The following is a 144,179-nucleotide window of genomic DNA, read 5'->3' as shown; positions in this document are numbered from 1 at the left end:
TGTGATGCATCTCCCTATGGGGTGGGGGCAGTCTTAAGCCACACAGAGAAAAATGGGAAACAGGTTCCTTTTGCATTTTACTCTAGGACTTTATCTTCTGCTGAGCGCAATTATGCACAGATTGATAAAGAAGCCTTGGCCATAGTGGCTGGAGTTAAGAAATTTCATGATTATTTATATGGCAGGGATATCACTGTTTACACTGACCACAAACCTCTCTTGGGGTTGTTCACAACAGACAGACAAACTCCCCACATACTATCTTCAAGAATGTTGAGATGGTCTATATTTTTGTCTGCATACAATTTTAAGTTAATTCATAAACCAGGGAAGGAAACGGGCCATGCAGATGGCCTCAGCAGACTACCACTGCCACTAATGGATTCTGATCCAGCTCCTGCTGCTAATATATTGTCCATTCAAGACTTACCTGAGTTTCCCCTCCATGCAGGGGATATTGCTGCTGAAACTGCCACAGATAAAATTCTGAGTAGAATGTTGTCATGGGTATACACAGGCTGGTTGGAAAAAAGTCCAGGCTCTGAGTTTCAAAGTTATTTTGTCAGGAGACATGAGTTGTCTGCACACAAGGGCTGCATTTTATGGGGCAACAGAGTCATGATTCCCACTTCATTGAGGGACAGAGTCTTACACTCTTTACATGAAGGCCATCCAGGCATTGTACGGATGAAAGCCTTAGCTAGAAGCTACCTTTGGTGGCCTGGCCTGGATAAGGCTGTGAAGGATCAAGTCCATGGTTGCTATATCTGCCAGAGGTCTAGGCCTGAAATGCCTTAGACCCCAGTTCATATGTGGGAGAAAACACATACCCCCTGGTCCAGGGTTCATATAGACTACGCTGGGCCTTTCCAAGGACAGCTTTTTATGGTAGTAGTGGATAGCCACACAAAATGGCTGGAAGTAGTTCCAGCCCCTAATATGACTACTGCTAGGACCATCCAGGTGCTGAGAAAACTCTTTGCAACACATGGGTTGCCTGATGTTTTGGTTTCTGATAATGGGGCTCAATTCACTGCTGCTGAGTTTCAGGCTTTTCTCAGAGCTAACCTCATCAGACATGCTACGTCTGCACCATTTCACCCCTCTACGAATGGACAAGCCAAACGCATGGTGAGGACAAAAAAGGAGGTGCTCAAGTGCATCATCACAGGTGACTGGCATCATAGACTGGCAGATTTCTTGCTCTGTCAACACACTACACCCTGCACAGCTACAGGAAAAAGTCCTGCTGAGCTTCGTTGGGGAAGGCGATTAATTACTAAACTGGACAGGTTGCATCCAGACAGAGTGGCATCCAAAGCCTCTAAACCAAAACCCCCAAGGGGGCTGCAAATAGGTGATTGGGTTTGGGCCAGGAACTATGGCCTGGAAACTTGTGGGTTCCTGGTCAGGTGATCAAAGAATCCGGACCCCTATCTTATAAAGTGGGGTTGGAGGGAGGGCGACTGGTCAGAAGACACATTGACCAACTTAGGAAAAGGTTTCCAGAATGGTCACTATGTGAGGACTGTGACACAAGTCCCTCCCGAGGTCCTCAAGCTGGCGCCCAAGCCAGCTCACATGAGAACCACCAGGGTTTTCCTTTCTCAGTGGAACTTGATTCAGAAGAGGAACCTGGCAGCTCAGAAGTGCAACATGGGACCCCTGACCAGGCAAACCAGCCGAATCTCAGCGACCGCTGTGCCTACTCTGCTAAACAGTCAGACTCTGGGGTGGGCCAACCTGGAGAGGCCAGCCAGAGCAATTCAACTCCCCTGGACACCAGTGCACAAGGGGACCTGGGTCTACCCAGCCCACCATGTAAGCTGGTAGACCACAAAGTGACTGGAACTCGAATGCGTTCCTCCAGACCACACAAAACCCCAGCATATCTTACAGACTATGTTGTAAAATAAAGTGATGTGTAATGTATGACATTGTACCACTACCTACAGAAATTGGGGGTAAATTGTAACTGCTGGCAAGCATGTTCATTGAGACATTTTATCTCTTTGTAGTTATACTGCATTGACAAGCTATTCTTTAATCTCTTTGTAGTCCACTCTACAAGGCACGTCTGTAAAGGTCGCATAATGTCTTTCTAACTACCTTGGCTTAACAAAGCATCACATTTATTATTGTTTAGTATTATTTTAGTATTTGAGGTGTTGGGAGTGATTGATAACCCTTGACTATTGTCAAGGGTATTATAGCCTGATCTTAGGAGGGAGGGGTGTTATGTACTGGGCATTTGGAATATCACCACGTGCCCAGACAGGACATCTCCGGTCCTGCAGTTGGTCAACTTTGGGCGGCAAACATGGGTTCAATCCGATTGGTTGCTACCAGAGGGTCTGGCTATATATTGAGGCAGGGTGACTCCAACTCCTCAGTACAGTTTCTGCTTAAATAAAGAATGAGTTTCTCTGTACTCAACTGCGTGTCTTCATTCCTGCTCATCAGAGCCCACGACATAATAATGCCCATGCCAGATTAACAAGATGAGAGTTCCAGCACCTTTTTTTAAAGAAAAAAAGCACTGATTAAAGAGATTGAATAATTTGGGCTTAGCTATATAGCTAAGTCTTTGTAAAGAGTATTGCTGTAATTACTTTCTATTGTTGCTATAATGTTGTTCGTTCTAAGGGGGAGGGGTGTAATGTATTGGGCTTGCTTGTTAACACCATGTGGTAACAGCTGGAGCAGGGAGCTAGCTGTAAGTACTTTATTGTGCTGCTAGGTGGAACCTATCCACACCAGTGTTAAGTCTTTGTAAAGAGTATTGCTGTAATTACTTTCTATTGTTGCTATAATGTTGTTCGTTCTAAGGGGGGAGGGGTGTAATGTATTGGGCTTGCTTGTTAACACCATGTGGTAACAGCTGGAGCAGGGAGCTAGCTAACGTCTCCCAGCATCTCAGACAACCCGTCTCCAGCACTGCCATTGGTTGCCCTAGGCGGCTATAGGTTGCTTCAAACCTATTGGCTGCCGCCTAGGGGCCAGGGTATAAATTGCTGCAGCTGCAGCCCTGTTCTCTAGTTCAGATCCTCCAAGCAATAAACCATGATCTTTGCTGAACTCACTCGCCTCATCTTCATTCCTGCGCAACGAATCCAGTACACAACAGCTCTTATGCTTTATAAATAGGATTCAGAACCACACTAATTATTTTTTTTATTTTTTTTATTTTAATTCCATTTATATCCCACCCTTCTCCGAAGACTCAGGGCGGCTTATTATCCATGAATAATTAAGCTGTAGGAAATGACCAGGCTGAGCCTGAGGGAAGGGTCAACCACATTGTTATGTATTGAGATAAATTGCTTGTAAACTGTTGTGCAATGGTTAATGGCCATTACTGTTAAACTCCAGACTGCTTGTCTCTGGAGTTGTTAGTTTGCATTTTAGGTGGGAATTACTGTTTTAATCTCATTGGCTGCCAACTAGCAGCAGTCCATATAAATAGAAGCTAAGCAGCAGTTGGGGCTGCTTCTGTTGTTACTGAATAAACACATTGCTGTTTCACTGTTCTGCCTCCTCAATGCCTCTCCAAACCAAGGACATAACAGTGGCAATGAAGGTGGGATGTCCTTCTTAAAGAAGAGAGCCAGAAGTCACTAGAGGGTGAAGCCAGGCATCAGAGCCCTGGCAGGAACTACATTCCCTCACTCTGTCTGCCAGCAAGCCACGCTGGAGACAGTCATGCCCTAAGGATCCATCCTATGGCCAGCACAGAAGCATAGCAGCACAAGGCATCGCGAGGACAAAGAAAACTCACCATGGCCAAGGTTGGCAAATTGGTGAAATTTGACGTGGTGCATCCTGAGAGGTGCAGTTCTTACATCTCCTGCTTCAAGAACTATCTGCAACCTAACCAAGTTAGCGAAGATGGCTTGAAGGCCGCAATGCTCCTGTGCATATGTGGCCAAGCGATGTTCCATATAGCGGAAAACCTAGTCGCTGCAGCTACACTCGAGTCAGTCATCTATGCAGATCTTAAAAAGAAGCTCAAAGAACATTTTGAGCCGAAACTCTCCATCATTGCATGGAGGCATGCATTTGAGCAGCAGGAGCAGCAGCCAGGAGAGTCTGCCACCGAGTTCATAGCCACTCTACGACAGGAGTCCTGGCTTTGCAACTTTGCAGATCTTGAAGAAAGACTGAGAGACCAATTGGTTTGCAGGTTGAGGAACTGAGATCTCCAGCAGAAGTTATTTGCAAAAGAGACTCTCACATTCCAAGATGCCCTGAAGGAGGTCGTGGCCACTGAAGCCACCGAAGGAGCCATCAAGGCCTTAGGGCCCTCCAAGAACACTCCCAGCCCAGAAACCATCCACCACGAGGATGCCAAAAGAACAGAAAACTCTGACACGGACCTTGAGGTCAATCAGCTTCAAAAGCAACCAGAGAGGAACCAACCACCGTTTGAGAAGGCAGTTTCCTTCACTCGAGGTGCAGGCTGTGGAAGCCGACATAGACACTCGGAGTGCAGGTTCCACACAGCATCATGCTGGGCATGTGGCAAGCAAGGCCACATTGCCACCATTTGCAGAGGTCACCAGCAGGACATACCACAAGAAGAAGTATTCAGGAAAGGTACCCGGGCCCTGGGGCAACATAGAGTCGGCTATTGCTCCAGCCGAAGGAGCATGTTCAGAACTAGTGCCCATCGCCCCCTTAAAGAGAAGCTTAGACTAAAGGTCAAGCTTCAGGTAGTTCCATGCAACATGGAACTGGACACAGGGTCAGCCCTATCTATAGTTTCCCAAGGAACTTTTTTTTGTATGCTTTGATTTTTTAAAACATAAATCACATAATAGTTGGTTAACAGTGTATTTGTTAGGTTTACATTTGTAAAGAGAAATCATTAACAATTGGTTTCTATAATTAAAAATTCACATATTCAAACAAATGTTTATTTTTTCAATATTCTCTCTGGTAGGTCCCATCATCTATATTCTTAATTTTCACTTTAATATCTTTCCTTTGACCCGTATCTTTCTTGATCAATATGTTTTGCTGAATCAAAAAGTTTTCCCATATATTTTTTCCCCAACCAATTATACAATTTATTCCAGATTTCATAATAATCTGTTAGGTATAGGGATCCTTTATTGTATTTGTCCTTGGTAATACCAGCAGAAAGAGTTCTGGCTTTAACTGGATATTCTGCATTAGTATCTCTTCTAGCCACTGTTTTATCAAATGCCAAAAATTTTGTGCTTTTGAACATTCCCACCACATATGGTAGTAGGTTCCTAGTGATTCTTTGCATTTCCAACATTTTGGTGAAGTCTTTTTATCCATTTTAGCTAATCTCACAGCAGGGAGGTGCCACCTGTAGAACATCTTATATAGGTTTTCTTTGTATGCAGTAGCTAATGTGAGCTTCCTATTCCTTTTCCATAATTCTTGCCAGTTGTCTAAATCCATAACCAAAATTTTTTTACTCCAGATTAACATTGTGTCTTTTATTTGCTCTTCCAACGTATCCTGTTCCAATAAATATTGATACATCCTTTTTATCTCTTTTTCCTCCATTCCTAATAAAATTTTATCTAATTCTGTATGTTCTAGTTTTATTCCCCATTCTTTTTTATCCTTCATATATCGCAATTGTATTTGGAGGTACGCCCACCATTCAAGTTCTATCGCTTCTTCTAATAACTTTTTCTTCGATTTAGTTCTCCTCCTTTGTCTAAGATGTCTTTATATGTGGTCACCTTCCCTAATTTCATGAAATTTGGGTGTATGAACAACTCCAATGTGGATAACCAATTAGGGATTTTCATGTAATTGCGTTTTTTTATTCTAACCCATACATCTAATAGTGACCATCTGATGTAAAGTTTCTGGAAGTATTGATGAGCCTTGTGCTTTCCTTCCCAAAGAATTGTGTGCCACCCTATCTGCGTATCATGGCTTTCTAAGGCTAATAATCTCCTGTTTCTCAAATGTATCCACTCTTTCACCCATGTGAGCATGGCTGCTTCATAGCATTTTTCCCAATCTGGAAGGCCAAATCCACCTCTTTCCTTAGAGTCCTGTAAAAGTTTAAATTTAATTCTTTTTTTTATTGAAAAGTTTTATAAAAGTTACAATATTATCCCATCCCAAACCCACCCCTAAACCCCTCTCCCCCTCCCCCACTTCCCAAAGCTGATTACAGGGTTACAAATACAAATAATCATAATCTAACTAACATTAACCAACTAAATAAATAACCAAATACATAATGCACTTTAACCCGCCTATAACATACTTACAATCTAAAAGTATCCAACTTATACTAATACAATAATAATACCATAATATATATATATATATATGTATATGTATATGTATATGTATATATATATATATATATATATATATATATATATATATATATATATATATATATATATATATATATATATATATATATATATATATATATGGATCTTTGGTTATTCGGGTTTTTTCCCGCGTAGAACTAAAGGTGTAGGGGCGACGTTTCGACGGAATCCCATCCGTCATCATCAGGCTGGAGGCTTCTGCTTCCTTCTTCTGGGAGAAGCTATATATTATATATTATATTATATATATATATATATATATATATATATATATATATATATATATATATATATATATATATATATATATATATATATATAGTGTAAATTATATATATATAATATAATATATATATAATATATATATTATATAATATAATATATTATATAATATAAGCTTATATTATATTATATAATCTCAGATATAAGCTTGTAAGCCGCCCTGAGTCTTTGGAGAAGGGCGGGATATAAATGGAATTAAAATAAAAATAAAAAAAAATATTGGATAGCAAAGCTCCGCAGCCGCTCGCAATATCCTCCGGCCACCGATCAGCTGTAAGTGCGGCAGCGGGTCTGGCGTTCGCCCGCCAAACAGTTGGGGGGTGTGGGTGCCAATGGGCCTTCGGTGCTGCGCGGGCATTGTTGGAAGTGCTCCCCTGGTCCCCGTAGGGCTTGACACCCCCATTTCGGCTGCTTCGCAAACTGCTTCCTCCACCCCACCCCACCCCACCTCACCCCTCCCTGCAAAAGATGCCGGGGTCGACAGCGTTTTTTCTACCCGGAACAAGCAAACACGCAGGCAACCCTGCACTATTCAGCTCAGTGAAGTCACGCTTGAAACGGCTTGAAATGCCCGATCAGCTGATTTTCGGGGCGGAAAGCATGCGGTGTTGTTGTGTGTTTTTTTCCTCCCCCGAAAGTGAACGGCAGCTTTCCGTACTACTGTATTTGTACTGCCGCGAGTGACAACTGACAAAGCTTGCCGGTGTGATCTTGATTTTGGAACTGATGAAGTCTGTTAACTAATTGATTGGCACTCCGGTCGCTCATCGCCGTGAAACTAGACCTTGTTTTTGGGGTTTTTTTTTTTTACTTTGGGCTGATCAAATGGAATAAATGGAATAAATAAAAACACTGGCATGTCAAGACACCAGCACAAAGACCAAGGTACAAGCAGCTCTCCTTCAGTCATTATTGAAACATTTGATCAGCCCAACTTCTTCTTCTTATTATTATTAAATCTGTTTTTTAACCAAGTGTGACTTCACTGAGCTGAATAGTGCAGGGTTGCCTGCGTGTTTGCTTGTTCCGGGTAGAAAAAACGCTGTCGACCCCGGCATCTTTTGCGGGGAGGGGTGAGGTGGGGTGGGGTGGAGGAAGCAGTTTGCGAAGCAGCCGAAATGGGGGTATATAGAGGATGGGAGGTTCCCACCGAGAGAGCCAGCAGAGTTGTTGTCGAAGCACGTCACACGCCTTTCCAACCACCAGAGAAGGGAGGAATAAGAAAGAAACACACACACACACACACACACACACACACACCAGGAAATCGAGGAAGCTTGCGTAAGATCTGAAGGAGACACGATCGTGGGAAAGGCACCGAGCGTGCCGTGGAAAAAAAAGAAAGGGTGGACTTGGGCTCGGCTGGTTTCGCAACGGGAAATGGGAAATCCCCGCAAAAGATGCCGGGGTCGACAGCGTTTTTTCTACCCGGAACAAGCAAACGCTGCCCCAAAACTGGGGCGTTTCAAGCCATGGCTCCTCCGGCAACAGTCGCTTAAGCTGCAGTTCATCCGGTTCCCCCAGCCTTTCCAAATATTCCAGGCTGGAGCATTCACTCCCTCCGCAGTTCCTCCAGCCATTACGAGCCGTTTCTGGTTAAGTTCAAACAAATACAAGCAGATTCAAGCCATGGCTCTTTCCGCCCCGAAAATCAGCTGATCGGGCGTTTCAAGCCGCGGCGTTTCAAAACGGCCACAATCTCCCGGCAAGACCTCCTCTGCAGTTCCTCCAGCCATTACAAAGCAACTCTGGTCAAATTCAGGCCGTTTCGGTCTAATTCAGGCAGATGCAAACAGATTCAAGCCGCGGCTCTTCCACCCGAAAATCAGCTGATCGGGCGTTTCAAGACGCGGCGTTTCAAAACGGCTACAATCTCCGGCCAGACCTCCAGCTGCCTCACCTGACAATCGGGGAGGGGAGGGGAGGGGGGAGGAAGAAACCAGCGCACCCTTCGCCCTTTTATTGTCGCAATCGAAGAGGCAGGAGAATGTGGGGTGGGGAGGGGAGAGAGAGAGAGAGAGAGTAGAAATCCCTATTTTCGGAGCCGAGAAGAGAAGCGCGGCTACAGCAGTCGCTAGAGTTCCCCCCAAGGGGGCGGAGAAAGAAGAACTCTCGGAGCGTTTCTTTCGTAAATACGCGCGCAGGCACACACTCGCCCAGCCGCGCGCTTCGCCCAGCTTCTCGCGGGGAGTTTGCAAGCCCTTCGTTTCTCTTCAGGGCCGTCAGAAGGGCGAGCAAGTCTCTGCCCTGCCCTGCCCTGCCGTGGGGGTGGGGAGCCAAGCACGCTTGACGTTGCTGGAAACGAGAAGGGCCTGCGGAGACTGACACCAACCCGAGTGCCCAAGCGGGTCTTCTCAGCGTCAGGCAAAGTAGCTCACATGCAAAACAAGCCCGGCAGAGGAGCCGGAGCAGCTCCGCTGCTGGGGGCGTGTCTCGGCCGGGCCTTGCAGGATCTGGGCCGGGCGCCTCTGCTCGCCGCTCCGGCTCCTCTGCCGGGCTTGTTTCCCATGTGATTCCGGGCCAGGTGCTGCTGAGGGCGAGCAGAGGCGCCCGGGCGACCCCAGCAGCGTCAGGCAAAGTAGCTCGGCCGCGCGCAAGTCCTCGGTAAGTTCTTTTTTTTTGTTGACTGGAGTATAAGCCGAAGTGGATTTTTTCAGCCCAAAAAGTGGGCTGAAAAATTCGGCTTATACTCAAGTATATACGGTAGTTTTAAAAAATTTATCTTCTGTCCCAAATATGTTAACTGGAAAGATGTTTGGCATGAACTGCCATTGTCCATGTCGGCAGTTAGAGGGAACTGCCAACCTTTTTCAAAAAAGTTGCTTGGGATGTAAAGTGAACTCAGCCATACTTTTGTTTCACCCTTCACCCTAATTTAGCTGCATATGAGGACTTAGGGTTTGGGTATATTGACAATAAAACACAAATAGCAGGTGTTGTGATTTCAATTATGTTGTAAGCAGCCTCAACCATAACCAAAGCATTATGTAAATATTATTCTGCAGATTGTACGGTTCCTTAATTCCCAAAAATTATTTTCAGATTAAAAAGGTAAAGGTAAAGGTTCCCGCACATATGTGTGCTAGTCGTTTCCAACTCTAGGGGCCAGGGCTCATCTCTGTTTCAAAGCCGAAGAGCCAGCGCTTGTCTGAGGACGTCTACGTGGTCATGTGGCCGGCATGACTAGATGCCAAAGGCGCACGGAACGCTGTTACCTTCCCACCGTAGTGGTCCCTATTTTTCTACTTGCATTTTTACGTGCTTTCGAACTGCTAGGTTGGCTGGGACGAGTAACAGCCGCTCACTCTGTTATGCGGCACTCAGGATTCAACCTGCCAAACTGCCGACCATCTGATAGACAAGCTCAGCGTCCTAACCCACTGAGTTAGAACATACTAAAAGCAGATCTTATATACTTTACATGTATTTGGAAAAAAACAACCAGGCTATTGAAATGATTATGTTCAACGCTTACAAATATTTCCAGCACCTATTGCTGCCCCCTCCCTCTGTGTGGTGTGTGTTGTTGTGGCATTTCTGACACAAATACATTATCATAGAAACAGCCAAATGTTTTTAAAACTAAAATGTATCATTTTAAGTAGTATATCTGCCGAATTTTTCACTTGCAAATCTGCGACTGAGTTGTGCCATTTCAGAAAGCAGATAAAAGAAATGTGATGGTGCCACTCATAGGGTGGTCATTTCTTGGCATAGCTAGTGGAACAGATCTATCTTCTGCCCACAGGCTGCCTTTTTCCTAAATCAGGGGCTGCCTCTCTAAGGATGAGTAGCTTGTCCTAATAGATCACTGACTTGCTTGTCTGTACATACTGGGAAACTCAGAGACTTCAGCAGCTGCCCTTTAGCCAAGCCAAGCTTCAAAGACAAGTGGAGATTAAAGGGATAATAATATGATGGAAGGATTTTTCATGGCAATTACAAGCTGCTAAATAAGGTCATCAAGAGTTTAGCATTTAAACTGAATCATTTTTTATTGGAAATTGCACATACATAAAAAACAGCAGAAATTCAATTACAGTGGGATGTCTCCCTCAAGAAGAGTCTGTACAATGTAACACATCAAGAGGAATGCAGTTGACCATCCAGTGTTATCTGGCATTTAATAGGTTTCTTTCTTTTCAGCTGACTTCCAGCAGAAGTAGCAATAAAAAATTACCAAGTAACTGTGAGATGGGTATAGGACAGATGAATGCAGTTTAAATAGAATATATCTTTTATGCAATATTTTAATAAATATGTGTTTTTCCTTCTTGACATATATAAAATCTTAGAGCAGACAAGGATGTTTCACAGTTGAAGCTCCACTAACCTTACTCTGTTCAACAGAAAGGGGAGTTGCCTGCCTAGGAACTTCATGTAAGCTATTTGTAAAGGAAAGACAGGATTTTAACTTAAATCCTGGTGTCACATTTTTAAGATGAGTTTTGAGGCATCTTCTGGAGTCCCAGGAGAAAGTGTGTGTGCTTTTTTTGTTTTTCCCATAATTTTCCAACCCATTACAAGAATCACAACCAGAACTGGGACTAAGGATCTCACTCAGAAAAAATGTAATCAAATTTCTCTTCTGGAAGGGAAATAAAGGCAGGGAAACAGAAGGAAAACCATGAAAAAGTCCCAGTATTACAACTTAGCTTGCATTTGAGTCACTCTAGTGCATCGGTAGGCAACTTTGGCTCTTTTATGACGCGTGGACTTCAACTCCCAGAATTCCTGAGCCAGCATGGTTCAGCTGAGAAATCTCTCCCTTTCCCCTCAGCATGGCTGGATCAGGAATTCTGGGAATTGAAGTCCACGAGTCATAAAAGAGCCAAGGTTGCCTACTCCTGCACTAGTGCACCTACTGTCTTGGTGAAAATGTATCAGATATCAAAAATTAGCATGAGCTGGATCTGGCATCTTCTTTTCACAGAACTCCTTCTCAGCACAATGAGGAGAACATGAGTGGTATACACAGATTAGGACTGAGTTCATGCTAAGCCAAGATTTGATTTTTTTTCAGGGTTCATTTAGTAAATTATAATTGGCTTAATTGCACAGTGTACTCACGGTGTATAAACTGCCTAGCTGAAATATAAAACTGGAAGGCCAAAGGAGCTTGATGGGTTTGCAAGGACTTAGAGGAATACGCTCACAGCCTTCTAGATAGGAAACTTACCAGCTTCTTCTCCTCCTCATCATTTTTCATGATTTATTGATTGCGCTATTCCTCCCATACATGCCACATCCTGGAGCTTCTGACTTAGATCTCTTTGCACAGATTACTAGCATGTGGTTTTATAAACTATGGTCTACCAAATTAAATCAACTGATTGTGTTCACACAACATATAGTTATAAAGCTAGCATATTCTAGTTACATTCTCACAAACGGGAGCCCTTTAAAAGGGATAGGAAGAAGGCCATTAACTCAAAATCTGAACACAGAATAATAGGGTTGGAAGAGGCCTTGGAAGTCTTCTAGTCCAAACCCCTGTTCAAGCAAATGAATAAATGGTTGCCCAATCTCTTCTTGAAAGCCTCCAGTGAGGGAGCACCCACCACTTCCAGCAGAAAGAAGGAAGGGGGGGAGGGAGGGTTTTTTCCTGTTTACAAAACAGCCTTCTCGGCACAAAATCTAGAACAGCTTTAGAACAGAAAGCACGCAGCTCCAATTACAATTGTTCCTATGAGATTTTAATCACAGGAACTGAAAACTGTCCAATAGTACATCTAGCCTGGCAGTGGTTCTGCCACAGTCATGTTTGCTATCTCTTCCTATTTTCCACTTAGGGATTAAAGAGCTCTATCAGTTGCCTCTCCTAAACAGGAAAGCAGCTCTTGGACCGTCAGCAAAAATGCCACTGATTTCAAATATTTAGGCATTGGATGAGCACTTAGTCCTAGTTGCTCTGCATGGGCACAATTAGAAACCATTCTCGTGGCCACCAACTTTGAATTTCAAGGCTTGCTCAAGAGCCCTCCATGCTTCCTGAACCAGCAATTTTAGTTCTCCTTTTTGTTTCATTTATTAGCTATCCAAGGTCTGGGTGACCTGAGGCCTTCCAGAGACCAGTCAGTTAATATTAACCTTTCTGATAGAGGCTGCATTGAGTTAATGTTCATCAACATCCAGAAGGCTACATATTGCCCACTTTGAAACAGACAAAGCAACGCAGAAGTATACTTCCCATTTTGTTCTCTTTGGTTAGCCAAACTATGGTGCAGCCTAATATAGATCCCCAAAGCCAGTAATAGGTCACCTCCAGCCAAGCAGGCTCCAAGCTGCTGGCCAAAAGGATTGGCAAAGCTTGTGGAAAGTACATCCCTTTAAAACAGGATGGGGGACAAAGTGACTTTTGGAAAATAATAAGAGGATTACTATTAATCCAATTCACACATCTAACCTGACGATGGACGTACTGCATAAAATTAGACATGCAAAAACACACGTCATGAATTTAAAAAGCGGCATCTGCTGTATCTGGGTAGCAAAAGTAAGCGTTTCTCATAGCTATAGCTCTTGGGACCTTCAGGCCACTCCCCTTGCCTGGCCTTTTTCCAGCTCAACCCACTTCAGCTGTGTCTGCAAAACAGCCCCAAAACTTGACATCATTCTACAGCCATTCAACCAAAGTCCTTCCTCCTTTAAAGTGTGTTAAGATGGATGTAAAAAAGGAGTAAGGCTTCAATTGTATGATTATGGTGGCCACCCTGACTATTTTGACCTCTCTGCTACCTCTGGTGCACTCAGTTTTGTGAAGCAGCACATTTGAACAGAAGCGCCGACTGACAAAAGGCAGTGTCAGATTTCCAAGACTGATATTTTCACATGTTTAGGTTCTTACAATGAGCAGCTTCTCTTGTTTCCTGTTCTTACATGTACAATGCTGGCTTGCAGAATGCTGCCAGAAGATGGTTCAGTCAACTAAGCTTTCATCCTTGAAGAACTATGTATGCTTTAACACAAAATGCGGTACCTGTTTATGATTGAAGAAAAGAAGATTTCATTTGCATGAGTTGTCCTGTCTAATTAAATCATACAAAAGAACAAGAAGACCAGAGGACACTAACATTTCAGTCTGAAATCATTCCCAAGCTTGTTTGATTGCTTCCAGAGGGACAATCGTATCTCCAACTACAGCAAAACATAACAAAGAAAGACTATATCACTTTAAAGATAAAATCTTCCAAGTGAAGCTTAACTTTTGCAGAAACTCTTCAACACATCTATGTAATTTGTATGGCAACATTCCAGAAGAGGTTTGTCATTACACATTGGGATACTTTTTCAACTTCCCAATCTAGCTTGTGATCCTGGTATTACCCCATACATCCCATTCAAAAACTAACTAGGCAGTTTCCTACTTCTTCCCCCATGGGGAAATCTACCATTCCTGGAACTCTGCCAGATATTGCCAACACCAGAAGCCTAAATTTAAGATCAGCTATTTTGTTCCTAGATTTCACCAGTTAAAATAATCACCACCCAAATCTTACATGATCAATGTTTTATCTGCTTTTAATTACTTTAACCTGGTATTCTCACAGAAGTTTGTGAAAGCAACATTGATGCATGAAATTTCACGTGAGAAGGCCAACATCTTGTACGACAATGACTTTCTGTTCATTTTTGAGAATCTAGCCATCAACTCCATGTTAATGATTTCTTAAAGACTGTAATTCTACGTGCATTCACATTTAGCAACCACAATTGGGCCCAGCCACTCAGGCATTAAACCAAGCAATCACTAAGTGAAACAACTGAACTTACTTCAGCTTTTCTTTGCTTTAAAACCTATGAAGGTCATAAATAGATGGGTGGTTGTAAAATTATTTCATCATCACATTTTAATTGTGAACTCTGCTAAATATGGCAGTCACCAAACAAGGATTTCCTCTGTAGGTGACATGCAGAAGATTATACTGTTAAGTCTTGGGAGATACGTAAATTTTTGCCAGAGGAAGGCAACCAGGTTTCAGATCAGGTATTCTGGATTTCAACTTTCTTCAGGCCTAACCAGTATTGCCTATGACAAGGAATTACAGGTGAGTACCTCTCTGCTCCAGTTTTCAGAGAACTGAACGTAGGTGGAAGTTTTAGCCAAACTGAAATGAATGAAAAAGCCAGGGCTTTTTTTGTCATAGAACGCCCAGAATGGAGTTCCGGCACCTTTTTTGGATGGAACCTTGTAGGGTAGGCAAGGCGGGCTGTATGACATGGGTGAGTTCCGGCACCTTTTTCTTTTACAAAAAAAAGCACTGGAAAAGGCTATAATAAAAGATGCTTCTTTTTCTTTCCTAGAACTGAAAGTGAGAATGCACATATAGCAGAGGTGTATGAATTTCAAATCTCCTCCTCCTCCAGCGGATACCCTTTTCACACTGATTAGATACCAAGCACACCCCTCAGGATTGGGGAATCATAATCTTATGCAGAACAGCACTACCAGCAGTAAATGGGGCTTCCCACAACTGTTTCTTAAAAGGGATAAGCAACTGTTGTTCAGGCAAGTCTAGCTACTATTGCCAATTTTCTTGTGCAGCAGCCTGATAATATAAATTAATTAAAGGCTTCCCGTTTAAAGTTTACATTACAATAAAAACATAGAACCACTTCCAAATCACAGATGAATTGGCAAGCACTGCCACCTGCTGGTTGAATAGAACCAAAATACCCACATGAACAGTCTTGCTCCAATCCACATTTTATTTTGATTTTTCACTGGTCATAGGCAATTTCTGAATCCTTTGGCACTCTTCAAGCAAAAGGCACTTTGGCCTCAGATTACTTTCTCTAGTTTTCCCACAGGCAGAAAATTGCTCAAGTGTTCATAATCAACATGTAATGAGTTCTTTTAAGCGCCGTAAGTGTTGCTGAACTGAATGCCTCAGCAATGAGAAAATTTAATGAGCAACAAAATCCTGAGGTTATCTCTGCAAACAATCAACATTTCTTGGCATAAATATCCAGGCACTTTGTCATCTTCAGATTCAGATGGACACCCCTTAATTTAAGCCTTCCTACAATTAAAGAAAATAAAATGGCTGAATACCAAAAGATAAGAATTTTAAATTATAGGAACTGCCTGCCTTTGAATACAGATGGTTAGTCCAGTAATGGGGCATAGCCATAGAAGCCCCAAAAGAGTAGATAGATAAGACAGCAAACATCCTCCAGGACTTTGAATGACAAATGATTCAGGAAAAATAGAACACTGACCAAGATGGAACTTTGTGGCAAGGTGAGTCTTATCTCAAATATATCTATATTACTAAAAAACTGTCACCCCACTCTCCGGAGTGTGTACTGTTATTTTAAAAACATGGAGCAGATGTGGAGAAGAAAGGAAATGCTATTTATTTCCCCTCCAGATCTGGCTTGCACTTTGCCTTGAAACTTTTCAAACAGCCTTTGCAGCTTGCTAGGAATAGTTTGTTGCCATTAAAACGTCACAAATTAATCCCAAAAGATTAATTAAAATATTTTTGAGTAATTCCCCCAAAATTTCTTCCTCCAGTTGGAAGCTAATTCTGATGACAGTCCAACAATAAATCTGGGGGTGGTGGTAGTGTTCTCAAGATTTTTGGAGCAACTTAATAATACATAATGAAGTGATGTGACTGAACGTGTCCATGACAAGAAAGAATAAGGATTACTGTGATGGGGTGTGTGTGTGTGTGTGTGTATGTGTGTGTGTGTGTGTGTATATACACACACACACACACACACACATACATACACACACACACACACACACACACACACACACACACACAGCCTTGGAGACAGAAGACAGTTGACCCCAGCACCGCATACGAATGATTTAAAAAAAAAAAGTCACTGCAATATAGAATATCCATTTTCTACTTTTCTCATGACTGACAAGAAAGTAGGGAGCATAGTGCTAAACTCCCAATGGCTTGCTGAAAAAAACAGGGAGCTTCTCGATGAAGCAGCATTATAAGACCACTTGAATGAAAATTTGGATTTCAAGTCAACGGCAGCATAAAGATGGATTGGGGTTTCCCAGACTTGCTGTGTTACCAGTTTCCCAAGCAGCTTGGAAAGTCCTTCCAATGCAGTCTATTGGACCAGCCCGAACCCACAGAACCACTTTTGTAAAAAAAATGAAAAAAGAAAGCAAGCGAAACAAATATAGCTTTCCCTGCTCTCTTCAGAGAAAGGTAGGAAGAACTGGGGAAGGCAAATGAAAGGGCCCAAAATAGTCTGAGGGAGACAAGAGGCGCGTCTCAATACATTCGAGCAAAAAGAAGGCAATCAGGTTATCACACTATGGCAACAGAATTCTGAAAGGGAGGCTTTTGAGATGTAAAAACAGACGCAGAAGAGAGGAAATTGTCACCAATAGTCAGAGAAAAGTGGGCTTACAACATCAAACTCCTCAGATGCCAGAAACCAAAGCAAAAGGGGTGTCTTTTATAGATGGCAGCCCATGGCTTTTTCCAAGTTACCCTCTGCCACGGGTTTTAGTCTATTTTAAGAATCTTAGAGTTGGCCTTCAGGAGATAAAGACTGTCATCGACAAGGAAACTGTAAAGAGAAAAGAAGGAAGTTACTAGGATGAATGATCAGTAATGGATTAAGGCTAATTTTAAGTTCAGAACACAGAGGGACATATTTTTCCAGGCCATGAGCTGCAATCACTGTTCAAAATCATGCCATGAGAGAGTAAAAAAATAAGCAGGGCCTAAATTAGGCTATGTAATAGTGATAATTACCACTACTGATATTTCTTATCTCAGGTGGCCTTTTCTGATAATGATCCTTCCTTGGTGATAGATCTTTATCTTTATTATCTTTATTAGACTTATATACCATCCTTCTCCCGTAGGACTCAGGGCGGTTCACAAGGTTTTTTAAAATGACAATACAACAATTACAAAAATTAAGAACAGTTAAAATAATTACATTTAAACCTTGAATAAATATAAAACCCCAATTAAAATCCAATTTAAAACCCCAATTAATACTCTCAGTCCAGGTCAGAAAGCTCAAAGAGCCAAGTCTTCAGGTCCTGGCGGAATGAGCGAAGGTCAGGGGCAGTCCTAAGCTCTACGGGCAGCTGGTTCCAAAGGGCAGGCGCACCCACAGAGAAGGCCCTCCCCCTGGGTGTTATCCGCCAGTAATCGTGGGAGCGCACAGGATGAAGGGAGCTTGATGCCGGCAGCAGGTGTTCCCTCAGATATCCGGACCCAAGCCATTTAGGGCTTTATAGGTCATCACCAGCACCTTGAATCTCACCCGGAGGGCAACTGGAAGCCAATGCAGTTCGCGGAGCAGAGGTGTTACATGGGAGTATCGGGAAACCCCCATCACAACCTGCGCGGCTGCATTCTGCACCAGCTGAAGCCTCCGAGTGGTCCTCAAGGGCAGCCCCATGTAGAGAGCGTTGCAGTAGTCCAATCGGCAGGTCATGAGTGAATGAGTGACTGTGCGCAGGGCATCTCGGTCCAGGTAGGGCCGCAACTGGCGCACCAGGCGAACCTGGGCAAAGGCCCCCCTGGTCACGGCTCCTATATGGTCTTCAAAACTGAGCCGCGAATCCAAGAGGACACCCAAGTTGCGAGCCCTATCTACGGGGGGTAACACCTCACCCCCCATCATTAAAGGTGGAATGGACTGGTTAGTCCGAGATGCCGATATGCACAGCCACTCAGTCTTGGTGGGATTGAGACGAAGCCTGTTTCTCCCCATCCAGACCCGGACCGCCTCCAGGCAACGGGACATCACGGCGAGGGCATCACTGGGTTGGTTCGGGGTAGAGAAAAAAAGTTGGGTATCATCAGCGTACTGATGATACCCCACCCCGAAACCATGAATGATCTTGCCCAGCGGCTTCATATAGATGTTGAACAGGAGGGGAGAGAGAACCAACCCCTGAGGAACTCCACAAACGAGAGGCCTCGGGGCGGACCTCTGCCCTCCCGTCAACACCGACTGCGAACGGCCCAGGAGATAGGAGGAGAACCACTGCAGAACAGTGCCTCCCACTCCCAACCCCCTGAGACGCCGCAGTAGGATACCATGGTCGATGGTATCAAAAGCCGCTGAGAGATCTAATAGAACTAGGACAGAGGAACAACCCCTGTCCTGAGCCCGCCAGAGATCATTCACCAGCATGACCAATGCCGTCTCCATGCTGTACCCGGGCCTGAAACCCAATTGGTACGAGTCCAGATAATCAGTTTCCTCAAGGAACAGAGGAAGCTGATGCGCCACCACACTCTCAACAACCTTCACCAAAAAGCGAAGGTTGGAGACCAGACGATAGTTGTTTAAAATCGCTGGGTCCAAGGCAGGCTTCTTGAGAAGGGGCCTCACCACTGCCTCCTTCAAAGCGGTGGGGAAGACACCCTCACTCAAAGAGGCAGATATTACTGCCTGGAACCAGCTCCGTGTCTCCTCCTGAGCTGCATAAATCAGCCAGGAGGGACACAGGTCCAATAAACAGGTGGTGGAGCTCAGCCTCCCCATAATCCTGTCCACATCATCAGGGGAAACAGGATCGAACTCAGTCCAGATAACATGCTCAAGACCGTCCGATTCCTCCACATCAGACTCTGCCCAGTTAGAGTCCAAACCGGCCCGGATCTGAGCGATTTTGTCCGTCAGATAGTGACTAAACTCCTCGGCCCACCCCTGCAAGGGCTCCTCCCTCACCTCCTAATTAAGGAGGGAACGAGTCAACCTAAACAGGGCGGCTGGGCGATTATCTGCAGACGCAATGAGGGCAGCGAAGTAATTAGCCTTCGCCATCCTCATCGCCGCAAGATAAGACCTTATAAAGGTTCTTAAATGCAATCGGTCAGATAAATTCACTGAACCAATTAAATGTGGAGATCTCTCTATTTCAAACTTTTAGGCCACTGAAACCAAAGCTATTCTCAGCAGTCTAGACGGTATGTATATACATGTAGTCCTTGTCTTACGAATACAGTTGGGATCAGAACCTTCACTGCTAAGCAATATGGTTATTAAGTGAGTCATATCAGATGTTACGACTGTTTTTGCACTAAGCAAATCACCATGTTCATTAAGCAAATTTGGCTTCGCCATTGACTTTGCTTCTAGAAGACCCTGGAAAGATCACAAGTGGCCATCAAATGACCCCAGGATTCTGCAACCATTGTAAATACAAGCTGGTTGTCAAATGCACAAATTGTGATTACGTGGCTGTGAGGCTGCCGCAACAGTCGTAAGTGCGAGAACTGGTCATAAGTGACTTTTCTCAGAACCGTCATAACTTTGAACGATCATTAAACAAATGGGTTGTAAGTTGAGGACTACTTGCATAAGCAATAATTCCTAATCAGGTCAAAATCAATCGCAATGATCATGTAAAACCCTCCACAAAAACATTGCTCACCTCCAGAATTTAAAAACAAAAGAAGAAAAAGGCAGAAAGCAGCAAGAAAACAAGATAGAAACAAACAGAAACTTTTTAAAAAGGCACTTTGAAATAATTCTTTTTTTTTCATGTTTTCCAAAAAGTCAGTAAGAAAGGAACCAGCTTGATCCACACTGGGATGCCATTCCCAAACTCTGGTGCTACTGCACAAAGGCAGCCCCTTCTAGCTTCGGCCTCCTAAATCTCTAAAGCATGTAGAATTAGGAGTACTTTCTCCCTAGACCTTCTAATACAGGGGTGTCAAACTCAATTTCATTGAGGGCCGCATCAGCATTGCGGTTGCCGTCAAGGGGCCGGGTGGGTGTGGCCAGGGTGGGCGTGGCCTACTGGGTGGGTGAGGCTAGAGTGCGTATGGCCTACTGGGTGGGCGTGGCCAGCTCTACATCATTCGCATCAAGGGTGCCTATGGGGGCCTGGGCAGGAGTGGGACAGATCTGAGGGTCTCTGGCAGGAGGAGAGTCTCTGGGCCAGGGCCAAGGCAGTGGGGGCCGTTCCCTCACTGTTTCCAGGATGGCTTCGCAGGCCACATGAAACCACTTGCGGGCCGGATCCAGCCCCCGGGCCTTGTGTTTGACATGTCTGTTCTAATAGATTGAGCAAATAGTGGCTAAGGCAGGTGATCCTATATATATTCAGGTGTTCCCCAAACCAATCAGTAATGCACAACTGGCATACTGGCTAAAGCTGAGTATATGTCCCTCTGGCCACTGCACCCTCAGGCTGATATCTCCTTTCCACTATCTCAGAGTGAAAAGGAGATATCAAGGAATAAAACCTAACCCTCTAGACCATTAAATGGCTGCTGAGATGGGTGGTATTAAAAACAAGTTCAGGACATTCTCCCCATTCAGCCAAGAAACAGGTCACCCAAGAGAGACCAATATTGTCTCTGTTCCATATTGGACTTGAAAAATGTCTGAAAAAGTCTAAACAATTCACTATGTTTAGAGTGCTGTCAAGCTGGTCAGCCACCATTACCTTAATCGCCTGATCCCCAAACGTTGGGTCATTCTCATATTTTGCAAATGTACTTTCAGAGGTCCACCAGCAGAAACACACCCAGAAAAAAAAGTATGAAGGAAGATGCATGCAAAATAGGCTGACCTGTAGAAAAGGATATTGACAGGGATGGTGCTGATATGCCAGATGGCATGGGCATCAAAGACCCAAAACAGGGGTGGGAAATCCAGGAGTTCCAGGAGAGCCAAAGCCTGTAGAAGCAGGACAACTACCACACACTTCCAGACATAGGGCAGGCGTTGCTGGTTCTGCATACACCAACCCAGCCACCAGAAGAGATTGAGAAGGCCTGCAAAGAACAGAACAACACTTCACACTAATATCACTTTTACTACTCATTAATCACAGCAGAAAGAAGCAGCTTTTTGCTTCAGATACTGGAGTTTCCAGTACTAGCAGAACCCTGATTGCATTGCTCCTCCCTCAGCACTAAATGCTGAGAACATCCAAAGTATGCATCCCATTTGTCCACACCAGAAAGAGACAGAGAGGAGTTTAAAAAAAAAGAAAAGAAACAGGAAAAAAAGAGAACAGGATTCTTTGGGGAAAGACAAACAGGAGAGGAAAAAAGTCTCATAAGGCAGTAAGAATGTTCAACATTTAGAAAAGAAACACTGAAATTAGCTAAAGCTATTTTACAGATAAAATAAAAATACTGATTCCTTGGGTCTCACCAATTGCCACATTGGCAGCCATATTGTAACCATAATCAAAGTGCACAAGGGTCAGATAGGAAACATGGCAGGCCAGGAAAAGTAGCAGGAAACCCCCAAAGGCAGTGGCAAAAGCCGGACGTTTCAGCCCTAAAGTTCTGCAAGTAAAACACACATAAAGTTGAAGATATTTCAAAGAATTGCCTAGACCATTTTCTATCCCTAGTTTTGACTAAAACAGAAAAAGAGACATTTTTTTCTCAGTAAATACAGATTATTTACAGCCACAAAAGAAAATTCCACATTAATTATTGTTAAGAGGCTGTCTTGAACAGATAAATTACATTTTTCCTTCTCTAAATTCTTTTCTTTTACCAAACTGACCGCCTTCAAATACTTTGGAACTTCCTCTTCCAAGAACTCTAGTCAACACAGACAGAGACTGCTAGGAGTATATGATTAAGAATATGGGGAGACGTGCTCCCAACATACCAAAAGGGCATCAACTTTGGAAGGATGCTGTAGAGAACAGAAGGGAAATTCAGGATTGGACATAACAAAATATATGACCTACACCAGTTGAACTAATTTTTACATTAATTTTACTAATTAATCAAATTAATTTTTGCATTAATTTTGCTAATTAATCAAATTATTACTTGCCATGTAATAAGACATCTTAAAATGACAGAGAGATTTTAATCAAATAACTGTAATGAAAATGATGACAAAACCACTGAAAGATTAGGTGAACTTTGGTCTTGTGTAGCAACTTACCTGACACAACACAAGTACACAGAGTAAAGGATGACTGCTGATGCACAGAAATAGTCCATTTTCTATGAGGAGAGAAACTGAATTAGAGATGTGGGCCAGATCTTGTCCAATGTATATGCCATCTGAAAAACACCTCCATGATATCACAATAAAAAAAAGCTCACCTCAGTTAGATTTGTTTCTCGGGTGTGAAAAATCATGGACCAGAACCAGGCATTTAAAGACACCTGAAGGAAAAGTGCAAGAAAGAATTAGTCTGAGCGTACCACCTTCTACGACAAGATTCAGTCAAACCCGCAGTTGAGACACAGAGGAAATGTATGAAATAGCCCGCTCTTTTAAGTACCTATGTGACTATCAAATGGTATTTGATTGTATCAGTGGTGTCCAACCTTGGCAACTTTATGGCTTGTGAACTTCATCTCCCAGAATTCCCCCACCAGCATTGAAGTCCACAAGTCTTAAAGTTGCCAAGGTTGGACACTCCTGGATTACATCAACAAGCCTGAATTGATGGGAAAAAATGAAGACAACTCGGAAGGAAACCTGATCCTCAAAACTCTATTTCTTCCTTGCCCACCCACTAATGTTTGGAAAGAAGTTTAAAAAACTGAATGTCTTCTTGTCCATTTTTTTTTCCTATTTAGCTTGTTCATGCTCTCTGAATCTCAGCTTCTCACACACAATTAAATGAAAATAAAACTGTGTGTCAAATATACTGAATGAAAATAGATATAACTAATTTGAAATGGGGCACAAAGGGAGTCTCTAAAGGCCAAAGATTGTCCACTCTTGTCCTGAGATCTCTTAGATCGCTGGGACTATGATGTCTCAAACCTCTGAAGAACTTGGAACAGTATTTAGGGAAAAAAGGCTGAGGATTGTTTACTCTATGTGATAAACCTAAAAAAAAATCCCATATGCTTTCTTTCACTCATCACTCTGATTGGTCTAGCATGAATATTGTCTAAAATATTATCATTTTAAACTATGGATAAAATGCCTTGATTTTGTCCCTCATAGTAGACATCCTCTTTCTTATTTCCTTCAGATGGCATTTCTGAAAATAATTTCCTTTCTTTTAGCTTGTCTGAAAACTGTAAGAAGCCTCCTTTTGCAAATTGCATGCATCATGCTACTCCACAAGCACGACCACCATAATCTGTGAGATCAATATCCCACCTTTTCTCCAGGAAGTAAAAGAGCTTCCACGGGGATCTTCTTTGTTTTATTCCCACCCAAAAAAAATTGTGAGAAAGCTTGGAATGGGATTGTGCGAATGGCAAAAAATTGCCCCATGCATCAGGATGGATTTGAACCCGGATCTTTCCAGTTATGGCATATTGTTATGTTCAAGTGTATTATGGTCATCCTTTCCAACAACTTGACCCCTGTACACACTGTCTCTCAGTAGGCGCAACCCTAAAAGTTTTCCAAATTTCTACCCAAACCTTTTGTGATAAAAAGAAAAAAGTGTGTTGGAAAATAGCACATTTAATTTTAATTACATTGAAATTGAGCCAAATCATATTAAATGTGGATTTTTTTCTGGTTTCATGCCTTAATTTTTGGAGTATCCCCTTCTAGACTCAACAATGGCCATGTGCAACCATTAGCTCAGAATGCTAAACTATATTTACAGATCATGATGGCTGGACTCAGCCAAATTTTAACTCAAACAAGTCACAAGATGGTTTAGGATGTTATGTGAGCCCAGATTTCTTGTATAATAATTTTCTTTCACCTGGTAAAGAAGATAAGATAGCTGGGATTCTTGTTAAAAATGACTTACCCAAGAAAAGGCGATGCAGGTATGGTACATAGGAGAAGAACGGGGAACAGTGGCTTTATATCTGTTCAGCATCACCAAATTGGCAAGCCCATTAAGGAATGAAGCAAAGGCAGAAGCAGGCTCCTGAAAAAACAGGAAACGAGAAAAGGGCCACTATGGGGGAGGCAGGGAGAGGAAAAAGGAGAAGATGATAAAGAATGTTATCAAATGGAAATGAGATTATCTGCACATTTTCCTATGACTGCTTAAACCAAATCCTAAAGTAGGTGGAGAAGAGAAACTACAGTTCAGGGTTTTTTTTCCAAATGCCCCTGAAATAACTGACATCATCTGCTTTTTTTCTTTTGACCAAGGACTACTTCATTTGAAATTGCATAGCTAATTTCTGAAATAAGTAAATACTTAGGTATGGGTGCTGACTTCAAGAGAAGTGAGCTGTGTTTATCTCTTGTTCACCTATTACATTCCCAATCTAGAGCAAACAATTGGGTAAATAACAGAAACTTCCCTTGAAATGCAGTTTCAGGCAGCGGTTTGGGAAGAGAGAAAAAAAATTCTCATTCTTGTTAACCTGATAAGAGTAAATGAAAGATCTTCAAAATTTAAAATTGTAAGAGGAATTAATTGTAAGAGGAAATAACTGTAAGAGGAAGTAGCTGCAAGAAGAAATAGCTTAAAGGTAAAACAAAACAAACAGAAAAACAGGAAAGACAAAACTAAAAAGGAACTGAATAATAGTAATTCTAAAGCTAACTGAATAACAAGAAAGAACCTATTGTTCTAAGAATCCATAAAATAATTAAGAGCTCAAAAACAAGTTAAAAGAGCATGCTCAATAGACTATTGAATATTATCTGACACATCTTGCATATATTGTCTGCTCATTTAAATGCACATGCAATGTATGATTTAATATGTTTGGGGAAGGTAGCAGGAAACATGTAGAAGACAGGTGGAGAGAATGTAACCTCATAGTACCTCAGCCAATGGGGAACGAGGAGGGATGGGCGGTCGGAGTAGGGAATGTATAAAGATGTTGATTTGAGATGATGAACTTTGGAGAGAACCAAGCTTTGATATCTTCTCCCCACTTATTGCCTCTGGTTGCAAAGGAAAGTGCCCAGGAGCACATAACAACCCCAATGATCTGAAAATTGCTCTTTAGGCTGACGTGTATTCTGTGCACATTGTGATTGCCAAGAAATAGTTGCAATTAAAGGTAAAGGTAAAGGTTCCCCCGCACATGGGTGCTAGTCATTTCCAACTCTAGGGGCCAGTGCTCATCTCCATTTCAAAGCCGAAGAGCCAGCACTTGTCCGAGGACGTCTCTGTGGTCATGTGGCCGGCATGACTAGACGCCAAAGGTGCACGGAACGCTGTTACCTTCCCACCGTAGTGGTCCCTATTTTTCTACTTGTATTTTATACAATAAATAATAAATAAATAAAAACAAAATAAATAAATTTTTACGTGCTTTCAAACTGCTAGGTTGGCAGAAGCTGGGACGAGTAACAGGCGCTCACTCTGTTACGCGGCACTCGGGATTCGACCCGCCACACTGTGGACCTTCTGATCAACAAGCTCAGCGTCCTAACCCACTGAGCCACCACGTCCCTTTTAGTTGCAATTACTTCACCAATTTATCCTTTCTTCTGGTGCTTAAAGACCAGAAATATGTAAAGGGCTGATACAGACTACAGAAAAAAATTGGCAGAGTCTCACCTTTTTGCTTGCTCTAGTTTCTCTTACTAGTGTATCAGAAGGAAATATTTCCCTGCTGTCTGGCATATACTGATTTTGCTTGCTAAAAGCCTCAGAGTCAAGGCCTGGATCTAGTAAAGGCTCTACTGAAAAAAGGCCTGCTGCCAGTCCAGATAATACTCAGATAATACTGAGTTAAATGAGCAAAGAGTCGAGTCGACCTGTACAGGTGAGCTAATCTGGCTTCATAAACAAGACTTACCTTTCCATGAAACTGAGGCACTTTGGATCCCTCCTGGAGATAACGTCCCACAGTCAGCCACATACATTCATATTTGCAATCATCTCTGCAAGTCCACCCTAGAATATAAAAGAGTGTAAACCTAGTAAAATTAGGATATGTGATATATTTTGGTAATACTTTATAACAATGTATTACTGCAATTTATTCCAAAGTAATGTAACAGAAATTAAGATATTCAGATTTGCATAGCATATTTTAGTTCATTAAAAACAATCATTTTTAACGTATGGTGATTTGTCTCATTCTGATTTTATATTGCTCTTCCCAGGTTTCTGTGGCTGAAACCAACATGTCTCCATGTTTCTTGCTTTTGTTTTTAAGATTCCACCACGCATTTCCAAAATGGTCTTACAGTTTTGACAATAGAAACTAAAATCCAAACACCATTTTAGGATCATGATCATCAAGATATCCAGTATGGATTTCTTAGAAATAAATGCTTATTCAGAAATTGAGTCTGATATTGGGATATCTAATATTTGAGAAAAGGCAATATTTTATTAATTGATTAATTTTACAACCAAAAATATAAAACAAATATATAATATTTGACCAGGGGGGCCTTCGCACAGGTTCGCCTACTGCACCAGTTGCGCCCCTTTTTGGACCAAGATGTCCTATGCACGGTTACCCACACCCTTGTCACTTCTTGCCTGGATTACTGCAATGCTCTTTACATGGGGCTGCCCTTGAAGAGCACCCGGAGGCTTCAACTGGTGCAAAATGCGGCCGCACGGGTGCTTATGGGAGTATCTCGGTACTCCCATGTTACACCACTCCTGCACGAGCTGCATTGGCTTCCGGTTACCCTCCGAGTGCGATTCAAGGTGCTGGTAATAACCTTTAAAGCCCTACATGGCTTAGGCCCGGGGTACTTGCGAGACCACCTGCTGCCATTGTCAACCTCCCATCGCCCGGTTCGCTCCCACAGAGTCGGCCTCCTCAGGGTGCTGTCAGCCAGGCAATGCTAGCTGGCGACCCGCAGGGGGAGAGCCTTCTCTGTGGGCATGCCAACCCTCTGGAACGAACTACCCCCAGAGCTGCAGATGGCCCCCGACCTTCGGTCCTTCCGCTATGACCTGAAGACCTGGTTGTTCTAACAAGCGGTCCTGGACTGACTACGTTTTTTAATTAGGCTTTTTACTGGGTTAAATTGTCTTGTATTTATTGCATCTATTGTTTAATTCTTTTTTAAATTTTTTACTTTATGTTTTTTAATTTTTATGGTTGTGAGCCGCCCTGAATCCTTAGGGAGAAGGGCGGCATATAAATTTAATCAAATCAAATCAAATATAGGATATAAGTCAAGATAAAATAGGAAAGTAAGGGAATAAAATATCTATGTGTTAAATACAAAGAATCAATATTCAGGTAAATACATCACCTTTACAGGATACCCCAATCTGTTTGAAATAACTGTTTTCTTCAGTCAACTGCCTTAGCTATAAGCTTTAGAAGCTCAGTTCATTAGAACCCAGGAGGAAATAGGGCAATCTGCGACTCAGATCCCAGTAGACTCTTCCTTCAGGTAGGGATGTTAAGTATCTAAGCCTAAGAGGGGCATAGAGTTGACAATCAAACAAAACATGAGCAATATCTTCAATGGCTGGGGTACCACATATACATGTCCTTTCATGTTATGGCAGGTGGTGGAAGTGCCCCTCTTGGGCCATGGAATCCAACAACTCAAATCTGGCTCTAGAAAACTGGGTCAAACTCATTGACAGGTATTTTTCAAACTGAAAAATAGTCGTTTTTAGCTAACCAACTTAAAGATCTATTTGTTTCCAATAACTCCCTGTCATTTTGAGTGCTGATATCTAGGACTCTCTTTAAAAATTCCCCTTGCTTGGATGGTAGTGGAGAATAAAGAAAAGGGGGTAAGTAATTTTTTGTGGAAAATACTTATATTTTGTACTCTCTGTACTCTAATGCTTTTTGGTGTGCGCTCAATAGCACTGGGAAATAAAAACAACCAAATCTGGATGCCAAGATCCAGTTCACCACAAAATGATTGCAAAGAGTTAAGCAGATTTTTGTGGTCCATGTCTGGCAAACATTGTCCAGGGATTTTGAGCAGGGTGCCATTAGTATGTTGATTATATCCTGGTCTATTTCTCTTTAACATCAGGTATTGATGGGGGATCTCAAATGTTTGCCTGAAATCAATAATAAACTAGATGAGGAACAATACATTAAAAATGAATCTAGACCAGATGAAGATGTTCATTGTGAAGATCACAATTTGAGAACTAGTAGTTCTCCTTGTCCTGAATAGGGGTGCATTTTCCCAAAAGGAGCCAATACAGCTGGGGAATATTTGGGCATCTGAGCCTCTCTTTAACTTCAGGCAATATTTAGCCACTTTCTCTGATAGGCCTACTGCTGGGGTAGGCAACCTCGGCTCTTTTATGACTCATGGACTTCAACTCCCAGAATTCCTGAGTCAGCTGACTCAGGAATTCTGGGAGTTGAAGTCCATGAGTCATAAAAGAGCCGAGGTTGCCTACCCCTGGTCTAGACCATCAAATCATTGAAATATAGCATTATTTATGTGAAAAAATAATCAGATCCTGCACCAGTATATGCCCTCAATTTACAGCTGGTCACCGTGTGATCTACAGTTTGACGCAGGACCGCAGTCACACTGAGGGAAGTATGCTCTACCTCATTTATACTTATATTCAAGTTATTCATTTTTGGTGTGGTAGTTCAAAACCTCACACTTTCCCAAAAGAAAAAAAAAGTCTTCTAAAAACTGTGGCAGCTACAAAACAGACTTATAGCAAGTGTAGATGAGCTTCCTCAGATTATCACTGTGTCTTGTGTGTATGCATTATAAAGAAAGATGGGATCCCTTAAGTAGATCTTTAAAAGGTCTACACATCACTTTATATTTCATCCTGAGACATACTTGTTTTCAGCTCTGCTATGTTGAAGTCTCTTTGAGATCTTCCACAGATCAATTCACTGTTTATACAGATTGAAGTTTTTCGGCTTGGCACAAAGGCAGCTCCATGTATACAACCAGTTATAGGAGTAAAGTTGGTAATTACCAATTACCAGGATATGCACCACTATTTCAAAATCATTTTTGCCTACCCCTGGCCTAATTAGATTTCCAAGTCACACAGATCCATCTTAATTACTGTTGTGATTCTCTGATGAATGTGGGTTGATTTCTCCAAACATAGCTAGGTTTTGTTTTGCTTTAAATAAAATAGCCATCCTTCAACCATCTCAGCCTTATCATTATTAAGTTTTACAATTACTTTTATTTACCGCCTCAGAATTTGTTTTTAATTTTGAACTGGTCCATGACTGTAACAGAGTTTATTATTACTATGTCACAGCAGCCCTGAGAAGTAGATTAAAGCTGAAAATTATTCTCTTTCATAATAAATAAGGATTTGGAACTTGATCTTCCCAGTTCCAGTACAGCATTCTAAATATTACAATACATTTTACTTGGGACAATGGTTTGTTTTTTTAGAACTGAAATTGCTGAGTACATATTTACAGGATCCAGTTGTATGTAAACCTTTTCTACTACTCACAAAGAACTGATTAAAGAACTGTGATTTCTTTCACGTAACACTATAACCTCAAATGAACTTAATGGCTGATGAAGGGCTAAACTGCATAGACAGGATTTTACAATGAGATATTTTACTACAGTAGTATAATCCATAAAGAAATCTGGGAGAAATAAATTCAATCAGAAAAAAGCTGGGAAGCATGTCTACTTAGATAAGCTTTAAAAACATTAAAGCAGGATTATAATACTAACCCAAAGTGTACTTAAACAATGGCTTATTATATTCCCCAATTAGCTGGTTTGGCTCAACACATTGCACCATAAACTAAATATACTCTCTATGCTCATGTATCACACTCAGCTACAGAATGAAAAGTAAGATCTTCAGGGTGAATCTGACTCCCAGGAATAGAGAAATTAAATACACAGGGAAACATTTTATCAGCAACATAGAAGTACCTTAGTTTGCAATTGTATTCTTTGGGGATATTTTTCGGACACCCCAGTTTAGTCTACAGCTATGTTATTCAATGGAAGTCTCCCACTCTAGTACTAGTAGTCTTCAACTTACAACTGTTTGTTTAAAGACCATTCAAAGTTGCAATAGCATTGGGAAAAGTGACTTATGACTGGTCCTGGCACTTATGACCATTGCAGCATCCCCAGTTACGTGATCAAAATTTCAGCCCCTTTCAACTAGCAAGTATTTACACAGCATCCTGGAGTCATCTGATCATCATTTGTGACCTTTCCAGCCAGCTTTCAAAAAGCAAATCTATGGGGGAAGTTAGATTTACTTAATGATCATGTGATTCACTTAACAATTGCAAGTGATTTGTTTAATAACCATGGCAAAAAAGGTTTTAAAATCAGGTGCACTAATTTTAACAACTGCAGTGCTTAGCAATGGAAATTCTGGTGCCAAATGTGGTCATAAATTGAAGATTACCTGTATTTCCTGTTTGGCAGTTGTTCTGCTCCTTCTGACACATTTTGATAAAATTGTTGTCAGTAATACTACTTTGAGTTCTTATAAGCTCTACTTATGCTTTCTTTCACCGACAGATGAGGCAGCTAAATGATAGCAGCCTCTTTTTTTAATTGATTTTGCCAAGCATCATTTTTATTAATTCTTATTTTTTTCATTATATATCCAAAATAGTTAAACTTTAGCTTCATTATTAGAATCTCCAAGGAATAGTTTGATTTTACTTCATCTATGGTACAGCATATTAACAACAATATTCTCAAGCACCACAATTCAAAAACATCATTTTTTTAATTGTTTGACTTGTTTAATAATCCAACTGTAGACATGTTTCAACTGGGATAACCATGGCTTTGAAAACCACATATGTTTGTGGTTGGTGTGATGTCCCAACATTTCAATATTTTGCCTAGATATGTCATAGACCTTCTTCCACGTAGATATTTCTTTGTTACATGATTACAATACCTGCTAAGCTTCAAGCCTAGGAAGATAAAGTACTGTATGTTATTACAGTACCTCAGCTTCTTCTCTTCCTATTTGCATTGGGATGGTACTGACAAACTTTTAGTCTCTTTAATACCAAATTGCAGACCAATTTTTGCATTTTCTTCTTCAAGAAGAGATTCCTTAAAGCTTATTTCCAGCCATCAAAATGGTATTGACATCAATGTACCTGAGCTGACTAATTCTTCTAGTAATTTTAATTCAGATTATATATGTTCTTATCAAACATTACTCACAATATATTCTGCATATATTAAATAAATATGGCAAAAGAATATAGTGACAACACATACTATTCTTAATTTTGAAGCATTTAATTACTCCGTACTCCATTCTAACAAATGGACTGCTACATCAATATTTTTAAGGGTTGTCCATAATTTGTTATAGAATAACTTTATTGTCATTTTAAATGTACACTAATCAGCATACATTAAAATGAAATTTTACAGCTCTCAAAGGGTCACCACTTCCAATATACACTACATAAATATGACCAACAAAATTGCATATAGCCACATATATTCTATGACATAGAGAAACAAGTCTAGTTCAGATGTATACATGTACATGGTGAGAAAAACATGTTGTGTTGTGGTCTACATAAGCCCAATTCAGTTTATCTTCACAACCCTGAAAAGCTAGTCAGGTGTTGCCATTGTTAGCAACCCACACAAATTGGTCAATCATATTTTTACCAACCATTGTAAATTTAACATAGTTTTCTTATTTGAAGGTTAATCAACTTGAAAGTTATAAATTATTCAACCACCTAAAATATATATCAACTTCCATTTCTTTGAAATTTCATTAAATCCTTATTTATTCTTCCAGGCAAGGAAATAAGAGAGATCTGCAAGAGTTCTCCTCTGCACATATTATCACAGTTCGAAAATTTAATTGAATAGATGTGACACCAGAATACATAGTGGTGTGCACACAGTGTGCAAGATCCACTGACTTATAAAGTAACTAGATAGGGTGGATTCCTACAACAAACACTAGATTAAATATGATAGCCTGATTCCTGCCTCACTGAATCCCATGAATACTGGCTACTTCTAGAGACTGTTCCTGTCAGTGTGAGAACATGCCCCATAGACAGTCAGATACTCTCTTCTCCAACATTACTACGGCGACCCAAGCAAGAAGTGACAGCGGGAAAGCATCCAAACAGTCTCGACAAGATCAAACTGGCAATATCACCAAAGGAACAACCTGTCTGAGAAGCACTGGGCGGAACCCTTACAGATGGGCGGGGCTACGCAAAATAGGCATTCCGCTTGATCCCCGGTGTGGGCGTGGCCCTGCCTTGGCGTAGGTGAATCTCCGCGGGGCTGTTCCGTACCTGTGAGGCTCATGTAGAGTGGCTGGCGGGAGCGGAAGTGCCGCAGCCCGGCCTCAGAGCAGTTGCGCCTCTCGCAGTTAGCCACGCAATCACGGTAGACGGGCTCTCGGTCCCCCCGTGAGCCTTGGGAGGGGACTGGACCCATTCCCGCCGCTCCCAGGAGAAAGAGCAGCACGGTCCGAGCCGCCATCCCGCCTCTGGGGAGCTCTGAAGCTCCACTTCTGGGTTGCGTCGGAAATAATTGTTATCTTCGCAAGCGAGGGAAACCACAAAGTTGTGGAAACCCGAGCTGCATTCTCAAAGTTTCCGTGAGGGCAAGGGGTTGTGGGTAATGTAGTTTTCCTTTTATCCGCTCGTTTAACGGAGCTGATAAGAAAGTGCTGGAAACGTTGGATTGAAAAAGGCGCTCGCCTTTAAAAGCTACAACTTGCGCGGAGGAAAGTTTTCTGAAGATAATTTTTAATTATTTGGGGCTTATACTTTGTTTTCGCAAAGCAAAACGGTTTATAAAGCTTTACAGTGTGGCTAAACAAATAAACATGTAATTTTTCTAAAATTTTCTAGGGTTTTTTTCCCCACCTGATTTATAATTTCGGCAGTAATTAGTGCAGAGAAATTCGGTGGGAGGAAAATACCGATTTAGTGAAAACGCTTTGAAACCCTTAGTCTGAACCAGGCAGATGTAGGTGTTAATTAAGAAAGACTTGCATTTGTTAGATGCTGCTACAGTTATTGCACTTCTGTCTGGCATGAAACCTGTCATTTCAGATATTGGAGAAGCTCCTCTTGATAACTGATTGGAAGTTAGATGTATGTATTATCTCACTCACCTAAAGAATAAATATTACTGCTGGCTTAGTTGTTGAACATTTTGATTAGTGCAATATAGAATTACAAGGACACACTATAAATACAATGGCGCTAGTTTTAAAATGTATCCTCAATTCTGTTTGCAAAATATTAGAAGACAGGCATGCTTTCTTGTCTTCAATATTTGTATGATAAATAAATAGAAAATGCAAAAGATGCATTTCCCATCAGTACATCTGTAAGGAAGGAGATGCTGCTATACTTATTGCACTTCTGTCTGCCATGAAGCCAGTCGCTGTGTAGAAATCCTACCAATATTTTTATTAAAGGGATAAAACTATTAAGCTCACCTGCTCCACTCTTCCTTTTTAGTTACAGCCTTTCTGAATCGTCACCACTCAATGAAGTGATCAACTTCTTGTTCTATAGGTAAGATGGATAAGGAGAACTAGGAAGCAAAAAAAATGCATCTGAGAATTCTAGCTGAATTTAAAGATCACAGTTATCTCTCAGAGCTGGTTCTAACACTATAAGGTAAAGGTAAAGGTTCCCCCGCACATGTGTGCTAGTTGTTTCCAACTCTAGGGGCCGGTGCTCATCTCAGTTTCAAAGCCGAAGAGCCAGCGCTTGTCCGAGGACAACTCCATGGTCGTGTGGCCAGCACGACTAGACGCCAAAGGCGCACGGAACGCTGTTACCTTCCCACCGTAGTGGTCCCTATTTTTCTACTTGCGTTTTTACATGCTTTCGAACTGCTAGGTTGGCAGAAGCTGGGACGAGTAACAGGCGCTCACTCTGCTACACGGCACTCGGGATTCGACCCGCCAAACTGCCGACCTTCTGATCGACAAGCTTAGCGTCCTAACCCACTGAGCCACCGCGTCCCTTATTCTAACACTATAGGCATGGCAAATTATGAGAGGAATAGTTTAGGATTTCACCGCAGCAGAAAAAGTGTCTACCAATCACAAAATTATTGCAGAAATTAAACAAATTTGGCTACAGCACTTTGACTATCAAGGAATAGGGCCTGACTACTTAAAGGACGTGGTGGCTCAGTGGGTTAGGATGCTGAGCTTGTCAATCAGAAGGTCGGCAGTTTGGCGGGTCGAATCCTGAGTGCCACGTAACAGAGTGAGCGCCTGTTACTTGTTCCAGCTTCTGCCAACCTAGCAGTTTGAAAGCACATAAAAATGCAAGTAGGAAAATAGGGACCACTACGGTGGGAAGGTAACAGCGTTCCGTGCACCTTTGGCATCTAGTCATGCCGGCCACATGACCACGGAGACGTCCTCGGACAAGCGCTGGCTCTTCGGCTTTGAAACGGAGATGAGCACCGGCCCCTAGAGTTGGAAACAACTAGCACATCATGTGCGGGGGAACCTTTACCTTTACCTTATAGTGTTAGAACCAGCTCTGAGAGATAACTGTGATCTTTAAATTCAGCTAGAATTCTCAGATGCATTTTTTTTGCTTCCTAGTTCTCCTTATCCATCATACCTATAGAACAAGAAGTTGATCACTTCATTGAGTGGTGATGATTCAGAAAGGCTGTTTTGTAACTAAAAAGGAAGAGTGGAGCAGGTGAGCTTAATAGTTTTATCCCTTTAATAAAAATATTGGTAGGATTTCTACACAGCGACTGGCTTCATGGCAGACAGAAGTGCAATAAGTATAGCAGCATCTCCTTCCTTACAGATTTACTGATGGGAAATGCATCGGCCCCTAGAGTCGGAAACGACTAGCACGCATGTGTGGGGGAACCTTTACCTTTACCTTACTTAAAGGATCTTTTGTTTCCCACAGCATCTGCCCAACTACTTAGGTCAGCAGTCTTCAACCTTTCTGGCTTTGTGGACCAGCGTGGGAGGGAGGTGATGGTTTTGCACGAGTGGCAAGCTTGCATCCTTGCTGCTGTGTGTGCAAGTGAAGCTGCAGATGCGCGCGCGCTCACCCATTTCCACAGCCTGGTTCTCCATAGGCTAGAGCCCAGTAATGGGCCATAGCCTGACTTAGATCTTACAGGGTTGGCATGTGCCAAGATCCTTTGATTAAATAATGTAATCTATTGGGACCCCAGATGCACCTTCCTAAGGTCCTAAAATGGGGAAAGCTCACTCAACAACCAACTTCCTTCGAAATGGAAATTTTGGGCACAAAGACTTCCTGTATGTTTTCTTAAATGGGCCTGATTTTCTTTTAGGCAGAAGTTAGCAGCCAAATCCAAAAGTATGATTTGGAATTCTTGAAAAAAGCTGTTGAAAATATTCAGAGGTGTCCACAGAGCATGATTTAAAAAAATCAAGATAGCAATGATATGACTGAAACTTTAGATGTTTTTATATTGTATGTATTCAGTGTGCAACACCCATAAAAAGCAAGTGCAGTTTTGATTATACTGTTGTAGCTTCCATCCTGAAGTTGTTGATTTTTTTTTATCATACCCAGCAAAAATTATTTTATTTTCTGGTTGCAACTTTCCTACTTTTAAAGTAATGGTGGAAGCACATATTTGTTCTAATTTTTCAACAGTTGTACAGAAATACTTTTTTGCTTATTGATAAGTGAACAATTAATAGCCAAACATAAATCTGGCTAATTTCTTTTTAACCTAGCATCTTATAAATTGTGTTTAATCTTGTTTTTTTCAAAATTTTCTGCATAACTATTGTGTATATTAACTCTGGATATTATTAGCATGCTTACATATTTTGTATGTGTACTTTTTAGATACTGTTCTAGAGGACACAATTCACACATTTTATCAATAAATTCCATATGTTTATTATAAGTTGCATTAAATACTTTTAAGTTTTGAAACTACTGCTGCTAATTTGCATTGGATGGTCTTGTGTTTTTTGTGGTTTGAAAATGAACATAACACTTCTTTCTAGTTACACTTTTCATATTGTCTGCCATTTTGCAAATCTCTGCCTCTCCTATTTCCCAATATGTTGTTGAAGTACACTATCCATCTTCGGCTTCTACAGCTTTTTTCCCCATCTCCAGTGAAAAATTCTGCCTTCCTCCTGCTGTTTTTACATCTCATCCTGTGCAGCCTCAAGCTCAGAACTTCGTAAAATACCAAAATAATCTGACTGAAAAAAAATATTCTGGAAGGAGACAAAGACATACCATTTCTGTACTTCTGCCAAGAAACCATGGACATTGGCCACTAAGTCACCTCTGTTTTGTTCATTTTGAAGGAGACTTTATCTTTATGGATGTCTGCCTCCACCTACGGCTTAGCAATTAATTGCTGCAATCTATGCTCAGGTTGTGTGATAACCTTATTGATGTGGCAGTGATGCAGTGGCAGTGATACAGCACAAACTGATTCCTGTATACAAGCAAACTGATGTTTATGGAGCCAATTCTTCCTTTGTCTCAAAATCCTTTCATTTTCATTGGTCGAATAACGATAGGAAACATTGTAATTGCTGTGCAACTTATTATTGATCTTCAAAGGCAGATTTCTTGTCATTTTCAAGATAGTAAAACTTTGATTTTGCAAACAGCTGCAGGGCGTGAAAAGTACAGTTAAAGGAAAAGTTAACACCACAAAAGAATTGCCCTGCCTTCATTTCACTGCCTGCAGGATTTGATAGAAGTCTTGAAAGAACCCATTCTCTAGCAATCTCTCCTTGTTCCAAGAATTCCCTCCACAGGCTTCAGGCTCTCAGGCCAACAGCCCCCCTCTTCCCCTCCTCCAAAGCCCTCTCCCACCGCCTGGCTTCTTCTATCTAAAAGAGAACTACAGTGCAACAGAAGTCCTAATCATTGCAAGTGGCAGAAGATATCAAAGACCCCCCAAGGAGGCACAGCAAACAATGTGGTCTGCTAAATTTTGTAAGTTAGACATCAGTCATGACTTTCTGACAGTACCTGCAGTGCTCAGATTCTCTGGAAGATTCTTTTTAGAAGGCACTTTGAGGAGAGCTTTAAAGATAAGAGGGAAACTGGAATGAAGATAACTTGCACAATGGAGCACTCAGTTGGCAGGCTGGCCGTTGGGAACTTAGGAACTTAGCCGAGGAAAATAACTGGACTTTTAAAAAGACATATTTACAAAATTTAAACTGGGGGAAAAAGATAGCAAGTATTTTTAGATTAACAGTGCAAAGTTAGCACTCTCAATAAAATAAAAAAATGATGTTTTAATAGTAATTTTATTAAAGATTACAATTACAACAGTAAAAACTAATACAAGTTAAAAAAGAAAGAAGGTTCAGAAAAGAAAAAAGATAAAGAGGAAAACAAAACAAAATAAGAATGTAGTAAAATAGAAGAAAATAAATATATAAAGGAATACTTCCCTCTTCAGCAAGACAACTACAAACAATTTTAGTAGCTTATACTCTTCTTTAACAATACAGCATTTGATCTCTTCTTCCCGTACCCCGTCTTTTATCTATAAACAAATCCATGAAGCTTTGTTGTTTCAGTCCTGATGTCAGTAATACTCCATTCAGAGTCATGAGAGATAACAACATATCTATCTTAAACTTGATCAAATAAACAATGTTATATTCCTTCCCTTTATTTCTAACAATTTTGATCTTTAGTCCCTTCAAATAATGTAGAGCTTGGTTTTTCATTTTTCCTTTATCTCTTCTCACGAAATTCTTCAAAATTTTAACAAGCCTCTTTTGCAAATCCTCAAATTACAACTGATTGCTTAGCGACCAAAGTTCTGATGAACCTACTTGGGGGGTGTTTATGACCTGGATTTGAAGTTCTGCCCACAGCCACGTGACCTCACTTTGAGCACTTGGCAGCTGAGCCATGTTTACAGCTATTTGCCACCTCCTGCAATCACATGACCCTGTTATATGATGATTTATGGCAGGGGTGTCAAACTCAATTTCATTGAGGGCCGCATCAGCATTGCAGTTGCCCTCAGGGGGCTGGGTGGGTGTGGCCTGGGTGGGCGTGGCTGAAGTGCATATGGCCTACTGGGTGGGCGTAGCCAGCTCTACATCATTCGCATCAAGGGTGCCTATGGGGGCCTGGGCAGGAGTGGGACAGATCTGAGGGTCTCTGGCAGAAGGAGGGTCTCTGGGCCAGGGCCAAGGCAGTGGGGGCCGTTCCCTCACTGTTTCCAGGATGGCTTCACGGGCCGCATGAAACCACTTCGCAGGCTGGATCTGGCCCCCGGGCCTTGTGTTTGACATGTCTGATTTATGGGGTACCAAAGAATGAATTTGTACATTGTTTATGTGCTGCTAAGATTTCCGTTGGCCAGGAACAATATATTTTGAGCTTAAATTTGTTATGTTGCTTTTCACATTGTGCTAAACCTCTGGAACACTGTAAAACCTATGGGAAACATTTGGTTTCCAGATAATGAAGTAATGTACAGCAGCCCGCAGTCAGCCAAGTCAATGAGGAGGAATATTGGAGACTGCATTTTAATAATATCTGGAGGGCCATCCTGTAAAATAATGATTCAAAGTGACTGAAAATAGCAAGAAAATTAAAAACAATAACCCCTGTGAGAGTAAAGGTGAAGAACTGCTGATCTTGTAGCCTTGGAATTATGTTTATTGCACTCCAAATAGGAGCAATGAATATATTGTCACGTTCCATGGTCAAAAACTATAAAAATAACAGTATAATCAGTTGTTCAGTTTCCCTACCGATACTGGATAGGAAGCACTGGGTTTAAAAGTTATATAGCTAAACAGGCCAAAGCTACAAGATTTAAACTACAAAAATTGAGATGACCACTAGATGGCAGGAAAGAGAGCCAAAAATCCCAATTCTGCTTTCTTTTAGTGGCCAGAGTTTTGCAACAGAAAGGAATAACAGAGTTGGAAGAGACCTTGGAGGTCTTCTAGTCCAGTTCCCTGCTCATTCAGACAAATGGTTGTCCAATCTTTTCTTAAAAACTCCCACAGTGTTGGAGCATTCACAACTTCTGGAGGCAAGTTGTTCCACTGATTAATTATTCCCACTGTCAGGAAATTTCTCCTTAGTCCTAGGTTGGCTCTCTCCTTGATTAGAAGCAACCTACTGTATATCCACTACTGCTAATCTAGGGAAAATGCTCTGGTTTCAATGGAAAAAATTAACAAGATTCCTTTATACTGTTCAACAGAATGAGCCAGTTGTGTCGGGTATCTGAGACTATAAGCTGCTACTTTGGTTAAATCTTGGCCCCAGTTTTCCATTCTTGGATGATTTTCTTCGGGCAAGCTTCCCTGGAATAATTAACCATGAACCAAACTTGCATTATTGTTATTATTATTGTTTGAAATAATAATTCATTTGTTTATGTTTAACATCACAGTAAAAGTATAATTTAAATATATGTAAGAGCATTTTAAGGGACGCGGTGGCTCAGTGGGTTAGGACGCTGAGCTTGTCGATCAGAAGGTCGGCAGTTTGGCAGGTTGAATCCCGAGTGCCGCGTAACAGAGTGAGCGCCTGTTACTCGTCCCAGCTTCTGCCAACCTAGCAGTTCGAAAGCACGTAAAAATGCAAGTAGAAAAATAGGGACCACTACAGTGGGAAGGTAACAGCGTTCCGTGCGCCTTTGGCGTCTAGTCATGCCAGCCACATGACCACGGAGACGTCCTCGGACAAGCGCTGGCTCTTCGGCTTTGAAACGGAGATGAGCACCGGCCCCTAGAGTTGCAAACGACTAGCACGCATGTGCGGGGGAAACTTTACCTTTTACCTTAGGGGTGTCAAACTCAATTTCATTGAGGGCCGCATCAGCATTGCAGTTGCCCTCGGGGCCGGGTGGGTATGGCCAGGGTGGGCATGGTCTACTGGGTGGCTGTGGCTAGAGTGCGTATGGCCTACTGGGTGGGCGTGGCCAGCTCTACATCATTCGCATCAAGGGTGCCTATGGGGGCCTAGGCAGGAGTGGGACAGTTCTGAGGGTCTCTGGCAGAAGAAGGGTCTCTGGGCCAGGGCCAAGGCAGTGGGGGCCATTCCCTCACTGTTTCCAGAATGGCTTCGCGGGCCGCATGAAACCACTTCGCGGGCCGGATCTGGGCCCCGGGCCTTGTGTTTGACATGTCTGCCTTAAGAGCATTTTAAAAAGCAAATACCCTCTAGTAACTCTCCAGCTTTTCCTCTTTAAAACATATTTTAAAAAACTTGTAGAAGTAGTCCTCATCAAAGTTATAACAGACCTGCAGAAAAATACTTACGACCTGGATTTGAAGTATGACTGCATTTTGGATCTTGGCAACCAGATTGCATTGATAGCAGATTGCAGCACTCTGCAGTCACATGACCAGTTTTCAAAGGTTTTGACAGAAACCAGCATTTACTCTGCTTTCCAGCAAAACCTGTCCCAAAGCAAACAATGGGTTCGCTTATCGACTGCCACACTCACTTAATGATTGCCTCAAGAAAGGTTGTAAAATTGGGTCTTATGGTTGTAATCAGAGGACTAATTGTAAATTAAAATGCACAAATGAAAAAAAAATCCACTTCGTTTAGCACACTGTTTAACTAAATAAAAAATCCTTTCTGGAGGAATGAAATTGGTGGGCTTCTGAAAGCACTGTAAAGTGCAGCTAATGAGAAACAGAACTAAAAAATCATCCAAACTGAGAAAATGATCTCCCATGCCACTCAGGTTTATGTCATTGCTGGAACTCAGCCTCCCAAAGAAACTCATGGTATTCAGCTGAACATATAATGGAACTGTTTTTATTTGCAGATGACATTGTTTTGTTTATTTCTAAATCTCATTTCTAAAGTCCAAGTACACTAGAATTCTAATATCTATGGCAACAAGCCACTTATAAAATGTCATGTCAATTAAAAAAAGATTCAACACTGTTTCCCACGATAAATTGACTTTATGGGAAACTGAATTTTTAAAAATTGGGAGAAAAGGTGGTGATAAGGAAGCATTGGGGGTAAGCAAGGATAATCTCTTTGGACCAACTGATAGATGACGAAGATGAATTTTAAACACATGCTGTTTTAAGAGATGGATTCCAGATGTAACCCAATTGCAATATTTACACTGCAACATTTGTTAACAACATTGTTTGGGCCAGCAGCATTTCAGCTTCTGATCCTAGAATAGCTGGTTAAATCCTTTAAAACTAAAATAAAACCCTATTAGTTTTTACAGATATTGCTATCGAAAAATCAATTTGATATACAGATGCTAAGAAATGAGTGAAATAAAATACTAGTTTCCTACTTTTACCTAAACAATGGAAGAATGTCTTCTACAGCAGAGTGCCAATGAACCTCAGATTACAATTTATACAACAAAAAATAATTAGAATTTATGTTTATATACAAAAGAACTGTTAAAACAGCATTTTGTCACATGGAATTTGACAACAGGACAATGTAAATATATTTTCTGTGCTCTTCCTATGGCTAAAAACTGATACCACAACAGTAGAAAGATAAAGGTATAGCCTAGTTCACTCAATCGACTGAAGAACTAATTACATTTGCCAAGTAGGAGTGGATTGCACTTAGACCTAGATTCTGTATGGACAAGTAAAATGAAAGATGGAACTCATTTATACAAAATATAGTAGGTCAAAAATGCAGAATGATAGTTAAATAAATACATTAGCAATTCATATATTTGTATATTGTGTATATAACTAACTCAGTTGTTACAGTGAAATATACTTTGCTTTTTTCGGTTATACATTTTCACTTTTATGTACTGTTTATGTACCTTTTATGCATTTTTATATATTTTTGTATGTATTTGCATTATAACTATTTTTGCATTTTGCTTTTTTTAAAAACATAAATAAATAAAAATAAATAAAAAAGCAAACCCATACAGTATTGGTATTTGCAGCAAATGTCAAGTCCTGCAGTGACTTTGTGCAAACTGCTCTAGTAGTATGCAAGAAGTCCTGAAGTTTGCAATATGTTATGACACTCATCACCATTCCATGCAGAGCCATACGAGCTGTTGTTATCCAGAAATTGAACAGGTCTCTCTCTCTCTCTCCAGCAATGCTGCTGCACCCTCCTGTTTATAACTTTCTCCCTTTACCTACTTGCTAAACTTTTTCCCTTTCCCTTTACCTTTAGAACTCTTTTGCACATTCTACTGATTAGTCACCAGGAATATTTCAAGCAGGTATTGTGGGTTTTCTTTAAAAGCATTATAGAGGGATTCAGTCCAAGTAAGGTATGCAAGTGCATGTAAGAGGCTGGAGGCAATTTTTTAATAGCCTAGCTAACAAGAAGGGCATTTGCTTGAGGCCAAACAGTAGCCAGGAAGTCTGTAAGTGGGCCTCTCTGATGTTTTGATTATGCTTTCTGGGGCAACTTCATTTTCAAAAGGAAGGGGTCATTGTTGAAAAGATTCTCCCACCATTCATCCTATGCCACATTTGAGGAGGTGTTTATATTCCAGAAACAATCTCAGTTGACTGTTGAGTGGAAAGCAGGAAATAAACGTTATGTTTCACTTTTATTGTTAAAATCTACATAGCACCTGTTTCCCAGAAAGAGAATTCAAGTGTAATTCACAGTGCATAAAACTGTAAAACAAAAAAAATGCATGTAGTTGTTCTCAGTGCTTTTTTTGTAAAAGAAAAAGGTGCTGGAACTCACACATTTCATACAACCCACCTTGCCTACCCTACAAGGTTCCATCCAAAAAAGGTGCCGGAACTCCGTTCTGAGCGTTCTACAATTTCCCCTAAACCATAGTTTTATTGAATAACTCATCACTGGCTAAGGCCACGCAATATGCAGAGTTTACATTGCAGTTTACAAACAGTGGCTAGGTTCACATAATACAATAAACTTAAATAACTACATTCTGACTTAACATATCACGCGTTCCCTTTTAGATGCTTTTGATTTAAATAATGTTTTTGCTTTATATTGCAATATCCTATACAGAAATTAGTCTTCATTAATTTAATATTTGTTATTATTAGGGCTACATAGTGTATTAAAAAAACTTGACTAGGGCAATTTTAATCCCTGGGTGTGTGGTAAAGTGAAAGGTAAAAAAATAGTTAGGTAAAAATTAAAAGGTAAAAACCCAAACTATTCTCTTTATGCAAACATACAAATGCACACACCCCTCAGTACGAGAAAGTAAAGTTTTTATCTTACAGCTTTATTTACTGAAGCTGTTTTTGTATCGAGTGGAAATAGGGGGAAAATAGTGTTGATTTCTTTCAGTCCTTTAGGAAAAAAAACCCTTATGCAAAGATACTCATGCTTTTTATTATCAAATTTAAAAACTTTACAATTCATCTTTCAGTCTAATTTTTCTGATTAATCTAATCAGTTTCTCAAATAGCTTTTTTCCCTCAACTCATTCAAGATTAATACAATCTTCCAACTCATTCAAGATAATACAAGACTAATGCAAATTTAAAGCACTTTACAAATATATCCTCTAAATTTTGGGGCTATTATTTGTTGCTGTAATGCTTTATAGTGCTAATTTGTGCATCGTGTTTTTGTTCTGCAATTTTTTATGGAGAGTGGGCTTAATTCACATATTTTTATGTTAAAGATACGCATTCAGCAGTCAGCCAACAATCTACAAGTTTAAAAAAATTCCGAAGGAAAAAAGAAACTTTGAACTTTAGCAGTACTAAGAGACTGCTTTCTTCCTCTGCTGTGCTTCCCATAGGCATAACTTACGCACGCTCTCAGAGGAACTCATTCGCCGCTCCCGAGGGAATTGGAATCTTTCTCGTGCCCGCGCTCGGCGCGTTCCTGACGTTTAGCGTTGGCGGAGAAAGAAAAAAAAAAAACCAACCCACAGAGGTGGTGACTTTTTTTTTTAAGGAAGTGAAAGGAGTTGAAAAGTTAGGTAGCAAAGAAGTGAGGAGGGAAGCTGGTGGGAATATTTTTGAAGATTGCTGTGGGGAATAACTCCGCTTCTTAGTCTAGAACAACATTATGAGCAGAGGGTTGCAATGATAAAACAATGGGCCACATTTTTTGTCCCTGCTGGCTCGGCATGGGGTTCCTCTTGGTTTCTGTCTGGCCAAGCGGTTCGACTACCGAAGGTAGGTCATCGTGAAAGCTTAGATACTGTATGTGTGATTTGAATCGGGGAAGATTCAGTGGGAGAGGAAACGAATAATAAAAAAAAGGAAAGAAGAGGGAAAGAAGAATTGCACAATAGACAGAAATTTTGCGTGCCAGCTTGTTTCTCTATTTACACTTTCTTCTGTATGAGAGTGTAACTTTACTGTAAGTTTAACGTGTCGGTAAACGGCATGGAACTGCTCAAATACTCTCGTATAGGGGTCAACCGTGAGGGAAGGCTGGGCGAGGCGATTGAGAGAGAGTGTGTGAATAAACGCAACTTGGGTTGTTAAACTCGGCGGGTCTTGTGGGGGCAGGTTTTGCAGATGGGATCTGAGAAGTTTTCGTGGAAAACGAACCTTTCTGAATGCATTTGCCCGTGCTTTAGTTTAACAGAGCAAATTAGGAGAATGCACCGCCAGGCACGGATTACTAGTTTTTCGAGAGGTCGTTTCCCTCATTTTTGGGGTCCGGGTCTATCGTCGATCGGATGTAGGAGATTGTCTTTACAGCCCCGCCCTCCGAGAAAGGAGTTGTTGTTGTTCTGGTTGGTTGTTTTGTTACAACCCGTAGCAGTGATTATGAGCTTGAAGCCGGGGACTCCGGTTGAATTACTCATGAGTTAAATTAGGGGTTAGCTGGATTGCTATACAAAAGCGTATGTGTGAATAAGAGAGAATGTTTCTACCTTGTAAGGAAGGAAGATAAAGGGCTGAAGCGCCCGATGGACGGTTGCGGAAGCGGGTTTCTCCTAGCTTTTGCATATATTCATAAGATATTTAGTCTGTATTAAAATCTCCCTGGGATCCCATTTACTTCGATTATTTTTTCAGAAGGAAGCACCAGTCAAAAATCATTTTACTGTCAAGAAATAATCAGTGGCCAGTAGTTCTAACCGAATATGAAGTTTGGCTGGATCTCACCTAGATTTATAATGGAATCCTAGGCGACTGAAAAATAAGCCACATTGAGTTTCATGGATTTCATTTTTATCAAGGGGGCTTGATAAAGAGCTATCCTGAAGTGTTGGATCAAGTTGCTATAATTTCTAGACAGGATAACCTTAATGATTGGGACTTGTGGAGTAGGAAACATATTATTGGATGATATCAGATTACAGAAAACAAAACTTCTGTATAGATTTCAGAATTGTTCTGTGCTCTTGGTCATAATCCCAGCAGGTATTGTCCACCAGAAATAGAGATGAGCTGCCTGCCATCTGCTTTTGATTATCCATAGTTACATACTGAACATTTTGCTACTTTGCTTTAGCTGCTTTTTAGTGTACCTTTTATGGATGTTTCACTCCCATGTTTAAATGCTGTTCTGTCCAACGCTTTTGGCCTTGGGTTGTTTACATACACCCAGTTTTCTCCCAGTGCCTTTCTTGATCTTGCTGCTCCAAAGAAATTGAATAAGTTAAGGATGATTTGAGAACAAATGTTCAGTTGAATCTGGTTAATAACAACAATTCATGATATGCAGATCAGGCAATTTTGCTGCATATCTTATCTGAATGGGTTCTGTTAAGGAAACATTGTGAAAATGTTATTGGGTTCCTTGAATTTAAAAGGATGAAATTTAGGGATTAATAGGTGATGTCTCATGGGTGAGAGAGCCAGTCAAGCCAGATGGGTTCAGAGGAACTGGGAATTTCTTATCCATCTCCTTAACTGGTATTTTCAGTATCCTTTCCCCCAAGATGAAATGGGTTTACATGAATCAGAGGAGATTAATAGGAATGGTAGACCAAAATATCTGGAAGACACCAGTGTGAAAAACAGTCTATACTGCTGATGTTCTTCAAGTTTTCAATCTGGGGTTTCTTCCAGACCTATTTAGTGTGCTGATAATATTCATGAAAATATCTTCTTTCTGTGAACTTTCTTCTGGGGAAATCAGGCCAATGGTGGAGGAATATTATCTGGTAAATTTCTAAAACTCAGAAAAAGAAAGAATAACACTAAATCACAGAAACAGAAGGAAAGGTTACAGCCTTTCCATAAGGAAGGTGAACTTGTAACTACATTTCACAATCTCAGTTTAATGACTCAATAAATATAATTATGTCTAAAAGCTTTTACTTTTTTAAATAGATACAAATTTTCTTCCAAGTAGTCTTAGCTGAGTTCTCTCTGGAGAACTGAAAGATAAATTTAGGCATTAAATGGAGTACAATACTAATTTTTGCTTGCCTCTCTAGAAAATTAAATTATTTTCTTTCTATCCCACACCCCAAGTTTAAATGTTTACAATTTAAACTTTAGATAGAAAGATAAGTTTTTTAAATGTGTGCTAACTTGAGTTGATAATGATGGTGTTTGAGTCAGAGACGCCAAATTTGATGGCGTTTTCTGGAATGTTGCAAAACATTTGATGTGGCAATAGAAAACAATGCTAATAGCATGCTGTAAATTATGCAGAGAAGGTTATTTTATTACTTTCTTTTGTCACTAGTGCTTCCTTGTTCTGTATTTTTTGATTTAAAGTAGCATATACACTACATTGTTTATTATAGTATTTTAACTTTGGCACTCCACATTTGGGCACAGTTAGATGGATTATTAAAGGGTGCCCACCAGTCCTTGAGTTCGAAGTAATGCTGGCACAAAATTTGCTGATTCAGTTGTCAAGTTCTATTCTGTCAAAATAACAAGGCTGGTGAGTGATGTTGCTCTTATTGATTTAAATGAAGAATGAGGTAAAGAAAGTGATTAGCAGAACTTCTCAGCTTCATTTCTCCTCCTTCCTGACAAGCATTGTAGACTGGCAGGGAACCAACCACCTCTCACCTTCTGCAAGGTGTGGTATGGCAGGATTGGACAAGTGTAGATGTGTGCTTGGAAAGTCATGTTTAGCCACCTGTCAAGTTGCCTGAAGGAAATATTAGGAAATGTCAGGTAGACTACCAGGCTACCATTTTGAACAAGATCTACCATTTTTCTGAAAGAGTCCTAAACTTGATTCCAAGGCTAGCCCAGCTTACAGGTGAAAAGTAGACGTGCAGGAGAAAGCAGACATGAACAATAGCTAAAAAGCGGTTCTGTCCCTGAGGTGGGTAGAGGGAATAGCAGTGCTAGCAGTTTTCCATCTACGTGCCTGGCAACATCCAGATGTAGCCCATGAACAACTATGAAGCTAAAATGGAGAAGACAAGGTGGTGCTGTTGCTCCATACCATCACTACCACCAGGTAATAAAAACAGCACTGCCTTTGCATAGCTGTGTTAGTTACTATTTTTGTTACCTACAGAAACAGCAGAAAGTCTACAATATATCCAATGGTGATAGACCAGCAACTTCTCTTATAAATTAAGGTGTGCAACATAAGAGTAATACTCTTTCAATAAAGTGAAAAATCTATATTTCAGATGCAGGTATGCCCTCTTTCAAAAGATGCTGAACTTGTATTTATTAAGGATCTGGTATTATGAAAGATAGATGTTTCTGCAGATACCAGATATCTTGTCCTTGATGCAGCCTGAATCAAAATGGCCACTGAGGGCAGATCCTGGCAACTGGGATGGAAGGATTTCAGTAGTAACCTCAGTGGCCAATATCACCTGGAAAGAAGCCACTTTTGAGAGCATCAGCAACAAAGGAGATTCACTGGTTGAGATCCAAAGAAAGAGGTCCTGGGGCTGAGGCCTTCCTTCTGATTGCTGCTCTTCCTCATTCCAGCTACATGACAGTGATTTATAGTTAGGAACTTAAGACATTACTTCATATTCAGGCTGGTCTTGCCTTTCTACAAGTTTGAGCATCTGGAAATTTGGGAGTGTACATGTCTGTAAGATTGGGGTGAACCAACCCAGCCTTCAGGCTGGATTTGCACATTGTATTAAGTCATAATTTATTTAACTATGGTTTAATTGAATATATCATAACTTGGTCTTATGTTTATCAGTTTCAAATAAGGCTTGAGCAAGAGCTTTCAATAAGAAAATGTAATTCAAATGTCATATTTATGACCTGATAACCCGGATTCTCTGGCTATATTACTTTGTAGCTTGTTGGTAAAAAATCTGGTATCTGGTAGCATTTTTCTATCAAATTTTACTGAAAGGCATATACTTCCTGAGTTTTTGCCTCCATAATACAGCTTTCTTTGTACAGTGTCTACAGTCACATAAAAGTTTGTTGTAAAGACTACTGCAGTAATACATTTCACAGTCCCTACTGGTGGAATAACATTTTTAAAGGTAAAGAATCAAATGACAATATACTCTGCGAGGCTTTTAATTCTCTATAGTTCTTCATCATGCAAACAAAAAGCCTTGCTTAAAATACCTGGCCTATGGCATCATATAAACTAGTCTTAAGTGGCAGTCTCTCCTTGAGAGCTGTGTGGTTTCTTCTATATACTGACAACAAATCTATACTATATCTGAGAATTACTTCAAACCATTTCATTCGCAGGAAATAATAAGAATAAAACTTCTCTGCTTCTTTTGAAAATAATAGTAAACTTGTTCTACTTCTCTCTCAAGTCTACAAGCAACTTCTGAACTTCTTGACTAGACCCAATTGAATAAATCTGTACTACAATTCAAATCATTTTCAAACATAGGATTCTCGTATCTTTTCTAGATTATCTATATCCTGGAACCAAATGAAATTCCGAATAGAAGCTCTTGTTCTGCAGTCAAGGAGTACAGAAAAGATACTTAGATATTTGCTTAAAAGAAGCTAAAGAGTACTGATCTGAGACAACAATTTGGGAAGATGTTACTTTGGTATTCAATGTATAATATTCTTTCCCACATAATATGCAATCTCCATTGGCCTAACTTGTTGCCAAGGTGACCTTCAAGCCTTCATCGGAAGATTCCTTTGCTTCCCGCTTCATTATACTTCCACAGCAGTTTCTATTAAATATTAAACCAAAATGGTTTTTCACACTAAGAGAAAAGGCTACTTTTGACGTCACTTTTGACGTCACTTCCCCATGACATTTCTCAGTTTATTTTAAAGAACATTTGATGGCTCTGGATGCCCAGGGGCTTTTTTCTGCTGCAAGGTCCCCAAAGTAGAAATGGAGAAATAGAAGCCAACTAGCATCTCTACCCAACTGGAAGAGAGCTTTTTAAAAACACTCTTCTTTCCTTGTTCAGTTGTATCATCTGTACTATTGTAGAGAATATTCAAGTACAAGAGAATATATAACATTCACTTAGATAAATATAATTGTTATAGTATTATGGTAACCTGGAACACGCTTCTTTTGATTGCCTGCTCCTCTATTTGTTCCCATAAAAATGTCTCATTTGGAGAAAATCTATATATGTCATTTCTGCAGAATTGAGGGTGAGGGTAATGGGTAGGTTTCATCTTATTTTAAAGCTATTTAAAGCCAATTTTGAGAAGGAAGGACTCACTGGAGAACAGCCTAATGCTGGGAAAGATTGAGGGCAATAGAAGAAGGGGACGACAGAGAATGAGGTGGCTGGATGGAGTCACTGAAGCAGTAGGTGTGAGTTTATATGGACTCCAGAAGATGGTAGAGGACAGGAAGGCCTGGAGGAACATTGTCCATAGGGTCGCAATGGGTCGGACACGACTTTGCAGCTAACAACAACAACAACAAAAGCCAATTTTGGGCTCATAAATTGTTATACAACAGTTCTCATGTATTTCTTATCTCAAAATGGCAAGGCATTGATATTTGGAAGAGACCTGCAGCCACAGAAATGAGTTTAGGAACTGTATGTAGTCTGAGGTTGCACATTGAACATCCCTGATTATACATAGTTAACATGCAGTGGAATTGCATGTGGGAGGGAGAAGATTAATGTATCAAAATTTGCCCCAACCTGTAAGTGACTGCTTGCCTGATTACAGTGGTGAATAAAATTTTCTCTGAGCAGAATAGCAGTTTTGGAGCAAGTGTGCAACTACCATAGATTGTTTGTCTTTAAATACCTATCTTCCCCACCCCCATACACACATCCCGCACAATTTACAGGATTACTGGAAGAGAAATCAAGGTGCTGCTGTTAATGCATGTGCTATTCTACTCTTTTGACCTTCTCCCAGTAGGTTTATGTTTGAGAATGGGAGTATGAAGCAATGTAAGTGGCCCTTGGGGTGGCACTCAGATTTACAAGACCTGTAGATTCCTGCAAACGGTTTGAAACATAAGAACAGTTCCTGAAAGAGGAAAGGATTGTTATTTCAGAACCTAGCAACAGTTTGTTAATAAGTCACAGCTGCTACTGGTAGGTAATAATGATCACTTTTATCTAGCACTTTTTAAATATTTGAAGTGCTTCAAGATGTTATTTTGGGAAGCTTTAGAAGAAGGATTGGAACTAATACCAGCACCCATATTTAAAGTTACCAAATCTGAACTTTGAAAAGTATACTTTTGGGTGCCATGCTACTGAAGGATTGATACATCTTCGGTCCTACTGGCATACGTTCTGTTACAAAGCTGTAGAGCAGTGTTTTTCAACCTTAGAACTTTTAAAATGCATGGACTTCGACTCCCAGAATTCCAAAAGCAGCCTAAAATTTCCAAGTTGGGAAACACTGCTCTGGAGGGATTAGTCCAAGCAACATTTTCTTTGGAAATTCCTGTGGATCAGTAGGGATGCTAGATGGGAATCTTGATTGACTCAGTTTAGGAAAGATTTTAGGTAGCATCCTTAGCATAGTGATTCAGTATGCGATAGGACATTTGAAAGTTGCAGCTTTCCTATCTTTTGTATGCCAAAGAGGATTATATAATGAGCACATTGCTTTGAATCTGCTGCCTATAAAGTAGCATAAAAATAAAATAAATAATTCCTAATCTATGTAGGAATATAAGTAAGTGATCCTTTGAACAGAATTATATAGGATGATTTATTTTGAGCCCTTGCTTAGTTAGTAGGAACATACAGGAACTTTAGAGCCCAGATCATATATGCTTAGTATCTTAAAAATAACAATGGAGCTGAACTAGGTAACTTTTGGAGCTGTTGGATATGTTTTCTTCCTGCATTGTTTCTTGCTGTATAACTAAACAAGAGTTTAGAATGTTAATGCCTACATGTTCTTTTCAAAAGGAGAAATGTTTCTTGAGTGGGTACATAGTCTCTCCATTTGCAATTTATGCAGATAGTTGAAAATGTGGCAGCTCATCAGACTTCCCAATCAATATTAGAAATATGAAAAACATGAAAGGACATTTTACCATGAATGGACTAGTGAAAAAGAAAAAAAATATGAATATATATTGTGATGTAAAGAATTTTAAAAGTTAATATTCTGATTGAACTAGATTTTTTTTTAATTGGCCCTTATGGATAACCAGTTAGAAAAGTGTTATGGAAGATTGGCTTTGTATGTAGTAATTGCAGCAAGACTGCTATATACACAACATTGAAGAAATACTGAAATACCGACAATGGAGAGGAATAGATTGTGAAAATGACAGAATTTACAGACATGTGAAAACTGTTTGATCAGGGATAAGACAAGTACTTTTATAAATGTTTGGAAGCCTTTGATTAACCTTTTGCTGAAAATGGGAAAAAAAATGAAATGGTGATTTATGGATTTCCTGATTAACAGGATTGAACAGCATAAAGAACCATAATCTTAGGCGGAGGGATAATAATTTACTTTGTAACTAATATAAAGAAGATCAAAAATTGCTTCTTTATGTTTCTCACTCTTTTTCTTTTTTCTTTTTCTTAACTTTTATTTATATTCTTATGTTTATCTTTTATTCCTGTGTGTGTGTGTGTGAATACAATCTTTCTACTAATATGAGTTTAGACTTTTTTAATTTACTTTGAGGAATATTTCTTAATCACCTACTTACCAACCTTGAGCCTTGTTTATTTATTTGCTGTTACTTTATTTTCATTACGGTCCAACCAATGTTAAGAGAATCTTTGAAAATATAAATATTAAAAATTATTATAAGTAAGATGAATACTTATTTCTTAATGGTATGCTAATGACATGGAATGAGAACAATTAAGTTACCTTGTTTTTGTTACAAGTTAAGAATTCTGGCAATAAAAAGGAAGAGAGAAAGAAGGGGGAAAAATCTCTACCTCTTTTAAACACAGCCAAATCCTGCACCTCATAGAGCTTGTTCTTTCTTTGTTCTTTGAATTGGGAATGAGTTGACACACTGCAATTTTAAATTCAAACAGGATAGGAGGAAGAAGGTGCTTTGCCAATGCCATCAAACTTGTACTAACTCTGTTCATGCAGTTGATTCAGGAGCGGATCTTAGGTTCGTGGAGACAATTTATCAAAGAAGTACTAATGTCTGCGGGGAATGAGTTTGGTAAGAGAATACTCAGAATATGACTGCTTATTTGCCAGTCTCCATTTATCTATTTAGCACCTCATACTATTTCAAACAATGTAATAGGTATGAGCAAGGTGCTTTCAATATGAAACGGCCTACTTTGAATTAGAAACAGGTTGTTTTGACCTTTCAAAAGTATTCTAGTAAGATCAGGTCCATTGTTTTGAATCTGAAATAGTTTGCACCACTACTAGATTGGTGCTGCTGAATAGGCAGAATTTAACACATACAATCTCCCCTGGTGTTTGACTAAAGCAGTAATTGGGATCATTCAATTTCTTGCTTGCCCCCATCAGTTTCTCTTGTCTTAATTTGTAAGTTAGTGGCTCCTATTTCTTATTCAACCACATTGAAATGTATATTACTCCAACCACATTGAAATGCTAACTGTTTCAATCTGCATATTCTTCTGAAATGTGCCAGGTTGATTTCAAGCAAAGAAAGAAGAAAAATCCTTGACTATCGTTGTTATTGCTTCCTTTTAATTATCTGACATTTATTTTATTCCTTTTAAGCTATTAAAGCAACGGCCATGAAGCAAAGATGAGATGCAATTTTGATTTGTATTTAATACTCAGATAATATTCCTGCCTTGCATTTAGTTTGTTATTTTGACTAAATGACAGTTTTGATCTAGTCCATGTATAACAATGACAAGACAGCAAAATATAATCTCTCTTTGTCTGTTGTAGGTGATATTCAAAGATGTTTCCAGTTCTTCGAGGTAGACCAGAGCAGGGAACAAATACCACAAGAACTGCAGGAACTGTACTATATTGTTATAGGGTATTAGAATAGAAATTGTAAAATCTGACAGTCTTTATCTCCCTCCCTCTTTTTTAAAAATAAAATAAATCAAGGCAGAGCAATCTTGAGGTGTTTTTTTCTCACCCCCTGTTGTCTTTCCGGGGTAAGCCGATACACGCGAAGTATTAGTAAGACCACACCTGGAATACTGTAGCCAGTTCTGGTCACCATAGCACAAAAAATGTTGAGAGTGGAGAAAATTCAGAGAAGAGCAACTAGGATGATTAAAAGCCTAGAGACTAAAACATACGAAGAATGGCAGCAGGACTTGGGTTTGGCTAGTCTAAAGAAAAGAAGCAATAAGGGTGACATGATAGCAGTATTCCAGTATTTGAGGGGCTGCCACATAGAAGAGGGGGTCACATTATTCTCCAAAGCACCAGAGGGCAGGACAAAAAACAATGGTTGGAAACTGATCAAAGACAGAAGCAACCTGGAATTAAGGAGAAACTTCCTAACAGTGAGGACAATTAACCAGTGGAACAGTGTGCCTCCAGAAATCGTGGGCGCTCCATCACTGGAGTTTCTAAAGAAGAGATTGGACAGTCACTTGGCTGAAATGGTATAGGTTCTCCTGCTTGAGCAGTGGGCTGGACTAGAAGACCTCCAAGGTCCCTTCCAGATTCTATTCTATTCTATTCTATTCTATTCTATTCTATTCTATTCTATTCTATTCTATTCTATTCTATTTATTCTATTCTATTCTATTCTATTCTATTCTATTCTATTCTATTCTATTCTATTCTATTCTATTCTATTCTATTCTATTCTATTCTATTCTATTCTATTCTATTCTATTCTATTCTCCTAACACTTATTGCATATCTTCTTCATACTCCGTGACAGATATAATGTTTGAATATGGTGATTCCATTTAGTCATCATTTATAGGCTTCCATTGGCAGACAAGGGATGGACTTAGGGAGCTAAAGAAATTAGGGTATGATTTACACTGGGTCTGTCCAACAAAGGAGTGGCAAGGTGGCTCAGTGGTTAAGACTCTGGGCTTGTTGGCTGGAAAGCTGGTAGCCTAGGTTTGAGACCCAAGCTCCACAAAATGTGAGTTCCCATCCTTGCCCCAACTCCTGCCAAACTAAAAGTTCAAAAGCATACAAATGAAAATAGATAAATAGGTACCACTTCAGTGGAAAAGTAACAGTGCTACATGATGTCATGCTGGCCACATGACTGTGGAAATGTCTTTGGACAGCGCTGGCTCAATGGCCTTGAAATAAGAGATGAACACCACCCCCTATAGTAGGCAAAGACTAGTGGAGTAAAATCTGATGGACTCCTATATCTTTTTTTTAACCTTTTCAACAAAATGAAATTCAATATGGAGAAAAGTAAAGGTAAAGGTATTACAGCTAGGCAAGAAAAACCAAATGTACAGATACAGATTAGGTGAAACCTGACTCAATGGCAGTAACTGTGAGAGGGATCTTGGAGTCCTAGTAAAATGAGCCAGCAGTATGCGGCAGCAGCCAAAAAAAGCCAATGCAATCCTAGGTTGCATTAACAAAGGGATAAAATCAAGATCACGTGAAGTACTAGTATCACTTTATAAAGCCCTATTAAGACCACACCTAGAATACTGCATCCAGTTTTGGTCACCATGATGTAAAAATAATGTTGAGACCTTGGAAAGAGTGCAGAGAAGAGCAGCAAAGATGATTAGGGGCCTGAAAGCTTATGAATTTATGAAGAATGGTTGCAGGAATTGGGTATGTCTAGTGAAAAGAAGGATTGGGGTGACATGGTAATGTTCCAATATTTGAGGGGTGCCACAAAGAAGAGGGGATCAACTATTTTCCAAAGTATCAGAAGGCAAGACAAGAAAAAATCACTGGAAAGTAATCAAAGAGAAGCAACCTAGAACTAAGGAGAAATTTCTTAACAGAACAATTAACCAGTTGTGGTGCTCCATCACTGGAAACTTTTAAGTGTACAGCTATTCATCTGAAATAGAGGGAGGGCATAAAAAAATGAGATTATTGTGATGGCTATAAAAACTGCCTGAATTTGGGGTGATAAATAATGCAATATAAAAATAAAAAAACACAGAAGACAGAGATACTATAGTATTGGTGTTTGGTTTTTTAATGCAGGAGAAGGAAGAAGTGTAGAATTCACAAAACTAAACCCTGGATCTGTTCTGCTAAAGAAGTCCTAGTCACCAATTATGACACTAATTGCTGCTTCTCCCTTTGTGGTTGTTTGCTGGCTACTTGACTGCAAATCTTTTGCTGAATTAATTTAAAACCAGTTTGCTTGTTTGTCTCATCCAGATTTATTGGTTTGTCCACCAATGCTTATTTCTGTCTTCTCACTAAAAATTTCTTAAAAGTGGGTTGAAGGGTCAAGGGCAGCGGCTGAAGTAATGAAGGGGGATTCTTTCCGGAAGAGGATCTCTCCATTTGTAATGAAGTTAATTTTAACCGGACCTCCTCCCACGCTGCCCTCAGCGCCAGATAAGAGCTAGTAAGGCCCCTGTTCACTTGGGTGGCCAAGGCCTTCAGTTTCTTGTTGCCTGTTGCCAGGAGACCATTGATGGACATACTGAGAATTCCAGCAGCTGGGAGTGCACTTTATTACAGGCTCCTTCAGTTGATTATACTGTAGGAGGGTCTCTGCTGACTTAGATGTCAGAGAACTTTCGATTGGCAGTGGCCTTTAGCTGCAAGACTAGGCCCCATATGTCCTTGCCGTGGGCAGCACCCAAACACTTGGCTTCCTTTGGCCAGAGAACTCTCATCAGCTGATAGTCTTGCCAAAAATACCTGGAAAAAAGAAACAATTTCCAAACTCTGTGAAAGTTCACCTCTGCTAATTAAAGAATGCAGAAAAAAATGGAGATTTTAAAAAGCCATCATGTTGAATAATAAAATAATCAAACTGCTGAAAGACAGTTTTTCCAATTATTCTTGTACTGCAGGTACTAGGTTTCTAGTAGAGAAGCTCAAACTCCTGTCAAATTCAGTAAGATCTCATGTTTCATTCTGTGGGACAATATTCAGTTAAAAATTAAGGCAGTAAAATATTTGATATGTTTAGACAATTAAAATACATTTTGGTCATACTCTAATATACCTACCAGATTCTGAAATCTATGGATGGTGTCATATTGTTATCATTAGGCATCACTGGACATGTGTATTTGGGTAGAGTTGTCTGCTGTTTTTGTTAAAGAGAGGTAACAAAATCTTTGTCTAGCTTCCTGGTCTATATACTGTATCTCCTAAGCCTTCTATGATAGGCCGTATTTATCTAAAGTCTTATGGGTTAGTTTTGGGCCCAAGTTATGGAATGTGTAAAATGAATTTAAACATATGTAAAATATATTTCCACATCTCACTGAATAATCATCGTCTTTTTGTGAGAGCAGAAATATGAGCTTCTTGAGCAGACTATATTCCAGGAAATAGTGAGTGCTCACCTATTTCTTTACCTTGAAATTCTGCTCTTCATAGGAAAAGTAGCTACAGTAATAGCACTTCAAGTATACTTATCCTGTGTCTTTCAACAGCTTAGCAACTCCTTTCCTCCACAGCCTGTACTTGTACATCTAGATTTTCCAGTGGCAACAAGGTTACATAAATTGAGGTTGTTGATCCTAATTCTAGTTGAATCAAGTTGTATGGGCAGAACCAACATTAGTTGGGGAGGTGGAGCATTTTGGCTTCATCAAGGTTACTTCAGAGAGTCACTTTTCCTTTCTAAACATGCTCAGCTTGAAAAAGTAGTTCTGTTGTCAAACTCTGCCAACTGCCTGAGGGATGACGTAAATGCATTATTGATCTGATAGGATAAAGAGTTTAGCAGATATTCCTTGAATATCTCTTCTCTAACCTGGTTCCCCAAAGAGGTGTTAAGCATGAAATTAGAGAAACTGCCTTACAAAATCTAAGAAAAGCCAAGTGCTATGTCTATTTCTTGATTTAAAATGCAGATATTCTGAGGAGTTCCATCTTTAATGGATGTCAACTTTTCTGCCTGGGACTTCAAAGGTGGCAGCCTCTTACTACTACTAATTTCTAGAAGGAATTTTCATTTGCTGGACTTCCGAACAGCAGTTACATGTGCTACAATTACTGCTTTAAGCAATTATTATTTACTATTGGTCATCTCCCCCTTGTTTTTCTTGTGAAAATTTGAAAACAAATGTTGATGAGGCCATAGCACTTAAATTTTAGATGTGATCCACCCATTGAAGATTTAGGCATATTGCACCTGTGACGGAGAAATCCAGACAATCACTAGATAACAACAAATAATTAGAGTGTTTTTTTATACAGTATGGTTGTCTGGATCCTTGGAGTCTCAGAAATGGTCATCCTTTTTGAAATGGAAATTTTTCATCTCTTGATTCTAATATTATGCAGTTAGAACATTTTTTTTCTTTAAACATGTCCAATTCTCAGAGACCACTTGCACAAATCCCTGCAGTTGTCTTGGCAAGGATTTTCAGAAGTGATTTGCCATTGCTTCCTTCTTAGGGCTGAGAGAAAGTGATTGGCCCCAGGTCACATACTTCATGCTTAAGATGTGATTAGAACTCATGACCTCCCAGTTTCTAGCCTATTACTAATAGACAGTATTGGCTCTCAGTTACAATATAATGGGATAAAATTTTTATTTTTATTTTGATAAATTTTCCTTAGCCACAAAATCTCTTACTGTACATAGTTCATGTAAAAGTTATCTGGCCCACTTAAATCATACTTCTGTAAGTATTCCAGTTGATAGCCAAAGTAATAAAAAATTTCCTTAGCTAAGAATATATTCTGTAACCTTGTACAGGTAGTCTTCAATTTATGATCACAATTGAGCCCAAAATTTCTGTTGTTAAGTGAGACATCGTTAACTGAGTTTTATGATCTTTCTTGTCAGAGTTATTAAATGAATCACTGCTGGTGTTAAATTAGTAACACAGTTATTAAGTGAATCTGGCTTCCCCATTGATATTGCTTGTCCAGAAGTCACAAAAGGTGTTTGTGTGACTCTGGGACACTGCAACCATCATAAATATGAGCCAGTTGCTAAACATCTGAATTTTGGTCACATGACCATGGGGACGCTGAAATGGTAGTAAGTGTGAAATAAGGTCATAAGTTACTTTTTTCAGTACCTTTTTCAGTAACTTTGAATGATAACTAAATTAACTCTTGTAAGTCGAGAACTACTTATTACAAATAAACTCAAATTCTTCAACCAGAATTAATGTAGAAGTAATTGTTTTGATTAGCATTATTAATTGTGGTTAAGGATTTTATCACACCCCAAAAGAGCCTTGGTGGAGCAGTGGGCTAATGCCTCCTTAAGTAACACCAGCTGCCTGCAATTAGTGCAGGTTCGCATCCCACCAGGCTCAAGGTTGACTCAGCCTTCCATCCTTCCGAGGTCGGTAAAATGAGGACCCAGATTGTTGGGGGCAATTAAGCTGACTTTGTAATAATGCCGCTTGGGGGTGTGTGTATGTGAAAGCCCTAATAAGCAGGCATATACATAGAATGAAGGCTACTGCTAAGCTTGTAAGCCGCCCTGAATCTTCGGAGAAGGGCGGGATATAAATGGAATAAAAATAAAAATAAAAATGTTTCATTCATTTTTGTTGTTTTGTTTAAAATCTTAAGGTCAGTTAAAATTTAAGAATAAAATATAAATTCAAGTAAAGACTTTCTCACTATTCTTTAAATACAAGTAACTAGTTGCTACTAGCCCCTACAAGTTTAAAAGAAACTTTCTGTGTTTACTGTAGAGCAGATTTGCATAGCTTATTATCCACGTGTGGTTTGAGAAGTCCTCGTGGTTGCAGTTTCATGTACTAATTGTGTTCTTTACTCCATCAACAGTACTGAACTGTTTATTTGTTTATTTTTATCTTGCCTTTATTATTTTTACAAACAACTCAAGGTGGCAAACATACCTAATACTCCTTCGTCCTGTTTTCCCCATAACAACAATTCTGGGAGGTGGGTTTGGCTGAGGGAGAGCATCTGGCCCAAAGTCAACCACCTCGCTTTCTTGGCTAAGCCAGGACTTGAACTTGCAATTTCCTGCCAGCCTGGTGCCTTAACCTTTGTTTACCTTTGTGGATAATTAATTTTACAAATCAGATATTTTATTGAAGTTTCCATTCTTTGTTCTATTATTTTAGATAATTTCCCACTCTCTAACATGCATTGTAAATCTAATCCATTTGCTATTCATTAACCTATGCATTAGTTCCACTTCATCAACTGCTTAATTCTGAAAGTTGGAACTAAGTGAAACTATGTTTTATTTGCCAACTGGAATCCGCCATCAGTATTTATTCTTACTTTTCTAACTGTTATTTGATCAGAAGTGTGACATTTGTTGGAGAAGTTTCTTCTTGGCTGACAATGGCTTTCAGTATTAAAGTGCCCATCCTTGAGAAGCTGAAGCTGATTCTTCTTCACTTTCTCATCTTTCTTGGGAAAGCCTTTATGGGGAAAAAATAAAAGTGGGGGGGGGGGAGAGGGAAGAGGTGAGGATATCCATTCCAAATATCAAGCTTATTTTTATAACTACAGTATGCTGAGTTTTATAACTAACCTACTAATTCTTAGCTAGACATTTTTTCTTCAACAGAGCAAAATAAGGGTCCTTTTAGATTCAAATCCACCAAATAAATTCTATTTTATTTGTATTTACTGGGAATGGTACCTAAAGGAAAAGATGAAAGCAAGGAAAGAAGGAAAAAGAAAACTAAAATTATGAAAAACAATGACTTCTGATCTTCTGTTCAAAAGATACTGACAAACCCATATCTCTCCTCCCTTTTATCTCTTCCAGAAATATCTTCAACTCTGTATTAAATTCTCATCTTTTTGCAATTATTAAATCCATAAATCTTAATTTTGCTTTTTGCTTTTTTTAAGCAAAAAAATCAAATGTTTTCAGACTTTAAAAAAGTACTTGCTTTTTTTCTTTCTGACCAAACAGATATCTTTTGCCATTTCCATAATTCTGACAGTTTTATAATCCCTCTTCCATTGTGCGAATTTCAATATCTTCCATCTTTGTGCATATAATAATCATGCTGTCATTACCACATATAGCATTTATCTTCCATGAATCTTTTCTAATTCAATAATCCATACGCTCCAATAAAAATGTTCTGGTATCTTTGTTTAGTGACTGTTCAAAGTTACAATGGCACTGGAAAAAGTGATTTATGACCATTTTTCACACAACTGTTGCAGCATCCCCAAGATCACATGATCAAAATTCAGATGCTTGGCAAATAATTCATATTTATGACAGTTGCAATGTCCTGGGGTCATATGATTACCTTTTGCAACCTTCTGACAAGGAAAGTCAATGGGGAAGCCAGATTCACTTAACAACCTTGTTACTAACTTAATAACTGCAGTGATTTACTTAACAAATGTGGTAAGAAAAGTTAAGATAGGCAAGAAAATGGTAAGTGAGCACTTACCAAATCACCAGGACCAGATGGATTACACCCCAAGGTTCTCAAGGAACTGGCAGTTGTGATCTCAGAACCACTGAACTCTATCTTTCAAAGATCCTGGAGCACTGGGAAACTACCAGAAGACTGGAAAAGAGCTGATGTAATTCCCATCTTCAAAAAAGGCAGAAAAAATGGATCCAGGAAACTACAGGGCTATCAACCTAACTTCAATACCTGGGAAGATTCTGGAAAAGATAATCAAGCAACAAATTAGCAAATACCTAGAAACAAAGTCATTACCAAAAGCCAACATAGGTTTGTCAAAAACAGATCATGCCAGACAAATCTTATTGGATTCTTTGACAAGGTGACAAAATTAGTGGACCAGAGGAATGCTGTGGATATAATTTACTTGGACTTCAGTAAGGTATTTGATAAAGTGGACCACAACCTACTACTTGATAAGATAGAAAAATGTGGGTTAGAGAGCATCACCACCATATGGATTCGTACTCAGCGTGTGGTCCTCAATGGAACTGCATCTACATGGAGAGAAGTATGCAATGGGGTGCCCCAGAGCTCTGTCCTGGGCCCAGTGTTCTTGAATATCTTCATCAATGATTTGGATGAGGGGATAGATGGGGAATGCATCAAATTTGCAGAAAACACCAAGCTGGCAGGAATAGCCAACACTCCAGAAGATAGGCTTAAGATACAGAAGGATCTTGACAGACTTGAATAATAAAATGAATTTCAATGGTGAAAAAAGTAAGACAAGAAAAATCAAATGCACAGGTACCATATAGGTAGTACCTTACTCAATAGTAGCAACTGTGAGAGGGATCTCAGAGTCCTAGTGGACAATCACTTAAATATGAACCAGCAGTTTGCTTCAGCTGCCAAAAAAGCCAACACAGTGCTAGGCTGCATTAACAGAGGGATAGAATCAAGGTCATGTGAAGTATTAATACCATTTTACAATGCCTTGGTAAGGCCACACTTGGAATACTGCATCCAGTTTTGGTCACCACGATGTAAAAAAAAGGATGTCGAGACTCTAGAAAGAGTACAGAGAAGAGCAACAAAGATGATCAGGGGACTGGAGGCTAAAACATGTAAGGAACGGTTGCTGGAATTGGGAATGTCTAGTCCAGGGGTCGGCAACCTTGGCTCTTTTATGACTCGCGGACATCAACTCCCAGAATTCCCGAGCCAGCTATGCTGGCTCGGGAATTCTGGGAGTTGAAGTCCGCGAGTCATAAAAGAGCCAAGGTTGCCGACCCCTGGTCTAGTCTAATGAAGAGAAGGACGAGGGGTGACATGATAGCAGTATTTCAGTATCTCAGGGGTTGCCACAAATCAAGTTATTCTCTAAAGCACCTGAAAGCAGAACAAGAAGCAACAGATGGAAACTAACTAAAGAGGGAAGCAACCTAGAACTAAGGAGAAATTTTCTGACAGAACAATTAATCAGTGGAACAACCTGCCTCCAGAAACTGTGAATGCTCCAACACTGGACGTTTTTAAGAAGAGAATGGCCAGCCATTTGTCTGAAATGTTATAGGGTTTCCTGCCTGAGCAGGAGGTTGGACTAGATGACCTCCAAGGTCCCTTTCAACTTTTATTTTTATTTTTATTATTGTTGTTATCTATGACAAGAAAGGTCATAAAAGGGGGCAAAACTCACTTAACAACTGTCTCACTTAACAACAAAAATTTGGCTCAGTTGTGAACATAAGTCGAGAATTGTCATATTACTGTGCCTGTAATTTCCCAAATGGGGATTAAACCCTTTTCAATCTAAAACCCATCAATTTAGAGATGCCTACTATACACATGGCAAATTCAGAGATGGGCCTTGCTGTACCTCTTATACCATAATTTATAATAATCATGTCCATCAAGGGCCCTGCCATTGATATCAATTCATTCTCCCCTGTAGCTACAGTTCAAAAAATGATTAATATTATTTTGTGTATAGTATGTTAATTCAGCCCTTCCACTAAGCAGCCTTGCTGAATTGTGCCATTTGTTTACTGAACAATGCAGCTAAGTATTTATACTTTTCATAAAGTCAGAAATCCTAATAAGAGTTTGGTGAGATGGTTCCATACCTAGTATATATGTCAGCATGTATTCCTCCCCTCTCCCCAAATAAAGGATATGAATATAAGTCAGAGATAACTTTTGGTGGCTGGAAGTCTTAGTAAAGGAAGGGGGAGACAAAAATTACAGTGGGAGAGAGGATTATATAAAATAGGGAAGTCAAATTTATAGACGTGAGAGGACTTTATAAGTTACTTACTTTTGCATTATGGATAAAAAGCTGAGCTGAATATGCTAGAGTTTTCTTGATAAATGGTATTTGAAGAAGTATTTTAATTGATCAGGAGTTTTTAAAATGGCAGCAACAAACTATCTTAAATTATATTGTTAAAATGAAAAAGCTCTCCATCAAGTCTCTTATTATATACACAAATTATGAGGACTGGAAACTCAGCTCATTTTTTTTTTCCTGATTCCTCTTGACTGCCCAGCTTAGGTTGATGTATTCACAAATACTAAGGTTGGTTTTTCCCCCCTCTGTGCAATCAGAACATCAGGTGAGGCATAAATTCTTGCCCCTGCCCCATTCCCATGGCCACAAGATCCCACTTGCCCAGCCATTTCATGAATATACATGTGTTCCAGTCCAAGGCACATATCTGAGTGGTCTGACACTGCCTAGCAAGTGATACTGTGGCCCCATATTCAAGTTGTTTTGGGCACCTTGTCATCTCTGTAAAGGCAGAGAACTAACTTCAGTACAATAGAGAGTGCACATTTTTGATTCACCTGGCCCTGGTCCCAGCTACCTGGGAATTAATTTACTCTGATTCAAAAATAGGAAGGAGCCTAGGATCACATGTTCAGAGCCACCAATTTATTAAAGATTGATGAAGGACACAGGACTCAAAACAAGGACAAAGTAATAATGGACTATTTTGAAAAGCTGGGAAGAATATGGCCTTCTCATATCTGGTAAAAGAACAATTCAGCGCAATCAAAACTCTCAGTTCTTGAAAGAGGAGGATGAAAAGGTATAAAGAAGTGTAAAAATATATTTACCAGTTTTTAAGATCTTTAATAATGGATCACAGTCAGGGCTTTTTTTCTCATAGAATGCTCAGAACGGAGTTCCGGCACCTTTTTTGGATAGAGCCTTGTAGGTAGGCAAGGCAGGTTGTATGACACGTGTGAGTTCCGGCACCTTTTTCTTTTACAAAAAAAGCACTGATCACAGTGAACTAAGTAAATGTGTTCTCAGGACTTACGCGGTGTCAGTGCAATTTTGGATAAGGTATCCTGAAGGGAAGACAGAGAATGGCCTATCATTTTAGGGGAAAATGTGGTTTATAATGATACAGGACCCCATCTCTCTGTGTAGGAGAAGGGTCCTATCTCATTCTACCTTCAATAGAAAGAGATTTTCATTTTTTAAAAATCTAAAATTACACATTTATTTCAAGACCTGTCATGTAAGTCAGGAGAGTTTTCAAAAAGTTCCCCCCACCCCCATTCTTTAAATCAGGGCTTTTCAACCTTTTCACCCATTGTACCACTTTTAGGATATGGCAACATCCGATTACCACCAGTCGCATGACCCTGGGACACTGTGATCGTCATAAATATGAATCAGTTGCCAAGCATCTGAATGTAAATCACAAGACCCTGGAGATGCTGCAACATTCCAGCTGATCCTGGTGCTTCCACTCAGCCCTGACAGCCCTGCAGCTCCAGCCATCTCTCTCTCAGGATTGTATGGTGCTGCCACCGGTTCAGCTCATTCCCCTCCCCTGCTACACTTTTCTAGGATGGTTGCGTACCACCTGCCAGATGCCAATGTACCAAAGGTGCTACCCGTAACTGGTTGAAAAGCCCTGCATTAAATGATCTTTTAGATGTTTTCAGAGATCAGAATACTGAAGTTTACTTTGTAACAATATGTTATTTTAAAAAATTCTATTTTATCCTCCTAATCCTTTTTTTTCAAAATAGAAAAAGAAAGAAAAAAGAAAAGAAAAAAACAAAGGAAGAGAGGAACCAGGGCTTTCTGAAAACTGCTAATTGGGAAGGAACACTCCACCGCTCACTCCTGGAGATTATAATGGAAATATTATAGAGTCAAACCCTTTCAATTATACTGTTGGTTACATACCTTAAGAAGGGGATAAGATACTCAGTTTCAGGTCATCAGAAACTACTTTTCTAGATCAGCTGTCCAACATGTACAGTATTGCAGTGCATGTGATGCTTTGTTGTTCCCTAGGAACTCAAGCTCAGAAATAGTTGGAAGGGAGCTACCCCAAAGTAGACTTACAGGAGCAATAACAGAGAGTCCTCATTTAGTGACTACCTTGTACAGCAACAGTTCACAGATACAGTGGTGATAAAAAAGCAACTTTGTAACCTATCCTCACACTTCACAGGTCTCTAAAGCAAAGGAAAATTGAAGAACCTAATAAACATAGTCAAAGTTTCAATCAGAGACTGCTTTGCTTAGCAACCAGTGGCAGTCGCAATGATAATGGCTAAATGAAGACCATCTGTATAGCTAAGCAGATTGCTATCCCAGGACACATCATCTTTTTTTCTTTAATTTTTTTTGTTTATTCAAAGAAGATTAAAATACAAAATATTTAAAAAGGCCAAAAGAATTAAAAAAAAACTACCCCCAAAAATAAAAATAAAAAGTGTCTTACTAACACATTTTTTTTAATCCCATTTATATCCCGCCCTTCTCCGAAGACTCAGGGCGGCTTACAATTTAAAGCACAAATCAATGTGCTTAGCAATAGCCTTCATTCTATGTATATGCCTGCTTATTAGGGCTTTCGCCGCCCCCCCAGCAGCATTATTACAAAGTCAGCTTATTGCCCCCAACAATCTGGGTCCTCATATATACACACACCATCTTCCCTAGTTGAATGTTGATTAATATAGCAATGTTGGCTTGCTACCCTTTGCGAAACAGGCCAAAAGAATTGTGAAACTACTAAATCTACTTATCAATTGTTAGCATGTCATCTATTTATTTATTTATTTTATTTTATTTTATTATATTTATATACCGCCCTTTCCCTGAGGACTCAGGGCGGTTTACAGGGAATTAAAAATCAAAACATACAAAAGTTAAAACCAGTTAAAAAATATTAAATTCACCCTGTACACTTAAAAACCCTAGTTAAAATTTTCTCCTCAGCCTGGGCCCGAGAGCTCGAAGAGCCAGGTCTTCAGGCCCCGGCGGAATGATCGGAGGTCGGGGGCAGTCCTCAGCTCCACTGGCAGCTGGTTCCAGAGGGCAGGTGCTCCCACTGAGAAGGCCCTATCCCTGGGTGTCACCCGCCGGCAATCTCTTACCGGCGGAACCCTGAGCAGACCCTCCCTGTGGGAGCGCACTGGGCGAAGGGCGTTTGATGCCGGCAGCAGGTGTTCCCTCAAATATCCCAGACCCAGGCCATGTAGGGCTTTATAGGTGATAAAGCTATAAATATAAGCTATATAATAACAAAACAGTTAATAGAAAAAGCAATAATATATGAAATATATATTATTGCTTTTTCTATTAACTATTTTGTTATATATATTAAACTGTTAACTTATTGTAATCACCTCATAGAAAATTTACCACCGCTTCAATCCCAAATCATCGGAAATATTAACCCTAATTGGTCCTGGATCAAATATCCATGTTTGTTTCTTTATATCATCTCTGGTCATACATCACTTTTTCAGCACTGTTGAACAATTGCTAAATGTTGTAAGTCAAGGACTAATCTGGATGCAGCACAAGGTTGCTCATAATCTAAGACAGAGAGGAAAAGACTTCCGATGATGTAGTCATTAGTCCTTGACTTACAACTTTTAGCAATTGTTCAATAGTGCTGAAAACAGTGATATATGGCCACTCTTGATGTTATGACCATTGCAGTGTCCCTGTGTTCACACAATCAAAATTCAGGTCCTTGGCAACAGTGGTTGCAGCATCTTGGAGGGGGGGGTGTCACATGATTGCCATTTGCAACATTCCCAGATGACTTCCAACAAGCCAAATTAATGGGGAGGCCAGATTTACTTAACAACCATGCGCTTCACTTAACGATTGCAGTGATTCGCTTAATGACTATGGCCAAAAGTTGCAAAATCTGGAATAGACGTTTGATCACAATTGTGGTTGTAAGAAAGGACCAACCATGAGAAGAAAAGCTTTTTTTTATGCTATAAAGTCTAAAAACAGGCTTGGGCTGCTTCAGCAGTAGACTGTTGATGAGGATTTTTGCTGTTGTTTTTACTTAATGCATTTATTGATGTAGGTGATGGGAATGCTTGAAATGAGTTGATTGGAGATATGAATATTTGGGTACTTTTGTATCTAGATAATGCTATGTTGTTTGCCTAAGAATCCTAGTAATTTACAGCAAAGATTAAATTTTGTGATGCAATGAAGTGAATGGATCTGAAAATTAATATGTTGCAAGCAATTGAATTTGACAGGGAGAATAAAATAAGTTATTGCAAATAAAATATACACAGCAGAAAATTATAGTAAGTAGATGATTTATTTATAGTGAAATCTTGATTTTACTTAGCCATTTTAATAGACTTGGAATCAGCAACCACTTTTCCATTAGGTTATCCCCCTCAGAGGCGATGTCAAAAGTAATCTGGACAAGACAGTTTTATTTATTCAGACTTAATTATACAACATCCATTGTGATTTATGTAATTCGTGTAACGGTGAAAAATAAGGCAATTGCACAATTTGCACATATTAACACTAGATTGTACTTCCATGTTTAATATATAATAAATACTTTCTCCCCATAAATGTTTTTTTAAACTAAAAATGACTGTATCTTGGAAGTGTATTTATAAATTATGGGGAAATGAATGGAGAAATCTTAAGATATAGTGGGTGGAACTCTGTTGCATCAAATTAACACTTGTAAAAGAAAAAAATGGCTGTGTATAAAAATGTTTTTGTTATATGGAAATGAGTGTTAGATATTATCAAGAGAAATAAAAAAACTTGAAACTGGGAATGAGTTAATTAAGAAATGTGGGAGGTAGAATGAAAAGAGATGGGGTCAAGAAGGAATGGGTGCTTAATACAAAAATTAATGATCAGTCTGAAGGAAACAAATCAAAGTAGCTTGTCTGACTTCCCAGCATACTGTGTCTGATAAAACAAGATTTGGAATCAAATCAATCCATTTCTAATAGAAAATCACAGCAAAATATATTTCGAAATAAGCAGATCTTTAAAAAAAATGCCTTTTAAAATTCAGTCCTTCAAAATCAATATGTTTCAAATCCCCTGCTGAGAAATGAGGATTTGTGTCTCAGACAGAGCAGCTGGGAGGAATTATTACAGGAAATCAATAGGAAGTTATTGAAATGAACCATCAAGTTAAATTGAGTTCATTATATTTCCTAAAGAAACAGTTACTGTACAACTGTTTTATTGCATGTCGTGAATCTGGGGGAGGATTATATTGAGGCATGGAATTATACTTGGGAACATGTAGGCCGATTTTGGTTATGTTTTCAATAATTGGATAGTGACACAGGAAGTGTTGGTTTTTTTTAAAAGGATCTGAGAAGTTCCTGCTTGGCTTGGAAAGGCTTGGATGGATACCAGAGTTCCACAATTGAATTGCACATTGAATTCCAGAAACCAAAAACCCCACTTCCACCCACATTTATTTCAAAGCAGTTTATTATATTGCCATCCTGCTCTGCATTTTTCAATCTTTTCAGAATGGCATGCAATGAAAGAGGGTAATGACCTCTTGGATTTCTGAGTCTCAACTGCTAAAAGCCACATTCCATTTTTTCCAGGAAAAATACATTTTAATTATACATAGTAGGAAAAGCTGCATGCTATAAGGAATAGCAAAAGTTAGTTTCCTAACCCAGACAAGCCATTTCCATGCACGTACGTTCTCATATTTTCCTTATTTTGAAAAACAGGTATTTTAGCAGTTGGCAGCATATAAAGTTAATATTTTCATATTCACTCATTATAACAAATGAGTAACCTAAATATGAGCTGGAAACCCAGCTATTGTAATTCGGTATTGCGTGAGGTAATACAGAGCCTTACTGTAGGTTGTTCAACAAATTATATTTAAAATCTTTGCTTGCACAATATGTGACTTGAGTCAATATTGATGTTACTTCTGCTAAAAAAACTTGTAGGGCTGTTTATGTTGGTTTTAATATGCTTTAGTCAGGCCCTCATAATGGAACTCAGGAGCCTGTACACACTAGACAATTTTTTTTTTGAACCTCAGAGAGTTTGAGAATTACCCCACTTTCTTTAGGCTCATCATGGGAGTCCTAGGAATTAGGAATTTACTTAAAAAAAGAAAAATAGATAAGATTCTCAAGATATTCTTTGCTCAGTGATTGTTTAGAAATGATAATATATATGGAGTGCTTGGCTTGTATGCATTTTAAACTTTTTATTTTACAGTTTGAAATTAAAATTTTAAACCCCATCAACTTAATTCAGATTTCCCAAAATGAACCCATATATCTTGCGAAGGTTTAGTCCTAAGAAAGCATAATCCATGTCCATATGGTGCACTGGCATCACTCTCATTTATTCTCCTACTAGTGTTGTCTTGGACAACTGAATTGATTTTCTTCTACTTTTGTCACCCCAAACCTCCAACTGAAAATCTCTGTGGTGTGACTTGGAATGACAAAGCTGGATCTGTGGGGCTTGGAGTCTGCAACTTTCCTGTTGGCAGGAAAGGGCTCCAATTCCTGCCTTCTGCAGTTAACGGTGACTTTGGAGTTCCATAGTTCCTTTCCATTGGATTTCAGAGCTAGATTATTTTCTCTTTGTCTCTTATGGAACTAATGCAAGAAGCCAAGGACATTGCAATGGGAGAGAGCAGGGATCACAGGCCAGTTTCTTGTGTTTGCTTATTAGTTGGCTGATGGGAGCTGGGGCTGGTCAGGGATATGCCCATAATAGTTGTGTTAACTAATTGATTATTATGAGGAATTTGAGAGTCTTTGGAAGTTGCAGCTGTGATCAAAGCAAGCAGGTATATTTCACTTACCAATTAGATCAGACATGTCAAACACAAGGCCCGGGGGCCGGATCCGGCCCGCAAAGTGGTTTCATGCGGCCCGCAAAGCCATCCTGCAAACAGTGAGGGAACGGCCCCCTCTGCCTTGGCTCTGGCACAGAGACCCTCCTTCTGCCAGAGACCCTCAGATCTGTCCCACTCCTGCCCAGGCCCCCATAGACACCCTTGATGCGAATGATGTAGAGCTGGCCACGCCCACCCAGTAGGCCATACGCACTCTAGCCACGCCCACCCAGTAGGCCATGCCCACCCAGACCACACCCACCCGGTAGGCCACACCCACCCAGACCACACCCACCCGGCACCCTAAGGGCAACCGCAATGCTGATGCGGCCCTCAGTGAAATTGAGTTTGACACCCCTGAATTAGATGAAGCTCCTATTGAGAGGAGCTTTGTGGTAATGCCTCCTTTTTTTTCCTCTTCTCAGTATGCACAGGGACAGATATGAAACTGCAGCAACCCTCCAGTCCAGAAAACCATCCAGACACCCTCCGTTGGCTCTATGAACACTGTCAGGTTGTGCAGGGCAATCTGGAGATCACATACCTACCAGCAGATGTGGATACATCCTTTCTCAAAGTAGGTACAGTATAGTGTGAAAAATGATAGTGTTTCCAAACTTCTTTGTTTTAGCAAAGATATTATTTTGGATCCTGAGAATTTGAATTTGATTGCTTATGCTGGGTTCAGACTTCATATTAAAGTAGTCCATAAGCTAGTCTAGTCTCTGTGATATGCTAAGCAATAATGAAATTTGTTATTCAATATTAGTTAGAAATTAAATTAGGCAAATCATTGTTAAACAAAACATGCCGAAGCATAATATGTGAACCTAGTCTTTGTGTCAAACTCTAAATTACAGTTTACAAACCAGAAAAGATAGCTTTAAGTAACACCTACAAGCTTCATGGATCCCCTTCATGGATTACTGCCTTGTCGTGGCCCCTTCATGGATTACTGCCTTGTCGTGGCGAAGGGGCTTGCGTAATTCAATGAAGCTATGAGCTATGCCGTGCAGGGCCACCCAAGACGGACAGGTCATAGCAGAGAGTTCTGACAAAACGTGATCCACTGGAGAAGGAAATGGCAACCCACTCCAGTATCTTTGCCATGAAAACCCTATGGACAGTACCAAAAGGCAAAACAGTAGTACACCTGATGGTCATCTGAATTAAATTCACCCATTCCTGTCCATTTTAGTTCGCTGATACCTATGATGTCGATGTTCAGTCCTGTCATCTCTTGTTTGACCACGTCCAGCTTTCCTTGATTCATGGATCTTACATTCCAGGTTTCTATGGGCAAGAATCCTTCAGAAGAAATGGAGTAGCCTTCATAGTCAATAAAAGAGTAGGAAAAGCAATACTGGGATACAATCCTCAAAATGACAGAATGATCTCAGTTCGAATCCAAGGCAAACCATTCAATATCACAGTAGTCCAAGTCTATGCCCCAACCACCAGTGCTGAAGAGGATGAAATTGACCAGTTCTATGAAGCACTACAGCACCTTATAGAACTAACACCAAAAAATGATGTTCTTATCATCATGGGGGATTGGAATGCTAAAGTAGGAAGCCAAAAGATAACTGGAATAACAGGCAAGTTTGGCCTTGGAGTGCAAAATGAAGCAGGGCACAGGCTGATAGAATTCTGTCAAGAGAATACGATGGTCATAGCAAACACTCTTTTCCAACAACCCAAGAGACGGCTCTACACATGGACATCACCAGATGGTCAACACAGAAATCAGATTGACTATATGCTCTGCAGCCAAAGATGGAGAAGCTCTATACAGTCAGTAAAAACAAGACCAGGAGCTGACTGTGGCTCAGACCATGAGCTTCTCCTTGCAAAGTTTAGGCTTAAACTGAAGAAAGTAGGGAAAAGCACTAGGCCAGTCAGGTATGAATTAAATCATATCCCTGTTGAATATACAGTAGAGGTGACAAATAGATTTAAGGAATTAGATCTGATAGACAGAGTGCCTGAAGAACTATGGACAGAGGTTCGCGACATTGTACAACAGGTAGCAACCAAAACCATCCCAAAGAAAAAGAAATGCAAGAAAGCAAAATGGCTGTCTGAGGAAGCTTTGCAAATAGCTGAGGAAAGGAGGGAAGCGAAAGGCAAGGGAGAAAAAGAAAGATACACCCAATTGAATGCAGAATTCCAGAGAATAGCTAGAAGAGATAAGAATGCCTTCTTAAATGAACAGTGCAAAGAAATAGAAGAAAACAATAGAATAGGGAGGACCAGAGATCTTTTCAAGAAAATTGGAGAAATGAAGGGAACGTTTAATGCAAAAATGGGCATGATAAAGGACCAAAATGGCAGGGACCTAACAGAGGCAGAAGAGATTAAGAAGAGGTGGCAAAATTACACAGAAGAACTATACAAGAATGAGCTTAACGTCCCTGATAATCACAATGAGGTGGTCACTGACCTCGAGCCAGACATCCTAGAATGTGAAGTGAAGTGGGCCTTAGAAAAGCTGAGCAACAACAAAGCTAGTGGAGGTGACAGTATTCCAGCTGAGCTATTCAAAATCTTAAAAGACAATGCAGTAAAAGTGCTACACTCAATTTGCCAGCAAATTTGGAAAACTCAACAGTGGCCACAGGATTGGAAAAGATCAGTTTACATTCCAATTCCTAAGAAAGGCAGTGCCAAAGAATGTTCAAACTATCGCACCATTGCACTCATTTCTCATGCTAGTAAAGTCATGCTTAAAATCCTACAAGCTAGACTTCAGCAGTATGTGGATCGAGAACTACCAGAAGTGCAGGCAGGATTTCGAAGAGGCAGAGGAACTAGAGATCAAATTGCCAACATACGCTGGATCATGGAGAAAGCTAGGGAGTTCCAGAAAAACATCTACTTCTGCTTCATTGACTATGCTAAAGCCTTTGATTGTGTGGATCATAACAAACTGTGGCAAGTTCTTAAAGAGATGGGAGTACCAGACCATCTTATTGGTCTCTTGAGAAACCTATATGCGGGTCAAGAAGCAACAGTGAGAACTGGACACGGAACCACTGATTGGTTCAAAATTGGGAAAGGAGTCCGGCAAGGCTGTATACTGTCGCCCTGCCTATTTAACTTATATGCAGAGCACATCATGAGAAAGGCAGGGCTAGATGAATCAAAAGTTGGAATTAAGATTGCCGGAAGAAATATCAACAACCTAAGATACGCAGATGATACCACTCTAATGGCAGAAAGTGAAGAAGAACTAAAGAGCCTCTTGTTGCAGGTGAAGAAGGAGAGTGCAAAACTTGGGTTGAAACTTAACATTAAGAAAACCAAGATCATGGCATCTGGCCCTCTCAATTCCTGGCAAATAGATGGGGAAGAAATGGAGGTAGTGACAGATTTTATTTTCCTGGGCTCCAAGATCACTGCAGATGGGGACTGTAGCCAAGAAATTAAAAGACGCTTGCTCCTGGGGAGGAAAGCCATGGCAAATCTAGACAGCACACTAAAAAGCAGAGACATCACCCTGTCAACAAAAGTGCGTATAGTCAAGGCTATGGTCTTTCCAGTTGCAATGTATGGTAGTGAAAGTTGGACCATAAGAAAGGCTGAGCGCCAAAGAATTGAGGCCTTTGAACTGTGGTGCTGGAGAAGACTCCTGCGAGTCCATTGGACTGCAAGGCGATCAAACCGGTCAGTCCTAGAGGAGATCAATCCTGACTGCTCTTTAGAAGGCCAGATCCTGAAGCTAAAACTCAAGTACTTTGGCCACCTAATGAGAAGGAAGGACTCCCTGGAGAAGAGCCTAATGCTGGGGAAGATCGAGGGCAATAGAAGAAGGGGACGACAGAGAATGAGGTGGCTGGATGGAGTCACTGAAGCAGTAGGCGTGAGCTTAAATGGACTCCAGAAGATGGTAGAGGACAGGAAGGCCTGGAGGAATGTTGTCCATAGGGTCGCGATGGGTCGGACACGACTTCGCAGCTAACAACAACAAGCTTAGAGTAAAAAGAGTATCTGGAAACAAAGATATTGACCGGTATAGGTAAAAGGTGAATGAAACATGTAAATATGAATCATCTACCACTTTTTCACTATATGCACTAATCATGAATGTACGTATTAAACTCATTATTTACATTAACCATGGTTTTATCAATAAGCCACAGTTTTATCAATATGTCTGATTCCTTCATAACCCACAATCTTAATGGTTAGGGGTTGGTATCATGTCGAGCCTTACTCAAAATATATTTTAGGGCTTACTGCACTAAGCCCAAATACAGTGCAGTAAGCCCAAATATGTAAGGCTCAACATGTTCCCCAAACCTAGCTATTGCCATTTACAAATTGTGGGTTATGAAGAAATAACTGTATGTTGTAGACATAGAACAGTGTAACTGCAAGCTTTCTGTTCTCTGTGTGCAATATACTGTGGTTTGGCTCAGGGAAGATTTGGGTCTGTTGGGTCAAGGAATGTGGTCTTCCAGCTATTGCAGTTAAGTTTTCATCTGACCCTGCCAGTATAGTAGAGTTCAAGGAGGGTATTATAGCCCATCAGCTCTGGATGACCATAATTCCATCACGTTCAAATCCAAGAGTCATGAAACTTTTCTTATTTCATTTGTTTTTCTCTGCTTCTCAGGACATCAGAGAAGTCCAGGGCTATGTGTTAATAGCCAAGAATCACATGCGCCATTTGCACCTGAACAGCCTCTTGATCATTCGTGGGACCCAGCTCTATGAGGAGAAGTATGCACTGGCTGTCCTAGACAATGCTGATTCCAGTGGAGATGTGGGGCTGCAGGAACTGGGCATGTTGAAACTAACAGGTGTGTTAAGATGGGCTGGGTAATTTCTCAGAAAGAAGGTAACAGATATGCAGGAGACAGTGTTGGAAGCTATGCACTCTGGGTTGGATCCAGACAAAATTATCTGCATTTAAAACATAAAGGCAGGGAGCACTGTTGGTGGATTGCTTAGCAGGATGTAGAACTGGAATCTTTGATGGACTCTAACAAATCAAAGATTCCAGTTCACCTATGCTTAATAAGCCACAACTGGTGTAAATATTCCTATTGTTAGGAGAAGCCAAAAGTCATTACTATTTCTGTGCTAATGAGCCCTAAAGTATCCTGCAATGTTTATTTATTAATATTTTATGAAGCTGCCACTATTAAAAAAAATAGCTTTAGGAGCAACTCCAGTTCTGTAAAAATAATATAGTATTTTTGCTCGGCAGCTGAAACCATTTATATTTGACTTGGCTCTAAAAAAAATCACACTAAAGCTATTATTTCCATTTAAAACCCTGTGGGAAAGTTGTATTCCTAATTGTAGAAATAAGAGGTGTTCAAATCTTCTCAAATCTGTAAAGTTAACCCAAATCCCAAAGCCCAGACTGATATCAGAATGATTGTTCTGACTTGCAGGGACTGTCCTGAATTCAGAATGCTTCTAGACTTGCTGGAACACTCTATTTGAGCTCCAAATGATGTGCTTAGAATTTGAAATAATGTGAATTTCCTCACCGCTAGAAGACTTGACGAATGTATTTCTTAGTGCCCAAACCCATACCAACAAGTTTTAGCAGCTCCATCACTCCAAACTGTTCCATGGTTCTGTTTAGAATGAATTCATTGCACAAAGTATGAACAAAAATTTTGTTGCTGGTGTAGTGATTGATTGATGGTTTGAGCCTATATCCCAACACAAACATAATGCCCTTGAAGAGTTAGAAGATTTAGCATCCTATTTCAACCTGAACTATAAGGTATGGTGTTTGTTGCTTGAATCTTGCTTGTGCCATGAACTTGACATTGCTTGTGCCATGAAATTACAAGTATGCCTTAGGCATACTTTCCTCAGCATAGATATTTTGCAATCATAATGTGCCAAACTCTCAGCTGGTAGTTAGCTCTACCTCGAGCTAACTTTAGGAAGTGTAATACAGTTTTATCCACAGCTTATAATACAGATCCAGCTCAGTTGTGACAACAGATTGAACTTTCTAGTAGACTGAATATGTGGTTTTAAAATAATGAACAAAAACAGACTGTTAATGCATTTCCCTTTGCTATCCCTTCCGAAAATTTCCTCCTGTTTGCTTTCAGAGATCTTAAAAGGTAGTGTGATTATAGAGAGGAACCCCCAGCTGTGCTTCCAGGAGACCATACATTGGGAAGCTATCTTCCATAAATATAACTGGCAAAACTATACTGAGATCAGCAGCCATCGCCGTAGGAACTGTAAGCATAATTGGTTAAGCTCTGGGCTTCAGGGAAATTATGTGCAGAAGTAAATCCTTATTTTTAATGATGCTAGGGAATTATTTCCTATCTACTTGTTTCTTCTGAGTAAAGTTCGAAATTTTGGTTTTTCATTGGTGCCGTTTTATTCTGTGGTAAAAATAATAAGTTTAAATGAATTTCATAGCTTCCGTTAGTAATACAGGTCGGATTATGTTTCCTCTTATGTGAGGCTAATTCTGAAGTTCCTGAATATCATATCTCTGCTTGTAGTTTTTGTCATTTGTACATGTAGCATGCCCATAATAACTGGAATAGCAAATAGAACAAATATTTATAAATCCTGCACTTTATCCCTGCACTTGATTATTCTTTCCTCATTTTATGCTTCCCTATAAGCCTTTCTACAATCTGTGGAAGTTGAATGAATGAACCATATTCTTTTATTACCAGCTTCCAGGTAGTGCTTGGCTTGCAACAGCAACTACGACTGGAATTGCTGTCTGTAAGTGATGCAGTCATAAAGTGTGTTGTTACATGACCATGTCACTTAGCAATGGCAATTCCAGTAAACCCGGTTGCCCTGTTAAGTGAGGACTGCTTGGCTCATTAAGAGAGAATATCATGTGACTGTGATTTTCTGCCGGTTTCCCCACTGTCTTTGTGGGAAACTAGCAGAGAATGTCATGACCATGTGACTGCGGGGACACTGTGACACCAGAACTGTGAGGAATCATTAAAAGCATCATTTGTTAAGTGCTGTTGTAACTTTGAATGGTTGCTAAACAAATGATTGTTAACCCAAGGACTACCTCTATTTCCCTTCCTATTTCTCTACAGTATGTCCACAGTTCATCTATTCAAAATGTTAGAATGAAAACCAACTCCACCATCAGCATTCTAGGAATTCCCCACTTCTGTCCTGGCTGATGTCATTTTGTTGTCCTAATAAACCAGTGTGCAGTATCTTAAGTTTTTAGATATTAGAGAGCTGTCTGGATTCTATTCCCAAATTGTGAAGTTCACATGATGAAAAGCCAAATTCTGCATTCAGTGTTACATAAGCAAATTTAAATAGTTTTGTATAATGCCTTCTACAATATTTTCTTCTTTGTGTGATACTTTTTGGTTTATTCACAAGGAACAGTGGAGTTCTGCTCTTCTCCATCAACAGACATATTCAGCTGTCTCTGTCATTTGAGACTTCAGTAAATGTGTCTTACACACACCGTGCTTGCTATTATAAACATAAGGGCTAGAAACTTAGTTTAAAAAATGAAGGCAGATATTCTTAGGAAGCTGAATCCAGTACAACTGCATTCTGTTTCCTGGCAAAATTACAACATACACAACTCTTTGCCAAGTTCATTTTTGCTGTCCTCCCAGCTGAGCACATCTGGTATCTCACAATTGTTACCGCTCCAATTTTGCATGTTTCTTCCTCCTAGATGTAAGATTTTAAAAAATCTGTTTTCTTTCCCACTAGGCCCTGACTGCAGCCAAATCTGCCCACATAATAATCACTGCTGGGGAGAAGCCAAAGGGAGCTGTCAAATATGTAAGAAGGAATATCACTGCTTGGAATCTGAGGGGAAAAAATGCAAACTCTCTAATGCCTACAAGGAAATGGCTGGACAAAGTCTATTTTAAAAACCCAGGATCCTACAGCTAAAAAATATAGAACTTGAAATATGTTACTGAATGGATCTTAAAGTGTTAAGGGGCTGTATAGTGCTTGAGTCTAAAGCAAAGATTCAATCCAGTGTAGGAAGACTACTGTCCCTCTGGATAATTGGCTCCGCTGTCAAGTTACTATTAGGAAGGTTTTTCTAAGATTTAAATCTTCTTCTAATATATTAGTGTTCTGTGCTCTGGAATGATAGAGAACAAATCTTGAACAATTTCTGTATGATACCTCTTCAGATAACTAAAGTGTGTTATTATATTCTCCTCTTCTCCACCATCCTTTACTTTCAAGTTAAAACATCCTTGTGCTTCTTATAATCTGTTTCCCAGTCAGCATGTGAATTTGGTAGTCATAACCCCAAGACAGTGGGAGAAAGTTGCATTAGAGGATGAAAGGGTTCCATTATTTTGGGGGAGCTGTGCTTCTACCTAATGCTGTCGTGGCTGCCTTGGAGTTCAGCTTTTCCTATTCTCTCAAATTATTTTCCCTCTAGTCAAAGCTTCCTGATCTGTTCTAGCTGTCCCTGATTGTCCCTAATAACCTGAGGGCCAGTGCTGCTCAGCCTGTGGTTTCCTACAGTAGGTCTCAGCAGCAGATCTCTCTAGTCTCTTTCGTCCTCCAGTTGCTTCTGGCTCAAGTTAATACTGGACTGAAGTTCTTTCTTCCTGCAAGGTATCCGAGAACAGGGACCTCCACTTGTGTGGGAGATAGGTAGAATGACTGGTTTCTTCATTTTTGGCTCTCCGACAGTGACAAGTACAATCTGTGCTAGCAGCTGCCCGAGGTGCAAAGGAAGACACCCAACAGACTGTTGCCATGAGCAGTGTGCAGCAGGCTGCACAGGACCCAAACATTCAGATTGCCTGGTGAGTGGAGAATCTTTTTGAAGGCTTTCCCCCCAGCCTTGAGATGTCTACTTCATTGAACAGATTGCAACTTTCTGATTGCAGCAGAAAGGAGCTAAACTTAATCTCCCGTAGCATATGGCTAAACACATCTGGAAAACTGTTGGATAGATTGGCTTTGGCCATAAGAGTATGGATCCAACAGTGGAGTTCTAGCCAGAAAACGTTAGAATTACATTCACTGACTTAAAAGCCCGTACTGTGAGAAAATATGTTGAGTTCTCCCTTTGTTCTTCACTTATTGGCTGGATTCCTATATTATACTAAATCAATGGTGTTAGGATTGGAGAAGCTTAAGTTGAAGCCTCCTCAACCAATGGGGAGATTGACTATGGACCAGTCCATCTTAGTCCATCCTCATAGAGTGCAGTGTGCTGTGTTTGCATATTGTCAATAAAGCAGCTGTTACAAAGATACAATAATATTTGGATGCTTCCTTTGGCAAGCAAAGTTTAGAGTATTTCTGCTAACTAGATCAATGTTAAAATAATATTTGTATTAATGTGCTATTGAAATGGGTCTTGCTGTCTTTACCTGATGCAAATAAATGAATAGGGCAGGACATCTCCTATACTGTTCCTTGAATTTTGCCTCCTGTCCTTTTGTTTTTTTAAGTGCTTCTTCCTTCCGTTTTTCCAGGCCTGCCTACACTTCAACCACAGTGGCATATGTGAACTGCACTGTCCACCTTTAATGAATTACAATCCAGATAGTTTTGAAATTATGCACAACCCAAATGGACGCTACACTTTTGGAGCAACTTGTGTCCCTCATTGTCCTTGTAAGCCTCTATTTATGGATGAGTCTGCTTGGGGAGAGGGACAGATAGTTGGGTTGTAGATACTTCCAATCACTTTCAACCATTTGATATACCGGTATGTGGGATTCCTCACTTCTTTTGGAGCATTCAGACTCATACAGTTATCAAGATGAATTATAACCTTACTTTTTTCTTGACCTGCTAACTTTCTGCGCACTGAGTTTTTAAAAATGGTTTTCCCATATCTCATGACAGATAATTACTTGGCGGCAGAGGTAGGCTCTTGCACTTTGGTGTGCCCCCAGAACAGTCAAGAAGTAAGCATGGGTGCCATGCAGAAATGTGAGAAATGTGACAGTTCCTGCCCAGAAGGTAAGAAGCGTAAAAAGATTCTCCATTTTCCTGGACTCAGCAAAATGGTATCTATCTGGATTTTCCTCAACTTTCTATCTTGACAGAGCCATGGAAATAATGTATGGGTTTGGCCTTTATGCTTGTTCAACTCCAGGCACCTTGGCTTGGTTGTAAATTTCTTATCTCCATGTGTGGCATTTACTCTTATTGTACTGGAGTTTGGTCATCTCAGTCATTTGCTACTGTCTGTGGAATGCAGAGGATTCACTTTCATATTGTTATGCCTCCACAAAAGGCCAATCTACCTGTTCTTCACTGGTGGTAAAATTCAGAAGTTCACAGCTTAAATTGTGCCCTACACTGTTGGTTTAATATGATGTGTAGCTAAATATATGCATCCTTTTTATGCTTTAGTTAATTCTACACCACCTTCTCTCTATTTTAGTCTGCTATGGTTTAGGTATGGATTTCCTGAAAGGCGTTCGTGCTGTCAATGCCTCTAACATCCACCACTTTACTGGCTGTACCAAGATCTTTGGCAGTTTAGCCTTTCTGAAAGAGACCTTTGCAGGGTAGGTAACCAAGTCTTAGAGTCAGAAAGCTATATCAGTTTTTGGGATGCATTTGTGTAGCTGTTGTGGGTAATACATCCCAGCTTATACACTTGGAAGCTTCTGAGCAAGTAAATTATTGCACAAAAGCTGCAATTAAGCTTTGTTACTTTTAAAAGACAGGACCTATTGTTTGTAGGTTAGCTTTTCAAACCATAAATAACCAGACAGAGTTTAAATTAGAAGCTTATTTCACAATTCAGCATCTTTAGAAAGCTTTTATTTTTAATGATATTAACTTGTAGGACTAGAGAAATAAGGATCACACTATTTTAATCACTGAGCAATTTTGTTTTGAAGGCCTAAAAGTTTAAGCTGTCTCTAATTCTCCAGAAATGAAGTTTGTAAGAAAAAGGAAATGGGGCATGGTGTTGAGGAGAGAAAGAACTACATTAATACTCAGTTCTGAAACAGAACTCCTAATCTCTATTGTGAGGCTACTATGGGACAGGAGAATAATGCTGCCAGTGAAATTTGTGGTGTGAAGAGGAAAAATCATTTGTTGGCCTAATATAAAAGCTTTTATGCATGTTAACAATTTTGATGGGGGAAGCTTCTAAACCACAGGTGTCAAAGTTGGGACATCATGTGATGTGTCGCGACGTATCATGACTTTTTTCCGATTGCTGGCAATGGGGTGGGCATGGTTTTGGCATGACACATCGAGCCTGTGGGCCGGCAGTTTGACACCCCTGTTCTAAACTGAGAAACCTTGGTATTTCTTAAAATAAACATTTTTAAGTAATACTAAGGTGTTTGAGGTTTGAGGCTGGGTAACCTGAATACATTCCAGCTCCTATTTGCCAGTTCAAAGGTGAGAAGGCTTAAGGAACTAGTGTCTATAGCCTAAGAAATGGTGAATGGGATTTGGATCCAAGCTTGGATAAATCTGCATATTTCTCATTATTGTTGAATTGAAAGGGTGACAATTTTATAAGGAAATCAGAGCTTGAACTATGAAAGCCTTGTAATATGATTTGTCCTTAGAAACATATTTCATGATGGCATGATATATTGTTACTTTTGAATGGAAAGGTAGAATCACCTATAACAACAGAAAAATTAAGTCATCTGGGAAGTACTATAGCAGGTATAGGTGACTTCTAGGATTCATATTGAAGCCCTTTCTTGCAGTAGTTGCAAATTAGCAAAGCTGCTATCTGGCAGCATAGCTTTCTTACAGTCTTATAAAAAAGTGTGGTTCTCAACCTCTAACAGGCTTACCACAACAAAACAACAACAGCATCAACTCCCAATATGAGGAGACAAAAATTATTAGTCCTACTTTCTAAAGTGACAGCTTTATGCCATTCATTTGTTCACTCATTTAACTTGTATGATTACTCAACTCATACTCTCGGAAGTATATAAACACATTTAAACCAGTTGCGGACCAATCACAAAATATTATCAAAATAGCAGAAGAAATTGGCAACCAGATACACTAACCAACATATCTCTGTGCTTCCTAGAAAGGGGATATCTCATTACTCTGGCCCAAGGAAACAACCAGACCTTAAGACCCTTACAGAACATTGTAGGCTTGGAGTCATCTGGATCTTAAGCAGAAACTGTTTGGCAGGACAGAATACAGTTCCCAATCATGACACTCACCGTGGCCTGTAGCCCACCAAAATATTCTTTTGAAAACAAGAACTTTGGGTACAAAAAGTTGGACATGTGTTTTTACATTTCCTTGTTTCTATATCCTTGGTGAATTTTTTCTGGATAAGATGGTCTTCTAATTCTCCTAAAAGTGACATGTGAAAGTGTGCGATATTTTGACATCATTTCAACCAATTCAAGCAAAGATAGTGTTGACCATTAGAATAACCAGGGCGAGGGACATTTTAGATGTGTGCTTATGAGCACTTAAGTTTCACTCCAAGCTGTTCCTTCTTTTTCTGTTTAGAGATCCTGCCACCAATACCCCACCCCTACAACCTGAACAGCTTGAAGTCTTTGTGCACCTGAAAGATTTAACAGGTATGTACAAGGAGATTTCATGATAGTTCGAGGCCTTGTGATAAGGGCAGTGTACCAGTCCTTGTCATCAATATCAGCATATCCACTTAGTCACTACCTCTCTGATCAAAATATCGCTCCTCTGTAATGAGGCCAACATCAATCCTTTAAAAAAAGTAGCAATCTCAGTTCTCTATTGAATGGACCTCCATTGGTGTTTTCTCAGGCTTTCTATACATTGAATCCTGGCCAGAGACTCTCTTGGATCTGAGCCCTTTCCAGAACCTTCAGGTGATCCGAGGGCGGGCACTTTACAAGTAAGTTGTCTCAAGTGTTTTAACGAGGGTGAGATCTGTGTTGTCAATGGAAAAGTCCATATCTGAGCAATTGTCAAGGGTTCTTTTTTGTAATCAATTACCCAGATTTATTTGACCAAAGTACTGGAAATTTTGACCAAAGTACTGGACAATTGGTTAGGTTTTGTATCTTCACTTAATGGCTAGGGCAGGGGTCGGCAACCTTGGCTCTTTTATGACTCGCGGACTTCAACTCCCAGAATTCCTGAGCCAGCTATGCTGGCTCAGGAATTCTGGGAATTGAAGTCCGCGAGTCATAAAAGAGCCAAGGTTGCCGACCCATGGGCTAGGGGAAGAGGGAAACTTCTATTATAACAAAGAAAGCTTACAAATAAAAGAAAAAGACATTTAAATTATAAATGCCCACAACTATTACAGAATAATAAAACTATTTTCTCTAAGCTTTTTGTAGGTAGTCCTAAACCTCTGACCACAATTGAGCCCAAAATTTATGTTGTTAAATGAGAAATTAGTTAAGTGAATTTTGCCCCATTTTATGATTTTTCTCACCACATTTGTTAAGTGAATCAGTGCAGTTCTTAAATTAGAACTGAATCTGGTTTCCCCGTTGACTTTACTTATCAGAAGATTGCCAAAGGGGATCACATGACTCTGGGACACCGCAACTGTCATAAACAGAGTCAGTTGTCAAGCATCCAAATATAAATCATGTGGCCATGGGGATGCTGCAATGGTCATAAGTGTGAAAAATGGCCTTTTAAAAGTGTGATTGTAATTTCAAAGGGTCATTAAATGAACTGTTGTAAGTCAAGGACTACCTGTAATTATATTTTTAATCTCTCAGAGAATCAGGAGGACAGTCTATCTACATGACCATATTATCTCTCTAGCTTAGTGGTGTGTATTTAACAGAAGAAATAGCTATTTTGTCATTGGAATTTTGCTCATTTTGACTGGGAAATCTATTTCATGTGGCAGTGGAGCTTATTCGCTAACGCTGCAAAACCTCAACATATCCTCATTGGGCCTGCGTTCACTGCAAGAGATCAGTAGTGGCATGGTCCTCATCCATCACAATCCCAACCTTTGCTTCATCCAAAATGTTCCTTGGGGTGACATCTTCAGAAATCCTCGGCAGAAGCTATTCCAGAATGACAACAATTCACCTGAGCAATGTGGTAAGCATATGTGAAGCCCATTTGCATTAATATGTCTCTTCCCCCCCAAATTCTTTGTATGTATGGAAATGTCCTCTAAACCTGATATTTTAGTGGACAGTTGAAAGGACTTAAATGGGATTCCATATGAGATTTTTCTACAATATTGTTAGGTCAGAGGAAGAAGTTAGAAAGTATAAGCAGATTCTAATGGTAGAACCATGGTAAGATGGGAGGCCAATAAATTTTATAAATCAATAAATAGTGTGATCAGCAAGATAAAACAAGGGAAAAGCAATGGAAACATTTTGAGCAAGGTCTCATGCAGAGATGAAAAAAGTTGTCAATAAATTCTGGTCAAAATATAGTACTAAGCATTTATAATAGTCTTAGGTAACAACAAAGTCCAGAGTAGAAAGCAAAAGGTTACTTACCTTACTTTACTTCTAGCAAAATTCAGAGAGAGAAAGCTAGAAATATTGTCAAAATGCTAGCCAAGGTGAGCTTAGCTGAGTAGTCATAGCAAGGACTGTTTGCAAGGCATACAGCATTTAAGGATAAGCTACTCAGATATTGTTTCAAAGTTGAAGTGAATTCAGGAAAAGGCTTTTGTTCCTTAAGCTTCAGAGTTCTGTTCCAGCACAGCTACTACCAATAAGATTAAATTGTGGTTGTTAAGCTTCATGGAAACAATAGCCTGCTCTGAGTAGGTCACTGTGCTTAAAGCTACCATATCATCCGGCATTTGGTGGTACCGTTTTCATGACTTGGTTGGGATTCTTCAGATTTTGAGTCCAAGGTCAGGATAGTGATTCTGTCCGTACCTCTGATTTGAGGAACAGTGCCCATCAGTTTATTCTCATTCAGCTTTTGCTTGCTTGGGAAGGACAATCCATCTTAGGGGATATGGCAGGAGAGTAGTTTGGGACTTCTTATTCTATTTTAGTGCAATAATTTGGTAGTACAGTATAGAGTGATTTCTCAAAAATGTGCTGGAGGAGGAAAGAAAAGGCATAAAATTAATTTACATATGGGTTCATTTATTCATTCAATTAATATCCTTCCCTTTGTACAGGGGCACAAGGTGGCATACATAGTGCTCACTCTTCCTATTTATCCCCATAAATGCAAGACTGTGTGGTAGGTTGGGCCAAAAGAGTAGCTGGCACAAGTCACTTTATGGCTGAAGATGGATTAGAGTCTGGGTTTCCCCACTCCCATTCCAACACATCAGACACCACACTGGTTCTCATAATTTAGCAGGTGATGCAAGTATGCAGGTTAATTATACTGATTGGTTCCTGAATGTCTATGAATAAAATTATGTGCTCTCCAACCTTCCTTTGCATCTCTTCTCTTTAGATCTCCAAGGCCAAGTTTGCTATTCTCTCTGCTCCCGGGGACATTGCTGGGGACCAGGGAAAAGTCAGTGTGTGTCCTGCAGTGGCTTTCTCCGTGGGAAGGAATGCATTGAGAATTGCAGTGTTCTGGATGGGTATGTGGCAAGGGGAGATGTGATTGGGTGGGGCTTTTCTGAGTCCTTACTAAGAAAATAATAAGGGGGGAGGGTTCGAGGATTTCGAAAGTGTTAAATAGGAAAAAAAAACCTCATCAAGTCTTGTATTTTAATCCTGTCACCAAGTCTAGAAGTATAAGCTGCTCAAAATGAATACAATTGGAATAGCATATTGGTGTTAATAATAAATAAAATCACAATAAAATTTAAGACAGTGTTTGATTTCCCTTATCCTCAAACAAAAAGCAAAAATAATATCCTTAAGTTTCAATAGGTGGCACTGCATAGCTTACTTTGGAAAGCCAAACAGAATTGGTCCTGATTTAGTATTTGGAGAGGAAATTGACTGGAAAATCTAGAGCAAAAAGAAGAAAGCAATAGCAAACTGCTTCATTTTTTATGCTTGGTCAAACTCCAAATAATGATAGGAGTTAAAAAGATGTGGACTAAGTGAGGGACTGAAGGGATTTGTATAATGTCTAAGAGAGAAGGAAGATTATAAGTGTAATTTTTCTGTTAAGAGAAAGTTGGAAGTTGTATTTCATAACTTCAATTTCTTTTTTCTTTGCACTTTTTTTTCTTTAGATCGGTCTTTTATTTCAGGTAAAATTAATATAAATAAATTAAAGGAGCAGTCAATTTTCACTTCATGGCAATTTACAGGTGTCCTCGGACCACAATTGAACCCAGAATTTATGTTGCAAAGTGAGAAATTTGTTAAGTGAGCCCCATTTTACAACTTTTCTTGCCACATTTGTTAAGTGAATCACTGCAGTTGTTATATTAGTAACATGGTTGTTAAGTGAATCTGGTTTCCCCATTGACTTTCCTTGTCAGGAGGTTGCAAAAGGTGATCACATGACCACCGGAACATTGCAACTGTCATAACTATGAACCAGATGTCAAGCATCTGAATGTAAATCACGTGACCAAAGGGATGCTGCAGTGGTCATAAATTTAAAAAATGGTCATTAGTCACTTTTTCCCCACTGCTGTTGTAACTTCAAACGGTCACAAAATGAACTGTCGTAAGTTGAGGACTTTCCATGTACATTAAAGGCACATGGAAGTAACATCGTTCCTCCTTTTTGTCTAAAATACCCATCACCAATCAAATAATTAAATATTTTTAAATCACTCTACCCTGATTATAAGGTTGTTTTTATTCTAATTCAGTAGATTCCAAATTTAAAAAAAACAATTTGAGAAAATAGGAAGTCAAGAAATTGGACTATCTAAACTTTGGCTTGATTGAAATTTCCAGGGATATCCGGGAATATGTCAATGGGACACGGTGCTTTCCATGTCATCCAGAGTGCATGCCCCAAAATGGGACTGAATCTTGCTATGGATCGGTAAGAATGCTGAAATATCTTGAAACTGCAGTCATGTTCAGATATTATATTCTTGTTTCTTTTTCTCATCCATTAGGGTTTTTTTTAAAGCCTTCTGGGATTGGTTCACAGTGAAAAGAATGTAAATATCCAAGTCCTCCTTTCTGGAGACTGGAAACCTAAAATTGATGACCTACAGTTTTTCAGGGACCTTTGATGCAGTCATAGCACTTTTAAGAAAGAAGGCAAACATTCAATAGTACAGACCAAACCATCATAAGTTATATAGGCCAACTGAAGGGAATTTGATTTGGACAACTTCATCTTGAGAGAGTGTTACCCTTGAGATTAACTTGCTTTCTAGCAATTATCTGCAGCGTTACAAAATCTGAGGTATAAACTGTGTCCTTCATATGTAATAAATTGTGTAACCCCTGCTATTTTTCCTGAGGTAACTTTGCAACATACCCTATGACTCCAAATTCCTAGATGCCTATCAAAGAGCTGGTTTTCACTGCTCTGTAGGTTATGTCCATCTAAGGTCATATCAGCAACCCAACAGCTTGTACGATGAAATAACAAGAACATCATTCAATATTGAAACATATTCAGTATCCATTGTATTCATCCATTGTGAAATGGATGAGAGGAGGTTTCTTTCTGTTTTGTGTAATTAAAACTCTTTCACATCATCCTTTCCCCACTTTAGGAGGCAGACCAGTGTATAGCTTGTGCCCATTACAAAGATGGACTCTCCTGCGTGGAACGGTGCCCCAGTGGTGTAAAGCTTGATGGCTCTTTCATACCTGTTTGGAAGTACCCTGATGAGGACAATGTCTGTCAGCTCTGCCCAGTCAACTGTACACTTTCGTGAGTTTGCTGTAGGGTTGAAATCCATGGGTGGGAAGATCATAGAGTGAGATATAGCAGGATTCTGACTATTTTCTGATAAAAGTGGACAGTGTAGTGCAAAAAATGTGATCAGCTTTCAGTCTAAAGACGTTACAAGAACAAATTACATTTTAAAGCAGAGTTTTAAAATGAGACTATTTTTCATTGATAGGCACTTCCCTTTGTTGCTGAAATTGCAACTAATTAGAGTTAATCTTTTTAAAAGATATTCTCCTCCCCTTTTGTTTTCCAGTTTTGGGTCAAGTTATTCAAGCTTGAGTGGAACAGAAAGAGAGGTTTATTTTGTTTTTGCTTTTTATGTTAGTATTTTAAGTTCTAACTTACACAAATGCATAAATGGAATGAGATAGGAGAGGCCTAATTTATTTATTGAGTTGCCTTACTTTTAATTTAATGTGAAGGAATGAGAAGTGGAGAAATCTGCTCTCTTTTCAGTCTGAGATAGCATTGATTATGCTTGTAAATGACCTTTGGATGGCTTGGGACAGGGGTGGTGCAACCATCCTACCCCTCCTGGATCTCAGTGCCTTTTTAAAACATCGACTTTAGTTTACAAATAGAAAAAAAATCTCCACATTTTTAAACTTATGTGAAAATTCTTTTGCTAAGGATTGAAGGAGATTTTTTTTAAAATTTGGAATTAAGCAGCAGGAAGGTGATTAGATTCTGGAAAGTTATAAATGCAATAAGGTGGGGGGGGCAGATTGACTGGAAATAAGATTTTGAAGCTAATTATAAGAATCCTTCCTGTGGTTTGTTTAGAATTCTAATAAAATATATACAATGTAAAATATAAAACTTGGGATATTTTCAGAGATGTGTCTGCATTGAAAGTAGCCCATGTTGAACTGTATAGCACTGTCAAACATGAGCACAGACATGGTTTATGACATTTTGTACTATATCACAAACTTTTATAATAATGTTTATGTACTAAAATAACAGAAGTTATTCCACAGATTTTGAACAAATTAGCTCATTTGAAGTATCATGTTTCAAAAACTGTTGCCCTATGATGCACCATTTTGTCCAGCTAAAAGTTACCAGAATGAGAATTTTAGCAATAAATAGATATGATTACTTTTTCTATAGTTTTTAATGATTTTTTATGATTTGAACTAAATGACAAGGCTTTAAAGATTTCTTTATAGATAAGATGTAACAAGATAATTTTTACTGTATGTTTAGAAAAAATTATAATAAGTTAAAAATGAAGGAAAGTGTTAAACTTGCAAAGGAATTTCTGAAAGGAGATGAAGAGAAAATGATAAGAAACTAATTTGTGGGAGATTATTTGAAGGTATTAAAGATAAAGATTTTCTATATGTTGTTTCAAGTAGCTCTTGATTAAATTTGAATATATATATATATATATATATATATATATATATATATATATATATATATATATATATATATATTCCTTAATCAAACTAAAAATACGAATCCCAGGCATACGAATCTTGTTCTGATACACACACACACACACAAACACAGCAAAAATCCATTAAATACTGTAGCTCTCTCTTTCTCTTTCTCTCTCTCTCTATACATACACACATACTGTTATTTTTGATAACTTAATGGATTTTTCCTAATTAAGATTGAATGATGAAGCTTAGCATTTGCTAATAGATAAAAGATAAAACATGAGTTGCAGAGATTTTTAGTTAAAATGTTAGAAAAATGAGATTATTGAAACTGTACTTGATGAAGAAGTAATTTCTTTATATTATATATTGTTCCTTTGTATTTTTTCCTTCTTTTTTCTCTCTCTGTATTTTTATTTGTATTTTTTATATTTTTCTTAGTTTTGTATTAGTTTATCTTTGTATTTTAAAATTTTAATAAAATCATAAAAATACCATTGAACATGGTATTCATCTGATACCATGTGATTGGCTATTCCATGTTACTGGGACTAGGAGACACTCCGTTTTCCACAGCCAGTTTCATTTGGGGGGGGGAGGAGGGTGAAAGGTCAAAACCTAGGCCCCTAAAATATGAGGTTTCTGAGGGATTAGGTTTCTCTCCTTTTTAACATTTATATGAAGCCTCTGGGAAAAGTCATTCACAGGCACGGGATGTGGTATTATCAATATGTGGTATCATCACTATACATGTTCATTCCTGCCCTGACAGGTTATGTGCTTCTGGTGCTGGAGGTAATGAGGGTCTGGGTGGAGAGGAATTGACTTTGACTCAGCTTTAACAAGACTTAGTGGCTTTACGTTTGCAGCCCTCAGGGTTTGTTGATAAGATACCTTTGACGGGATTGCATTTCCCTGGACTGAATTGATATGTAATTTGAGGATCCTGCTGGGCTCATGATTCCTGGTCAAAGAGCAGGTGGCAGCTATGGCTAGGGGGAATCTTTGCACAGATTTCCTAAATCAGGAGGTCTTACAGTCACTAAGGCCTTGGTCCTTTCCTGTTTGGATTTATTAATTAACCAATCAATCAGTCTAATATATATATATCACCACCCATCTCAGCAAAAAGAATTATTGCAACATGTTCTACATTGGACTGCCCTTGAAGGACCATCTGGAAGCTATAAATGGTCCAGAATGCAGCAGCATGTGCAATGTTGCCTATATCAGTGTTTCTCAACCTGGACCCCTTTAAGATATGTGGTCTTCCACCCCCAGAATTTCTCAGCCAACAAAGCTTTCTGGGAGTTCTTAAAGTCGCCCAGGTTGAGAAACATTGGCCTATGTTATTCCACTTTTGCACAAGCTACACTGGCTTCCAGTTTCTTCTGGGTGCAATTCAAGGTGCTGGTCATTATCTTTAAAGCCCTGTATGGTATGGGATCAAGCTATTAAGATGATTTCTTACTGAGGTTATCTGCTTGTCCTATTAGATAGGATAGGATGGACTCACTAGGTTCTTTCTCTGAAACACTGTCATCTTTATGCTGTGGGACTTAGGAAGCATAGCTTTTCTGAAGCTGCCCCTGCAATATGGAACACATTCACTCCAGCAATCAGTAGGCCTCCACCCACTTAAAACCTGTCTCTTTAACTCAGGCAGTGGGGTGGAGTAGTGGAGCCTGTAGAAAGTTGTTGGAGCATCAGGTTTTTATTTTTTATTTTATGTTTTAATAGTTTTAAATTTTTATTGCTTTGTGTCACTTTAAGAGGGGCAGCCTTACATATCTTTAAAAAAATAAAATATTAAACTGAAAATGAATTGCAGAAAAGGTTAAAGTATAACCAGTTCTGTGTTCTGATAGTTTGTTAATAAGTGAACTTAGAAAATAGTATTTCCTTCCTCTTTAAAATACAGTTTAATCTGGTCTGGTTTATCCTATCACATTTTTGACTCTTGCTGCCTCATACTATTTCAGGTACCAATAAGTTCTTAGTAGGGAGAGTATGAACATTGTGGTGCCCAGGCAAAAACTATAATGAACCTTATAATATGTAAAGGACACACCACAGCAGAAAATTGTTTTGCTTAAGTTAGAACAATTAATCAGTGGAATGGCTTGCCTCCAGAAGCTGTGGATGCTCCAACACTGGAAGTTTTTAAGAAGAGACTGGACAGCCATTTGCCTGAAATGGCTGAGCAGGGGGTTGGATTAGTTGACCTCCAAGATCCCTTCCATCATCATCATTAGTCTCCATTTGTTAATGTTCTTGCACACCTTCTATTCATTAAAACAGCCTTTCCGTACTAGGATTCTGCAAAACCCTAGAGATCCATGTGAGATTGTGACTGAAAAAAGAAAAGTGTTTGTGTGTGTGTGTGTGTGTGTGTGTGTGTGTGTGTGTGTGTGTTTAATTGGTACTGTACTGTAGTAGGGTTTGCAGTGGTGGCATTTTTTACACCTTGAAACTGCTGACAGCCTGCTGCTTTACTATCACTTTCAATGCAAACATTGAAAACGAGGTTTGGGTAGGTTAGAAGTGAATTGAACTGGAAGGCTTTTGGATTTGAGAAAGACTGCATTAAAATAAAACTTGGTTAGTGAATGATTGTGTAACACCACATTTCTTTTTCCAGATGTACACTACGGGATGAGTTTGGCTGCCCTGTAGATCAGAAGCCCAGGTATTTTATATGTTTTTTGTTTCTCTTATCTCATTTTTCTATCATGAATTCAAAATAGCATACCTGAAACCAATTGTTTGCAAAAGAGAAGTTTGCAAGTTTAAAGTTTATTGGATTTTCTTAAGGACAGCATGGAAGTGCAATCTTTGAGAATGTTCTTTGATTTTCCAGTGTTAGAATTTTGTGGTAATCATTTATCCAGGCACTGATCAGGTCCTGTCTGCTTAACTATTGATTCTAGCAAAAATCAGCCAAGTGCTGCCATTTGCTAAGGCTTAGAAATAATAAATGGGCCCTCAGATTGGATAGTAGGAAGAACTTCTAAAGAAAACATGGCCCCCAAACTTTGTTCCCTTTCCTCCAAGCTAGGCAAATTAATTGGTTTGATTTGGCAACTGTCAGCTTATTAAGTTCAAAATATATTTAAGATGAATGTTAAAAATGTTTTAGAGTTAATTAATGGACAACATTGCTAGAGGAGATTGGTGAGATCTTTTTCTGATAATATTCAAGAAATATTAGCAGGGGTAGGTCTGCTGTCTCATTTGGCAATGAATGAAATAACTCGGATCCATATATTTATTTGTGTGCAGCTTCATTGTAATTTCAGTATGTTTACAGGCAGTTTGCTCTTTCCCACTGAAGGGAAGCATACTATGGAGGGACAGAAATCAGGGAAAGAAAAATATGTTGCAAGAGAGAAGAGATGATGACTTATAAGCCGTGGTGGCGCAGTGGTTAGAATGCAATACTGCAGGCTAATTCTGCTGACTGCTGACTCCCAGCAGTTTGGCAGTTCGAATCTCACCAGCTCAAGTTTGACTCAGCCTTTCATCCTTCCGAGGTTGGTAAAATGAGGACCCAGATTGTTGGAAACAATATGCTGACTCTGTAAACCGCTTAGAGAGGACTGTAGGGCACTATGAAGCAGTATATAAGTCTTAAGTGCTATTGCCATTGCTATTAGGTCTAAGAAGTGCTTAACCTTCCTAACTGCTTGTAAGCCAGATGGAGAAACCAGTTAACACTATTTCCCACACAGAGATAAGCAGGTCACTGTAAGAGGAAGGAATGGTGACTTTTGATTTCTCAGATATTGTTAGTGATAATTAGGGAAAGTTTCTCTGCTTAGTGATTTGCTCCTAATCCTCTGTGCAAGTAAACTATCTCCAGATGGTTCCAAGCAGGGGAATACTGATCACAACTTGGCATTCCCTGTTTTAGATTACAATTTTTACCTCTCTCTTTCCCTTCCCTTCTAGCCATGCTAGTTCAATCATTGCAGGTGTGGTGGGTGCTGCACTAGCCCTGATTCTGTTACTTCTCACTGTTGTTTGTATCAATCGACGGAAGCAGCAAGAGAGAAAACATACCATGAGGCGTCTTCTGCAGGAAACTGAGGTATGGTCAGAGGTTGTGACCCCTTCCCTCAGAATGGAGTGAAGGCAAATGAAATAAAGCTCAAATTCAGATTTTCATATACCGGTAGTTAGTTCTCAGCTAGTAACAGTTCAAAGTTACAACAGCAGTGAAAACATGGACATATAAACGGTTCTTGGAGTCCTGGCCTTCACAGCTTTCCTTTAACCGCGCGATCGTGATCCAACTGTTGGGCACCTGGCTCATGATTGAAATATGACCTTGACACGAGTCGTGGTCACGTGATCACCAATTGCAACCTTCCCTAGCTGCTGACTTCCCATAAAGTCAAAGGGAGAAGTCAGTAGGGAAGATTGCAAATTGTTCTGGTGTCTCCCACTGTTTTTTCTCTTACCTCCCCTTCCTGTGCACAGCCAAGTTCCCTGACCTGCACATGACCCTCCTAAGGCCCCCTTGAGCCATGCGCTGGTCTTCCCTTCAGCCTTCTCTGGCCCTTCCAAGGCCTCCCAAGGCAGTCCCTGTTACCTAGGAATCCTACCTCTTCCCACTTAATGTCCCACACAGAGCTATACCAGTAACTGCAGCTACTGGGATTGTTGTCACCAAGTACTGTGATCATGTGGTATTACTCTTTAAAATGGCATCACTTAGCAACAGCAATCCCAGTCCCAATTGCCGTCATAACCCAAGGACTACTGTATGGAGTCATGGGAACAAATACCAGAAGAAGGACATTATTTTTATATTCTGTTTCCAAAGCTATTAGAAAGATGTGATTGGCCACTGTTTAAACAAAAGAAACTAATTCCTTGTTCCCTAAGCTCATAAAGCTGCTACAACAGAATGCAACAGAGCCAATTTGGTATAGTGGTTAAGAGGTAGGCCTAGAAACCAGGTTACTGTGAATTCTATGAAAAATTGGCTGCATGCTTTTGGGCCAGTTTCTCTCAGTTCAACTCACCACACAAGGTTGTTGATGTGAGGAAAATAGGAGAAAGAAGGAGCATTGGCCTGTTTGCCTCCTTGAATTATATATGAAAAATAAGTGGGATAAAAATCTAACCGAAAAAACCCCACCTCAACAAATATTTGAAAAATTCTGAAGGATACCTAGAACTGCTTTTGTTTTCGTTTACCTCATTTAGAAAGCGTTGATATATTCTTGCACTGGAGATTTATGGATGGAAATAAATTTATCTTCTTTTTTATGCCCTCATTCTTCTGTTCCTTTCTTTCTATGGCTCTGCTAGTTAGTGGAACCTTTGACCCCCAGTGGAGCTCTTCCAAACCAAGCTCAGATGCGTATTCTCAAGGAGACAGAACTGAAAAAAGTCAAAGTTTTGGGGTCAGGTGCTTTTGGAACGGTGTATAAGGTGAGGAGAACAGTAATTGAAAATTACTTAGTTAAAAGGGAAGCTTTGGCTGGAAATCACTTTGAGAAAATCAAAATATCTCTCCTCTTTCTCTGTTTTCATCCACCAAACTCTCTGAAGGCAATCTGTGGTCTTCACAGCTTTGAAACATTGGAAACACAATGATAGCAGCTTTGAAACATTGGAAACACAACATGAATCAACCAATAGTCTTCCCAGTTGACCAAAGGGAGAGTACAAAACACAGCACACAACTAATAGCTCACTCCCCCCAGAACTTTTTTTGCTGTATTTTTGATATTTTCTAAAAAAAAGAGTAATTGTCTATGATAGGGAGAGGCATCATCCTTCCGCTCAGTTTAAAAGATTACAGAAATACTGGTATAGACCAATAATGGCTGGACATCTGTAAGAGCTGGGAAATGTGATAAAACCAGAGTTCCCACCAATGAGAAAAATGACCCACTCTCCAGGTTTTGTAGGTTTCATTGTCTCTAATGAAAAAAAACAGATTCACTGTGATTATGGATGTGCCATACCTCAGCTGGAAATTGGCTCAGCTGCTGAATAGATCATAGTTGTCAGATCATCAAGATGTGGTGCTGCTTAGGAACCTTCACTGTAACTGTGTGAGGAGTGTCCGTTTAATCAGCAAAAATCTGCAATTTGAAGAACTATCTTGAATGCTGATAAAATACAGTGCCTTCCTGGCTTTATTTGAGAAGTGGTTTGAACAGAAGAAATGATTAGTTAGGGACTATGTATGGAGCTAGCCTTGCAATCAATTCTGCTTTGCCATCCATTTGACAGTATTTGTTCACTCTTTGTGGCTGTTCCACTTGCCCTGTGATCAGTCTTCCTTATGAAGAAATACAGTAACCATATTGTATTGCAAATTGCTTTCCATTGCTGGCAATAGGGTGGGGCGTGGTTTTGCCATGACGCATCCGGCCCATGGGCCGGCAGGTTAACACCCCTGCTTTAGTGGATCTTATGCAGAGCAGGCGCTCACTCTGCTATGCGGCACTCGGGATTCGACCTGCCAAACTGCCAACCTTCTGATCGACAAGCTCAGCATCCTAACCCACTGAGCCATCGCGTAACAGAGTGAGCACCTGTTACTCGTCCCAGCTTCTGCCAACCTAGCAGTTCGAAAGCACGTAAAAAAAATGCAAGTAGAAAACTAGGGACCACTACGGTGGGAAGGTAACAGCGTTCCGTGCGCCTTTGGCATCTAGTCATGCTGGCCATATGACCACGGAGATGTCCTCGGACAAGCACTGGCTCTTCGGCTTTGAAACAGAGATGAGCACCGGCCCCTAGTGTTGGAAACGACTAGCACGCATGTGCGGGGGAAACTTTTATGCAGAGCAGAGGGTTGAATTAGAGAACCTATATGACCCATTCCAACTCTGATTTCCTTGATTTTTCTATTAAATAAATAAATAATTATAATACATAATATTTAGTAAAAAAAAGTCACATTTTTTTAAAACACATTTTTATCTATATTTGTATTGGTAAAACATGTTTGTGCTTTAGGTCTCCCAAATCATCAAGCTGAGTCCTATGTTGCAACATTATTACTTCTGCTACTGCATTTCTTATTCATCAGATCTGTATTTTCATTCCTATTGACTACGTTCCTGATTTTTTAGCAGAAGCACTCTTAATTGTGTTTACAGCTGAATAATACTATTTAAAAATCACCAAGGCTAATTTGTTATGGATACTGGGTATTTGGATAGGATTCATTGGTGAATTTTGATACAGAATTCTTCATGCATTTTGTACATATACATATATGCTCACATGCTTTCTTTATTAAAGTATAACCTGATTGTATCCATAACAACAACACCGTTGTTGTTGTTGTTGTTGTTGCTGTTATTATTATTATCACCATCATCTTGTCCCTGTAGGGTGTGTGGATTCCAGATGGAGAGAATGTGAAGATCCCAGTAGCTATCAAAGTCTTGAGGGAAAACACTTCACCTAAAGCCAACAAGGAGATTTTGGATGTAAGAAAACTATGTTGATCTCCCAAGAGGTTGTGTCCCTTCCAGAAAAGCACAGTGTACCTCCCCATGTCTTCCTAATTTATTGCATGGTTCCTGTTGTTTGTGCTTGTTGGTCTCTCAGTAGTGCCAGGTGCAAGAAACTGGAAGCCAGGATAGAGTTCAAAAGCATTGCAAGTTTATTCCTTGCCACCTATACACAAAAATCTGATCTACTAATGGTCAAGGGAAATTGGTGCCAGATAAGAGTCAATGGATTTCAAAACCGAGGTCCTCTTTTAGGGGCATAGGGACTCCAGATGATGATGTGTTTGATTCCGCCCTTGGGCTCAGCCTCTCATCTCCTAGAGCTGGGGTCGGCAACCTTAAACACTCAAAGAGCCACTTGGACCTGAAGAGTTTAATTAAAAAGAAATAGAGGCTGCTGTCCATGAGTTCTCTCTTTCTCTTTCTCTCCCTCCCTCTCTCTCCCCCTCTCTCCCTCCCCTCCCTCTCTCCAATCTTCTGCTTACCTAGCAAGCTGACTTCACACTGTTCTGGACAAGCTGACACTCTTATTGGCTGGCTCTCCTGCCCTTGAGAGCTGCCGCTTCTAGTGGAGATGCAGCAAAGGCAGGAGCCCCACCCAATAAGCTTGTCAGCTTCTCAGAGAATAGCGTGAGGCCACTCTCTTTTTTACTCACAGAGAGAGAGAGAGAGAGAGAGAAGGAAAGCTCAAGTGCCTCTCTCTGTCTCTGTCTCTCTGCACATTTATTTATTTATTTATTTATTTATGGGACTTATATGCCGCCCTATCTCCCGAAGGACTCAGAGCGGCTCACAACAATAAAACAATAAATGGCGGAGGACAACTGGGAGAAGGCTGAAAGAGCCGCATGCGGCTCCAGAGCTGCGGGTTGCTGACCCATGGCCTAGAGATAGTTCTCTTCCTACACAGGATCCCTCACTTCCATCCCTCTCTATTCCAACAGGAGGCTTATGTTATGGCAGGTGTAGGCAGCCCTTATGTCTCTCGGCTGTTGGGAATCTGCCTTACCTCCACAGTGCAGCTTGTGACTCAGCTCATGCCCTATGGCTGCCTTCTGGATTACGTACGGGAGAATAAGGACCGCATTGGATCCCAGGACCTCCTCAACTGGTGTGTGCAGATAGCTAAGGTAAGTGGAACTTTAGGATAGGGAAAGAGTTGTATGGCTCTGACTTTTTTAGTTCATGGGGAAGCACTATTCAGTCTGTCTAGGTCTTGAAGCCATCTTTCCCATATATAATCATTCTGTCAAATTAGGTCTCTGCTTTTCCATTTTTCATCTGCTCTGACTAAAAGCAAGAAATGCTCCTGATCTTACATCAGCACAACCTATTTACAAACCATCAGCTGGACAGGTCTGAAGAGAATCTTAAGAAGGGCAAGTTACATTGAATGGTTTATTATAGAAAAAAGGTTCTTGAGTTTATTAATATGCTGCTGGGAATGGAAATACCTGATATCTATATTTTACTCTTTCGTACTTGGAAAAGATATTTGCCCAAATTTCTGTTATGAAGAAAGCCAGAGTAGAAGTACATTTAAAGGAATTGCTCAATTTTAATTTCAGCATTCTTTTCCTACACATCTCTCTTATAGTCTCTCTTACTTGTCCTTATGAATTTACATAATATCCCTCTTTCTATTCTTACTAGAACATTTTTCCATAGCCTTCTTACCTGCAGAATCTCTCTTTCTCAAGGACTGGAAATTGAGCAAATATAATTGTATAAGTGAAAGTTGTTCTTTCTTTGTAAAAACTCCATTTTTCCTCTTTTGAATCTCCAGTCAGAGGATGACAATAGGAAAATATAGAAAACTATGCCCAGTATATTGGACATCTATTCTCAAGAGTTATAATTATATTAAAGTCAGAGTATACTAAAGAGAATAATTGTCTAGTTCAGTAGATAATTAATTTCATATATTGAAACATTCACTTGAAAAGAACAAATCATTGACATTCCAAAACATCCTGAGAAGCTCCCAATTCTTTTTACTTTACTTTTGCTTACAGATTAAATTTCAGCAACTTTCTGTTAACATAAAGGAAATTAATTTTAATAATAACATCAATTATAGTGTTATAATTAATGTTGATGGAAATACATTCTTTTAAGAAGATCCATCAATATTTCTCCTTGGCTAAAAAAACAAATAGTATTTGCTTCTCTTTCAGGGCATGAGCTACCTGGAGGATGTCCGTTTGGTTCACCGGGACCTGGCTGCCAGGAATGTCCTGGTGAAGAGCCCAAATCATGTGAAGATTACAGATTTTGGGTTGGCCAGATTATTGGACATTGATGAAACAGAATATCACGCTGATGGAGGGAAGGTGGGACATGGGAATATTCCTTAATTAATAGGCCAAATGTTCTGTGGGGAAATGCTACATTTACATATAAGTATATAATAGTAGGTGCACTTAGCTCCCTCCACACTGCTGTGACCTGCCTCCTTCAACTTGCTAGCCACTAGATATTTTCAATTAGAATTCCCATATTTAGTTAGACTTGTATGGTCTTGAGCAGCATTGCTGGCTGGTGAGTTCTAGGAGTTGAACCTGCACACCTTAGAGTTGCCAATTGTGAGAGTCACTGGCCTAGAGATTATGAAAGTGTATTCCAGCAATGGAGTATATGGAGTACACTTCCATAATCTGGGGTGCAATATCTGGATAAATGCCAGATTCAAGATGTATTAGTTGAACAGATAAAATTCTCTTGCTGTAGCCCAGACAATAATACTTGATTGATAATATTTAACTTTTTTGACTTAAGATCACAATCTCTTCTGAATGAAGGCTAGTTAGTACTTTGACAATAATTTTTGTCTTGTCATGTGGTAAAACACTCACATCCATACAAAGAACAAGAATAACTTCTATAAATTTCAGATTATATTTCAGTTTATATTCAAGAAATCTTTGTGAATAATATACTCAGTCCCTCTTCTATTTCCCATTGATGTCATCCTTTCTACTGGTCCGCCTCTTTCTAGTGTATGAACTGATTCCTTTGTTTCTTAAATTAAGACTTTGGAAGCATATTATCCCAGTTTCCCTCACTTTTTCTTTCTGTGCAAAGCAACTTAGCAAACTTAAATTATAAATGTAGTAGAATCAAGCTAGTTTAAAAGTGGAAGGGTAGCAGAATAGAATTGCAAACATGGTGTATATAGAGCAGCTCTCTGTATAGAGACCAAAAGTATTGAAGCTGTGCAAGGAGTGGAGCTAATATTCAGAATGAATTTTCTAAATTCCTTTCTACTTTGTATGTTTTTTAAAGTAGGGATGACTAATTTGACCTTTGTGGGTTGCATCTCCCTACTTCATCAAGAGTCCACTGCTGAAATTCAGTGAGAAAAATAGCAGTACCATTATCTTTTTCCAAAATCAAAGAAGAGGTTTAGCAGGAGGCTCTGGGAAGCATACAGCTGCCATTCAAAATCTTTTCAAAACCCCGAATATCAAAATGAAATAGAGCTGAAAAAATTATTCGTGACATTTTTCCAAGCTTGGAAGCAGGATTGATAAATTGTGTTTAGACTTTTTCATTAAGCATTGCATACAAGGAATCAGTACATATGATGGGATATTTCTCCAAGCAAAATTTCTGGCTATTCTGTCATGTCCTTTTTCCATCTACTTGAGTCTGAAATCTTTAGGTGCCAAATAATGCTTTGCTATCTTTGTATTGAGAATTAATCCTTTTAATTAAACCTAATCATTTCTAAGCATCATCTGAAAACTTTCAAATAACGGTATTACTTGAAACTAACCAGCAGAGATGTGACTTGTGGTCATCCGTATACTATTGGTTTCTTTGTCTAGGTACCTATCAAGTGGATGGCCTTAGAGTCCATCTTGCGCAGACGATTTACTCACCAAAGTGACGTGTGGAGCTATGGTATGTGTAGTATTTTCTCCCTCCAGTTAACTGCTAATGTGAAAACTTTTACTGTTGCTTCATTCAAATCTTCCTTTCTGTCTCTCTTCTGCTTTCATCAGGTGTTACTGTTTGGGAACTGATGACTTTTGGTGCAAAGCCTTATGATGGTATACCAGCCCGGGAGATTCCTGATCTTCTGGAAAAAGGAGAGAGATTGCCCCAGCCTCCTATTTGCACCATTGATGTCTATATGATTATGGTTAAATGTAAGAAATTAGGGATAGTTAATAATTTCCCCAGAAGGTGAAAAGATATAGGCTACTAACCCCAGATTGGAGGTTATGCTTCCAATATATCTGAGAAGCATCAGATTGAGCAAATCTGTGGTCAAAAATGCAATAAAATGTAAAGCACTTAGTTGGTTGGTTGCAATTTGTCTAGCTTTAGCCTCTAGCAGTCCCATAAAAGAGAGCAGGAAGGGAATGAGAAAAAGTTGAACTATATGTATCAAACAGAAGTTGAAATAGATGACCTCATAGATAGCTTCCAATTCTATGATTCTAAGATATGGCAGTATTTCGACTATCTTTTCAAACAACATAATTGAATTTGAAGTTTTGGCTAGTGAGGTAGCTTTCTTCTTTTTAGAAATACGCCTGCATTCAGAGATTTCTATCTTTCCTGTAAGAAACAAAGGTATGAATTGCCTGGCACAGAATTATACATACATACATACATACATACATACATACAACATACATATATACTCATGAGGTTCATAGTACTTAGGTTTACAATATGAAAAAATATTGCAGGAGATTAAAGCAATAGGTGGGTTCTAAAGTAGATAAATATTTTGAATTTCCAGAAGTCATAATATTTCCAGTGCTTGCTTCTGTGTTAATGTTAGGTAGCTAATCTTTGCAAGGGTCATTTTTTTGTTCACTATTCTTCTCCTTCCATTATCAGAGAAACTAGTTCTTTTTGTCATAAGGAGAACTTAATTTGGACGGATACACCTATTCTCTTTTTGTTTTGTAGGCTGGATGATTGATTCAGAATGCCGGCCTAAGTTCCGAGAATTGGTCACTGAGTTCACACGCATGGCCAGAGATCCTCAGAGGTTTGTGGTTATTCAGGTGAGGAAGATATTTTACTTTAAAGAGGATTGCACTGCCTCCCAACTCTTAACATAACAGTAGTGATGGTAGGGAGAAAGGGGAAGAAAAACTAAAAGAGCTTCCTGTTGCACCAGATTAAGTCAAGCTAGAATAGCATAGTATCTCAAAATTTGATCAACTAGAGTTGTTTTATCAGGTCAAAACAGGGATAGCTTTATCTTCTTGATAACTAACCCTAATGTAGACTTCTAAAACAGATGTCCAGGTTAATTTATTGCTAGAAAAAATAGATACCGCTTCTAGTGACAATGTATGGATGGAAATATCTGTAATTACTATAGCTGCTGCTGTATTCATATGAAGTCTTCTGAACATATGCAGGCCAGATTTATAGCCTGCTTTTTAATCTGGACCTCAGTGGTCTAAATTTTTCTCTGTGCTTTGGGCTTTGGGAAATATTTTATGCTAAGGAAAATTAATAAATAATGACTTAAGTATTCATGTAGTGTCCATCTGTACTTCAGTGGTATGATCACATGCTTGAATCTTCTGGATTCACTAGTTTTCCAGGCAACAATATGTGTCTGTTCTTAATGTTGTACCCTTCAGAACAAATGGGCTATGTATTGTAGCCTTAGGTCCCACTTTTCTTTTAAGTGACTTGCTGAGAGTGGCATTTTATAAAGTGCATAAGACCAAGATAAAGGAAGAACGTTCAGGATAAAAAGATTGATTTTGTTTTGTTTGGCATTGTAATGTAATTGCATATAATGAATAAGAATACTTTCCGCATACTCCATAATTTATTTTCCCCACCGTAAGCAATAATTGGGGACATTCTAGGATCCATATCCAAAGCTTTCAGGGGGCAGTGTGACTTTGAGAGTTCTAGATTTTTATCTCTGGTTTATATACTGGGGTTGCATTTTATAGTATATTTTAATAATTAGAAATAGTAATCTTTTGCTGCATTCCTCTCTGTTTGTGCTTCTCTGCTGCCAAAATGGTATTTATTTTGAATCTTGGATTTTGACCATCCAGGGTGTTATATGACTAGTCCATAATTTCAGAGAAGCAAGAGAATTTTGGGAGTTCCAAGTATTTGCTGTTTGTTTTTCATTGATAGAATGATGAAAAGATGGGTCTTGCCAGCCCCATAGACAGCACTTTCTATCGCACTTTGCTGGAGGAGGAAGACATGCAAGACTTGGTGGATGCAGAAGAATACCTTGTCCCCCATCAGGGCTTTTTCAGTGGTGAAACATCAGCTGACTATCGAGCTAGGATTTCCTCCACAAGAGTAAGAATACAATTTAGTTTATAATACCCAAAACAAACAAAACCAGTTTGTATCTTAATTTATGCTATATTTTTCCTACAGAGTAGAAATGGGGAATATTTTTTCAGTTTAAGGACTGCAAGCAGTTTAATTTAGGCAAGCAAAATTTTAAAACTCTTTCTTCCTTGAATGGTTCAGTAAAAAGAGTTCTAGTTTCCAGCTACAAGCAACTCAAACTCTTGAGTGGAGGATCAGACTAGATCAGTGTTTTCAGATTTGGCAATTTTAAGATGTGGGGACTTCAGGGAGCTAGGTCCATATGTTTTAAAGTTGCCAAGTGTGAAAAACTTGCCTCTTCCAATGGAACCATAGACAGGAGCACAATGGAAAAGAATTGGCACTTGCTTTCTGAGCATGATTGGGATGGGGAAAAAGGAACCTGCCAATCAAGGACCAGTATCAAGGGCCAGCAGTTGAAGTCTGCAGTACAGACTGTTGCTTTGAGGCAAGAGCAGAGAAAAAAATCAACAACAAAAAAAGGAAAAACATCTTTCCAGAAATTGTTAGACTAGAACGTGGTGAGGAGAAAGAGGTAGAGGTAATAAAAGCACAAACATCAAACCTACAGATAGAAAGTAGAAGGTGGCTTGATCCAGTTCCCTCCACAGTTCATCTGAAGATATCTGAGAAAAATATACCCATAGGTAGTGCTTTGTAAAAGAAAAAGGTGCCAGAACTCACGCATGTCATACAACCCACCTTGCCTCCCTACAAGGTTCCATCCAAAAAAAAGTGCCAGAACTCCGTTCTGGGCGTTCTATGAGAAAAAAAGCCCTGCCCATAGGTCTAAAAGGCTGGAGATGTACTTGTAAAAACTATGTCTATGAACTGAAAAACAATGTAATAAAAATAAGGTATGTGCAAGAGGGAGGACGAACATATTTTGGCAAAATTCTTGCAAGTTATTCTGTTTTGCTAATTTTCTGGGCTATGATAAATACAAGACTTGAACATATGTTAGTTAATTTTAAAACCCAAATTTGTAAACTACGGCTTTATTATTTTACAAATAACTCTAGGTGGCAGACATATTCAACATACCCTCCTCCTCCTGTTTTCCCCATAACAAAAACCCTGCGAGCTAGATTGAGTTAAGAGTGACTGGCCCAAAGTCATTCTGGTTCTCATAGCTAAGGCAGACTTGAACTCACGGTCTGTCTCTTTCTAGCCTGGTGCCTTAATCACTAGATTAAACTGGCTGGCTGCATTTACCTATTAAAATGCATTTATGCATTAGATGGTTGTCTGCATTTACACATATATGTGAGTTTGTGTGTATAAATGCAGACAGCCATCTAATATGTGTGTGTCTGTGTTTGTGTGTATATAAGTGTTTGTGTGTGTTTGCATATGTTTGTGTATACAAATTACCAAATTTCCTATAAAACACTGATCTAGATCCTCACAGCTTGCACTTATAGTATCCGTTTTTTAGCTCTTGTGAACTGTTTTCTTCTAGAATGCTGTGGAGACTCAAATGGAGGCGGCAGAGACTGAGGAGTCTCCTCAGTACCCATACCTGGGGCCATCTCTTTCTGAAGAGTCAGAAAGTATCGTCTCTGACTTGCGTGAGGAGGACTATACAGCAAGCAAAGCAGTGCAGAATTCAGCACCCTTGCAGGCTCCTGATTCTTCTCTTCAGCGCTACAGTGAAGATCCCACGAGTGCATCAGTTAATGAAAAGGAGAATCCTGATAACAAGAGCTACACTACACCATTAACTTTGGCTGTTATACCAGGTAGGTGCTATTCTCTTTATTGGAAGACTGTATAGCAGTTTGATTTTTGAAGGCAGAACAGTGCTGGGGATATTTATGTAGTTTGCAAGTCCTTAAAGCTAATACATCTTTTTTCCAGGAATAAGCAGCTTCCCTCTGCAGCACGATCTTAGGAAAATATGCTCAGTTTAAGCAACCACAGATAGGTGTATCCACATACTGCATGGCTCCTTCTCTGTATAATGGCATATTGAGTATTTCAAATGTTTTGTAGTGGATCTGGCTGCTCTCAAAGTATGTTTCTAACAAATATTAAATCTGGATTGAAAAAAATTAGCCATGAATGCAGTTAATGTTTGTTGATAAGCATGCAAGCTACCACAACCTGGATTTTAGTATTCTTAATTCTTGTTTTTTCCTGTAGAGTATGTGAATCAACCAGAAAACAACTTTCCACCCAACAAAAACCTACGACTACAAGGATCTACACTAGAAAAGCAAAAAAGGCACATGGGGAAAAATGGGCTTATCAAGGAACCAAAGAATGCTTTCTATATGAGTTTCAACAGTGCAGTGGAAAATCCAGAGTACCTGACACCATGCAGTGTCCCTGTATCTAGCCCTTTACCACAAGCTTTTGACAACCTTTATTACTGGAACCAAGAAAATCCTAAGTGCAATCCAGCAGAATTCTTTGCCACTTCCATTGTTCCTCCTGCAGCGACCAATGGCTTTCCTCCAACCCCAACAGCAGAGAATCTGGAGTACCTAGGGTTGTCAGAACCAGCCACTTGTTCCAAGGACTTTGCATAAAAGCTATTCCTCATGACCAGTCAAATTGACTTTTACAATCAAGGCACCTCAGGATACAAACCCCGTGAATTATCCATGCATGATGAACATGATTAAAGCCCGAATGGTCTTTTTGAGGCCCAATGGGTTATTTCTCTCACCTCTCCTAGCTCTTGAGAAAAGGAGGTGATGGGCACATTTGCATCTACCGCAATAGAATAGCATGGCTTTTTTTTTACTCCCTCTTATTTAATACTAGCAGTAGCAAGATTTTCCCTCTGCTACTACCCTAAGATGTACTGCTGAAAGTTTATGGATCCATGTATGAATTTTTGTTTGGATAGAGGTTTGGTTAGTATAGTACTGGTAAATCAAATATACTAATTGGCTCAGAATTCTGCAACACTTAAGTATATTTCCATCACCCCAAGAATCAGATGACAGACTCTGGTATTAAATAAAAAGAGGTTAAAAATCCTGCAAACTTGAACTCTGCTCATTTCTGGGCTTTTAAGGCACTACAGCTGTGACATTCCTCTGATTCAAGCAGCTATGCTGCCATTTGGGTACTTCAGCTAATGGAGTGCTCTTTTATTTCTCACCACACCTGTAGTCCCTGCTTTTAATGCCTTGGTCTTCAAGATAGGAGACCCAGACTACTAGAAGGGCCTGAAAAACTAAACGTTGAAACTATAATACATTAAGAAGAGCAAAGATATTCATACCAGAGTTTGGACTGACAGAAAGAGTGGAAAATAAGGGCAAAATGTGCTTTATGGAAATTGTATTATTGCTTAAACAGATACTCTTCAACCTTAGGATGGGAATAATATGCTGTTATAGCAAAGTAGAACAAAATAATTTATTTTTCGACAAAGTATCTTAGAAGAACAAAAAAAAAACACCTTTTGCTTAGTGACAAATTAGTTTTGCATTGGTCTTTGAAATTACAGGAAGCTTCTAGAAGAGACAGTTGAGGAACCAAAACAAATTTATTTAGTTTAGTGATACTAATTCAAAAAGGGGATGTTTGGATTGGAAAGTAGTTGATATATATGATCTTTGACGTGCCATTTCTTAGTTTCTACCAAGAGAGTACTGACAAAAAGCATCTAACATATTGCTTCAGTTATAAACAATAATAGAATTAAGTTTCTTCATAGGCACAATATGCCTCCTTTAACAATATTTTTGGAATATTTATTTTTTAAGAAAGTGAAAGCTGTACTCATGCCTCCAGTATATAAGAGGGCAGACTGATAGTGGGTGCAAAACGTAGATTTCTAAGAAACTTGCTTTTAAGAAAGGGTCCAACATTGATGGAGGCAAATGTAAGCTTGAAGTGCATAGATATGTCTTCTAAAATCACAGGAGAGATAACTGAATATGATTGTCAGAAATTGTGGGTGAAGTTTTGATATTCTGCATAGTCTCTTACTTTCTCTCATGCAGTCTAGAACAAAACAAATGTGCAAAACAGATTACAGAAATACTCTGTAATTTATGAAGCAACATAAAGGAACTTTTCATTAAGCACAGATTAAAGGGTGCTTAATTTTTACTCTCTGAAAGAATTAATTAGTGTACGTTTATGCCAGCTCTTACGGTTAATTTGTTACCTTCCAGATTGTACTTACTCTAATTGAAGTCTTTCCTAAATGAATTAACTCGTAACTATTAGTATTATGTCTAAAATGCTGTATATAAAAATGATTGGTATGTCTCGTACGTGAACTTAGTGACATCTAAGTGAATCCCTAGACCGTATTTCTGGGGTGTATTGGAATGGAAGAATAACATGCCTGAAAAACACTAGATTGGGGAAGGTTGGTGTAAGTCACTGTCTCTCACTCCAAGTGTCATGATTGTAGGTCTATTATATACTGCTAAAATTATTTTGTTTGTTTGCAACCTTCACTTAGGTAAAACTGCTACACAAAGCAGCAATTCTTTGAATCATGTGCTTCAGTGTACCTAACTTACAAAATGCATCCCAAATCTGGGACCCATGACTCCCATGGGGGATCAACATTTGGCAATTTTATGCCCATTTCAATGCTACCATGCCACCATACTGCTGCAGTTAGTAGCGCTTGCTTGGTTTTAATTTACAATTTTCCTGCCACCTTCCTATAAGGAAAGACAATGGAGAAGTTGACACTAAGTCAGAAGTTAATCCCACTCCTTTTTTTTAATCCACTAGTGGTCATTCTGTTTCTCTATTTAGTGAGGAAATATCTCTGAAACTGTGACTCAGTAGGTCACGAATTGTTTAGACCTTTCTCTAAAATCATTATGAATAAGTACTGTGATTATAAGTAATTCCATTTGTTTCTCACTGAATCAAATTTGAAAAGAAAGTGGAGTAATGAAATGGAGATGCTAAAATTAGTGCACTGTTTTCTAATGTCTTTGTAGGAAATAGAACAAAAGATGTTAAAACTTTCTTTCCAACAATGATAAAAAGATAACCACTTTCAACATGTACAAGTCTTTCAACAAGGACAAGTCTGAGGATCTGGAGAAATGCCTTTTTTGATATTTGAATATCTAAAATGGCTGTGTGTGTCAGGAATTCTGAGAGTTGCAGATGGCAGTAAGTTTGGTGAAGATCCTTGAAGAGCAAAGGGATGTAGTGTAATTGGTACAGCTTGTTCCTTGTATATACAGAATGTTTTAGAACTGTAAATACTATTTACAAAACTTATTGAAAACAATAAGAAACAAATGAATACAATAGAATGTGTATGTAGTTGTTCTAAGGAATTATTTACTATTTCCGAAGTTCACTTTATTTGCATATTCTCCTGCTTTCCATTGAAACCTGCGTTTTCCAGCTGGTGCTACTTTAGATCAGTGAATCAGTTGTCAGTGGTTTTTTTAAAAAAAGAAAAATGTGTTATTAAGTATTTGTATATCTGAGAAATGTATAATATAGTTTTCATTTTCTATAATATCTGTGTCGAAGCTTTTTTATTCTTGTCCCTTAAACTGACATTCCTGTAACTGCTCAATCCCACATATAGGGTCGAAATAATTTCTAGAGAAAGTCTGCCAATTTGGCAGAATTTACATGTTTTTCAGAGCAGAAAGATGGGGAGTATGATTCCTTTTGACCATGTCACTGAAGTTTCTGTGTTTTAAGAATTACATAAAACAACTTCCTCAACCTCAATATATAAATTAAAAACAATAGAGTCTGAACTAATGTAACATAGTATTATTGAATTAATAACTACAGCTTAGAAATACAGCAGGTCAGTAGCTAACCTAGTTGTTTTTCCCTACTATTCTGCTGACTTTGGGGCAGACACACTCTCTCAGCCCAGCCCACCCCACCAGGTTGTTGTGCAAAAAATAGGGAGTATTAGATATGTTTGCTACCTTGAGTTGTTTAAAAAGATCCTACACCCTTTCCCCCAGGAAGAGAAATTGTAGTGTAGCAGATTTCTAAAAAAGAAAGAAAAGGGGGAGGGGCAAGGAACAGTCAATAAATGATGAAAGGAGAGTGACATTGAGGAACAGTAAAAAGGAGAGTTTGTATCTTTTAAGGAAAAAAGGAGTTATGGTATAGTTGACCTCTCTTCATTTAACTTCCTTTAACCTGTGCACTGGTTCTATTCATTGACCATTTTAGTAATTAAAAATCATTCTAATTCTGTAATGATCACTTGGGGCCAGATCTCAATACTGTATAGGCATGTAAGTGTTCATGTAAACATTGTTTTACATGAACTTGTTTTTCCCCCCACTTCATACATGAACAAGATGGAAGCTAGACTTTTGAACATGTGGAAAATAGACTTTTTTTTTTATAAAGGGTGAGATTGTTAGCACAAGGATCTGTTCTCTTCCTTGGTCAGTTGTAGCATCTAGCCACTTTCTTTGAAACGACTGGCTTCTTCTCTGCTTCTATCTCTTACATAGTACCAGTGAAAGGAACTCTCCACTGGGCTGAACCAGTGAGATTTTTTTTGCAACCAATGAATAGAAGGTAATCATGTGATTTAAGCTTCATGCTCAAAACAAACCCCTGCAATTGAAACGGTCTACTTTTAACAGAGAAAAAAAATAAAGAAAATCAAAAGTGTTTTAATGTTCACATTTTGTGCATTCTAAATTTCAAAATTTTAAATGCAGCCGAGAATCCTACCTCATGTCATGCCTTGCAAACAGCAATCTTATTTCTTTCAAGCTATTTCCCAAATATAAAAAGCTTCCCTAATTAATTGATTAGCAGCACCACAGACAACATATTGCAAGGTTTTTAACATTTTTTCCTTTATTATAAATTGCAGTAAATAGAGGCTCATCAACAATTTCAACATATAAATTAAGACTCTGGAAGCGGGAAGATTATTGGTGCTTTTCATCCTCTGGCTCCAGCAAAGGGTGCCATATAAGCAGCAGCATTTTCTTAGAATTTTCGTACTTCCTAGAATTACTCACTGATAGGTCCAAGATGAAAACTGGATTATCAGAATCAAGTCTTGAGACAAAACAGAGGCATCATAGTACAGTGAAAATGATAAGTTAAGTAAAAACTAAAGGAATTTATATTGCTCATTCCTACAAAATAAGCTGTGCAACATGCAGTTACTGGGTTGATAATTTATGTCCTAATTTCAATGTTTGCCATATGTACTGATGAGAATACTCAGTACCACAATAAGATCATGTCATGAAATCTGTATTACTAACATGACAGATGTAGATCAGCAATTTAATCAACAGAATGTACTGTCAATTGCATGTAAACACTTCAAATTGGACAGGTACATACTCTGATCCAATGAAACTCTTAAAAATCTCACTGATTGCGATGAGTTAGGTTTGTAGCTTACTGTTGAAATAACTGAACTACAAAAATGCTTATGGGGGGCTGAAAAGTTCACAAAGTTTAGTTTTAAAAAAAGACAATTGAGCTGTAAATATGTCCCCATGAAATAATTTTTAAACGTCCTACTATGAATTACTTTTGATTCCATACTTATTCTCAGAAGAAAGTAAAATTGGTTCAGTACATAAGCATGTAAGAACTACTTTGTCAACAAATCATGTCTAGTTTGGGGATATCTTAGAAGGATGATCATTTGCAAAAGTTCAGAGTAGTGTAAAAAATAAATGAGAATCTAAGCATTCCCCTCTCCGTGTAGCAACACTGTCCTGGTTATCTCAAGAGAATGTTACATAAAATTAGTGAAACACTTAACCTAAGATAAATCTTTGTTTCTGGCAGTGGAATAGGGTAGCAAAAGCATTGTTGTGATTAATTATCATTCATGTAGTATAATATGCAAGATGTACTCCTTTAGCAACATTGATCCCCAAAATATTGCTTGAAATATGTGATCCTTGACAACTTTCACTGTAGCATCAATTGTACCTATGCAGGACTATTGGGAAGACTTAATCAAGCTTTACTCTGGCCCTGCAGACCTCATAGTGAAATCACGTTGTGGCACCAACTCATTCTAAATGCTGGGAAAGGAGCAGGAGAATGGCCAGAAGTTGAGGTTTTAAATGCAGAGAAGCTAAAAGATCTTAGATAGTCTAAAAATATGAATTTCACTCCTGCTCATTCAGATAGGGTTAAAAGAAATATAACAGGCAAAATCCATGCTAGCGTCTCAAAAATAGAAAAAAGATTTTACGAGATAAATTCTCCCCAAGAAAAAAGATTACTTTATTGAATAAGCCCTGTTAACCTCTCTAATATGGCTTACGTTCTAGCTTATTTTATTTGTTTGTAAACAAACCAAATTACTTTAATGTCTGTCTTGATCTGGCATTTATCTAGTGATGGAATTAATACCAGAAGCAAAAGTTGGAAGCAAAAGTGATAAGGATTCAGGGAGGGTGGGCAAGTGGAGAACATGGAATAAATGGGGAAAAAAGTACACTAAAGAATGACACAAGGTGGCCGGCTCTTGGTGATTTTCTCAAGTGGCTCTCCATTGCTAGCCTTCCGAATGGCTTCAATGAGCTAGAGGGACAAAAAGGAGAAAACAAACTGTGTTTTTTTTTTCATTTACAGTAGACTTACTGAGTGAAAAAGAATAAACTGTCAAAATACCATCTGAAGTTATTGAGCAAAAAAAAATTTTTTTTAAGAAATGTCAGGACTATATCAACATGTTTTACAATATGAGTAGTAAAATCAAGGAAGGAAAAATAAATCTCTTGTACATAATTTCTTTCCCCACGAACCCTGAAAATGAAGGATTTTTAACTTTTCATATTGTGTGAACACATTTTCACTTCTACAAGGGTCTTTCCTCTTCCTCCTCCCTGACATGCCCCCTCCCCATCTACTCTGCCGTATTGCCATCTCTCTGGATCAGGTTCGAAGGAAAATGGAGGCTACTGGAAGAAAAGGGATAATTTTCTTTCTATCATGTGTACAACGGCTAACTAGTGTACAGTAGGCTAACTAGATCTACCTACAAAAGTATGTTTTATGAGGAAGTGAGCAATACTATTAGAATAGTGGTCTCACTTTATCTGGGTGAGACCATGAATTAAGAGTACATTTTTGTAACAATACTATTTTATTCCTGGCATGTCTGCACAGTATTTTTCCAAATAATGTCAAGGATGACTAAAGCAAACATCAGCACCATTTTCAGCATGTTTAACTAAAACTAGTCAAATCCTGTAATATATTGTTGAGCTCATCTTTGAAACCCTACATGAGAACAATCTTACCATTACCTTACATATTTAAGCTCTCTTCCAAAATAACTGATTTGAGGAATAGCAGGGAAAAATAAGAACTCACATCTTTCTCATAAGGGAATCCTCCATTCTCCAGTTTGGAAAAGATCAATTGTCCATTTATTTCTATTTCAAAGGCACCTTCAAAAAACAGATGTTGCATTATAAGCAGTTCAATTCATACTACATTCACCCAGAATCAATAACCTGTTTGTGTCACCTTTCTCAAAAATCAACCTCATGAAGTGACAGCAAGATTTCATAAAGCATGAAAATAGCTATGTGCACATCTCTACTCGGATGCAGACAATCCACGTGAAAGTCCACACATTAGAAGACAACTTTTCTCCTTGTAGCATTATAAATTTTTATTGGCCATACTGTAAAGCTCAACATTTCAAAAGCATCTGGAGTTGTTTAATCATTCATCAAGTATTTCTTAATAATATTAGCAGTGACAGGAAAATGCAAAAAATTATTTGAACAGGCTGGCCACTGCCAATAATTATTCAAACAAGTGCTAAATATGAGGGACATCTCCAGATACAAGTCAAATTGAATAACATTTTGCCAAAATTTTAAATGTTAATTACATAATTATCTATAATAAACAGGATCAGAAGTACACAGCGACTCTGTAATAGATAAGCTTGAGTAGAAAAGTCCTCCTCAAAACAAATTTTGAAGGCTATTGTCAAATGACAAATTTAATAAAAGTGCAACCTATAGTTTCCAGTAAAAAAAAATCCCACTGGTGCTAAAACAAACTAAATATTACTATGGCATTAGCATGCTTGATAGCTTTTTCCCCCAACCAATGAATACTTTTAATGCCAATGGCCACATATCCTTGAAAGATCATTTGGTAGCAACAGAAATATGCTAATGGGTGGGTGACCAAAGCTGTCGGGGACCTGCCAGTTTATTTTTATTTTTATTTTTATTCCATTTATATCCCGCCCTTCTCCGAAGACTCAGGGCGGCTTACAAGCTTAGCAGTAGCCTTCATTCTATGTATATGCCTGCTTATTAGGGCTTTCCCCCCCCCCCCAGCGGCATTATTACAAAGTCAGCTTATTGCCCCCAACAATCTGGGTCCTCATTTTACCTACCTCGGAAAGATGGAAGGCTGAGTCAACCTTGAGCCTGGTGGGATGCGAACCTGCACTAATTGCAGGCAGCTGGTGTTACTTAAGGAGGCATTAGCCCACTGCTCCACCAAGGCTCCTCATTTTCTCATTCCTTTCAGAAATTGCAATTTTTCTGAATCCCTAATACTACAAATATTCATGTATAAGCCACCCACAGATAAGCAGACCCTCAAAGTTCTAAGCAAATTACCATGAAAAATGTACCACCCGTAAACCACTGCTTAAAATATGTCTTAATTTTCATATGCTTAATCATAGGAGGCAAGTATATACAGGTAGTCCTTGACTTACAACCACAACTGAGCCCAGAATTGATGTTGCTAAATGAGAAATTTGTTAAGTGAGTTTGCCTCATTTTACTACTTTTCTTACATTTGTTAAGTGAATCACTGCAATAATTAATTAGTAACACGGTTGTTAAGTGAATCTGGCTTTCCCGTTGACTTTGCTTGTGAGAAGGTCGCAAAAGATGATCACATGACCCGACACTACAACCGTCATAAATATGAACCAGTTGCCAAGCATCTGAATGAAAATCACATGACTTTGGGGATGCTGCAACGATCATAAATGTGAAAAATGGTCATGTGTCACTTTTTCAGTGGACAATGTAACTTCAAACAATCACTAAATGAACTGTTGTAAGTTGAGGACAACCTTTATGGGTTATAGGGGTACTTTTAAAAAGCTGAGGGAAAATTAGCATATACATACAGATAAGCCCATCTGCAGATAGGTTGAGCCCAATTTGGGGGGTATACTTTCAATAGGTGACCTAGCAAACAGGGACAAAAAAACCCAATCTTTCTTTCCCTACTACTATCATCTCTTTTCCTCTTCACATTTTAATTTACATGAGTATGAACTTTGTTCTCCTAAGCTCCTAGGAATGATCATAGACTAGTTCCATAATTCCAAGGAGTACAACCAGCCCATAGACCAGTGTTTCTCTAATGTACATGTTTATAATGCACATATTAATTTCATAGACACAGTGTGTTCATCAGATGATATATTGCTAATTGCTGATGCTTATTAGCATACATAACTTGTACCTGTGCCCCCAAGACGGGATTCGATCTCCACATCAGGGTACTCTTCTTTTACAGCACTTGCCAGCTCCAGGTAGGCAGATTCAAAGCCACAGGGTTTGCTGAGAAGAGAAATTTAGTGTTGGTGTTAAAATTAAGTTGAAGATAGGGTAACCTAAGAAGGCAGTAAAGTGAATGTTGGGTGGAGGCAATAAAATATTTGATTTTTGTATATGAACTACCTGTTTATCATTTTGAGAACAGCACTAACATTGTTCACATGAGACTGAAGTATTCACAAAGATTATATGTGATGTTTGTGTATCTTACTTTGGAATGAGGGGCTGCATTCCAATATTTTGCAAATATTACAAAAAGAAAAAAAAACACCCAACATTACTACATAAAATATAGGCACTCATGCTATTATTCTGCTTTCTAGACAAGTTTCTGTCATTAAATTCTGAACCATGCCGGACAAACTACCTTCAGTTCTTTAGCTTCTGAGCTTGATAAAATATAGACAGGCTTAAAGTTTGACACTCCTGTGCTATTTTAAATAAACCTTGCACACACATTCTCCCAACACCAAACAGCCAAACTAAATCCCTCTGTTATTTGCTCTTAAAGTGAGATTTGGTTTATGAGAAGAGCCCAGGAAGAGATGTTATTCTGTTCCTACTAATCTGTAAAATACATGTCAAGGATGGTATACCATGACGTTTATAGCATAATAAAGCATACTGACTGGAGAATTCTGGGAGTTGAAGTTCACGCGTCTGAAAGCTGCTGAGGTTGGGAAACGCTGCTATAAACCAACAGTATTGGTCCAAGAATAAACTTAGAAAATTAAGATACATACATCGGGGAAAGAAAATGCGACTGTATACATCCCAGCCCTAACGGAACAATTATAGTGATATCAGACAGCGAAATCAAGAAGAATGGAGAAAAATAGCAACTGGCGGCCGCGGACTCCATGGATGGGCGGGATTACCCGCTGCAGAGGCGTGGCCTTCCCCCCCCCCCCACAGGCGCCTCCCTTCAGCTCTTGCTCACCAGTATTCCACGACGATGTGAATCTTTCTTCCTGTAACGGGCGGGACCTCGGTAGTCGGGTCCCCAGACCCGTCGCTCATCATACCAACTGCTAGCGAGTCCACGGAACCCACCTAGAACCTTCCCGTTTCAGTCGGGCCGAAGTTTCAAAAACCAAGGCTGACTTCCTGTGGTTGCTACCTCATCACGGGCAAGAAAACCTACTTCCGGCTTCGGCCCATGGCGGTAGCCGAGAATCATGTGGGCTTTTAGCGGCCTTGCTGAGTCACGTGAAGCGGGCCGCTAACCGTTTTTCGTTTCCTTCAACCTGATCCCACTATTTCTGCCTCATTGCCGAGGGTTTGAGCTCCCCCTGCTGATCGTTAGCATAATCATTATGCAGACCCTTTATTCCCTTTAGTCAGCTGTAACCTCTCTCCAGTTTTCCAAGTCGCTACTATGGAAACAGTTCTGTTCTGATGGTAAAAAAAATGACAGTAAAGGTTATCTAATCTATGAGTGTTGATTGATGGTGAGGAGGTGTTTTGGTATTTTTGTTTCCTTATTTTAACAGAGCACATCCATGACATCAAGGAGCAGTCAGAAGACACAATGAAACACCTTAATTTTAAAACACATGGACAGACTTAACTGTTGGAATGGGGGAGGAGCCAAGATGGTGGTCAGGCAGCAAAGGCTGTAAAGAGCTCCTCCAAAAGTAAAAGCTTTCTTTTATTTTATTTTAACGTTTTAACCCCTTTTAACACTGCATTTTAACCTACCCAGTTTTAACCCTTGTTTGACTTTTTATAATAGTCAAAGACTTTTTATAAAAGATATATACTGGAGAGGCTACCTTTGTTTTACCTACATTTTAACAACTCTACAAGCCAGGACTACCAAGAATGGGGAAAAGGAGAAAGAGACAGTGTGTTCATTCACCAGCACAGAGTTCTTCCAAGCCACTGAAGCAGCAGATAATGGAAGATTTCACTGCAAATAGACAGCCTACTCTCGTAAGTAACTCATCTGTATGTGACTCATTGGAATGGCATTTACAAACTGAACTTGAAAGCAAACAGCATATAGAACTTTCTGTTTCTCTCACAGAAAATAGCTCCTCTCCGTGGAATTCAGCACCCACTTTTCCTTCACAGGATGGGATAGTAACAAACTTAGTAAGGGAGAATGAAACGGATTTCTTTTCTAGACAGTGTTTATTCACAGCTCAAACCGTAAACTCAATCTACGAAGTTTTATCAATTGTCACACAAATAAGGTTGACTGCTTGAAAGAGTCTTTTGCAAAGTGTATCAGCTGTCAAACAAACATTGCAGAATACCCAGGAGAGCACAAAATGATAGACATGGGATGGCTAATGCAGAAGTGGAAACTAGAATAGGCCCCTCTCTCCCTTCTATAAATGAGAGAGGAAAGAATACCCATAAAGAAAACAACACTCAATCAGATAGTTCTAGAGGTGACCATTATAACTTCACTTTACAGACCAACCAGGTTACCTTGCAAATCTATGATAACAGAAGGAATAGAGGACATTGGAATGATAGAAAAGCTGTTAGGCAGTCTCCGCTGCGAGTATACTCAGATTGATTTATTACATGCAGAGTGGCTGCCAACAAGAAGGCAACGTATGCCGATTTTGTTTTCCTTCAAGCAGTCCATAATTCCCTCAGTGCTTTTTAGAATGAAGCACTTCCTGAGCAGTTTTTCAATATTTCCATTACGTGTCTTCCGCTCAGGGAACCTGTGCCCACTCCTGGTTCACTCTCTCCATGAGGGAACTATAGCTTTAAATCCAAGCGGCATCAGACCTCTTACTGATAAGTTTGAAGCACAGGCAGCTGAATCAACCCTGAGAAAACAGAGAAGTGATCCACAGAGTTACCCACAGTCGCTGATTCTGCTGGGGGTGTGCCAGAAGAAATGTTGATAGACTAATGATGTATTGCCAGAATCTGAGCAAGCTAATTATATACAGAGACTGGATGATTTAAAAGAAACACTGACAATAATTACTCAATCTAATGCATCAAATAACAATTATAACTATCCTCCAACAAGTGCCCCTATGGAGAACTTGAACTGACTATATGAAGGCCAGTGCAAGAAAAACACTTTAAACATCATGTCATGGAATATAGCCGGGTGGTATCATTTCAGAGGCCTTAATCACTCTGATCCTCTGAAAGGTAAGAATATTATATTGGTGCAAGAGACTTGAAGTATTGATGATTTCCTGCTTAATGGCTATTATTCATATAAGCTGGAAGCAAGGCCAGGCAGAGGCCTATAGAGACTGAAAGGAGGGCTGGGTATATTTATTTCTACCAACTTGAGAGCAGAGTCCACACTTACTACCCCTTTAAACCATTCAGCTATGGCTCTTCTCAAGTGGGACTCAGTCCTGCTTTTGATAATTAATGTTTATCTCCCTCCTTCACTAAGAAAAGCTGAAACCACTGCTGTACAGCTAGAGTTGGAACACTACATTAATAAACAACTCGGAACACCCAAAAGCCAGGGTCCTACTAGGGGGAGACTTTAATGCCAGATTGGGACCAGATGATTATACATTATTCATGAAACATCAATATCCACCATTGGAGGTCCCTATAAAAACCAACGCCCCCCTCATACGACTCTAAAGACATTAGAGATACTGGTCTCTGTCTTGCCAAGCTGGCAAACAAATTTAACTTCTTCATATCTAACAGCGCATGGCCTGGTGACTATTCTGACAAATTTACATTCATGGCAGGATCTAAAACTAGCACCATTGACTACATCTTAACTTCCATGGACTTAGTACATTATATAGAAAATGTTGAAGTCCTGCCTTATCTAGAAAGTGATCATCTTCCTCTGTGTATATACATGAAGCCGTTTATCAGGCAGATACCCTCCAAGGATCATTTTATCCCTGCAATCTCTACAGCTGGCCTAACAAGATGTCAGGTCAAATGGACCCAACAACTTGATCAGAAGGTAAGGAGAGCCCTAACAGGATAATTTTCAAAAATTCCGTGCAGCCTTTATATCAGCCAACCCAACTCAAGATTTATTAGAACTATATAAAAGTTTAGTTTATGAGCTATAACCATTATTAGCACATGACCAAAATTTCTCAGTTAAGAGGTCCTGTACCACCTCCAACCCCTTGTGTGATAAGGATTGCGTAGAAGCCAAGAAAGCCCTTAACTTGGCATACAAGGAGTACAAAAGCGAGACTGGATATGGCAATAAAGCAATTCTTAAACAGCTACTTACGCTTAAAAAACAATTCAAGCAATTGATTGCATTCAAGAAGAGAAAGACAAGGTCTTCCTGGGAACAGCTCATCATGGCACCAAAGCAAAAGAACTCTTCTTTATTTTGGCATCTAATAGTTGCCACTCTGAAAGAATCTATACCCCATTAGAGTGTCATATATCTCCTATAATCTGGGAACTCCATTTTCAGAGAATGTATGAAGACCCCTCCAGAAGAGTACTATAATTTACCTGAGTGGCCTCCAGTTTCAGAGTCTGAAATTAAATTCCTCATTGGCCAATTCAGGATTGGGAAGGCTCCAGGAGCTGACTTCATTTCGGCCGAATTTCTATAGAATAATATGGAATGGTGGATACCCATCCTGGCAGCGCTATTCACCTATGTTGACTCCACTGGCCATGTCCCAGAGGATTGGGGCTTGGTAACTGTGGTCCCAATTTATAAAAAGGGAAAGAGAGACAACCCTGTCAACTACAGACCAATAAGTCTGCTAAATATAATCAGCAAACTCTATGCCAGGGGTGTCAAACTCAATTTCACTGAGGGCCGCATCAGCATTGCAGTTGCCCTCAAGGGGCAGGGTGGGTATGGCCAGGGTGGGTGTGGCCTACTGGGTGGGCATGGCTAGAGTGCGTATGGCCTACTGGGTGGGCATGGCCAGCTCTACATCGTTCGCATCAAGAGTGCCTATGGGGGCCTGGGCAGGAGTGGGACAGGTCTGAGGGTCTCTGGCAGAAGGAGGGTCTCTGGGCTGGGGCCAAGGCAGCGGGGGCTGTTCCCTCACTGTTTCCAGGATGGCTTCGCGGGCCACATGAAACCACTTCATGGGCTGGATCCGGCCCCCGGGCCTTGTGTTTGACATGTCTGCTCTATGCCAAACACCTTCAGGATAAATTAAAGGAGTGGCTGGATCTTGAGAATCTGATTGCTAAAGAACAAGCTGGGTTTAGAGAGGTGAGAGGCACCATAAATCAGTGCTTAGTTCTTCCATCATTTGATTGAAAAATATGCATCAAATAGACCTGTATTATTATATGCTGTCTTTATAGATCTTAAGGCAGCTTTTGACACAGTTACAAGGACTAAGCTATGGGAGAAGCTGGAAGCTGCCTCAATTGGTCACAGACTCCTCCATCTGTTACGTGCCTTACCAAAACATCCCTCAAGGTGAGGTGTAATGTGCAAGGGTCTATCTCAAGGTCAGCTGAAACTGAAATGGGGGTTAAACAGGGATACATTTTGGCCCCCTTGCTCTTCAATTTTTACATAAATGATATGGTAAAATGGTTATATAATCCAAATTACCACCACCCCCAAAATAGGTGACCGAAGCATTGCTATGCTGCTCTATGCAGATACGCTGTGATTCTTTCCAGGACTCCAGTTGGCCTTAAAAGAGCCTTGCGAGCCCTTGTCCAGTATTGCAAATATAATAAACTGGACATAAATCATGAGAAAACAAAGGTTATGGCTTTTCCAAAAAAGCCAAAATGGCACTCATGGTATTTAAATAGCCACAAAATAGAACAGGTAACCACCTTTAAGTACCTAGGGGTGGTGATCCATGCCACTGGCTCACAAAAAGCCCATAGAGAAACAGGAATGGGTTCTGAAAATAAAGCATTATTTATAATCAGCTCCAAAGACCTACTTAACACTGTGAAAGCTGCACACTTTTTACCTCCAAATAGCTGGTGGTAGCCCGGAAATGGGCATTGGGTCTGAAATATGATGCTGAAAACAACTGTTTTTTTATGTCAAGGCAAATTTGCATAGATTTGCATAGGTGTGCAAATACTATCTAATACGTTTATCTAATACTACCTTCTGAAAAACTGTAATATTACCACTTCAAGTTTTCTCTTTCTTGGCTCTTGAATGATTTTGCTTCCTTGATTTATTGGTGCAAGATTTTATTGTTGATGTTCTGCTACAGTTATTTTACCATTTTTTAATTTTATTTGTTAATACCTTATAGGTCACATTAGAAATTTTTGGGGAAAAAGTGACATAATATATTCCGAATTATATACATCTTTACTTACAAATAAGGGGCTGTTCTGCGTACAGAATGAATTAAATCCTACAGCTAGGTTGAACTGAGCAAGGTTAGACCTGAATAATATTAAGAGCCAGTTTGGTGAAGCGATTAAGGCATCAGAGTAAAAACTGAGAGACTGTGATTTCTAGTCCAGTCTTAGTTACAATGTTAGCTGGTGACCTTGTGCCAGTCATTTTCTCTCAGCCCTAGGAAGAAAGCAATAGTAAACCACTTCTGAAAAATCTTGCCAAAAAACGTGCAGGAGCTTGTCCAGGCAGTCTCCGAGAACTGGACACAACTGGAAGGAAAAAATACTTACAAGTAAGTCCTTGAAGTTTAATAGTTTATATAAATATGAATATAATCATGTTTTTTCAGTGTATAGATACAGTATATAGTCTGTAAGTCATGCAGATATGAATATACTCTGTAAATTCAAAAGTGAAACAATTGTCTTGATCTATATACCAAGTCCATAATTCCTCCTCCTTTTTTATTATAAGCTCCCTATCTTTCCAGAGGCTACAATTAATGTATTGATTGATTGATTGATTATGGTTTTTAGCAAAAAATGTTAAAGTTCATATGGACTATATGTGAATCCAAAGCTCTTCAGTGACTTCCAACTCCTATAGTATGGGAACAGGACAGTTTTCCTATTTTAAGTGGAAAACACTAAATGCCATAAAATAAGCTTAAATTTAAATAATACCAATATAACCTCCCCTTCAAACAAGAACAAGAGAAATATCTTTTACTGGTGTAACACAGTCTCATTCATTTGGTGTCATCTTCCTGTTTATAGTGTTCCTTGGTATCTCCAAAAAATATTAAATGTAGTCTCTGGTTACAGCAAAAATACACATTCCTGCATTAAAGCTACATGATCTGAAAATTTAAACTGCATTTTTGAAGCTAGCTAGTATAACATCAGTTCTGGATCTGTACCAGGAAAATTAGGCTGATTGCCATTTGACTGTCTTTGAAAGATATGAGAATTACAAAATGAAAATGTTACAAAACTGCAACAGGTAAAAATTTGTCTATTTTTCATTTCTGTTTGGGTTGAAGTAGTATACTGTAAGCTTTCTGTAAAAAAAAATTCTTAGCATATTTAACATTCGTAGGTAAACACAGCATCCCATACAACCAAAATACCGCTCAAAATAATAGCAATAAGAAGAAGGGTTGCTCTTCATTACGCCTGTGCTAGCTATCTTAATACATTTTCTTTCTTGTAAATGGCTTTAAAATCCAGAAAATTCAGCTGGTGAAAACTTTTCTGCCCAAATACATGGGGTTTTTAGATGGTTTGATAAACCCATTTGAAGTTTTATATCAGCTGCATAGATAATTTATTTCCAGATTTAATTAGTTTTCTGATACTGATAAAGTCTTTTTTAAAGTTGTACTTAGACTTATATAGCGCTTCATAATGCTTTATAGCTCTCTCTAAGTAGTTTACAGAGTCGGCATATTTCCCCCAGCAGTCCTCATTTTATCCACCTTGGAAGGATGGAAGGCTGAGTCAACCTTGGGCCAGTGAGACTGGAACTGCCAAACTGCTGGCAAATGGCTGCCAGCAGAATTAGTCTGCAATACTGTATTCTAACCACTGCCCCACCACGGCTCATAATATTAAGATATTATGGTATTAAGAAAAGACCGTATGATTCCTCCCAGATTTCACTGGCTTGTAAGGGGGGGGGAGTAAAAACAATAAATCTTGCAATAATTCTGTTACATTGGTATTGGTTATTGGTCTATCGCAGGGGTGTCAAACTCAATTTCATTGAGGGCCGCATCAGCATTGCGGTTGCCCTCATGGGGACGGGGTGGATATGGCCTGGGTGGGCGTGGCCTATTGGGTGGGTGTGGCCAGAGTGGGCATGGCCTACTGGGTGGGCATGGCCAGCTCTACATCGTTCGCATCAAGGGTGCCTATGGGGGCCTGGGCAGGAGTGGGACAGATCTGAGGGTCTCTGGCAGATGGAGGGTCTCTGGGCCAGGGCCAAGGCAGTGGGGGCCATTCCCTCACTGTTTCCAGGATGGCTTCGCGGGCCACATGAAACCACTTCGCGGGCCGGATCTGGCCCCCGGGCCTTGTGTTTGACATGTCTGGTCTATCGCAATAAGGGTTAGGTTTTTTTTGTGGAGGGTGTTTCTTTGTTCAATCTACCTGAAAGATAACATTTCCCAGCAGACTGTCTAGCGTGCTTTGGGATGAACCCATGGAGATGACAGTAGGGCCGCAATCTACTCTGCTGCAACTGGCCTGGGATGTCTCTGTTGCAGAAACAACCCTCGTCCTCCAGTCTCCATAGCCATTTTAGCTGAGATCCTTGCTCTTTGTCTTTTTCCCCTGGAACAGCAAACTCTTGGGAGATTGATAGATCTGGTATTGCTATGTTATGTACATGTCTGAGGTTGGCTTGGAAATTTTAAAGTAGAAGAAGCAAGTGGGACACAGACCCAAACATATATCCATTACAATACAAATGAAAGAGGGGGGAGAGAAAAGAGACTCTTTGCATGGCTTGCTGAGCAAAACTGGCTTTGGAAAAAAAGCAGAACATTCTATCAAGATTTATTGATATATTTTAATCATTTTTATGGTATTTGCCTGTTATTGGGCTTTACCACCTTTCTAAGCACTCCTATTGTTGTACCTTAAAAGGTAAAGTTGTACTGAAATTATTTATTTATTTGTTAGATTTATTTTCCGCCTATCTCACTTTGGGACTACTCTAGGTGGCTTACAATAATAAAAAGGAAGAAAAATGAAAAGTGTAAACAGAACAGAAATGAAATAGTAGAACAATAAAATCAACAGTGACAAAGAAACAATGAGAATAATACAACAATATGATAAGCAAAAAGATGGGTGGAGAGTGGGGGGCAGGGGTCAGGAGAAATTGAGCAATACATAGTAGACCTTTGGATTCTTTTGTCTATTACAGAAAAATTAAATCTAGCTCTGGCAGTGCAGAAGGAGATTAGCTATTCCTCAATAGATTTTCTGACTGAGGTTTCTGGATTATGCTGACGCAACATTACAATGTCAAACATGGAAGTACTGTAGCAATTCCGTACTCCACTGAGATCTTTGTAGCTGTTTGGATCTTGTACTGTGACTATAATTAGATTTATGGGTTAGCTGTCGCACTACTAAGAATCTCTCTCTACTCACTGGTTTTGAAGAAAATGTCTTATTCTTACAAAAGTAAAGGCAAAAACCAGATTCTATCAAAATCACACTTTCTATCATTCATCCCAGTAGAACATTTATCCCCTATATAAGTCATTTGCCTGTAACATTTTTGGGAACATTGCATATTCCTTTGCTTTGCTTCTGTTGTTTGGACAGAGTTCTTGGAAAAGAAGTTCTCTATTCCTGGAAATATACAACCTCAACCCCCACTCATTGTAACATAATAGCTAAACTAGAATTTAAAATTATTATTTTCTGGGAACGAGAAAGAAATAAAGTGATGAGTTATTTCTTCAATAGTGAGGCCCTCTTGTTCGATTCCTGTTCCAAACAACATTTTAAAAAAGATTCAAGTTTACTTTTTTCAGATTAGAATTTGGGAAAACGACTTTAGGAGAACAAGCAGTGGTACAATTTTAAAGCAGGCTGTTGTTCATGATCACTGAGCATTCTGGGAACTATAATCCTAACATATCTGGAAGAACCCAGGGTACAGAAAGTAACATCGATCCAATCCCTTGAAAGACCGAACAATCATTCACCAAATCAAACTTGTACCAGCCTGCCATCTACCCATGGATGTTTCTAGGTCTAATATTAAAAAAGTAAATTATTGTTCCTTTCCTTTCTTTTTCTTTCTTTCTTTCTTTCTTTCTTTCTTTCTTTCTTTCTTTCTTTCTTTCTTTCTTTCTTTCTTTCTTTCTTTCTTTCTTTCTTTCTTTCTTTCTTTCTTTCTTTCTTTCTTTCTTTCTTTCTTTCTTTCTTTCTTTCTTTCTTTCTTTCCAAAATCCAGGAAGGATTTTGCTCCAAAAGCTGATGGTAGAAAGTACTAACATTAAAAGTCCATGCTTCTGGCAGTAGATTATTGGCTTAGAAGTCAAACAAATCTTTCAATCCTCAGTCTCTCTAGTTCAGGAGTAGGCAACCTCGGCTCTTTTATGACTCATGGACTTCAACTCCCAGAATTCCTGAGTCAGTATCAATTTATTTTCCTTTTTTCTTTGAAAATAAGCAAGCCAGTATTTCTTGGATTTTAAGACAAAGATACTAATGAAAACCAAATTGCAACTTTATGTTCCATCAGGGATTATGAAGAAGGTCAGTTTAGCCTTCTAAACTGATTTATTTTGATTTATTCAGTGAGTACAGGGCATAATAGAGCCTTAACCTTGATTGCTTTTTGAATCAGTTCTGATTCCTGGAGTCTGTCTAGACTAGTCTCTGCAGTTTTCTTGGCAAGCTTTCAGAAGTAGTTTGTCACTGCTTCCTCATAGGGCTGTGGAATGATTGGCCCAAGGTCACCCAACTGGTTTTGTGCCTAACAGAATTAGAACTCACAGTCTCCCAGTTTCTAGCCTGGTGCTATTCCATTAAATGAGCTCTCAAAATGAACATATTTAGTCATAAATCAGTAATGACAACAGCCACCCATAGAGAGGCTGAACATTGTCCTCAAGACTTAAGAACTATATGGTTATTTATGGTTTAGACTTTATGGTTTAGATCAGGAGTGTCAAACTGCCAGCCCACAGGCCGGATGCATCATAGTGAAACTGCGTCCACCCCATTGCCGGCAATGGCAAAAAAGTCACGATATGTAATGACATTTCATGTGATGTTGCGAGTTTGACACCTCTAGTTTAGATAAAAGCAGCAAAATTGAGGTTCCAGAGCAGGATGTGGCAGAGGTATATTTATACTTAGCAATTCCAGTTTTACAGAGTGGGTTTTTTTCCTCTCTTTTCCTGATACAAATCTTGCTTTCACAAACAATGTGCACTACTTCACTGGTGATTATGTAGCTCAGGGGTGTCAAACTGCTGGGCCCCCGGGCCAAATGCGTCATCCAGAAGCCGCGCCCACCCCATTGCCGGCAATGGCAAAACCGTCCCGATACGTTGCACAACGTCATGTGACGTCGCGAGTTTGACATGACTCATGTAGCTGATATAGCTAGCTAGGAGCTAGAATCAGCTTAATTTCTATTAGTTGCTAGAGATGCTACAGACATGTCTCCTTCCCTTTAATCAATTCCCTTCATGGTCATTTTGGCTTGGGTTGCTGGAGAATAGGATACCCAGCTTCTGCAGCTTTCCAAACTACCATCTGAATATCATATAGGTTCCTTATAAAGTATTATTACTCTTTGGAAAGGGTATTAAATGTATCTTTAAAAAAGATGTGTGCCTGTGGAGGTGCTGTTGGCCTCTTTTCCCTCTCTGTTTGCAGGCTTGCCTGAAAAGGACTCTAGATAACATTTTATATTTTATTTCAGTTAAAACCCCTCAAGAGTTGCCTCTCCCCCTTGCATTTCATCCAGGACTGTAAAATGCCCTCTGTGAAAGTGATTAGAGGCAAACTGATTAGTTCCATATTAAATGAATAATAGTACTAGTAATGGAGATGAGGCTATCTTCTCCTTCTAAACCAATTAATTTATTTTTATTTTATTTATTTTAATCCCATTTATATCCTGCCCTTCTCCGAAGACTCAGGGCGGCTTACAATCTAAGCACAAATAAAATGTGCTTAGCAGTAGCCTTCATTCTATGTATATGCCTGCTTATTAGGGCTTTCGCCCCCCCCCCCAGCGGCATTATTACAAAGTCAGCTTATTGCCCCCAACAATCTGGGTCCTCATTTTACCTACCTCGGAAGGATGGAAGGCTGACTCAACCTTGAGCCTGGTGGGATGCGAACCTGCACTAATTGCAGGCAGCTGGTGTTACTTAAGGAGGCATTAGCCCACTGCTCCACCAATTAATAACTGTTAAACGGAAAGTTACATTTCAAAGCTGTTTGAACTAGAGAATGCATTCAATTTCCTGAAAGCTTACAAAACTTCATAATATCACAATTGAGCCCATAGGCTGAAAGGTTGAAGGTTGAAGAAATCTATTGGGTCAACATACTTCCTCCCACTCTTTTACTTGGTGTAACTATTTGGTTGTAACAGCTTCCAATATCTAATTTTCAAGAAGTATTTCATCTGCCATTCTTCCACTAACTCTGGTTTGTGCAAGAGAGAGGACTTTCACAATCAAAATTGCCCTTCCATCAAACAAAAGGTAAAATGTAAAGGTTAGGGTTAAAAACAAGTTAAGAAAGATAAACATATAACAAAAAGAAAAAGAAATTCTACAATGGACTGTCCTGGCCTTGTAGTATAGAATCATGTCCTCCCCCGACCCTTTTTTTGAGTGGTGTGGTTGGCATAAGTCAATCTCACAAGAGATAAACAAAAACATTTTTAATTGAAAATATGATTTATAAAGTCTGGTTTACAAAAACGTGTGCACTGCTCTAAGCAAATCACAAGGTGGTGCTGGTCTGTTATAATAATAATCTTTGGAGAGAGGCAGATTTCAAGTTATATATCAGTTTTAAGAAATTAAGACAGAGAAAAGTCTTTAAATCAAATTTACTCTCTAACTATGGAATTACATAGAATGTACTCCATAGGGGTGTCAAACTCGCAACGTCACATGACATGTCATGATGTATGGCAACTTTTTCTCCATTGCCGGCAATGGGGTGGGCATGGTTTCAGTATGACGCATCTGGCCCACGGGCCAGCAGTTTGACACCCCTGCCATATGCAGAGGAAAAGGAATTTGGGGGGGGGGGTTTAACACAGAGAAACATAATAAATTAAAACAAAAGTCCAACTAAAATAGTTATATAGTCCTTAGAGAAAACATGAATCTCAAAGCAAGGTTTTCTGCTTTTTTATACTGCATTTCTCCAGACCTCTGGAATTGCTTTTAGCCATTCATCAGAGCTGTTGTGAAAATGGCATACAACCTAGCTAAGGCATAGCAACTTTTTGCTCTGTGTCTCCAGACTTGTACTTTTTTATTCAAGAATTCAAATCTTCTACATCCAGAAAAGAGAAATAGGCAAGAAATCTGCCTTTGGTCTAAATGATGGGAAAAACATGATCCCTATGGATAACGACTGAAAATCAGACATTATTTCAGATTTAGACTGGCATAAATACTGTATATTGGCTGTTCACAACACTTACACTGACGCCTCTCCCTTTCCCCAACAATTACTATATTTTCAAATTTGTTTTAGAATTACAGGAATGCAGCAATGTTGTTCAAGTTAAATTTAAATAGGTCTGTTTAAATTTCCAATACAGATAATCCTTGGTTAATGACTAACTTGTTCAGCAATAGTTTACAGTTACAATGGTACTGAATAAGTGGTGATTATGACTGATTCTTTAAATTCTGGCTGTCCCAACACCTCTGTGGTCATATGATCATGATTTGGGTTCTTGGTAACTGGCTTGCACTTACATTGTGATAGCATCCCGCGTGATCATCATTTGTGACTTTTTCTACCAGCTTCCCCAAGCAAAGTCAAGAGGGAGGTTGGGAGGGAAGGTCAAAAGTCTCTCATGTCTGCACATTTTCCCTGAGGCTTGCTATGCTCACACTGCCTCTCCCTGGCCACTTGCACACCCTTCCCAGCCATTCATACACCACCACCACCACCCCCCGTGCACCCTCCTCCACTTGACAGCAGTCATTCCAAGCCAATCACACTCATGCTGTGCCTTCCCCCACTACTCACATATCTTTGCTACCTCTTCCAACTGGCAGAAGCCACTTAGCCTGCCAGCCTGCTTGAAAGCAGCCTGAGACTTGCAACTTCCTGCTGGCTTCCTCTTGACTTTGATTGTTGGAAGTTAGGATGTGTTCACCAAAGGACCTGCAATCCTTGCTTAACAATGGCAACTGGAACTGCAGGGATTGCCATTGTTAAGTGATGCAAAGTGGTGGAACCACTGCTGAAAGGCCCTGCCAGGGGGAATAGAGAGACATTCCATTTTAGAGCCATTCAGGGAAGAAAACATCTTGAGATCAAACCTGTAGGCCTATCCATAAGCAGTTCTGGTTGCTTGTCCCTGACATGCTTTATGACCACATTGCTTAATAACATCAGGTCTCAATTGCTATTGTAACTCAAGAACTACCTGCATGACATCAGAGCAGCTATAATAAGTGGGAAAAGGGGCAGGAATAAACATAAACACATATATGATGATACTTATTATTATTATTATTATTATTATTATTATTATTATTTAAAACTATATGCTTCTCAACTCTCAATGATTCTCAGTGGCTCACAATAATCAAACAAATAATAATAATAATCAGTGAAACATAAAAGAAAGATAAAATTTGGCAGGCAGGATGTAGTGGGTGTCTCACTCTCCCCTGCCAAAGGCCTGAGAGAAGAGTCATGTCTTTGCAAGTGTTCTATACAGCAGAATGGGGCCCATCTAGATCCAAAGGGCAGGCTCTGCTGTAGAAGAGATGCACTTCCAGGGTTCCAAAAGATGACACGGTTAAACAAAGGAGCCTGATAGTGATTGACATTTTACACTGTTTTATCTAACCCAGACATGTCAAACTCGTGATGTCGCGCAACATATCGGGACGGTTTTGCCATTGGCGGCAATGGGGTTGGTGCGGCTTCCGGATGATATGTCTGGCCTGTGGGCCAGCAGTTTGACACCCCTGTTCTAACCCAATTCTCTTTTGAAACCCCCTCCCCCACACACTTTTTGTAGCAAAAGAGCTTCTCTATTCAAAATATCATTTTTACTACTAGTTTACCATGCATTGCTCAGTGCAGTAAATAGCTGTTTCCCACTTGATTGGGTGGGCCATGCCCTGTGGCCAATCAGTTGTTTTTCAGGCTTCTAAACATGGGTTCATTGCTCTTCCAGGATACAGCTATTTAATATTGTGCTATTTAGAATGTTAAAGAATCCACTTGCAGGAAATCAGAATGAGTTTTGACAGGTGGCAGAATAGCTTTACCCTGTGTTAAGGATGGAAATGGTGGAAGTTTTCCCACTGATAGGTAACACTTGTTGGAGTGGTAATGAATGTGGGATACTCCAATCATTAAGGCTTCACATATGCAAAATGAATATTTGCATAGGGCTAAAGCAGGGGTGTCAAACTGCCAGCCTGCGGGCCGGACGCGTCATCCAGAAGCCCCGCCTACCCCATTACCGGCAATGGCAAAACCATCCTGATATGTTGCACAATGACACGTGACGTCACGAGTTTGACATGTCTGGCCTAAAATATTTCGTTTACTTTAGTTATCTTTAGTTACAAGCTTAAGTTGGTAGATTTTGTGTTATTATATATTTAAAAATATATGGGCTCAGTATCTTCATTTTTTCTTGAGTAACATGCCAAGATGCCAAAGCCTCTGGGAAAGGCACACACAAAAAAGCAAAAGCTTATTTGGATTCAGTAGAAAAAAATAATCCTCCTTGGCTCCAGTTTGGGCAACTATTTAAGCCTATGCTGTCAAATTAAAGTACATGGAAGAATATTCCTTAAGCTGCCTTGAGAGTTACAGTAGAAGAAGGACTTGTCAGGTCTGCCTGAGGCTGCATTCTTAATGAAGTAATTGGTCTGTGTCCAGATTGTACCATTCAATTTAATAGGGTCTCCACCTTAGTTTTCTTGATACCTAATTTTTGTTTTTGTATAGGACCATTCAGTCAGGTTAGTCTGAAATGGTACAACCAAAAGCAGGTTGAACTTCCTGTTTCTCAGAAGACCTGTTGTTTAATCACTGCTGTTATCATTTTTATCTGTGTTGAAGCCGAATCAAAGAAAGGCTGAAGTTAGAAGTCAATATCCATAAAGAATGTAGTCAGAATTGCAAAGAAAAACAGTATTGTTTCAGTTCACTAAGTAGATTTCCATAATGAGGCTTCAAAGAACATGTAAAATAGCTAGGCAGATGATAGATAGATAGATAGATAGATAGATAGATAGATAGATAGATAGATAGATAGATAGATAGATAGATAGATAGATAGATAGATAGATAGATAGATGATAGATAGATAGATGATAGATAGATAGATAGAAGATAGATAGATAGATAGATAGATAGATAGATAGATAGATAGATAGATAGATAGATAGATAGATAGATAGATAGATCTTTTGTTGTGATTCCTTAGAATACCAACAGAGGACAACCATGATGGAAACAATATAGAGTGTTGCTTAGGAAATTCTTCACTATTGTCAACATTTCCACTTAATATATCTAGACACCAAATGAAATATTGTCCTGTAGCACAACAGCTATTTTCTTTCTCTTCATGTTTGTCAAGTTAAGTGTTTCTTCACTGTGTACTCCTAGCCTTCCAGTGGAATATTTATTTATTTATTTATTTATTTATTTATTTATTTATTTAATTAATTCCATTTATATCCCGCCCTTCTCTGAAGACTCAGGGCGGCTTACAAGCTTAGCAGTAGCCTTCATCCTATGTATATGCCTGCTTATTAGGGCTTTCACAAGAGCAGAACTCCTTTTTGAAAGATTAGGATATATGACTTCTACAATTAATGGTCAGTAGAGAAAGATGCCTTGATTTCTCATTTGGCTTCTGTATGATTTTTCTGCTTCCTACAAAAGGGTTATGAAATTAAAATACATGAGAGAAAAAGTTATTCTCTCATAAACTACAGCTGAAAAATCATAACCTGTATTTGCATGACATGCATTACCCATAGCCTTGAAAATTGGCAAATTTGGGTAATACTGATCTAGAAGCATAGTTCTCTCTTCCAGATCATGCTCTTTCCCTACCGAGAAATGTCTCTGGAGATTCTCAGTCATTCAGGTCATAGTTGTCTCAAAGGTGTTTTTTTTTCCAAAAGTCAACTGGACTGTTGTTGTTTTTTTCCTTGAGGAGGAATAAGAAGAAGACGTTTTGTTTCTCATCCAAGAAGCTTCATCGATTCTCACAGGATGGTGGGGGCTATGGAAGAATTAGTTCTGATAGGATCGTAATCCTTTGAAGCCCCCCCCCCCAACACACAAACACATCCTGTCAGAACTAATCCTTCCATAGCCCCAACCATCCTACCAGAACTAATGAAGCTTCTTGGATGAGAAGCGAAAGGTCTTCTTTCTCAAGGAAAAAAAACAACACAGTTCAGTTGCCTTTTGGAAAAGTACCTTTGAGACTACCCCGAAGTCCTTGGTGCTTGTTTTCTTGCAGAACTGTCACTAGCACATCTGGAGGCAGTTGGTTGTGGAAATTTGTCATAGATAATCCCATATGCTTTATGTATACCCAGTGCTTTTTTTGTAAAAGAAAAAGGTGCCGGAACTCACACATGTCATACAACCCGCCTTGCCTATCCTACAAGGTTCCATCCAAAAAAGGTGCCGGAACTCCGTTCTGAGCGTTCTATGAGAAAAAAAAGCCCTGTGTATACCAAAGAGGACATAATCTGTTCAAGGTAGAAATGCAGTGATTTTACTTCATCAGGCTCCCAAAAGGCTTTTTCTTTTGCATGTGGTTGCTACTCTTATCCTTGCTCCACAGCTTTTGACCATATAATCAGGACTGCAAGACAAAGACAGAGTTCAGGCTACATGTCACCAAAAGTTGACTTGGTGAACTCAGTATGGGACTTATTGAAACCTGAAAAGGATCAAGTACTGATACTCTAGTTTCTTAAGGAAATAAGGTAAGTAGGGGAAAGAACACTTCTGAGAAGATTTTTTCTCAAATGATGGGTCAAATGAATTTTGACCTTTTTGAAGACCAAAAAGCAATAACGGAGGTTTTCACAGATTGCATTTTAAAGTAAAAGACAGAATGGCATGTGATATTGTCAGATTGTTTACTTCATTACAATTTTACAATTTTGATATTAAATCTAATACCTTTTTAATATACTTTTATTAGATTTTAAAAAAACAGATAAAGTGAAAAATATAGAAAGCAGTTAAGAAAGAGAGAAAAGATAAAGTGCAGTAAATAAGAAAAGGTAAAAAATAAATATTTAAAGAAACTACTTATGATCTTCCTTAGAATAGTTAAAAATAAATTTATTCTCACTCTTATCCAAGGTTACATCACATAATTCACTTCTTCCCATATTTACTTCTTTATATTCAACAAGATTCACCAGACGCGGAGCTGCCTTTCCCTGGAAGCAGTCTGCAAGGATTTTGCGGACGTGTTCGATGGGCAGCTGGGAAGGTACACAGGTCCCCCAATTTCATTTAAGTTAGACCCCCAGGTGAAACCCATTAGAATGAAAGCCAGGAGGGTTCCGTTCGCGCTAAAACACAAGATAGAGCGGGAATTGGATAAGCTGGTAGACCAGGGGGTGCTAACGCCAGTCAATGGAGCGGAATGGGAAACCCCCATCGTAACACCGCTCAAGGCTAACGGCGAAATTAGAATTTGCGCCGACTATAAGGGGACAATCAACCGGGCTCTGAACGCTCACTCTTACCCGGTTCCTGAGGTAAACAGCATTCTGGCTTCCCTGCAAGGCGGGTCGGTGTTCGCTAAACTGGATCTCGCCCAAGCTTATCAGCAGCTGCCGGTAGACCCAGGGGCTGCTAGAGCACAAACAATCATTACACACAAAGGGGCGTTCTGGGTAGACTGGTTGCAGTTCGGGGTCAGTGTGGCTCCTGGAATGAAGGCTACTGCTAAGCTTGTAAGCCACCCTGAGTCTTCGGAGAAGGGCGGGATATAAATGGAATTTAAAAAAAAATCCATAAAATCATCAAATCATTTTATTTTCAGGAAAAAATCAGTAAAGACTTTCTTTATAAAAGTACTTATTATTTTATCCCTGGTTAAGCAGGTCAGTTTTGCCATTTCTATCGATACCTCCATTGTAGGTATGATTGATACAGTCTTGTGATCACATGTGATTAAAAAAATGTAGGGAATACATAGGGAACTTAACTTCTGAAATTGTTTCCAATCCCTTTACCAGCAGAAACCATAGATTTGTCTCTTAAGTGTATACTGGGGAGGATGTGTGCACGCCATCCTCTCTCCTCTGAGTCACGTGACTGGGAGAACAGAGTTCTAAGAGAACTTAGGATGGAATACAGTAGTTGCCAACATTCCAAATCACCAATGGCTTTTTTGCTTCTTCCTTAGGAAAACATTAGAAGACTTTAAGGAAAAAAATTCCTGTACTGGCCTGGGCCAGATACTGTTCATTTTATCTTAATTCTTCTTTTTCTTTCTTCTCCCACCATATTAAATTTGGACCTGTTTAATTTTGGAAAATTATCCTGCTGAGAAACACATTGACCCTCTAAAGGACTTTTTTTCTCCTAACATTCTCTTGCATTGGAAAAAATAACGAGGTAGGTAAAGCAAGAAAAACATTGCTTCGGGAATTGTTTTCAGCCCTTTTACAACCAATGGACATCAATGGCATATACATTTTCTTCTATATATAATGAAACAACATAATTCAATTGCTTGTTTGTGAAATCAGCGGCTATGTAAATTGTTTTAATAAATAAATATTGCATTTCTCTGTATGTGATTTTCTGCTGTCTAGGCTTACCAACCACAACTTGGGCTAGCAACTCCATCACTGAGCAAAAGTGAAATGAAAAATCATGTGGCCATGTCCAGTTTATGATGGCAGTTGGTCAGTTCCAGATGTTGTCATTAAGCGAATGACTGCAGTTAATGTTAAGTGTGATGTCATGTACTCTTGACTCTGAACTACAACTTCTTGCCAGTTTCCCCACTGACTTTGCTTGTCGGAAGCCAGCCGTGAAGGTCACAAATGGTGACCTCAGGATTCTACAGCCATTGTAAATGTGCACCAGCTGCTAAATGCCCCAATTACAATCATGAGACCGTGAATATTAATAACTTTGAATGAACATTGATAAGCAAAGTCTACCTACCCCTTACTGTTTGTATTTGTATGTTAGGAAGAGTAGCATAAGCTGCATTTGTTCTGTTCTGCGTTCCTTGACTGAAAAAATGAAGCAGAACCTTAAAATGGAACAATCAGCAGCTTTCCAAGACATGGGCCTAACTGTTATAGGGATAGGGATAGATTTTTCCCCAAAATTATTTTCTTCACAATCTTAAGCCTGATTGTTGGCCAATTCTGAAATCTGACCTTTGCTTTACTGACTTCTTTCGTATCAATTTTGGCCCCTTCTTTTTGATTTTCAGAGTTATTCTGCTGATGGAAGGAAGGACAGCGGACAAACCAGGACCTGACTTCCTTGACAGAACCTTCCAACATTCCTTTGGGTTGGGAAGAATGGGGAAGAAAACCAAGACTGAGATTAATAGGAAGAAGGAATACAAAGACTAGAAGCCACTTGCCACATGTGTACATCACATGTAGTACTCATCAATTTTGCTAGTTTTTATTTTCAAAATGTGTATAAGATTGTAGCTTTAAAGAAATAGATACAAGAATATTGGGAATAGAAATACTGTAATCCCATCTTTAAATGAGAAGATTACTTTCTCTGAGTTACTAAGATTTTTAGGTTTAAGTACATCTATTTCCATACTTCATTTGAGAATATATTTTAAATATTGTATTAAGATGCATATGCATTTTTATATACATTTCTTCTAACATGCATATTTTGTCTGCAATTTGTATAATTTTGTTTTGTAAGAAATTTTCTGTAATATATATTTGTAATATATTCTGTAGTATATTTTCACTATATGTTATTTTTATTCCCTAACAGATATAGCTGTTTGCGTATATGTCCGTGTTTGTATATACAGTATATACACACAGAGATATATGTAAGAATTGCACTGCAAAATTCTAAGAACTTGTTATTTTAAGAGCTAACTTGTTTCAATTTGTGTAATTTATTTATTTAATTTATATTGCTGCCCACTCACTTTTAGTGACTCTAGGAGTCTTATAAAAAATAAAAACCCACCTAACCCTATTCTCCATAGTGATGTTCCAAAGGAAGTGAACCATCACAAAAAAGCCCTTTTTCTGGGACTAACCAGATGCACTTCCTTAGGAGGGGGAATCTGCAACATTCCTTACCTCCCTGCTCTGATGGTTCATATGGCTATAGATGGAAAGAGATGGTTCTTCCGATAATCAGGTCCCAAGTCATGTAGGGCTTTGAAGGTGACAAGTATTGAATTGTACCTGGAAGCTAATTGGCAGCCTATGTAGCTCCTGCAGGAGAGGTAACACATGAGCACACCTCTGTCTGCACAAAACCATGCAGACAGCTCATTTTGAATCAGTTGGCACTTCTGGATACTTTTCAAGTGTAGCCCCATGTAGAGCACGTTGCAATAGTTGAGACGGGAGGTGACTAGGGTGTGAGTGATTGTGAGCAGGGATTGTTGCTCCAAGGAAGGGTGTAATTGGCACACAACCCCCTGTTGCACAGAGGCTCTTCTGGCCATAACTGCCAGAAGTTGAAGCAGGAGTTGTTAATCCAGGGGAACCCTCAGTGCCAACCCATCCAGGATCAAAGATGGCAATGGAGAAATGGATCCTGTAATAAATGAATAGTTTTGTAATAATAGTTTCAAAAATATTGAAAGGAATCCTTTTTTTATTTCATGAATTTTAATTGTATGAGGAAGAATAAAACTAATTGGATGTTTGTGAAAAATTATGTAATTAATCACTGAGCTTTCGTCAATCCTCTTCTGACATCATCAAAGTAAGAGCAAATGGCTGGAAGAACTCGCTTTTATAGCTATGTGATATTTAGCTTTCTGGTCATGGAGCCCGTAACCGGTCTACCCGCCCTTCACTCTCCCATAATTGATCCTGGTTTCGCCACATAAGCCCGAATCCACCGCTATCTTAACGCTTTCACTCCCCTCATCTTCCCGGCCCGCTGGTCACGTTCATTCTGCGGTGCACAGCTGTTCAGTGGTGCTGTCGGATCATTCTCCCTACCGTCCCTTCCAGCAATGCTGTCAATTTGCCACGCAGTCGTGTCCACTGCCAACGCTCTTGCCGCACATCTCATCCCAATCGTGCTGGTCTGCTGTCTTTCTTTTGATTCTGTAATGGGTACTGCCCGTGCTTCCATCTCCCCACTCATTATGGCACTTTGCGATTTGAGATGGGTGAGCAACCCGACTTTTTCATGTTTCTGTTCATCCGGTATAAAGGTAGTAGAAGGTTTGCCCGCTCTGACTCCTTGCATAGTTGTACGTGTCTTCTCAGTATTTGTTATGGAGGTAGTAATTCCACATGTCGGTTGATAGAATAAGCGAATAACAATTGGATAGCCAAGCTTCTTTTAATAAGCTTTTGTAGAATCCTGGGTGATGACCTCAGCCCCCGCAAAATCAAATGTGTGGTTGTTAGCTACACGTGACCATACCTGAGAACGCTGCTCATGTCGTCTGGCTACTAGTTCGTGCTCATGGATTCTAGTCCGGAGCCGTTTAGCGGTTTCACCAACATAATTGCAATGACAATCATTGCAATTGATCCTATAGACTATAGATGACATATCACTTGTAGGCAGTGGTTCTTTTGGATGCATCATTTTAGCGCACAAAGTCTGGCTGGGCTTGTCTGCTACATTAATATTGTAGGGCGCAAGTATTCGTGCAGTCACTTCGGATACGTCATTGATGTAGGGAAGTGTCACCCAAGTCATGGTGATAGGCTTGCCATGGATTAGTCATTCCTGATGTTTACAACAACGCTGGATGAAGCTCGCCGTATATCCATTTTGCCTACATAGGTGATGGAGATATGCTCACTCTTTGGTTTGTGCTGTCGTTGTGCTGCAATGAGTGTTAATTCTTTTAAACAATGTTTGAATGCAGCTGGCCTTATGTGCAATAGGGTGATTGCTCTCATTGTGCAGGATCCGATCCATGTGTGTTGCCTTATGATAGACAGCCATAGGGAGGGTGCCATTGGGTTGATGACAAATCAGCACATCTAGAAAGGCCAGAGTATTGTTAACCTCCTCCTGTGCCATGAATTGGATATCTGGGTCAATTGAGTTCAATTGTTCCATAAGTAATACTGTCATGGCGTTTGATAATGGCAAATGTGTCATCAACATACCTGACCCAAAATTCAGGTCGGTAGTCAACCATCGCTTAGCGTTCTAGTTCTTGCAGGATGGCTTCAGCAATGACTCCTGAAATGGGAGACCCCATAGGTATGCCTTTGATCTGTTTGTAAATGGTACCCTGAAATATAAAGTGTGTTTTGAGGCAGAAACTCAGCAGTTAAATAAAGTCTTCTGTGCTAGGTGAATTAGTGTCGCGGCTCTTCCCTCTGTAACAGACCCCTTATTACGGAGATGGCCAAATCCTGGGGGATGGAGGTGAATAGAGATGTAACGTCAAAAGATCATAACTTCATCATCCTCCACCTTTATCGATTGCAATCTTCCCAGGAAGTCTTCTGAAGACCTTATTGTGGTTGTGGTGTCCTCAACCAGACGTTGGAGCTGTCCACTCAGCCATTTGGCCAGACCAAAAGTTGGGGTACCTCTAAATAACACAATAGGTTATAGAAGAACCCCACCTTGTGGATCTTAGGTAATCCATAAATCCATGCCATGGCCGAGTCTCTGGGTCGGATTGCTTTCAGATCTTCTTCATGGATTTTGTTTTGCCTCCTAAGTCTATCAGCTGTCTTGCTGAGTTGATTCCTGACTGACATCATCAGATCCCTGTTGATGGTCCGATATGCACTCTCATCATTGAGCAACGCATAGATTTTACAATCATACTCAGGCTTGTCCATAACCACAGTAGCTTTACCCTTGACGGCTGGTACAATAATGATGGAATTATCCCGCCATAGCTCTTCCAGAGCCACTTGTTCTGATTCTGATAGGGTATAATTGAACCTGTGGTTAATGAGAAGCCCTGTTATGCGCTGCCTAATGGAGTTCTTAACTTCGTCATTGGCTTCAATACGGTGGATAGTTTATTTATTTATTTATTTATTTATTTAGTTACATTTATATACCGCCCTATTCCCTGAGGACTCAGGGCGGTTTACAGGGAATTAAAAAATCCACCATACAAAAGTTAAAAAACCAAATTAAAAAATATTAAATTGACCCTGTATACTTAAAACCCCAGTTAAAAATTTCTCCTCAGCCTGGGCCTGAGAGCTCAAAGAGCCAGGTCTTCAGGCCCCGGCAGAATGATCGGAGGCAGTCCTCAGCTCCACCGGCAGCTGGTTCCAGAGGGCAGGCGCTCCCACTGAGAAGGCCCTATCCCTGGGTGTCACCCGCCGGCAATCTCTCACCGGCGGCACCCTGAGCAGACCCTCCCCGTGGGAGCGCACTGGGCGAAGGGCGTTTGATGCCGGCAGCAGGTGTTCCCTCAAATAGCCCGGACCCAGGCCATGTAGGGCTTTATAGGTAATAACCAGCACCTTGAATTTCACCCGGAGGGCAACCGGAAGCCAATGCAGCTCGCGGAGTAGAGGTGTTACATGGGAGTATCGGGAGACCCCCATTACAACTCGCGCGGCCGCATTCTGCACCAGTTGAAGCCTCCGAGTGGTCTTCAAGGGCAGCCCCATGTAGAGAGCGTTACAGTAGTCCAAACGGGAGGTAACAAGCGCATGAGTAACTGTGCGTAGGGCGTCTCGGTCCAGATAGGGACGCAACTGGCGCACCAGGCGAACCTGTGCAAAAGCCCCCCTGGTCACGGCTCCTATGTGGTCTTCAAAATTGAACCGTGAGTCCAGGAGGACACCCAGGTTGCGAGCCCTATCAACGGGGGGTAACACCTCACCCCCCATCGTTAGAGGTGGAATAAGTTGGTTAACCCGAGATGCCGATATGCACAGCCACTCAGTCTTGGCGGGATTGAGACGAAGCCTGTTTCTCCCCATCCAGACCTGAACCACCTCCAGGCACCGGGACATCACGGAGAGGGCATCGTTGGGTTGGTTCGGGGTGGAAAGAAAAAGTTGGGTATCATCAGCGTACTGGTGATACCCCACCCCGAAACCACGAATGATCTCACCCAGCGGCTTCATATAGATGTTGAACAGGAGAGGCGAGAGGACCGACCCCTGAGGAACTCCACAAATGAGAGACCTCGGGGCGGATCTCTGCCCTCCTGTCAACACTGACTGCGAGCGGCCCTGGAGGTAGGAGGAGAACCACCGTAGAACGGTGCCTCCCACTCCCAACCCCCTGAGACGCCGCAGCAGGATACCATGGTCGATGGTATCGAAAGCCGCTGAGAGATCTAATAGGACCAGGACAGAGGAGCAACCCCTGTCCCTAGTTGATTCCAAGGCCGCAGCGAAATCAATGGGTTTGCATCCATTAAATTAAAACCAACATACCGTTGTAGGAGCGAGGTTTGTTCATTGGTGAGTGTCTTAGATGACAGGTTACGTACAAGTTTACTGACACTTGTGATTATCCAACGTTCTTAGGATATTAGTTTTCCGTTGGAGTATTTTGGCCTTCCTTTGGCATGCTCTTTGCATTGCGAGGTATATGTGGAGGTTGAGGGCATTAAAATGTTCATGTGTTAGCATAACCCAGCAGTACTCTCGGTGCCTCTGGAAATTCACAGTTTGGGCGCCAATCTGTCTATGATGGTTGTTTATCATTGCGCGCATCATCCGATGTTGGAATTGTCAGACTACTGCGCATCCTGCTGAATCCAGTATGATTTCCTATGTAATGATTTTGGCGGCATGTTACGGATACAATTATGCAGAAAAGCCAGCTGTTCATAGCTAGTCGTCTTATGTTTGGTGAGATTCTCCCACTGTCTAGCTTGTATAAGTGCTTTCCATCCATATTCATCCTTAACAATTTTAAAAACTTGAATCCCAGGTACATACATTTAAAATCCAATAAAAGCTACTGATCTCCGGGATGAAGAAAAAACCTTTTTAATCACTGAGCTTTCATCAGTCCTCTGCATCAAACTAAGAGCAAATGGCTGGAAGAACTCGCTTTTACAGCTATGCGATATTTAGCACTCTGGTCATGGAGCGCATGACCAGTCTACCCACCCCTTGCTCTCCCATAATTGATCCTGGTTTCGCCACATAAGCCAGAATCCGCTGAGACTGATGAAAGCCTATTATGAACTGAGAGGTACTAGTTTGGATGATGTAAGGAGGGGCAGTAATGTTGGGCTACACATTGTACAGTGGTCAAGAGTACAGTAATAAAGAGATTTCCTTTCTGGAAAACATGTATTCAGCAGTGATGGATGTGTGGATGACGTATCTGCGCTTTAAGAAGTTTAAAACTGCCACTATATAGCAAGGGATGAGTTTCCTTGGAAAAGGTTAATCAAATCTCAAAAAGTTTCTGGGAATTTTATTTACACTTCTATATCACTCAGCATAAGATGACAGATTCACAGCCATTAACACTCTCAATAAATTCAAATTTCTTATTGAATTTTTAGAATTGTTACTGTATCTTGTTACAGTGAATGCATTTAGAAACTTATTGTCTGGACATAGCTTATATTTTCCATGATGTAGTCGTTGATAAACTTACCATTAATGTTTCATTTTAAACATACTCTTCTATTTTTTATCACTTCATATTCTATAACAAAGGGGAAAAACTATATCCAAAGACAGTAGTAAATAGTAATCAAGCAAAAACAAAAAACCCTGAAGAAAAACTTTAAAATTATTAAGATAATTATATACAAGTCTTAAACTACAAATTAAATTTTAAACAGATGCATTAATATTAATAAGATTTCCCATAATGTCAGAAATAATTTAATTCATATATAGAAAGTCTATACTTGTATTCCAAGGTTTTAGATGAAGTACCTAGAATCTTTCCATGAAACAATGCAGATAAATCTATAGTTTTTCATACTTGAATATAGTCTAAATTTTTGGACTGTAATTGACACCAGATAACAACTCTTATTTTTATTCCCAAACCTTATTTGCCCCTTCATGAATATTAAATCAAAATGATTCCAATGTAGAATAGTCTCAGAACAGCCCCCTTTTCAAAACTAAAAGTCATGCAAGTTAATGATCACTTTGTGGTGCAGAATTCCATAATCTGTATAGTACTAAAACTCTCAATATAATGACCTTTAATGGAATGAAATGGTGCATCATAGGGCACTATTTTTTTTTAATCAAGACACTTCAAATAATCTAACTTACAGAATAAGTCCAAAATCCAGGATTTATGACTCCTGAGGGAATGAAAGTTGGGAAAGCTGTGGCAGCTTCAGTGCTACTGGCTGCCTACTTGCTGCTGCAGTCACATGATACGCATTTTCAACATTCCATGATACAGGTAGTCCTTGACTTCCAACCACAACTGAGCCCAAAATTTCTGTTGCTAAGCAAGACAGTTGTTAAGTGAGTTTTGCCCCATTTTATGAAGTTTCCTGCCACAGCTGTTAAGAGAATCACTGCAGTTGTTAAGTTAGTAATGTGGCTAATAAGTGAATCTGGTTTTGTTTATCAGAATGTGGCAAAAGGTGATCACATGACTCTGGGACATGCAACCATCATAAATATGAGCCAGTTGCCAAGCATCTGAATTTTGATCATGTAACCATGGGGATGCTCTCACAATATAAACTGCACTTCTCTGGGCCTTCCCCATGTGATTTATTCACGTGGCATCTCTTCCACACACCCACACATACCTTTCCAAATCTGAGTGGCATTTCTGCTCCCTTCCCTGAGAGGTGCAACACCTCTTATGCAGCCCCATGCATCTCCCTAACCCATGTCCCTCCTATATACCTTCCTCAACAAAGGTGACACCTCTTGAGCACTTTCACAGACCATTGTTGATCCATGATGCCTCCTAGTACACCATCTCTGACCTGCACAGTTCCTCTTGCACAGTCCCAAGCATTTGCAGGCACTCTTCCCAAGCCATACAACTGTCTACACATCATCCTAAATAGCTGTGTCACTCCTGACACACCTCTGTAGTACCCATGCATTCTTCTAGACTTCTGCCACACACCCCTCCCTGTGCACACCACTTGACTTACATGGCACTTCTTGCATATCTTCATGACCCTCATGCACTCTTCCTGACTTGTCCCCTCCTGCATACCTTACCTGACCTGTACACCATATCTTGCATATCTCAGAGCACCTTCCTGGCCTACGTGGTCCATTTGCATGCCTTTTCCAACCTGCACAGTAACTCTGATGCACACACACAAACCTTTTCCAAACATGTGGCACTCTTATACACCCCATGTACCACTCCTGACCTGCACTACTTGCTTCCTCTCCCACTTGGTGCCAGGCATTTGTTTACCTGCTGTCCTTGGACTTACAACTACCTGCTGGCTGCCACACTGACTTTCTCCTGTTAGCTTCCCACAAACAAAGTAATGGAGTAGCTGACAGAAATTCTAGGGAGCGAGGGAGGAAGGAAGATTTCTGATGCTCCCTACCAGCTTCCCACAAGGAAATTCAATTGGGAAACCGGCAGGAAGTTGAATATTGCTACTCTCCCACTGTTTTTTTGCCCACCTATAATCATTCTGTTACTCTGATGCTTTGTGCAAATGGACATGTAGAAATGTTATTTGGATATTTTGTCTGATTATTCAAGAATATTATTGCAATAGTTTAAACTTTAAGAGATCGTCAAGATGACTACACGGAAGTCTTAATAATAGAAAGATTTTCTCTGTGAGTACAGTTTTTAGTTATTATAACAGTATTTCTCAAACCCAGCAACTTTAAGATGGGTGGGCTTCAACTCCCAGAACTCTTCAGCCGGCCAATTCTGGGATTTAAAGTTCACTCACCTTAATTGTGCTAAGGCTGAGAAACAAAGGTGTATACCTTCAAGTCACAAGGCTAAGACAGAACAAATAAAGAAGCTGGATAGCTCTATTTTTCTTTCACCTAAGAAGGTGGCAGTTGTCCAAGATGATAATGCTTTCTGCAAACCTTTTCTTCCAGCTGGCTGAGAATTTGGGAAACTATAGTCTCATGTATTCCAAGAATAGTAAATTGGGGAAGTCTGAGATATAACTCAGTAATAACTGAAATACATGAACCATAATACTAAATAGAGAATATTTTATACAATCACAATCGGGACCAGAATTTCCATTTACCAAGCACACAATGATCCCATGCCCGTGTGAATGCTGTGATGGTTCTAAATGCAAGGACCGGCTGTGCATTTTTTCACTGCAATTGTGACTTCAGATGATGGCTAAATGAATGGT

The 144,179-nt window shown here is 39.6% G+C and overlaps 3 protein-coding genes across 8 annotated transcripts; 1 reads left to right on the top strand and 2 right to left on the bottom strand.

The window, feature by feature from the left end:
- Positions 1 to 16,431: 16,431 nt before the first annotated feature.
- Positions 16,432 to 32,975, bottom strand: PGAP3 (post-GPI attachment to proteins phospholipase 3). Of its 3 annotated transcripts, XM_083379429.1 has the most exons (8): positions 32,681 to 32,975; positions 26,258 to 26,355; positions 24,295 to 24,447; positions 22,667 to 22,729; positions 22,503 to 22,564; positions 21,747 to 21,883; positions 21,157 to 21,361; positions 16,432 to 17,174 (listed from the first exon to the last, which is right to left on the bottom strand). In XM_083379429.1, exons 1-8 carry the CDS (start codon positions 32,868 to 32,870, stop codon positions 17,111 to 17,113), a joined length of 972 nt encoding a protein of 323 aa, XP_083235555.1. In that variant the 5' UTR covers positions 32,871 to 32,975; the 3' UTR covers positions 16,432 to 17,110. The 3 variants fall into 3 exon arrangements, with proteins under 3 accessions (XP_083235555.1, XP_083235556.1, XP_083235557.1); XM_083379430.1 differs by lacking the exon at positions 24,295 to 24,447; XM_083379431.1 differs by lacking the exons at positions 16,432 to 17,174; positions 21,157 to 21,361 and adding an exon at positions 22,218 to 22,244 and having other exon boundaries at positions 21,762 to 21,883.
- An 11,292-nt stretch (positions 32,976 to 44,267) lies between these two features.
- ERBB2 (erb-b2 receptor tyrosine kinase 2) lies at positions 44,268 to 108,781 on the top strand. Of its 2 annotated transcripts, XM_083377245.1 has the most exons (27): positions 44,268 to 44,484; positions 70,636 to 70,787; positions 74,829 to 75,015; positions 76,297 to 76,431; positions 77,918 to 77,989; positions 78,869 to 78,984; positions 79,663 to 79,804; positions 80,039 to 80,155; positions 80,583 to 80,709; positions 82,661 to 82,734; positions 82,940 to 83,030; positions 84,009 to 84,208; positions 85,550 to 85,682; positions 86,968 to 87,058; positions 87,747 to 87,907; positions 91,961 to 92,008; positions 93,271 to 93,409; positions 94,639 to 94,761; positions 96,684 to 96,782; positions 97,751 to 97,936; positions 98,984 to 99,139; positions 100,637 to 100,712; positions 100,814 to 100,960; positions 101,736 to 101,833; positions 102,942 to 103,115; positions 104,614 to 104,893; positions 105,297 to 108,781. In XM_083377245.1, exons 1-27 carry the CDS (start codon positions 44,403 to 44,405, stop codon positions 105,683 to 105,685), a joined length of 3,795 nt encoding a protein of 1,264 aa, XP_083233371.1. In that variant the 5' UTR covers positions 44,268 to 44,402; the 3' UTR covers positions 105,686 to 108,781. The 2 variants fall into 2 exon arrangements, with proteins under 2 accessions (XP_083233371.1, XP_083233372.1); XM_083377246.1 differs by lacking the exon at positions 96,684 to 96,782.
- Positions 108,782 to 109,250: 469 nt separating this feature from the next.
- Positions 109,251 to 115,798, bottom strand: MIEN1 (migration and invasion enhancer 1). Of its 3 annotated transcripts, none has more exons than XM_083378168.1 (4): positions 115,426 to 115,570; positions 114,588 to 114,685; positions 112,446 to 112,522; positions 109,251 to 110,153 (listed from the first exon to the last, which is right to left on the bottom strand). In XM_083378168.1, exons 1-4 carry the CDS (start codon positions 115,542 to 115,544, stop codon positions 110,148 to 110,150), a joined length of 300 nt encoding a protein of 99 aa, XP_083234294.1. In that variant the 5' UTR covers positions 115,545 to 115,570; the 3' UTR covers positions 109,251 to 110,147. The 3 variants fall into 3 exon arrangements, with proteins under 3 accessions (XP_083234294.1, XP_083234292.1, XP_083234293.1); XM_083378166.1 differs by having other exon boundaries at positions 109,256 to 111,650; XM_083378167.1 differs by lacking the exon at positions 115,426 to 115,570 and adding an exon at positions 115,623 to 115,798 and having other exon boundaries at positions 109,260 to 111,650.
- Positions 115,799 to 144,179: the final 28,381 nt, after the last annotated feature.

This window comes from Vipera ursinii, assembly GCF_947247035.1.
Source record: "Vipera ursinii genome assembly, chromosome: Z".
Taxonomy (NCBI): domain Eukaryota; kingdom Metazoa; phylum Chordata; class Lepidosauria; order Squamata; family Viperidae; genus Vipera; species Vipera ursinii.
This window is presented reverse-complemented; position numbering and strand designations above follow the sequence as displayed.

What these genes read in the sequence shown, in the direction of transcription:
- PGAP3 (XM_083379429.1), bottom strand. Translation starts at nt 32,870, where the DNA reads ATGGCGGCTCGGACCGTGCTGCTCTTTCTCCTGGGAGCGGCGGGAATG. An exon ending in GTGTACTTGTGTTGTGTCAG is followed by an intron (nt 21,884 to 22,502) that starts GTAAGTTGCTAC and finishes TTTTACTTGCAG; the next exon opens with AACTTTAGGGCTGAAACGTC. An exon ending in GGCTGCCAATGTGGCAATTG is followed by an intron (nt 21,362 to 21,746) that starts GTGAGACCCAAG and finishes TGTTCTTTGCAG; the next exon opens with GCCTTCTCAATCTCTTCTGG.
- ERBB2 (XM_083377245.1), top strand. Translation starts at nt 44,403, where the DNA reads ATGGGCCACATTTTTTGTCCCTGCTGGCTCGGCATGGGGTTCCTCTTG. An exon ending in AAGTGACGTGTGGAGCTATG is followed by an intron (nt 100,713 to 100,813) that starts GTATGTGTAGTA and finishes TGCTTTCATCAG; the next exon opens with GTGTTACTGTTTGGGAACTG. An exon ending in AGAGGTTTGTGGTTATTCAG is followed by an intron (nt 101,834 to 102,941) that starts GTGAGGAAGATA and finishes TTTCATTGATAG; the next exon opens with AATGATGAAAAGATGGGTCT.
- MIEN1 (XM_083378166.1), bottom strand. Translation starts at nt 115,544, where the DNA reads ATGGAGTCCGCGGCCGCCAGTTGCTATTTTTCTCCATTCTTCTTGATT. An exon ending in ATCCCGTCTTGGGGGCACAG is followed by an intron (nt 112,523 to 114,587) that starts GTACAAGTTATG and finishes TGTTTTTTGAAG; the next exon opens with GTGCCTTTGAAATAGAAATA. An exon ending in GATTCCCTTATGAGAAAGAT is followed by an intron (nt 111,651 to 112,445) that starts GTGAGTTCTTAT and finishes TTGTCCCTCTAG; the next exon opens with CTCATTGAAGCCATTCGGAA.